This window comes from Quercus lobata, chromosome 5 (assembly GCF_001633185.2).
Source record: "Quercus lobata isolate SW786 chromosome 5, ValleyOak3.0 Primary Assembly, whole genome shotgun sequence".
Taxonomy (NCBI): Eukaryota; Viridiplantae; Streptophyta; class Magnoliopsida; order Fagales; family Fagaceae; genus Quercus; species Quercus lobata.
The window spans coordinates 33,407,185-33,550,174 of NC_044908.1; the positions used below are offsets into that span (position 1 = coordinate 33,407,185).

Genomic DNA, 142,990 nt, shown 5'->3' on the forward strand with positions numbered 1-142,990 from the left:
CTGTCCCGTACACAAAGGAGAATGGTGAAAATCCTATAGCTGTTTTCAGGGAGCTTTTGCAGGCCTAGAGTACATCTATCAGATGGAAACTCCACTTCCCTCTGTACTCATGCTTCATCTTCTTGAGGATCTTCAGTATCACCCTCTTAATAGCCTCAACCTGGCCATTTTCCTAAGGGTAGTACGGCGTGTGGACTTCCTGTGCTTAATGTGATATGCCTTCACCAAGCTCCTTACATCCTTGTTTGCAAATGGGATACCGTTTTCATTGATTAGTCTCCTGGGGATCCCAAACCACGTGATGATGTGCTCACGAATGAAGTTTAAAACTACTGCTCTAGTGGCTTTCTTTAAAGGGATGGCTTCTACCCATTTTGTAAAATGCTCGATAACTGTTAAGATCTATATATGGCCATTGGAAGGTGGATTTATGGGTCTTATAAGGTCAAGCCCCCAAGTATGGAAAGGCCATGAAGTAGTCATATCTTGTAGCACGTTTGGGTGAGTATGTATTGCATCCCCTAGTACTTGGCATGCATGACATGCCTTAACCAACTCCTCGGAGTCTTTCTTCATGGTGGACCAATAATATCCCAATTGCAATAGTTGCTTATGGAGCTTTCTCTTCCCCAGGTGACTCCCACATTCCCCGGAGTGAACCTCCTTTGCTGCTTCCCTAGGCCCCAGACATCTCAAGGGATCCCTGTTATACCCTTTTTTGAACAAGATTCCATTCTGTAGAAAATACTGGACAGCTAGCTTCTTGAGTTGGTGAGCCAACTTCCTGTCAGATGGTAGGATCCCTTGAGTCAGGTATCCTACAAATGGGGTCCTTCAATCCTCTATTACAAATACAGTATAGCTTTCCTCCTTATCCACCAAAAGTTGGCAATTTTGACACTTTTCTTGTACAATTGCAGCTTTTTTTCTCATGTTGGGCCAGTAGTACCCCATACACTGCATTCTCCTATATAGACTGATTTTTTCTGAGACCCCATAGATCTGGCTATGTAATTCTTCTAACTTCAATTTTCCTTCCTTTTCATTGATACATTTGGACAAGATCCCTCCGAGCAACCCTTTGTATAGTTCCCCTTCTATCAAAGTGTAATCTTTCAATTCTTTAATACTTCCCCCACACATTAGTTTTCTCATTTCTCTCTTTATCTCATTCCTCCAATCTTCCTTTTCTGATTCTTCTGGAAACATCCTTTTGAGGGTTCCTACGATGGAGTTTTGCTGCTTGCTTACCTTTATCAAAGTGCTTTCTCCCTTGAAAGGTATTTGGGATCCTAGCATGGCTAGTGCATCAGCAAACCGGTTTTCACTTCTCTGCGTGTACTCCACACTAAAGGTCTGAAATTTCCCTTCTACCTTCTGCACCCAAGTCTGATAGGATGCCAGGCTTTGCTCCCTTAATGCGAAGTCTCCTTTGACTTGGGAAACTACAAGGTTGGAATCTCCTAGCACCCTTATATGCTTGATCCCCATACTAAGTGCTATGGCCAGCCCAATCAGGTACGCCTCATACTCAGCGGCATTATTCAAGCATAGGAAATCAAGTTTGAAGGATAATGGCATGATGTCCCCATCTTCGCAGCTCAACACGACTCCTATGCCATTTGAGGCCGTCGTTGCTAACCCATCAAACCTCATGGTCCACTTTCTTCCTGAGAGTTCTGCCACTACCACTTCTCCTAGGATTTCCTCGCTTAGTGGGCACTCTTCTTCTTTGGGGAACCGGGCTGACAGATCTACTATAGCTTGGCTCTTGACAGCCCTAGGGGTCTTTAAACCAATGTTGTATTGAGAGAGCAAAACCAGCCACTATGCTACCCTTCCAGTTAATAAGGGGTGATGGAGGAGTGCCTTTATAGGATGAGATTTGGTTAATAAAAGGATTTGGTGGGCTGAGAAGTAGTGCTTTAACCTTTGGGATGCGTAAATGACCACTAAGCACACTCTTTCTCTCTTGGGATACCTTGTTTCTATATCCTTCAAGGCCCTACTCACATAATAAATGGGTTGCTCATTTCCTTCGTCATCCTCTTGGGCTAGTAGTGCCCTGATAACCTGAGAATTTGATGCTAAATACAGCAACAAAGGCTGCCCACGTACTGGCACTTGTAGGGTAGGCAGATGGTTCATGATCTGTTGGATCCTTTGAAAGGCTTCCCTGTTGTTCAGCCCCCCAGGTGAACTCAGCTCCCTTTTTCAACAGCTTGGATAACTCACTTGTGACCGAAACCAGTCCTGGCACGAACCTTATGATGTAAGAAACCCTTCCTAAGAAACTTTTGAGCTCTTTGACCATCGTAAGCCTTTTCATGGTTGCGATGGCAGTCGCCTTGGCTGGATCCACACTTATGCCTCTATGATGTACCAGGAACCCAAAGAACTTCCCAGCAGATACTCCGAAGGCACATTTCAGGGGGTTCAATTACAACTTGTACATCTTACATCTCTCAAAGACTCGTTCAAGAACTTTGAAGTGTCCTGCCCTAGTCTTTGACTTCACCACAATGCCATCTACATAATCTTCCATTTCCTTGTACATCATGCCATGGAAGATGGGTGTCATGGTGCGCTAGTATGTGGCTCCTACATTTTTAAGGCCAACAAGCATCATGGTGTAATAGAAGTTTCCAATTAGGGTCCTAAAGGCTTTCTTTTCTGCATCCTTGGCAGCCATACGGATTTGGTAATATCCACTATACCCATTCATGAATGAAAACATGGAGCTTCCCATAGTTGAGTCTAAGAGGAGATCAATGTTAGGTAAAGGAAATTCATCCTTTAGGCATGCCTTGTTTAAGTTGCGAAAATCCACGCAACATCGAATTTGGCCATTCTTTTTCTTCACGGGTATTATATTAGAGAGCCATTTAGGGTGCTGGATAGGCTTAATGAACCCTACTGCCAGCAAATTCTTTACTTCTTGAGTTATTTTAGCCTTTATCTCAGTGTGGAAGATCCTAACTGGTTGGACTATTGGCTTGATTCCGGGATCAACATTGAGAGAATGGACCATTAGCCCAGGATCCAGGCCAAGAATCTCATCATATGTCCACACGAACACATCCACATATTTCTTTAGTAATTCCACTAATCGCTCATTTTCTTATGCTGACAGCTGGCTGCTAATAAAAACAGATTTTGGGGGTCCCAAACTAGCCCCCAGGTTTACCTCTTCCAGCTCTTCTTTGGGCTGAATCTATGCTTCTTTCTCCGGATCCTCTAGGATCTCCTCTTGAGCCATCATGCAATCTAGTGGTTCGAGACCCTCCTGCACAGTGCATTCAAGTTCCACGGACCTTCATAAGCAATATATCAACTTGCCCCTAAGTTCTCGAACTACTACATTCTCGGGATCTTGAGGAGCTGGCTTCCTTCTTTTGCCTTTTTCTGTTCAGGAGGTCCCTTAGTTCACAGGTACTCCCCCCTTCTTCTTCTTCTTCTAAGATAGGTGCGCCTAAGGTCCCTGGTATGGGACATTCATCATCTGGTACTAGCTCGTCATAAAACATTATCTCTATGAAGTTCACTTCTCCTTGGCTGAATGGGTTCAAGTTGGCAGGGATTCTTATGGGCCCCCCATTTAGTCTCCTTTTGACATACTAATGGTATGTTGAGGGAATAAGGTGATGCTTATGAAGCCAAGGTCGTCCCAACAAAATATGGTAAGAAGCTTCTGAGTTGATCACATGAAACCGAGTCAAAGCTACTATTGGGCCTACCCTTAAGGCCAACTACACGTATCCTTCAATGGATTCTATAGCTCCTCCAAATCCTGTTATCTCCAAGGAGCCCCTAGGATCCTCTTGCCAGCCATGCCAATAGCCTCTATAGTGCTCAGGGCAATGAGATTGAGTGAGGCCCCCATGTCTATCAATGCTCTCCTAATTTGAACACCATTTATGGTGGCTATCAAGTAAAGGGGTCTGCAATGGTTTGGGTACTCAACCTCTATATCTTCATCCGTAAATGTTATCGCATTAGTTGTCTCCAAGAAAGCCTGACTAGCATGAGATTCTGCCATGAAACACTCCACCTCTGAGCTAGTTGCTATGCTCATGAGGGACTCTGTCGCAATCCTCCTTACTTCTGGTCTGAATCCTAGTTGGTTGAATAGTGACCTAAATTTGGGGGTTCTTCTAAAGGGTCCTAACTGCGTTTGGATGGAAGGATCCTTCCGACTCTTCTACCTCCGCATCAGCCAGGTTCCCATGGATTACCATAGCCACCACCCCCTTTCTTTTGTGATTAGGCAAAGGATTCCTTTACACCTCTGGTTCCCGTTGGGTGAGCTCTAAGGTCCCCTCCCTAAGTTTCTTGTGAAAAAGCCTTCGGAGAGTCCAACAATCTTTAGTGGAATGCTTAACATAGTTATGGATTCTGCAAAACAGGGGGTTCTTTCTTTCTTCTTCAGTAGGTGGTCTAGACATGGTGAACAGCCTAATAACCCCGCCCCTAATCCATTTGTCTAGGACATGGTTCAGCTCCTCCATAGTACATGGGATCACAGGTGGTTCCTCGGTCACTTTTCCTTCAGGCCTCTTCCTTTTTTTCTCCCACCGAAGCTATCATGGCCTGGGAAACTGGTACCCTTTTTATTTTTATGGTTAATGTTGTCCTTTTGGTTCTTTACAGCAAGTCAACAAACTGGGTTATACATAAGTTCTCCAGATTAAGTCTGTAATCAAAGAGCATGTTAGATATACAAGTCTCCACGAGCTCCTTTTCTTTATGGTCTCCGTAACAGTATAGGGAGACATGAATCTCTTGATAAACTGTATAGGATCCTCCCTAGGCCTTAGCTTCACCATTTGTAGACTCTAGAAAATGACTTTATCCTCGCCTGGGTAGTACTTCGCACAGAATCTCTCCATCATCTCATCCTAAGTCTTGATGGACCCGGGCCTCAAGGTGGTGTACCACGTGTATGATGGAAATATGAATGTACACAGCGGAAAATTAACGGATCTACTTCATTCGCAATTGATAAAATGTACTAAGTTTCAGAATTTAGGAATAAGGGAGTGTACCTTGGTATGGTGAATTTCAAAACCAAAGATGAAAAGTACTTGGGAACACTTTCAATCTTCACTCCAATTCCACTTGATGCCCAAGAAGTGTGGTCTTTCAATCAGTTATATGTGTATGTTCTAGAGAGAATAAAAAAGTGTCCTACACTCACATACATACTATCTCATGTTCTCTTACAAAATTCTGTATGTTTCTCTAATTATAACTGATTATCTAATTGGGCTAGCCTTTGGGCCTTTCCAATTGGGCTTAAGTATATGGCTTGGAGTGAGACCAAAAGGGAACAAATAAGACACTAGCTCCAATGGGCCTTAGGCTTTTCTGTCAACTCTTGACAAGTCTAAAGTTACCATTAATTATATTTAATACCACTATATAAATATAATTGCACTCTAGGCTTTATTAATAAATTATATCCCAAGACTTTATTGTACATGCAACCCCTTCATAAAATATTTGTAGTAGTTCAAAGTTATGAATGTAGACTGTCACTTTGTAAATTACTACATCTTAAACCTTGAGTACCCGGTTTAATCCTTTAAGTTATTCATCATATATTTATGAAATCCAATTTCATAATTATATACCTTAATAACTATTTACTAAAGTAGTAAGGCCTAACATTCTGAATAACAAACTCATTAAACTTATCTTAAGGGAATATTTTGTATCTCTGTTACAAGACTATGAATTCCATCTTGAGAATATATGTTCCATCAACACTAAATGTGGCTGCCCAACATACTGAGGTTTTGACCGTTACTTTAGATCTCACTCCTAATATATCAAAGCTACCTACACTTTATGATCAGATCCATTATTCTCTCAGGATTAAGAGTTCATGTAAATATAAGTCGTGAGATTTATTATTCATTTGACAATCTTTAGGAGAATAATAAATCTCACAACGATCCAGTTCAATATGTTTTAACTCTTAAAACATATCAACACATCAACTAAAAGTCTTCACTTCCATGATCAAGACAAATCATCTTAGTTGATATGTTATAGTCTTCGCAAATGAAACGCCCAATTTCATCACCAACTACGAACTAAAATTCTAAGTTTACAAAGAACCTGTAATTTATATCTTCTGTGACTTTTCATATAAATCACATACTATGCATCTCATGGACTACAAGATAATGTCCAAATATTCATGTTACCATTATTTTAGATAATAATAAAACAAATTTATCAATCACAATATTAAGTCATACATAATGTCATACTTAATATCATACATAGCATCATACAATAGGATTTAAGGGCACTAATCCTAATAGTGTATGCTCTGTCCACTGGGGACTTAGTGAATTCTCTCAAACATAGTTCTTTATCCCCTACATAGGGACCCATGGTGTAAATAAATTTGCTCACGTGCTCCACAGCACTCCCATTCCTTCCATCAAATGGGTGAAATTTTGGGGGTTCATATCTTTTGGGATAAGGCTTGCCAAGGAGCTCTGGTGGGAATGAGGGATCCCGGGAAAATTGCTTGGGGATCCCCAAGAGCCTCTCCCTTTCTTGTTCAAGAAGAACATTCACATCTGCTAAAGTGAGATATTGAGGATTGGCTCCCCCTCCGATTGCTGGCCCTTCTTCTGGCTAAACCCTTTCCTAGTTGACCAGGGAAGGAGTGTTGTCTCTAATTTCTTGAGTTCCCCCTTCTTTAAGGAGGCAGATTTCCTGCTGAAGGTCCTTCATCATCTCTGCTATTTGGATCATGGGATCTGGCTCTCGCATCTCACGCCTCTGCCCTGAGACAACCTCATGCTCTACCAGGAGTACCTCATTCTTTTGCCTGGAAGACACTTCATTTTCTCCCACGGGCTCTAATGTTGCGGGTGACATGTTGGCACCCTTGCTATTCCTTGGCCTCGGAGCCATGCTTTGTGAAGGAAATGTTTCTTCCCTCTTCTTTACCCAGTCCCTAGTGGAGTCGCCTTAAAATATGGGTTTTTTTTTTTTTTTTTTTTTTTTTTTTTTTTTTTTACAGTACCCAGACCCAAATAGGAACAAGGATCCTAGGCCTAATATTTGTTATTTGGTGGACTAGGCTTGGTTCACCGCAGTTGTGCTGGACTGATTACGAACCAAGTTGCGCACAAAACATGAGTCCTACAACACGTACACATTCATACATACAAAATATATACGCATTGTACAGAAAGGAAAAGTAAAGGAATAGTAAAAAAAGTAAATAAGACGTTAGGGATCCTCAGAATGATAAATAATGTTTCGTTATTTATTAAGTTTTAGTAAATTAAGTCCTTTCTCCATTGGGATATGTCACAAGGTCCAAATAAGTTCAAAAGTCACAGACTTAGATAGCTCTTTCTAGGCTTCTAAGACTTGTGAGATTTGAATCCCTTTGAATCCAAATGCATCCTCTAGTGTCTGTCTCAGGACCCATCACAATGTTTTCCCTCTTTTCTCCATTTTTGAATTCTAAAGTTTTTTTAAGGATCTTTTTGCTCTGATTCTCTATTGCTGAATGGTTTTTGCTGTTGGTTCCCTCCCCTTTTATAGTGCCTTCTTAGGATTTTTGGTATACCACTGATTCCCTCCATTTGCTGCCTTGGATACCAGAACCAATGTTGTGTCAGCAATATTGGTGGTTGGTCCATTCCTAATTTTCTCATTATTTTTCCCTTTTAAGGTTCCCCCCCCCCCCCAAAAGTCCCTAGCTGACATTCCTCTTTTGGGAGATCCTCATGGCCGACTTTCAATCTTCTTTTTCTAAGGCTTCTAGATGCTACTTTTCAGATCCACCTTTTTAGCTACTTTTCCATTTTCATTTTCTCTAAATGGGCAGATTCCTCCCTGTCAAGCTGAAAGGTCCCCAGCCATCTTCCTTCATGGTCCACCTTTCTGCGTTCCTCGAGGTATCAAGCTTCTTTTCATGAAATGTTGATTCCTAAGTCATCAGTTTTTTTCTGAACCATGGGCGACTGATGGGACATATCCACCTTTGTACTTTGTGTCCATGAGCATGCTCCCTTGAGCTATCCTAATCCCAGCTGATTTCTTTCTACATTTCTTGAGAATCCCAGGCTTCTAGGAATCCCAAGGTATCCTAGTCCAGTCCTTTTCTGGGCTCCCTAACAAATTTCCCTTACAAAGGTTGGGCCGAGCTTCCTTTTTCCTTTTCCTTTATTTTCTAAGGCCCAAAGCTTGCCAATTCATGGGTTCGGACCCCCTCCTACTTATTTTAAGTGGACCTTGATTGGCAAATTTGGGCCTTGTCCATTCTTTGAAGGCCCAAATGGGTTCTAAATTTCAATTTTGTAATGTTTTGGGCCTTGACGCAATGCTTGTGATATTTTGGACCTCAACAGTAGTGTAGTTGGATTAGAAATTTTGTTAAAGCAAAATAGGAATGAGAATTTAAGGGTCTCTAGTAGAGATTAACCATACATTCCCATAATCTATTACATAGTATACTATTTTTTTTTTAATCATAAATTTAGATAATACAAAATAGAACTAACAAGGCCAAAAAAATAAAAATAAAAATGCATTGTCATGATTAGGAAACTGCAAAATACATTAAGAAAAATTCCTTAACACCCCTTGAGCTTTAGGCCAATTGCCTTGACTCCCTCCTGAACTTTTATTTTAGCTAATTTAGAACATGAACTTCACACATGTGCCAAATTGTTATTTCCATTAGACTGTCATTTAATAAACTAATGTCCTACTTAATGCACATGAACAAAAAATAATTATCAAGATTGTTTGCAATCAATTAAAAGAGAGAAAAACCTAAGGTTTAGTTTTGAGAGAAAAATTATTGAAGTAGACCATGCCAACTGTGGTCCCATTGGATATGAAGTTTGTGGTCTTGCCATCGATAGCGCTGGTCATGGTCCTGACCATGGTATTCGTGGTCCCGCTATTCATGGGTTTAGTTTTCTCTCCTTTGTGTGTGTGTGTGTGTGAGAGAGAGAGAGAGAGAGAGAGATCAAATTGTTAACATGTGTTTGTATGTGGTTTTGTTTTTTTTTTTTTTTTTGGTTAGAGAAACGTATTGATTTGGATTTAGAGAAATACAAAAAATGTTGTATGTGTAGACACCTCATTTTGTACTAGTTAATAACCTTTGGTCTCTGACCCCAATGATGAGCTTGACATACGTCCACCAAGGATAATTAAAGAGTTCACAATAGTTTTAAAGTAATCATAACTCAAAAGTGCTCAAATCGCTTTGAAAACGATGCTGAAAAATGACTTTTGCTCACTGTTTTGACTATAACTTTTGAACACAAATAATTTTTTAGTAAGGTTTGTTTCATTGGAAAGAAGACATCTTGGGCTTTAATTTGAACATAAACTTTGCATGATTTGGATCATATTGAGTGAGTTATGACTATTTGAAGTTAGGCCAACTACGTAGTGGAAAATTAGGGTTTTTGGGAAGGATGCGTACACATGCCTTGAACTGCATATGCAGGCTCATTCCCAAACCTTCAGAACTTGAGTTTTGGGCCCCCAAAACATCATTCTTTGATGGGACCTGGTCCTTAGGAACGTCCAAAGACCTCTAAAAAGTCTAAAAAAACCCTTGTTTTAACCTATAAATACTTACGTAATGTTTCCAATCAAAACCTTAGCTAGAGAGAGTTTATTTTTTGCTTCCGTCTTCTCTAAAAACCTAGTTCATCTTTTCTAAACACACCACAACACGTTTGCATGTTTTTCTAAATATTCAAAACATCTCTCTAGTAGTTTTCTAGGGTAGAAACTAGTTTTCTAAATTGTTTTCAAGACCTTTTCAATTAAAGTTGTTCTTAAGTTGTGATTCCTAAAAACTATTGTGACTATTTAATTCTCTTGTTCTCTCAATCTAATCTTTATGTTGTAGGCACTGAAGGGTTGGTTAAATAAACTTAAACTCAGGATCCTAAGCAAGGTGAGTGTTCTATTTTAGTTTCTTTAATTTTCTTATTTGTTTTATTTGTTATTTTTAATTCTTTTGACATATGTTAATCTGATTTTAGGTTGTTTATAATCTGTTCTTAGTGCTTATGTGGCTTTATTTAGTTTTTATGTTATGTTAATATGTTCTTTGTGTTGGTGTTAGTTTAATTATTCACTTGTTTTACTTGATTGTTGTTATATTTATTTGACGCATGTTAATCTAACCATGATGTAATTATTTATTTATTCTAGTGTTTATCTTGTTAATCTCTTTGATTTAAACTTAAGTATGCAACTAATTTAACCTAAAATGTGATTTTTACATATTCTATGCTAAGAGCATCAACAGTGGGGCTTGTATATGCCAAATGTTAGGAACATTTGGCATTTAAGCCCCAAAACTGCTCAACAATAGGAAGGCCATATCGCATATGCCAAAAAAATTTTGAGATTTAGCTACAGTACCATCTCAAATGTAAGATGGTACTGTAGCTGAATGGTATAAAAAAATTATAATTTTTTAATACTTCCCTCTCATTAAAATAATTTTACCCGGCAATTTCTCTCTCCTCTCTCATTTTTTTCTCTTTCTTTTCTCTCTTCCTTCTCTCTTTCTCATCCCCTCTCTCTCTCACCATTGTTAAGCTTCTCTCAATTGTTTGTGCCAGATCGGAGCTCACACCGAATCACCAAGCCAGATCGGAGCTCACGTCTGATCGTATTTCTAGATCGGTGTGGTGGCGAGGCTGGTGGCGCGGTTGAGATGGGCGTGGTGGCTGGAGGTCAACGTGGTGGAGATCAGTGTGGAGACCGATGTGGAGATCGGTATAGAGACTGGCGTTTGGTGGGTTTGGTGGCCGGCGTGGAGATCGGCGTTTGGTGGTGTTGACATGGTGGCCGGTTTTTGGGTTTGGTGGCCGGTGTTTGGTGGGTTGGGTTGCTATGGGTTTGCTGGGTTTGTAGTGGGTACTTGGTGGGTTTTATTTTGTTTTATTATTTTGGATTTTTTGGTTCCGGTGGGATTTTGTTGGGCCGAGGGTAGTGGTGGCGTGGTGGTGATTGTTTGTTTTTAGTTGTGGCCGGTTTCTGGGTTTGGTGGCCGGCGTTTGGTGGGTTGGGTTGCTATGGGTTTGCTGGGTTTGTAGTGGGTACTTGGTAGGTTTTATTTTGTTTTATTATTTTGGATTTTTTGGTTCCGGTGGGATTTTGTTGGGCCGAGGGTAGTGGTGGCGTGGTGGTGATTGTTTGTTTTTAGTTGTGGCCGGTTTCTGGGTTTGGTGGTCGACGTTTGGTTGGTTAGGTTGCTATGGGTTTGCTGGGTTTGTAGTGAGTACTTGGTGGGTTTTATTATTTTGGGTTTTTTGGTTCCGGTGGGATTTTGTTGGGTTGACGGTAGTGGTGGCGTGGTGGTGATTGTTTGTTTTTAGTTGTGGTCGGTTTCTGGGTTTGATGGCCGGTGTTTGGTTGGTTGGGTTGCTATGGGTTTGCTGGGTTTGTAGTGGGTACTTGGTGGGTTTTATTTTGTTTTATTATTTTGGGTTTTTTGGTTCCGGTGGGATTTTGTTGGGCCAAGGGTAGTGGTGGCGTGGTGGTGATTGTTTGTTTTTAGTTGTGGCCGATTTCTGGTTTGGTGGCCGGCGTTTGGTTGGTTGGCTGGTGCTAGAGGTTGAGGGAGAAAGCTAGAATAGTTGAATTTGAAAAAGCCGAAATAGTTGAATTTGCAAAAAAAATGACGGTTGGAAAAGCAATAATAAAGAAAGATTAAAAAATAATATTTTAATAAGATGCTAAAATAATAGAGTTTTGGGATGTTGGGCATATTGTGAAATGGTATGGTATAATTAATAAAGTAGTTTTTTGGGATGGTAAAATAAGATGAGATATGAGATCCGGATGTGGATGCTCTAAGGATGTGTACGCATACTCTAGTATGCGGGCGCATGTTTTCGAACGTGCATACACATGTTTAAGTATGATTACGCACATTTGGGTAGAATTTCTTGTTTCATTTCGTTTAATTAATTGTTTTTCACATGTTTTTCTGATTATTTTTTTCAACTTTGAATTCTCTATTTTAGGTTACTTAATTGCGTTTAATTTTTTTCTATGTTTGTTTTAGTATTTTTTTTTCCATGTTTGGTTTATTTAGTATGCAGACCTATGCATGTAAATAAGTGGCCCAAAAGACCCAATTTGGTTCCTGGACCTAAACTAGGTGGCGACTCCCAAATCCTCTGCCTCTGATCCATTCGACTAAGGCGTACTTCCCAAAAGGGGACAAACTATGCAATGTGAGTCAACGCGAGACAGTGCGCTCACAATGTGTTTTCTCTATTTGTCTTTTGTGTAGCCTTTCAAGCAAGTGAGATCTACAATAGTTGTCCCTCCTACCCATACTGCTTTTCACCAACCATTACTTCCTATCTTATTGACATGTGTCCCTCATGACGTTCCATTTTCTGTAAACGTCTTCACCTAGTTTTCAATTTTCTCTTTCTCACTTCCTTTCATTTTTTCAGCAAGCATACAAGCTTTTGAAAGAAATAGTAGTTTAACAGTTTGATCTCTCTCTCTCTCTCTCTCTCTCTCTCACACACACACACACACACACACGCACACATGCACGGAAGAGAGAAAACAAAACTCATAAACGATGGGACCATAAACGACATGATTAGGACCACGATCGACATGATTGATGGCAAGACTAGGAACTCTAGCTCTAGTGAGACCATAAACAACATGGTTTGGTTTGATTTTCTTTCTTTCTATCTTTCTTTCAAAATTGAACCTTAGGTTTCTTTCTCTCAATCAATTGTAAACAACTGATATTGGAAAATTTGTAGTCCATGCTATGCCACATGAGTAGGAAGTTAGTTTATTAAATGGTATACTAATGAAAGCAACAATTCGGCAGATATGTAAAGTTTAGGTACTAATTTAAACAAAATAAAAGTTCGAGATATGTTAGGGCAATACAAATAGGATGGATGACTGCCTATAGAATTGGCTTGCTCGAAAGGTTTTCCTAAAAGACAGATAGAGAAAACACACAACACATGTCGTATTTCTCTCTCTCTCTCTCTCTCTCTCTCTCTCCAACACAATATGTTTCTCTAACCAAAAAAAAAAGGAAAAAAAAAAACAAACAAACAAAGCCACAAACAAACACCAATCAACAATTTGATTTCTCTCTCTTTATCTCTTGCATGAAAGAGAGAAAACAAAACCCACAAATAATGGGACCACAAATGACGCAGTCAATACCACAATCTTGTGTGAAGTTTGTGTACTAAATAAAATAAAATAAAAGTTTAGGGGATGTCAAGTCAATAACCATGTTTTGAAGTTATAGACCATTGCTGAGGGTCTATTTGGTTAGGCTGGGCATTATGGGTGCCTAAAAGAGTGTTTTTAAAACTCAAAACTCTATTTTGCTACAGCAACTCCTCAAAGCTTTTTTTACAAATGCTCATTTTAAACTAAAAAAACCATTTTTCAACAGTTTATACAAACGGATCCTAAGTCACACATGGGTCCTGTGTCCGATCTGAGTAACTATGAACTAGGAGGAAATCTAGGTTATTTTGCCTAAAAAATTGGGTTGTTAATATTATGTGAGAGGACCATTTGAACTGGTGGTTGAACCCATGGACCGCTGAATTGATATTTAAAACATGGTTTTGAAACTCAAGTTTGATTCAGTTAATGGTGAACTAGTTGGAAATCTAAAATATTTTTTTTCTTTGAAAACCAAGCAATTAATATGTGAGGGAACTATCTGAATGGACCAATCATGATTTGAACGAGTCAAAAATTGTATGTCTTTTATTTTTATTTTTATTTTTTATAAAAGAAAAATATGAAAGACACGCCAATCATCAAGGCACATGATTTATTTCTTTTAAGTCCAAGGCATGTGATTTATTTCTTGAAAGCCCAAGGCACATAGATTGAACAAATTTCAGATTACGAAAGAGTACGTTCAATATAAAGGAGAGAGAAACTCTGAAGCGCACTGAGGAAGAAGAGGATGCTTTAACCCGCAGTACAAAAAAGTTCAAAGAAAGTCATGCAGAAACTGAGGAAAATCAAGAGAACCCTTTTAAGAGTAATACAAGTTACAAAGACAAACTCATCGGAGAGATCCCAGGGGCTTTTGTTCAGGCTTTTGGGCTGTCAAATGACATGGATGAAGATGTTCAAACAGATTCAGAGGCTGGAGATGGTACTGAAGGAAATTTGGTGGTATGCTTGTCTAGAGAAGAAAAATCTCGTATAAGGGCGGTTTGGAGAAAGGCTTTGATCATTAAGGCTTTTGGGAGAAAGGTAGGGTATAATTTTTTATACCCCAAAATCCGAAGCTTGTGGAATCCATGTGGAAAGATGGATTGTATTGACCTGGGTTCAGATTACTTTTTAATCAAATTTGAATTGGAAGATGATGTAGACAGGGTACTCAAAGGAGGGCCATGGTTTGTTGGACAGCAATTTCTTACTATTAGACAATGGGAACCAGAATTTCGTGCCTCAAAAGCTATGTTTTCATCTGTAGCAATTTGGGTGTGTCTTCCTAAATTGCCTATTGAATATTATGACCCTGCTGTTCTCCAGAGAATCAGGCAAGCGATAGGACTTGTGCTACGCATTGACGCTCATACAGCGAGTGGAATTAGGGGACGTTTTGCTCGCATATGCGTACAAGTCAATTTAGACAAACCATTGGCAAAGTCTCTAACCATTGGTAAGTGGACTCAAACTATTTTATATGAAGGGATTAACTCCCTCTGCTTCTCTTGTGGTAGGATTGGACATAGAAAGGAGGAATGTCCATATACCATTAAGGATATACATAAGGAGACAACTCTAAGCCAAGAGGAACCCCCGGTACCGTAGAAAGAAAACAATGAGGCTAGCAGCAAGGTGGATGAAAGATCAAAGGAATATGGTGACTGGATTGTGGTCACAAGACGGAAGCCGATGAGCAAAGCTAAGATAAGTTACCAAACTCAATCAACGAGTCAAGTGTCTGATGCCTCTCAGGGGTAAGGTGGTAAAAGTTCACCTAGAGTGGATGAGCTAAGCAAGAAAGATGGCAAAAGAAAAGTCCCATCCCCGGCTTCATCGGGGTCACAAAGAACGGCTGATAAGACTGCTAAACCAATCCCAAGAAAGGATGGAGTGAAGTCTGACTCCTTTTCTGTGAAATCGCGCGCGAAGGCAACTAAACAGGGAGGGCATTTGGTTCAATCCCAACGATATAAGGTGGGGACAAGCAACTACGAACCTGTTTTTTCCTTTGGAGAGAGCCAACCTTATGAGGGTGCAACTGGGCCGAGCCCAATACCTCTTATTTTTTCTAGCCCAGCAAGTACTCCGTTTAAGAGTTCAATACTTAAACCTAAGATAAGAGATACTGCTCTGAAAATTCACAAAAATGACAACCACGAGCAACTGGGCAATTTTCTATCAAGGAAAAATTATTCCGATGGGGGAGGAAATGATCAAATGGATCAGGCAAGACCCGACGGAGATATGGGGCTGGTTCGACTTGGAGCTGATGTTAGCTTGGAAGAATTTGTTCCCTTTTACAGAGGTGAGCAAGAGGCTGGTGTACCTGCCCATGAAGGACGAAGCTTGGGCCCTCACACCAAATCCATGGTGGAGGTTCCTCTCAGACCGGCCTGCAGTCCAAATCTCTCCTTAGATCAACTCGGATCCATCTGCAACAAAATCAAAGGTGCACCCTTCGGAAAAATTGCTATCAAAAGTAGAGATAGAGGGGATTCACTCGGAGATAACGATGAGAAAGTTTCTTCAGGAAATACCTGTGGAATGCATGATGTGGGGCAACCTTCATCAAGTGAAACTACTTCAGTTTGCGAAGCCAGAGATGAGAGTCACCATTCTCATCAAAGCAACCTAGGCGAAGATGTGGATAATCAAGCACTCAGTCACTCTTTTTCGAGGAAGCATGAAGGGGAAGAAGGAACTAATGGAAGCATGGAGGTTGAGGGACACAATGAATAGCTCCTCTGAGTCTCATTCTGAAACTGCTAACCACTTTTATCCAAAAATGAATATATTGGTCTAGAATTGCAGAGGCACAATGAAACCACTCTTTAGGAAAACGGTAATGGATTTAGTTGATTGGCATAATCCCATTATCATAGTCATTACGGAAACTAGGCTAAGTGGTGCGATAGCCAATGAAATTATTGAGACACTTCCTTTTGATGGTGCGGTGATCATTGACACTATTGGCTTTGCTAGTGGAATATGGCTTTTGTGGCGTTCAGATTTGGTGCAGGTGGAGGCGCTGGCGACCACAGAACAAGAAATCCATGCCATTGTCCGGGTAAGATGTCAAACCTTTAACTGGCTTATTAGTGCTATTTATGCTAGTCCTAGGTTTGAGGAGAGATGCATTCTATGGGAAAATCTAAAAATGTTAGCCTTTTTGCATAACCTTCCTTGGGCACTTATGGGTGACTTTAATGAAGTTATTACTGAGGAAGAGAAATCTGTTGGTAATCACATTAGCCAGAGACGGGTTAGAGCCATCCAAGACTGTATGGACACTTGCCATATGCTTGACCTTGGGTTCTCAGGCCCAAAATTCACTTGGACAAATAAGAGGGGTGTTGAAGATTTAATCCAATGTAGGCTGGACAGATGTTGGGCCAACCCGGCCTGGAAGGCCTTTTTTGATGAAGCAAGTGTCACACACTTGGCCAGGGTAAACTCAGACCATTGCCCCTTGCTACTTAAGTTGAAGCCTTCCGTGAGAGAGGATCTAAACAGGCCCTTTAGATTCCAATCTATATGGCTTAGCCACAATGACTTTCCGGGTATTGTAAGAGATGCTTGGTTGGGGCAACAGGTTAATCTGGCTGATGCCATCTCTATTTTTGTTTCTAAAGCCAAGGATTGGAATAGATAAATTTTTGGTAATGTTTTTGCTAAGAAGAAGAGACTTATGGCAAGGTTGGTGGGAATCCAGAAAGCTATGGCCAATAGACCGTGCACCTTCCTTATCAATCTCCAGAATCAACTCTCTGATGAGTACAATAATATCCTTGAACTTAAAGAAGAATTATGGGCCATGAAGGCCAGGACTAACTGGATTATCAACGGTGAACGAAACACTTCTTACTTTCATCTGTCTACCATTGTAAGAAGAAGTAAGAATAGAATCACCAGCATTCAAAATGCCCATGGGGAGTGGGTTCATGATACTGTTGAAGTGAAAAGAATTTTTGTGGAATACTTCCATAAATTATATCAATCTGAGCAAATTTATTACCCTTTAAGCCCAGCTTGGGATTCTAACTGGTGTGCCTCTCTGGCTGAGGAAGAAACACTTTATTTAGCCCAACCCCCCTCTGATGCTGAGATCTGGGATGCACTTAAATCCATGAAACCTTTTAAAGCACCTGGTATTGATGACCTCCATGCCGGGTTCTTCCAAAGGTTCTGGCTCTTGGTGGGTGATTTAGTTAAAAGGGAAGTGAAAGAGATATTTGCTACCCAAAAAATCCCTGCCTATCTAAACCAAACCTTAATTTCTTTTATACCAAAGCAGATTGGCTCGGAGCTAGTGAGCCACTACAGACCCATTAGCCTCTATACTACCATCTACAAGATTGTCACAAGGATTCTGGTCCATAGACTGAAGCCTCTTCTCCCTTCCTTAATTTCTCCCATGCAATCTGCTTTCCTTGCTGGTAGAAGAGGTTCAGACAATGTCATTATTGCTCAAGAGCTTATCCACTCCTTGAAGAATAGAAAAGGGAGGGAGGGGTTCATGGTAGTAAAAATTGATCTTGAAAAGGCGTATGACAGATTGGAATGGAGTTTTATAAAAATGGTCTTGGATCATTTTGGCTTCCCCCCTAACATTGTCAACCTGATTATGAGCTACGTGACGTCTACATCAACAGCCATTCTGTTTAATGGTAACAAGCTAGACTCATTCCAACCCTCAAGGGGTATTAGGCAAGGAGACCCCATCTCCCCCTACCTTTTCTTGCTTTGTATGGAATTCTTGGGAGCTCGTATTTCTGCACTTTGTGAGGAAAAGAGATGGGATAAGATCAAGGCATCCAGAAATGGTCCGAGCTTTTCTCATATCTTTTATGCGAATGATTTGATGCTGTTTGCCAAGGCTAACTCCAAGAACTGTGATGCAATTTTGGAAGTGTTGGACAATTTTTGCAATTTGGCTGGTCAAAGAATAAATCTTAACAAGTCGTGGATCCTCTTTTCACCTAATGTTTCTAGTAGAAAGAAAAATTCTATCTGCAGAAAACTTGGAATGGTTGCAACCCAAAATTTGGGAAGGTATTTGGGTTTTCCCCTACTTCACCAAGGTAGGAATGGTGATGCTTTTAATTTTGTGATTGAAAGAGTCCAAAATAAATTGGCTGGCTGGCAATCCAAGCTTCTGTCCAAAGCTGGGAAATTAGTATTAATTAAGTCAGCTGCAACTCCTATAGCTGACTATTATATGCAGTGTCATGCTTTGCCTATTAAAGTGTGCAATGCCATTGACAAACTTGTTAGAGACTTCTTATGGAGTTCAACAGATGAGAAAAGGAAACTCCATCTAGTTAATTGGCACATGGTCACCTTGCCTAAGGATTGGGGAGGCTTAGGTTTGTACCAAATGAGATAAAGGAATCAAGCTCTCCTTGCAAAACTTTGTTGGAGAATTGCAAATGAGAATGAGTCTCCTTGGGCACAGCTTTTGTCAAAAAAGAACCTAACTCCCAATAGGTTGACTGAGGAGGGCAGGAATAGGCCTTGCTCCAAAATATGGGCTGCATGTAAGGCTAGAGGTCCGGTTTATGTGAGAGGCCTCAAATGGACTATTGGAAATGGTATATCTGTGAAGTTTTGGTAGGACTTCTGGCTCCCCATGGGTCCCCTTCGAAGCCAAATCCATGGGCCACTTGCAGAAATGAAGAAGTTTTAACAGTACGCCAATGCCACAGTGTCTCTCTTGGTTGGCTTCTGCATAATCTCTCCTTTGAGTTACCTCATGACCTCATTGAAGAGATTAGGGCAGTCCCATTCTCAAATAATCCAAACACACAAGACTCCCTTGCCTGGGATTTCTCTAAAGATGGCCGGTTCTCTTTAAGGTCTGCTTATCTCTTAGCAAGAGATTTAAATCCTTTGAACCCGAGGACTGATTCTGTATCGTGGATATGGAAGTTGGATGCTCGTCCAAAAATTATTTTCTTCTTATGGCTCTGTCTTCACAACAGCCTCCCCACTTGCACAATCTTGGGTTCAAGGGGTTTAAATCTCAGTCCCTACTACCCCATTTGTAATGCAGATATTGAATCTATAGAGCACTTGCTCCGGGGCTGTAAGATAGCTGTGGAACTTTGGCAAAAATTGGAATTTCCTCTCTGTCTGGTGGACTCATTTAATAAACCTTTAGGGGAGTGGTTACTTGTTAATTGCAAAACGGAAGTCAGCTCTAAGTTCCTGGGCATTCCGTGGAAAATTATTTTCATCATGAGCATTTGGCAAATATGGACTCACAGAAATGAAGTTATTTTTCGAACCGGGCAAGACAATCCAAACCTTGTTAAAAGATGTGTTCAGAGCAATGCTGAATATTTCTCCATTGGTATGAAAACAAAAATTCATCCATCCAAAATCTGCATCCCAGTAGCTTGGCAGAAACCTCCTCTTGGGTGGGCAAAACTCAATACGGACGGCTCGGCTTTAGGCAATCCTGGCAGAGCAGGTGGGGGAGGTGTGATTCGGGATCATCTTGGTCACTGGATCAAAGGATACAGCAGAGCTTTGGGGACTACTAACAATTTTACTGCAGAATTATGGGCCCTCAAAGATGGCCTCATCATTGCTAAGGAATTGGGGCTTTGTAACTTGATTGTTGAGTTAGATGCTTCAAGTGTTGTTCAGTTGTTATCTAGTGATAAGCCAAATTTGTTAATGGAACCTTTATTGTCTGATTGTAGGAGCCTATACAGAACAATTCCTAACAAACGGATACAGCATGTGTATCGGGAAGCAAATCAATGTGTAGATGCACTAGTTAGATTGGGATCAAGTGTTGTTTCCTCTTTTGTTGTTTTTGTTGAACCACCGCCTGTGGTGGTCAATTTGCTAGCTCTTGATGAGGCTGGCTTTTGTTGTAATAGACTTGTTTGTTGTTAATTAAATTATCTACCTTTCTTACCAAAAAAAAAGAAAGAAAGCCCAAGGCACGTGATTTCTTTGTGTGCTATAATGAAGAAATATTAATTTTATTTAAGCTTGGTTTTCTATTATGTTGTTTAATAAATGGTTATCTTTTTATTTATTTATGTATTATATCAAAATGCAATTGAATTTCATGAGGATAAAAATGAAATTGAATTTGTGTTATGATATGGGAATTGTGGTTTTGTATATGAATGTGCTTTGAAAATGGGGGAAAATGGGCTTTTACCCTAAATTTTAAATTATGTAGCAATTTATCCATGTTTTGAAACTATATAGCAGCATGTCCTTCTTTTGGAACTCGATTTTTAGAAAATCGAGTCCCGTTTATAACTTGGCTTTACCATTTAAGAGTTATCTTCTGCGCCTATTTGGTGTTTTGGCTATAATTTTCTACTCATAATTCCAATTAATTCAGGATTGGTGTTTTTTGAAAGGGAATTTAATTCTCTACAACTTTTCTAGAAATAGAGAAAACCAAATTTCAATGTTTACAGGCCAAAAATGTGATTCAAGTCACTACTGAAAAATCGTAATGGTTTTTTAGCATTTTCTGAAGGGAAAATCATATTAATACTAATCGGTATTATTTAGATTCCAATTGATACCGATTGGTATTAATCAAATTTCAATTAGTACCAATTGGGACTAATAATTTCCCAATCAATACCAATTGGCACTAATAAGAAAACTCGAAATACCGATTAGTAACAATTGAATCGGTAATAAGCAATGTTATGAATTTCGTTTCGTTCCGGTCGGAACGGGTGGAATTTCTTGTATCGGTATGCAAAACAGAACAAAAATAACTTCAGTTCCACCTCGGATCAAATTCCAGCCAGTTTCGGGTATTTCAGTCAATTTTGGGTAATTGCGGCTGAAATGCGAAATGAATTTGGCTCTCTCTTCCTCCCCCCCCCCCTCCTCAATCTAACCGTATTTTTCACCATTACATGCAACAGTGTTTTGAGTGTCACTAATTCTATTCAACCCCACAGCATCAATTCTAACCAAAAAATCCACAACAATGAACATAGAGAGAGAGAGAGAGAGAGAGAGAGAGAGAGGTAAAATACTGAAGGTGACCTTTGATAATTCTTTAAGCTTGAGGTGGATTACTCATGAAACTTCAACCTTCACAATGTTCACATATTTGTAGCACAAAGAAAGTGGCGGAGAGAGTGTTGTGCCTTGTAAAATAAAAGTATAAAACACAAAGGTAGAGAATTTGAAAAGTAGGGGCCCTATTTGGGTAAAAGAGGTGGGGTTAGATAGGGGTAGGTGAAATATTAAATAGGTAACCAAGCAAATAGTGACATGTTTTTTCCTTTTTGGCAAAGTGTCCTTTAGGAAAAAAAATTTAACATAAGCTGGCAGTTAAAAAATAGGAGTACCACTTGTTTAGAAAAAAGGAAAAAAAAAAATACACATTGTTAATAGAAGGCACCCAATTAATAGTATATAAATAATTTTTTTAAAGCAATAATCACCCTATTATTTGTTATTTATGGTTACTTTAGTAATTAATTACTTATTATTTTTTAGAAATATATATATATATATATATATATATATTGCAACCCCGAAACAACCTAAAATGGTATGCTGAAATAGGCCGGTACCGAAATATTATATTCTAGTAGACAAACTGAAATGGCTTCTGAAACGGTATTCATAACATTGATAATAAGAAAACTCGAGTTATAAGGGGAACTCAATTTTCAGAAAATCGAGTTATAAAGGTGTTGGAAAACATGGTTTGTATCGCATACAAAACATACACAGCAGAAAATTAACGGATTTACTTCATTCACAATTAATAACATGTACTATGTAAATTTCAGAATTTAAGAACAAGAGAGCGTACCTTGGTGCGGTGAAATTCAAAAACCAAAGATTAGAAGTACTTGGGAACACTATTAATCTTCACTCCAATTCCACTTTCGCCCAAGAAGTGTGGTCTCTCAATCATTTTATATGTTTGTATTCAAGGGAGAATAAGAGAATGACTTACACTCACATACACTATTTCATTCTCATACAAAATTTTGTATGTTTCTCTCTTTATATATAACTGATTATCTAATTGGGTTAGCCTTTTGGACCAGCCTTTTAGACCATTTCAATTGAGTTTTAGTATGTGGTTTAGAGTGGGACCAAAAGAGAACAAATAAGATACTAACTCCAATGGGTTTTGGGCCTTTTTGCCAACTCTTGACAAGTCCAAAATTACCATTAATTATATTTAATACCACTATATAAATATAATTGCACTCTAGGCCTTATTAATAAATTATATCCCAAAACTTTATTATTCATTCAACCCCTTCATTAAAATATTCGTAGTAATACAAAATCATGAATGTTGATTGCTACTTTGAAAATTACTACATCTTAATTCTTGAGTACCCGATTTAATCCTTTAAGTTATTTATCCTATATTTATGAAATCAAATTTCATAAATATATACTTTAGTAATTCCTTACTAAAGTGATTATGCCTAACACTCTAAATAATCAAATCCATTAAACTTATCTCAAGAATATATTTTATATCTCCGTTAAGAGATTATGAATTCCATCTTGAGAATATATGTTCTTTCAACACTAAATATGGCTGCCCAACATACAGAGGTTTTGATCGTGACTTTAGATCTCACTCCTGATATATCAAAGCAACCTACACTTTATGATCAGGTTCATTATTCTCTCAGGATTAAGAATTGACGTAAATAGAAGTCGTGAGATTTATTATTCATTTGACAGTCTATAGTAGAATAATAAATCTCACAGCGGTCTAATTCAATATGTTTTAACACTTAAAACATATCAACATATCAACTAGAAGTCTCCACTTCCATGATCAAGACAAATCATCTTAGTTGATATGTTATAGTCTTTGCAGATGAAATGTCCAGTTTCATCACCGACTACGAACTAAAATTCTGAGTTTACAAATAACTTGTGATTTATATCTTCTGTGACTAAATCAAATAAATCACATACTATGCATCTTATGTACTCTATGATAATATCCAAATATTCATGTTACCATTATTTTAGATAATAATAAAACAACTTTATTAATCACAACATAATGTCATACATGGCATCATAAAATAGGATTTAAAGGGCACATATCCTAACAAAAGGGGACTCGATTTTCAAAAATTGAATTCTAAAACAGGGATGTACACTTAAATAATTTGAAAATATAGACAAATTACTTCATAGTTTAAAAATTAAGGGCAAAAGCCCCTTTTTCCCAATGATATTATTTTAGATTGAAATGATTTTAACTAAAAGGATTAAGTTAGTTTTAACGCATAACATACGCATATGTCTGTAATCTTTATAAAAACTTCCGTTTCCGTTTGCTCTTTTTTTTTTTTTTTTAAAGTAAAGTTTCTGTTTGCTCTTCAATTATACAATAAAAATTGCGTTTTATTATAGTTTAAAGTACATTTTTGTGTGTCCCATAAATTAAAAAAAAAGAGTACATTTTGCGTGTGTTACGTATAGCGTTATATATATATATATATATATTTTTTTTTTTGGTCAAAAGGAACTTATATTAAAACTAACTGGAAAAACCAGAGCCAGGGCAAAGCCTGTTACAGAAAACACCCAAAGAGTCAGCCTCAATTAGAGGGATCAGTTATTGAGGGGGAAAAGAATGAACAGAAAAAAACAAAGATTGAGCCAGACCAAACTTAGCTAAACGATCCGCACATTTGTTGGCTTCTTGGAAAATATGCTCAACACGAACCTGAGGGAATTGATCGATTAAGAGCTTGCAATCACAGTATTGCAGTATGAAGACTTATTAAGAACTTCCACCAGCGACTTTGCATCAAGTTCAATCACAACAGCACCAATGTTCAGATGACGGCAAAGTTCGAGACCATCCCGGAGAGCCCAAATTTCAGCCACAAAGCTGTCAGCTCTTCCAATCTTCCTAGAAAAACCCATCACCTAATTGCCATGGTCATCCCTTATCAAACCACCACCAACTGCATTACCTGTTGAGCCATTTGCTGCACCATCTGTATTGAGTTTAAACCAGCCCAAATCTGGTTTTTCCCATCTGACTTGCTTAACCACCATATGAATGTTACGATTTGATTTCGCACCACAAAGCAAGAACTCAGTTGCTAATTTAGTTACCACCTTGTCAATATTCGGATTGGGCCTTTTGTTGGAAAAACAAGCATTGTTTCTCTGCTTCCATATCATCCATATCGCATAAGGGAAGAGAATGTTCCAAGGAAGACCAGCTGCATTCTGGGAGGACTTAAGGCTGGAATTAGAAATCAACCAATCTTTAATGCCTTGGGAGAAGAAAGAAGGACACAGACAGCTGGTTCCAAGTTTAAGCCAAATCGGTTTGACCATGTTACAATCCCAGAGGGCATGAGTTAAAGTTTCAGCTTCAGAATGGCACATCGGGCAGGAAGTATCAATAAGGATTCCTCTTTTTGCTATAACCTCCTTGACTGCAATACTCTTGTGCATGCATCTCCAAATGAACATCTGAATTCTAGGCAGCGTTTGGAGTTTCCAAATCCAAGATCCAGTAAAAGATTCTACTTCCATAAGATTTGAGGCAATAAGATAAGCACTCCCCATGTCAACGTATAGCGTTATATTCACCTACTAGAATATGGGTTTAAAGGATAAAGAATTCTGCTCAAATGAAGTTAGTTGTTGCCGTCAAACTTGGCAATATCTAAAAGATAGATTTCAATTCAATATAAACTCCACTACTATTCCATCATTTCTTTGCAATCAAATTTTATTGTGCTTTTATCATTTAAAAAAGAAATTTATTGTGACTTTCATCTAAAAAAAGAAATTTATTGTGATTGTGCCTCACAATTTCCCAAGTGAAAATATTCCAAGTTCTACCCTTCAACTCAAAACATTTTTTCTATTACCGGCACACACTTACGTCACTTAACAACTTGCACATTTGTTACGTGTGATTGAGTTATATCATTTATATATGGGTCTTTAATAGGAATTTAGTGAAAAATAATCCAATCATCACTCATCAAGTGGCTAAGTTATTTCAAAGTGCTCATTAAAAAAAAAAGGTTATTTCAAAGTTTGTATTACATTAGTGTATTCTAATTAAATTGTTAAGAATTTTCTATATGATTATAATATGTTGGATTATTGTATTTATTTCTATATGGAAAATGCATCTGTATTTTTGTTGTTAAATTTTAAAATTGAAACACATTATATCTGTACTATGCACATGCAGTTTGTTTTCTATTTTTGTATTTTTTTGCCAAATTTTTGAAACTTATTTTTAGTGAAAGATGCTAAAATATAACCGTCTGCATACTTAACATGTCATACACATACCATATTTTACTAATTAATAAATAAAATATTTAATTTATGAAATTTTATGTTTGACGATTATCTATCTATTAACTATATAAAAGTTGAATAGATACATTTGAAAGTTGTTTTAATTAATATTTGTATTAGTCAAGTCTGCTAAATTTTATAAATTTAATATTTGTATTTTTGTTTTAATTAATTGTTAAAATTAGGCAAAAATGCAAAACTAACCCTCTAACTTTCACTTTTTATTTTTATTTTTATTTCAGTCCTCTAACTTTCAGTTTTGTCAATTTAGTTATCTAACTTTCAATTTTTGTCAATTCAAGGTTTCATTACAGCTCAGTTAGTGTTGCCGTTAGAACCACTGAAACGACGCCGTTTTGCATTTTTTTAGATTCGTCTCCACCAGAGTCAAGTTCAGCTTCCATGAAAACCTTCCTCCCATCAATTCCCTCGACTGTCATATCGATTTCTCTGCTATCCTCACCAGAATCGAAGGCCTTCTCTACACGCTCGTTGACGTCGCCGTTGCCACCGCCGTGCAGAAAAACAACGGTTGGTTTGGGTTCATATTCGAGGCCATGGAGGTCGTTCTCAAGGCAAATAATAAACTACTTTTGCTAATTTGTGTAAATTTTTTGCTAGAAATTGTGAGCGAATAAAATGATTTCATTCCATCAAAATTTGCCAATTTGTGAAATGGATTTGGGTCCTTTGTTTTGTTTTGATTAAGGGGAAAGGGAACGACACCTTAATTTTTTTTTCCAGATTTTTCTTGTTTTCTTTTAATTCCGATTAGAAAAAAAACACATGCAAAACGACGTCGTTTTAGTGGTTCTAAAGGCAGCACTAACTGAGCTGTAACGGAGTCTTGACAAAAATTAAAAGTTAAAGGTCTAAAATGAAAAAAATGTGAAAGTTAGAGTTTCAGATTACATTTTTGCCTCAAATTTATTTACTCCCTACTCCCCTTTTGTTTAAATAAATAAATAAAATTCTTATAAATAAAATAAAAAAAATCTCTCCCACTCTACTCTCACCCCCAAAAGGCACCACGGCACCAGACCCGTTGCCGTCTTTCTCTCTCTCTGACGAGACTGGCCTTTGTCTCTTAGAAAATTCCCAAAATCTTCTCTCCTTATCACTGCTTCCAACCTCCAACGCCGGAAGCTTTCTCGCAACAAGGTTTTTTCCGATATTTCAAATGTGTTTTATTTATTTATTTTTATTATATAAATATACAAGTAGAAAGGAAACTTCATTCTGTTTGATAAAATGCTTCAGTGAAGATGGATTCACTACTTTGTTCTCAAACTATCATCTATCAACAAAATATATAATAATAACGTACATGATTTTTTATTTTTATTTTTAATGTTCTTTTTGATTAGATTAAAAATGGTTAGTTTTTTGTAGTTTCATAGGTAGAAAAATAAAACTCCTTTCTTTGTTTATGATTTAAAGTATTTGGTGGGTGTGCTTGATTTTCAGCTTTTATTTATTTGTTAAGACAGAATTGCTCTTTTTCAGCTATGCATTTTAAAGATTTTTTTTTTTTTTTTTTAAGATGCATTTATGTTTGCAATGTATTGTATGCTGGCTTACTTGGAGTTTTCAGAATTTGTTTAATTCCTTGTAATAATGTTTTTTTCGTAGTGCAGGGATGGATGTGATGCTTTTCTTCTATTGTGTTTGCTGAAGGAACTCATTTTGAGAAGTAGTCTCTTCCTAAGAGTCTCCTCTGAGGTATTTAATCCATCTTTTCCTTTGTCTTCTTTTCTTAGTTTAAGTCTTTAGATGAGTTATTGTAGAAAATTATGAAATTTTGATGATTGGTATGAAGCCAATTGGTTGTGCGTGTGTGTATAGCCGAGGATCAACGGGTGGTTGGCGGCATGTTTTTTTTATAGATTTGTGGCAGTTTATGCTATGCTGTTATGTGTATATTGAGTATGATTCAAAACTATCCCAAATTGCCCAATCAAATTCAACCATTCCTATCTTTCTCTTTCTCAACTTCTTTTCTCTCTTTATAAATTCTGTCCAACACAAAGCAAAACCTAATCCACCCAATTATTTATCATTTCTCACACGCTTTTCCTCTCAACTGTGTGTGTGAATTGGATATCCAGTTTCCATAGATCCTCAAACTCCACAGAAACTTAGAAACGCATTTTCCCCTATAAATCTAGAGCCTTTCTGCTTAAGAAAACTTGAGGAAATTAAACAACAAAGCTTCGCTCTTTCCCAATGTACGTTCTTGAGATGGGTCTCTTTTGACCATGCCACAATTTTGATCTCTTTTACTTATATAAGTATTTTAGATCTCATCAAGCTATCCAATTTAAGCTTTTTGTGTTTTAAGTTGTGATTTTTATTTTCTTCAAGTGTCACACCCCAACCTGACCATTAAACTAGGCACATGACAACGGCTGCACTCTAAAGTACCAATAGAAGCAATTGTTAAAAGATCTCTAAAGTACCAATAGAAGCAACAATCCAAACCTCATGAGCATTAATACTAATCAACAAAAAGAAATACCAATTATTACATTATCATCTTGCCCAAAAGTTCCTAATCTCCTTTCATGTGCACAACCTCAGGAAAAGTCCCCAATCTTGCTATTCTTTGTAATCTGAAACTAGAGGGAAAATGGGTGAGTTGACAACTCAATAAGTAACCAAAATCCTAACTAGCCGGATCAAGCATATAGATCAACAAAGTAGTACACTGTACATAAGATCAAATAGTTCACATATATCAAAAGTTTTAATTTACAATGGGTTCCAAAAGCATAAGAAGTTTCATGGGCTTAAAACAGTTCAATTATTCAGACAAATTCATATTCTTAACAATCTTATATGACTATAGTCACATTATATCCTCATGACTAGGCATCATATTTAGGTGAAACTAATTTCGTGCTAATGTATATCCCCCATTAGCTGGGTCTAGAAACACGATGGGCTTGTGATGCCCTATATGAAACCAGTTATGGTATCAATGAATAACCCCCATTGGCTGGGTATTAGAGATCAGAACATAATCAGATTGTCCAAAATCATATATAGTAAATCAAGTTCATTTATGATGTTTCTTTATTCTTTACTTTAAATCAATGTAGCTAAAACCATTGAAATAAATTTTTAACAATTGTAAAACAATGTTTAGGGTGTGTTTGGGAAGCGCATTTTGCGCTACCCATGTCTGCGTCATAGTGCACCAAGGCATACGAACAGTAAAAAAAGAGTGAATAGTAAATTTTTTATTATTTTTTTTATTGTTTTCAGTTTTCAGCAAAACAAGCGGTATCCAAACGCATACTTAGTAGCCGAAATACAGAAGTATAAGCAAAAATATAACCAATTAGAAGAAATGTTACTTACCTCCAAAAGCCATACTAAAAGAACAACCTAATACAATCAAATACACAAATTAATTTGTACACTAAAACAAAGCCACTTAATCCAATTTAATCCTATTTGCCTACACTGAATTTAATCCTCTCTAGAAACCTCACTTCAAGGAACACTCAAAAAATCTATTCAATAGAGTAACCGATTTCACTAGGCAACTGTAGAGTCCAACTAGTGCAGACCCTCATCCCTTCACTATAGCAATTTAATCTATTAAATCTAAGGCTCTTCCATTCACATAAACCATCTTTAACTCCAATGCATAAATAAAATTCTGTGTGTACTGTATTAGTTAAGAAAAGTCTTAGAATGGAAAAGGCATAGTTGATTACCTGGATATAGGCAAACCAAGCCTAGAGTTGTGAGTTTTCCCAATCCCAATTGATCTAGATGGAACAAAATGATTAGAGGAGTGAGTGATCAGCCCTTGGGTGAAGAGTGATTAGTGGAGCGAGAGAGAGTGATGTAGGAGGCAATGGGAAGACAGATTTATTATATTTTATTTGATTTTATGTATCAAGGGCAGTGTTATAATTTTATAATATTCTGGAATGGGCTGTGCTAACAATCCATTAGATCTTCTTTTGGGCTTTATTTTAAGTTTGGTTATTTAGTTGGGCTTAGTAGTAAAAGCCTGAGTCCAAGTCCAAGTCTTATTAGGGTTTAAGAAATCCTAGTTCAACTAGGATTAGGTATTACTTTTTTATTTAAAGAGTTGTAGTACTTTCTATTGGGGGAATTATTAATTAATGTTTTCAGAATTTAAGAGCTATGAAGCTTTCTTATGGTTTGTCTGATGCAACCTTCTCCGAGGTGTGATGCCAAGAACTCTAGGTGTGATGCTTAGGAAGTCTAGATGTGATGCCTAGAATTTATCTATTTTCTTTAATTTTACCATTCACGGTTACTATTCACACCACTGTTCACAGCAACCCAAATATTGATTTTCACCTTTGTTTTCATTCTGAAACCCTACTAATCCTTGTCCCCTTTGGAAACCCTATAATTCCTATTATTTTCTAGCCTATTCCCCACCAAAACCTAACCCTAATTCTTCAAAACCCAAGCTACTGCCCCTGGTGTTCTAAATCAGATTTTGTTGTTCCCCCTTGTCCTACGTTAGTTTGGTATTAGAGCAGGGATTTTGCATCATGTCTACACGATCAGGGAGATTGTTTAGGGGGGAATTGAGTGATTGTGAGCAAGATGAAGGTAATATGGAGGATGCATTTGATTATGGAGATTTTGCTATGGATGATTCGGAGGAGGATGAAGTGGATACTTCTCTTTTATTTGTAGTTATCTGTAGTGAGACGTATTTTAGCGGCCCCTAAAGCAGAGAAAGAGGATTGGAGGCAAACTTCAATATTTGAGATGTTGGTTCGTTGTGGAAACCAAGCAAAGAAGCTTATTATTGATGGGGGAAGTTGCATGAATGTTGTGTCATCTTCCACGGTTGAACGCCTTAAGCTTCCGATTGAACCTCATCCTCAACCATACAAAGTGGCTTGGATAGACAACATTTCTATTCTGGTAACTCATAGATGCCTTATTTCTTTTTCTTGCGGTATTTATAGTGATTCTATCATGTGTGATATAATTCCTATGAAAGTTATACATATCCTTCTTCTTTGACCGAAATGTAAAACATTATGGGGGAGAAAACACCTATGCTCTAATGGTTGGTAAGAAGGAGGTTGTTTTGAAACCTATGACCTTAGCAGAGATGGATAAATTTAAAGTATCAAAGCCAAAAGTTGTTGAAGGAAAAGATCTAGAAGCTAAAAATTATGGTGTAGCAACAGAAGCTACCAAAATAAAACCTGACCAGCCTATAGAAGTGCCTCAAATTCCAGCAGATTTTTTCAAAGATTGCACTGATTTTTCTTTGAAAGATTTATCAAAGCCCTTATGTCCGATGCATGAGTACTCTATTGACTTTGTCAAAGGTACAAGTTGTCTAGTGAGCGATGCTGAGTTGAAGATAGATGCAAGTGATCAAGGGAAGCTTGAAGTAATGCAACAAGACTCGAAAGAGATGGAAACTGTTGATGAAGTAGTTGAAATTGAAAGGGCAGCATATCAAAATAACAAGGAAGAAGTGAAGACTATAACCCAAAAATCATCTCAATTCTCACTTTATTATCTACTACTGCTCTTAAATTGATATATGCTTACCATTACATGAAAAAAAAAATGTTTAGCAATATATAGAAAATATAAATTACAATATATTTAATATTTAATTAATAAACGTATCCCACCGCACCTGTGTCTTACTTTTTCAAAAATTGCCCTGTCGCTGCACCACACCCACACCCAAACCTGAATCCGCACCGGTGCTTCCTAGGCTTAAAAGTCATTTTGTTTTTTCTTCTACCTGAAAATATGTTTTTCAAATAGAAAGTGTGGTGAAGTCTCTTTAGTAGCATAATATCTCATTTTGTCTAACTCTCACTTTAAAACCTCTCCTTTTCAAGTTCTTATTTTCCTAACCCATCTTCTCCTTCCTAACTATTAAGCCATCCTTTGTTCTCTATTCTCCATGGCAGACCCTCTCTTTCCTCATATCTCGCCTAGTCATCTCCTTGCTTGTCTCCACTAACCTCAAGGACCGAGATCAGTGAATCTTTATTGGCAGTATATAAGATGTAGAAAATGACACCATTGCGCTGGTAGCTTTGCTTGCCTTTTGCTTTTCTTTTCAAGTTGTTTTGTTTTTTTAACCCATATTTTGTTATGTTTTTTTCCCTCTAGAGATGATTTGTCTTCCATTCCTAACATCTAATCCCATGTGATCGTATTCCAATGGCTTTGCTTCTAGGTTCTATTGGTATTCCTTGATTACCTTGTTTTTATTTAGGAATTTATGGAATGGAAGGATTGGGAAAGATTTATAGTTAAGTAAGTTGACTTATCTTTTCTTGCTGTTTTAAGCCCTCAATCTTAGCCATAGAATTTGCAATCACATCTATCCAATGTCCTATTTCATACAAAGAAACGACTACATGATTGTGTGAAAGCCAGTAGTATAGTTTGAGTGTATGACACAAAGAGCTCATATTTTCTTTAAATGAATAAAGGACCATCTATGAATGTCCCTAAATTACCCGGCAACTAGTTCTGGCGGTTAGAGTTAGTTGCCTGTCGGTTTTATTGGCTAGAGGCGAATCTAAAGGGCTCTTCCTTAGAAAGGTTCCTACGTTATTGAATCATATCTATAAGTAGAATAATTTAATAAAGTTCATAGATGTCCAATATACAAAGTGAGAATTTGTTTCAGCTCAATCAAGACTTTTATGTGACAAGTACTTATCATTTCCTGTCCTATTTTTTTTTTTTTTTTTTTTTCCCCTTGTAATGATTTCCTTCCATTTATAGACCTACATCTCTCTCTCTCTCTTTGGGGATCTGTCATAGTAAGAGGACAGAACAGATGAGTTTTCATTTCATTTGATGCTCAAATTTGATTGTTGCATGCGCATTTGTTTCCAAGTTAATAAATTTAGACCAGGAATTTTGTTTTTTGCTTATATTGTCAAATGGGTATCATCATTTTATTGATTTATTACTTTAGATTTCAGTCGCTGAATTTGGGTTACTTACTGTACTACTTGTTGTTTCTCTAAGGTATTGTGGGTTTTCAAATTGAGACAAAAAAGAGAGCAGTCAATTAGTTGGAACTGAGAATTGAGAAGGGAATGTCAGGGTCGAAAGCTAGTACTATTGACATGAGATGTCATCACTGTGCAGGTCCTCTTTCCAAGGACATGGTGAAAGTTCTAAACTTTTTTCTTTTTCTATAATCTATTTCCACACCCTTTTTGTTTTTGCTTCATAATTTTCAAGTCCTTTTATAGTGCTTCTTGATTGCAGGAAACTAGTGAGTGGACTGTTCCACCACTTATCAGGGATAGCTTTTCCATGGTAATTTCTTCATCCAGATATAAATTATTCCCTAAATACTATTAATTTGGGATGATTTGGTGATTTTGCTATAATGGGTTTGTTAAAATTATGCTTTGTTTTTACTATACCCAATGCCATGTTTTAATAATTCAGTGGGGTTATTTGAATTTTTCTTCCTATTTTGGGTGTTGGGTGTTGTGTTTTATTGTATCAGTCATGACCTTTCTTCTTACAAATCGATTTTTTCCCTTAAATTCTAATAATTTTGGCGAATTGGTGAATTAGCTTCAATAGGTTTGTTCAGATTATAACCTGTTATATCATACCTAATGCCATGTTTAAATGTGTCAATGAGGTTCTCTGAATTTTGCTTCTTATTTTGGGTGTTGGGTTTTATTGTTGGTGTTCTCTTATGCTGCAGATTGGTTCAGCTGTTGGTGGCACAACAAGTGCATTCTATGGATTCAACCACGGTATTATATTCATTTTTTTGTTCATTATAAATATTTTTATTGATTTCTTTATCTTGTATTTTATTCTATTCATTAGCTTCACAGCTTGGTAAACCTTCACTACTCGATGATTCTTTTGGTAGGCATATGCAAATGTGTATCTAGAACAATGGTCTTTATTGCTTTAATGGCAACTAAATGCAGTCCTATGGGGTCCTTAGGGGCCTCCAACAACCAACCACCAAAGATACTTACAGAAGGAAAAATATATCAATTAAGAAAGATATCATTAGCATCTTTAGGAAGCAATCTGTAAACACCAAAATGATAGAGTTGTTACTCCATGAAGGCCGTTGTCATTGAATAATTCTAGAAATGTGTTTGACCGACTCTTATTCTCCTTGCAAACACAACAATGTGAAATACCCACTTATGACTGGTAAATGATCCACCGATATGATTTTCATAATACTACTTCCCAAGAAAGGAAAGCTGTCTTATATGAGCAAGAGATATTCTAATGCCTGTTAATAAAATATGATGTCCACAACTAGTAAAGAGATGTTAATAGGAGTCTCAAGACAGAGGAATTTTGATTTCTTAAGGACATCTACATCTATTACCCTCAACCCCCTCCCCTCTCAACCCTTCAAAAACCTTATGAGCCTCTGATTCACTTTGTAATTCCTTTTTGTCTCCATGCTTCCTGCACAAATATGCTCTGGAAAACTATTTTATTATATATGAATATGAACCGTGAAGCTTATCATGGAATGTTTCATCATATGTAAATGAAACTATTGTTCATCAGTCAACATATATCTTTGTTTTCTTATTTTATATTTGGCTTTTGTGAGTAAATATTGACTTAAGTGAGCAAATGGATGTGTTATTATGGAGGCATGAACAATGATCAGGAGATTCATTGCTTTGTTTGTTTGCCATTTCAGCAATGCCAAAAGTCCGGAGGTGGGTAAAAGGCCCTATGTGGTTGCATTTTCTCATTGGTGTAAGCTCCTTCTCAATGCTTTCAATATGGATGAACTTCTTTTGTGCTCATTAGTATCTTTTGTTCCCCCGTCACACCCTTTTTTTTGTTTATTTTGAAGTCCATGCAGTCCTATACTTTGGAGGTGTATCTTAATATCTTAAATTCCTCAAAAAATTATATAGGTTTTCTTATTCGTCATGACTATCATATGAAAATAGGAATAAACCTCTTAGGTAACAAGGTGTCCTAGCAACAATCTTAATCTTTATTATATAGGTAATCAATGTGTGCTGGTAACCATGATATTGTAGGGGTATCTGTGTGGGTGTGTATGATCTTAGCCTGGGTGTATGTGTGTGCACATGCATGTGTTTTTCTATGACTTTAGTTCCTTCGAAATTGCTTAACAACTTAAATAGGGATCCTTTATAGTTGGCCCCTTTTTTATTTCTTGAATGGAGCAAGCTGAGGTAGATACTGTGAAGACATGAAGCACATTGTGGTTCACTTCCGTTTCACACACCTCCACTCTTCTTCTTCTTTTATTTATTTATTTATTTTTTTTTATGGTGGTGGTGGGGGAGGAGGGGGGGTGTTTCTTTGCTTTTTGTTATGTTAAGTTAGGGCATGTCTGTTGTAGATGTACAAGTTATCACTAAACACGGGTCCACAGAACGGGGTGGCATGAACAGTATTGTCGAGACATCATCTGTTTACTTATTTACTTGTGTTTAAGCAAATATAGGAGTCTCATTTAAGAGAGGGTTATGGTTGAATGCTGAAGGTAGGTTTGAGCTTGTTTGTGATGGTCAATAGAGGAGGATTTATCTAGATCTACCTCCAATAAAGTGACAATGATAGATTCGCATGGAACCATCTATTTCTACACAAGTGATGCCATTTGCATCTTAATGCCACATTCATTTTATTTTTATTTTTATAGCTAATAAGACTTCTATTGAAAAAAATTGAACATCATGTTCACGATGGTGAACATTCTGAACAAGAAACAAATACAATCTAATCAAGAAATAAAGGAAATAGAGACTAAGAATTTAGATAAAGAAATACAATTCGAACACCCCCAAATACAAGCCCAATGAAACAAAGCACCAAAGAGGAGAGATTTTAGCTGATCTAATGTTCTCTCCTTGTCTTAAAAAATGCAAGTATTGCGTTCCTGCCAAACTAACCACATTAAACATGCCGAGACCATATTCCAAATGGTTGAAAGATGCTTTCCAAACCAGTTTCTCCAGATAAAGAAAAAAGAGCTAACTGACCTCGGCATTACCCACTGGATCCCAAACATTGCAAAAACTTCACACGATGAGGCGTGAGAAAACTTACAATGAAGAAGAAGGTGATCCATTGATTCCCCATCGCAGCAGCATAAACAACACCTATTAACTAGGGACTGACCTCTCTTAACAAGATTATCAATGGTGAGTATCCCATCATTAGTTGTTGTCCATAAGAAAGACACCCGTTTAGGCACCTTTGCACACCAAATGCACTTCCAAGGAAATTCATCAGTGTTAGGACCGGACAACAGCTTATAAAAAGAGCGCACATCAAATACCCCAGACGTAGTCAATCTCCAAACAGGGTGATCATCCCCCTCACCCCTCGGCATAGAGGAATAAATAAGCTCAAAAAAGGAATAAACAATTTTTGCCTCCCAATCCTGAGGACCATGATGGAAATGTAAATTCTAGCTCCTATTACCTCCTTCTAAAGCAGATACTACCAAGTCAGAGACCCATGCTTCTTTAGATGAAGAGCAAGCAAAGTAGGAAAGAGTTCCTTAAAAGGAATAGATCCACTCCATGGATCATGCCAAAAACTAACATAGCGACCCTCCCCCACATTATGCAGAATCCGACTAAAGAACTTCTCTATTCCTTCCTTAATACTCCTCCACATCCCACACCCATGTGAACCTCTTACCCCTCTAGTGCACTAGCATCCTCTTGCCTCACCGTATTTGGCTGCTATAACCTTATGCCATAATTTGTTACTTTCTTTCCCAAAACGCCACAACCACTTCCCAAGCAAGGCCTTGTTAAACAACCTAATCCTCCGGATCCCTAAACCACCACACTTAATTGGCAAACAGACCTTATCCCAAGCAACTAAAGGATATTTAAAAACATCCTTTGAGGCCCTCCAAAGGAAATTCCTTTGAATTCTTTCTATTCTAGCTACCACGGCCTGAGGGATAGTAAACAAAGATAAAAAGTAGGTGGGAAGGCTTGAGAGAGTACTTTTAACAAAGTAAGCTTGCCACCTTTTGACAAATAAAGTTGTTTCCAACCAGACAACCTTTTCTCCATCTTTTCTATAATAGGATTCCATATCGATGAATCCTTATAATGGGCCCTGAGAGGCATGCCCAAATATCTTATAGGCAGAGTACCCACCTTGCAACAAAGGGTACGAGCCAAAGCATTCAAATTCCCAACATCACCAACAGGAATAATCTCATTCTTGCCTACATTAACTTTTAGGCCCGTAATGGCTTCAAAGAAGATCAGCACCATCCGAATGTATTATAATTGTTCCCTAGAAGCATCATAGAACAATATAGTATCATCAGCAAAAAGTAGATGAGAGATATGCACACCCCGTTGTCTATGGTACCCCGCTTGAAAACCAAAAAGAAAACCACCATTTTCCATTCTCTTCAATAGTCTACTTAACACTAACATAACCAAAAGGAATAAAAGTGGAGACAAAGGATCCCCTTGACGAATACTACAAAAACCACCAAAAAAACCCACAGGAGACTCATTGACCAAAACTGAGAATTTAACTGTAGAAATACACGCCTTAATCCAACTGCTCCACCTCGCTCCAAAGCCCATCCTTTCCATAAGATACAATAAGGCATTCCAGTTCACATAATCATAAGCCTTCTCAATGTCTAGCTTAACTATAACACCAGGAGTGCCACTCTTCAACCGGCTATTTAAGCATTCATTAGCAATTAGAACCGAATCAAGAATCAGTCTCCCTCCCACAAGAATTCTGAGAATCAGATATCTACTTATCCAAAACCCCTTGGAGTCTATGAGCCAGATGCCAAAAGCTTATAAAGGCTACCCACAAGACTAATAGGACGAAAGTCTATAATATTGATTGCATTAGACTTTTTGGGGATCAAACATAGAAAAGTGGCATTAAGAGATTTCTCAAAAACACACTGGCTATGAAAATCTGTGAAAAAAACCATGACATCCCTTTCTAAAACACTCCAGCATTTCTGAAAGAAGGCCATAATAAACCCCTCTGGCCCAGGGGCCTACATTCATAGATCAGCAAAATGCTGATGACTATGCATTACAATGGGACAGTGTTCATTTGATTTCCCAAAGCCCTTGAGGGCATCAATTGACCACATGAGGCACTAAGGCATGTTTCTTGCTGTTGAAGCTGATTTTATGCTTGTCAATCCCTTACCAATCAACTGACTCCTCTTATATGCTTCTTTGAAACTTGGACTAGAAAATAGGGATTTTTTTTTTTCATTGGGAGCCTTTACTTTAAGCTTTTGGCCATCGTGTCCTCAAGGTCAAGAGTGATTCTTCTTGGATCGAAAACCCCATTTGTCTTGTCCATTGGTGCACCACATACATTAATTGAAGAAACTTTTTTTACTTGTAGATAACACCATGGTAAGGACCAAAGGGTCATATATCTCAAAAAAAGCCTGGTCTTATCCTTTCATTTTTAATTATAATTATTACTTGGATTTTTTATTTTAGAATTCATAGGGCTCAGAACACTCCTGAATTTGCTATTTTGTGCATGCGTTTCAGCTTACATGTTTACTCTCTCTTATGTACCTAAAACCTCGTTAAAATGCAGGCACCACCTGTGATCGTATTCTCTTCAGCTTGTGCAGGATTGGCAGGTCAGAGATTTTCCCTATTTCTTTTTTTTTTTTCTTGGCTCTAGTTTATGTAGTAATGTTCTCAATATCGTTGAATTGATAGTTTGATCCTCGTTTTTGTGATAACTAATACATGGAATTTTCTGGAGATACTATATAAAAAAATACTTCTTATATCATTGCCTAATAATCTCCTTCAGCAGAGACCTCTGTCGTTCCTGGGCTGTAGTTTGTGGCCTATTAAGTATGCGATATAAGTTTTATATGGAGTAGTGTCCCCCACTTACATGGAATTAAAAAAAAATTTGTCCAAAGTAACTCGTGAAGAATTGTTTTTAATAGGTGCCCCTAACTTTTCTTGGGAACATATTTGAAATCACTAAAACATGTTTTATATTGTCTGGAGTTTGACTTGGGTACTTCCATATGCAAGTTATAAGGAAAGTAATAGTTATGTTTGAAATTGGATTTTCTCTCATCTGGGTTGTCCGCCTCAGTAAAAATGGGTTCATTTCTTCTTGTGTCAAGAGTAACGTCAGGTCTTTCTCTATGTAAGTGGTAGAACAAAGGTTTGATTCTCCATGCTAATTAGGAAGTTTACTTATAAAATATGTCAGGACTTTCTAGTGATTTGACAAGCTATGTGTTGACTGTTGAATGTAGAGCAATGTATTATGGTTTGGTATGCTTGTTTATAGATTCATCCTTTTTTTTTGGATAAATAATAAAGATATATATTGAAGAACACTACCTTATGCAGAAAAACATAAGGCAGAGAGAAAAATACAAAGGGAAAAGAAAGAGAAAAAAGAGAAAAGAAAGATTCATCCTTAAATTGCGTTTCTTTTTTTTTTTTTTTTTGTTTGGTTAAATGGTGTGGCTTCTTAAACCTTAATTGATAATCTTACTGGTTCACTCACTAGTCTTCAGGACTATTCCATTTTGGATAACTATTTTCTCTCTTCTTTATGTATATGATAGAAAGAAAAAGAAATTTAAATTGATAGTGTGCTTGATACCTAGTGTCTCCCCTTGAAATGTTGGAGAGCTCATTATTGTTATTTGACTAAACAAAATTCTGATAGATAAATGGATTGGTGTTTTTGTTTTTTTCTCTGAGAATTCTGTTTCAAAACCCTTGGCCTATGCATTAAGTTGAGCAAGCTTTTCATGGCCATTGGTCTTGTCGAAGCCAATTAAGTATTATCTTGGTTCCTAACTAGACCAATGAGCTATAGTTCTACTCTCCCGTAATAATGGGGTTGTTAGTTCAAGACCCATGGTGTTTGTGTGTAGTTTACCAATCAATACCTAAAAAAAAAAAGTATGTAGCTTACCAATTTAAAAAAAAAAACTTGGTGCCTAATGAGATTTTACTATTAGAAAACCCTCAAGAGGCACACTTATAATTGGCTAGGGACTCATTAGGACAAGAGAAGAGCTATGTAACCCTCCTCCAATAATAGAAATAGGGAGCTTAGTTTCCTGCAAACAGACAACATCACATCTCCATTCCTTCAACAGATTCTTACAAACCTCCCTCTTCTGAGGGTTATTTAACCCCCTAACATTCCATGAAAGAAGTCTTAAAGACATTAAATACTACCAATAGCCCCAAGACCAGATGACGAACCTTTGTTCCGAGAGAAGGTCCCATCATAATTAACTGAAGAAAACAGACCCCGCAATTCCCATAGACCTTTCTGACTAGCTTTAACAGGTGGTTGAATACACCCATATTGTTTTGTGATGCGTCTAGAGATCAGTTGTTGTCCATTAGGCTGGCTTTGACTTGCTTCCAAGCATTTACTGGTTTGAAAGTTAATGCGGGGAAGAGTGAGATTGTTCCGGTTGGGGAGGTTGGAAATATAGATGCTTTGGCTACCATTCTTCATTGTAGGGTGGGTAGTCTGCCTATGAAATACTTGGGTATGCCGTTGGGCACCCCATCCAAAACAGCATCTGTGTGAAATCCTATTTTGGAGAGGATGGAGAAGAAACTTTCAAGTTGGAAGCGTCTTTATTTATCAAAGGGGGATAGACTTACCCTGGTGAAGAGTACTCTTTCGAGCCTTCCTACGTACTATCTATCATTATTTGTCTTTCCTATAGCTGTGGTTGATAGATTGGAGCGTATTCAGAGAAATTTTTTATGGGGCTCTTTAGAGGAGTGTTTCAAATATCCTTTGGTGGCTTGGGAGAAGGTGTGTTTACCGATAGATTTGGGTGGTTTGGGGATCAGGAAGTTAGTGCATTTTAACAAAGCCATGTTAGGGAAATGGTTATGGAGGTTTGGGCAAGAAGGCACTCATCTTTGGAGGAGGGTTTTTGCATCTAAATATGGAGAGAGTCAAGGGGGGTGGTCTACTAAAATATGTAGAAGGGCCCAACGGATGTGGTCTATGGCGGGGTATTCATGATGGTTGGGAGGGGTTCTCCAACCATGTGGCCTTAGTGGTGGGTGATGGCACTCGTATTCTTTTTTGGCATGATAAGTGGGTTGGAGATAACTCACTTAAAAGGCTCTATCCTCAGTTGTATGTGTGTTCTAATGACAAGGAAGCTTGCATTTCTAATGTATTATGCTACCAGGAGGGTGGTAATGATAGAATCTGGAATTTGAGATTTCATAGGGATTTTCATGAAAGGGAATTAGGGGCTGCCTGCTCTTTCCTTGAGTTAATTCAATCTTGGATCCCTAGGGGTGGTGGGAGTGACACTTCTTGCTAGTGTCTCAAAGGGAATGGCAAGTTTGATACCCGGTACTATTACAATATCATTATGGGTGCAGCTGCCTGTGGATCATCTTCTCCTCCATTGTTTGGTAGCTCACTCTCTGTGGGTTTATATGTTTCAGATCTTCGGGACACAATGGGTCATGCCAAGTTCTATGGAAAGCTTGGTGTATTGTTGGAGTTTTGGGTTGGGAAAATTTAATTCAAATATTTGGAATATGGTTCCTGGCTATTTGATGTGGATTGTTTGGACGGAAAGAAATCGGCGCTCTTTTGAGGATACCGAGAAATCCTTGGTTCAATTACAAGCTCTATGCCAGAAGACCTTATTTGATTGGTCTAGGTGTTGGGGCTTCTTGGATTGCTCTAATATATTCGAGTTTATGTCTTCTCTTAGTATTGCTCTTTAAGTTTGTTCTTGTTCTTTGTTGCTGTTTGTGTGTTTGTTGCTTTTCCTTGTGTTCACCATCATGAACACCTTGTATTGGCTTGCATTTGTTTTCAGTTTGTTTTAATAATATTCTTATTACCTATCAAAAAAAAAAAAAAAAAAAAAAGGGAGCTACATCTTTTATTGAAAATACAATTACATCCGTCAAATAGAAGACAACAAATAGCGATTTATTTCCTTTTTTAATGGGGACTCTAATACCTCAGCATAGATTGTGTGTTTGGATTTTGGAGAGAGGAGAGAGTAGACAGTGCAAGGGGGAAGGAGAGGAGAGGGGAGGGGAATGGAAAACCATTCGCCTTGTTTGGATCTTTTAAAAATTATGCAGGCGTAGGGAAATATATCTTTCTCCCCTTTGTCTGGATGCTTAAATAATTAGGACGAATTACAAATTCTATTCCTGTGACATACTTTGAAACATTAAGGGCATATTTGATAGGCTGTAATGGTGATTACATAGGAATAAGAATAGGTATTACAAGGAATACAAGATGCTGTAATGTAATACTTATTAATATTCATTTGTTTGGTGACAGAAACCTGAAGACAATGTAATAAAAGTACTTTAAATTAAATTGTCTAAAATACCCTTATTATAAAATTACAAATACACTTGATAAGGATTAGTTTAACGAATCAAATCTTGAACAGAGGACCTCCAACAAACACAATCTCTCTTATTCTTCATTTTTGTAAATAAAATTGCTTATATTTCATTGTACAGAAGTAGCTACATAAGTAATCAATTGGTCTTTCAAAAATTCTTATGGGTCTTCAATCCAGTGTCCCACAATTGTAAAATTTGACCAACAAACTACAATCTTATTGGAACAATTGTAAAATACTCAATTTTATCAAAGTCCTCAATCTTGATTCAATATCTGGTTTTGCTCTTAACTCAGCGTTAGGTAATTTGGTAGAAAGCTGTCCATCCTAGACTTTCAAATATCCGGGCTTAAACTTATTCTCAGAGTTACCTTTCCTTTCATGGTGATATTCTACCAAAGCCTCCACTAGTTTCAAATCTTCAATAGGAGTCCACTTTCGTTTAAAAGGACCTTGAGAATTAAGTGTATTTGATTTCATATCTAAAAAGACAAGACAAATCATAATGCAGCTAAAATACTAACAAAGAAAATTGGAAGTTGATAAATAAAATGTAAATAATATACAAAAGCTTAGACACAATTTTAATAATTGAACAAAATGATAATTTAAAGAAAGAATAAATATGAACGATAAGAATTGAGATGATTTTATTTTTTCCCAATCTCAATTTTTCCCCAATATGAATGATAAGAATCTCAATTTCTCCACAAAGAGAGAAGAATGAAAAGCAGTGCATAAACAGGCTACATGAAAATATTTGAGAAACTTTAGTTTGTCAATCGTACCAGAGTGATTTTCATTTAATGTATAAATAGCAGTTTACAATTTACGATTAGTCTATAATTTAAATAAATTTACAAGTGATAAATAGGCATATATAAATACAAGTTTGAATCCTATACATATCATCTATTATCTATTTTCTGGTGTTTATCTTCTTAGCAGACTTTGAATTGTTTCCAACTCTATCCTCTTTATCTGCTTGTTTCCTATTTTATTGTTTTTGAAATCACAAATATAAAACAAAAAGTTTCAGATCAAAAAAATATAATTTCAGAACAGCCTATTCAATCGCAAATAAAGTTTCTTGTTTGTTCTGTCCTTCTAAGCTTTGTTTTTGAAAGCGCATAAAGGACACCAACAAGTTTTTGAAAGCGCAAAAAATAGTAGAGAGAGAGAAAAAGGGGGGCAGTACCTGTGGCATTGCAGAGATCTAGTAGGGGAGAAAAAAATTCTTAAGAAGAGAGAGCAGCAACTGAGGGGAGAGGAAGACCATACCTGTAGAAATAGAAAATCTCTGTAGGAGATTAAAATTTTTGAGAGGAGGGACATAAAATATTTAAAAAGGGAGGGAGATAGAAAATTTTTGAGAGGGAGATGTAAATTTAGGAGAAGCAGGTAAGAGGGGATTTTTTAGGAATTTTTTTAATTGAGTGTGTTATTAGGTGAAGGAATAGGAATTCAGACCTTTTAGTAAGGAATGACTATTCTTCATTTTAAGGAATAGCTATTCATAAGGAATAATTATTCATTGTAATAAAAACTTTGCCAAACAACTGTATAACTAAACCATAGGATTAGCTATTACATTGCAATGTCTATTATAGTCTACCAAATGTGCCATAAAGTTATCTTGTGCTTTATTTTGTGACATTTCTCCCATGATTTGTCTTATGAGGCATTTTCACTAACTTTAACAGAATTGATAATGTGACAAGTGCCAACAACACCTGTTAGGAAAGAATTAAGGCAAAAAGATCATTTTTCCTTGAAGTTTACACCTGTTGAACAAACACAAGCTCAAATGAGGATCGAATGAGAAAGTTAGAGACAAAACCAAATATGTGACAATAGAAGAAATTTTTTTCCTCCAATTCTTTCTTAAAGTGAGTAAAAATGTCTCATCAAGCAAATTACGGTGGAGGTGGGTATCACAAAATAAACCACATGATAGGCTCCATATTTTTATATTTTAAGGGTATACCACATGAATGGTATCTGCAATTTACCATGAAAATAAAAATGGGAATGACGGGAAATGATAACACATTATAAATTGATGTTCATACATAATAAAATAAAATAAATAAAAAATTATAAATTGACAATTATACCCCACTCTTGTTTAATTTAAGGAATAGATATGGATTGACATCATAATGGCAAAATTGACAGTTTAAATTTTTTTTAATATAAGTGGAATCCTCTCCATTTAAATTCCCCCTAATTTGGGGCAATTAAAAATGAGGGTAAGATAAAACACACCCTAAGTTTTTTACTAGTATCTCTATAGATCTTGCCATGTGGAGGCCAAATGTAATAATTTCCTTTCACATTGGATATTGAAACGCCCTGTAATTTATTATTGTTGATTCTATTACCCGGCAGTCTCTGACTAGGATACCACAAGGCAATCTTAGGAAGTTTCAAGTTACTTTTGGAGCTTTGTACTGATGTTAGGAAAAGTTTTGATGCTTTTCAAGTGCCCGCATTTGCTAGATAAGATATATATCTGAGCTGTGATCCCTCTTTTACAACTGGCACCATGACATTTCCTATTCGTCTTCTATGGTTTGGTTGTTTTTTCAGTTTTTGTGAGCACAAGATCTCTTTAAAAGTAGGACTGTTGTGTTGTTAGTTATCCTAAAAACTGTTTTTACTTTAATCGTTGTTTATTTTGCTTTTACTAATGGATGTCTGATGGAACTGTAAACTGTTAATGAAAATTGTATCTCCTGGAAAATTTACAGGTGGTGCCGTTCCAGCTATTGCCCAACTTGCTTCTTCATCTTATCACGCGGTAGTCTCATCTCCTTCAATGCCTCCACCTTCACAAGATGACAAGATGCACAAGTCCAGAACTTCCTCCACTCTTTAATATATATATATATATATATATATATATCTGCTTTCTTGTTCTGTGTGAGTGCCCATGGGTATGTCTATGAGAGTCATTGAGTTCTGCGTGTGCAGATGCCCAATTCAGTAATATGCTCCAGAAAGTCACATGAGCGTGCATGGACATGCTCAAGTGGACAATGTAATATCTACTTGGCTTAACAAATTTTTGTTATTTCTTACTATAAAACAATAAAAATTATATGAATCATTTAAGGTGATAAAAAGGCATGCATATGAAATTTTGACCACAGATGGAATCAGTACAAGCCAAGTTGTCAAAAATTGGATTGTCTTTTCGTCAACTATAATTATACTGTTGAGTTAATTTGTACTGCTTTGTCTCATTTTTAGACGTGGTATCAAAATGTGTTCATTTTGGTATGGAAATATGTGTGGACCAGAATAATAGAGGTTAAAAATGAAGAAATGATACTTCTCCATTCTCATAGAGAAGTCATAATTTTGGCAATTATGCAGCTCTGTCTGAGTCCATGACATTCAGGGCTGGAGATAAATATGCTGTGCTTAATACATTTCCCAATGGATGTACTTCTTTTGGCCCTTATAAAATGCCATTCAACTCACAATATAAATTGTTATAATCTGTTATACTAGCGTACAAACTACAAACCCTTTTTTGGTTTTATTTATTTATTTAGGTCATTGTCAAAATCATTCGTGAAGGGAATCAATTTGTTGAGTCCTTAAAAGGTGCAAACTACATTACTTGGTTTTCATTCGTGAGGGCAGAAATCCAGAATAAGAATAAAATTGACATAGGGTCAAAGGGGAAACTGAAAATGTGTGTTCATGACTTGGTTGATTTTGTATAAATTCATGATTTGATCATCGCTTATTTGGAATTAAGGCTTGGTAATTGTTATTGAAATAGTATAAGCATTATCATGATACCATTTGTTACAATCTAAGAAACGGTAAGCATATTTGTGTTATACACCAAAAATAATAGTTAAATTATAATTAGGACCCTCAGCAAACGCCAAACCAGTGGCGGAGGCAGACTTTAACCTTGGGGACCAACTAAAGAATGAAATAGTACGTTTTTATTTTTATATATTATATTCATATTATGTACATAATTAGTGTAAACTAGTACTAGAAACACAGTGATGGGGAATCAAGATCAATTGATTGAGAACTTGAACTAGAATTGCATTAAAATTAAGAACTAAAACTGGAATTACAGATAAACCGGAGAAACAAATTTCTGTCCAGGTCTGAAACTAAATTATATTCACATCAAAAACTGATTGTACTCTTATATAGTTAGCCTATTTATAATCTTTAACTATTAGGAAATAAAGTAGCTAATAGTTACATAAGTCAAAGCTATAATTAAAGAGGATACATGGCAGATATGAGAAGTCAAAATAAGGGGCTGCTGGCAGTCCTAAGAGGTCAGAAAGGTTGGCTAGTTGTTTGGCTTGTAGAGGGTGGCTGGTTGTTAGTCCTAATGGTAGAGAGAGTAAGGCTTTTAGCAATACACGTGTTCTTCTTGGAATTGATGCAAGGAGTAAAATAATTTTGGACTTGCGATATAAATTTCGTAAAACACTAACTTTCCAAGACAATTGAAGTAAAAAAGAAAAATAGAAAAGCAAATCAAATAGAGAAAATCTAAGAAGATTTGGAAGAGAGAGAGAGTTGCTAAATAATTATGTGATTATCATAGGTTGATGAATATCCAGTTAATTTGTCATTAATAGAATTGTAAACCTATTTTAATCGAAGGATAGAGGGGCCAAAATGATATATATTTGAATTTTTTTCAAAGAATTTAGGATAATTCATAGTCTCTCTCTCTCTCTCTCAACTTTTTATAAAAAAGTTGGGGGAGCCATGGCCCCCCTTAGTCATAACGTGGTTCCGCCACTATACTAAAAATGATATTTTTGTTATACTTTGTCCATGTTGCTATATCCAAAATTGTTGAGATAATAGGAAAAGTCAAGTCACCACATGAACAAGTTGCCGGCAAGTAATGACTTTATGGCTTTAGTTAATTGTCCTAGCATTACTGCTGAGACGAAAGGAAAAGTCTGTCACCAACTTTTTCACCTAAGTAGCTTCTATGTTGTAATGGATCCTTGTAATGGATCCCGGTAAGATAAGTTTGTGAGAAAGTTTGAGAATTTTTCGGTAAAAATTTAGTGTATCTAGCAAAAATTGAGACAATAGTTACAACAAAAGGAATGATGCAGCACAAAATTCTTTCTTTCAAGAAATTTGCAGATAAAACAAAATATAAAATAAATAGACATAAGAATCAACACTTCGGATTGTTTGGAATTAACAAGAAGCAAGGATAGAAAAGCTAGTTATGAGCACCTAGAGTTGTCCTAAATCCATACCAGGCCATTGGAGGTCATTCCAATTGAAATTTTTATTAATCAAGCAATCTATCCAATTGGAGTACAATAGCCCCCTTATGTAGACTTTTAGGACTAGAGCTAATCCAATTTGACGCGGGGACCATCCCAATTATCGAATTATGAAAATAACCTTGACTCTAAAAAATTAAATACAATACAAATAATTTTAACTAGTAAGACCTAAAATAAAATCTCCCAGTCAAAAAACAGACCTAAAATAAAATCCAATGGTAAAAAATACAATTTGACTTTCAAAACTAAATAAAATTGTTTTCGTGCTCCCTGAATCAAGGGAGTATCCTGAAATGTGCACATCAATACAAAAATCGGCATTTTCTAGGCATGCTTCCCACTTTTTTAACCTCTCTAATCAGAGGTGAACCAAACAGGCATAACTCATCATAAGAATGCACTCCTTTAGAATTACCTGAGAGTCATCCTTAAGGGACCTGTCTTCAGATTTTAATGACTTTCCAAGCACCACCTTCAACAAAACCGATGCCTTCTCTAGCTGCCACAGCCTCCACTGTTACAGTCAACTAAGCAATCCTTGTGTTGATGTCAAAGGATTTTCAAGAAATATTTTGAAAACCCCATTCCTGGTTGATGCCAATGAAGCTTCCTCCTAGAACTAAAAGTTTGCACACTATTATCTGCTTTAGGAGCCAACTTTCTGCATAAAACTCACCAACTAGCTTCACAGCTCTATTAGGCTACCTACACTTTGTGGGAGTCTTTTGACTGGAAAAATCTTACTGTTAACTCTCCCACATATTACAGCTGCTTTGTCTCTGGCAGTCCTGTTCATGTTCCTTTCCTGGGAAATTATTTTTTACATTCCTCCAAATTTGCAGAAAGATCAAGAGAATCACATGCTTACTGAAACTTACAGAGAAGAAGAGACCAACCAAACTGATTTCGCAGAGGCACATAAGGAAGATGAGGAATGGTAAATGGTTTCAGATGCTTGCTTGCATAAGCACCAAAGCTTATTTCAATTATAACCTTTTTCTTGTACAAGATTCAGCACACTTCCTCTACATATTTAAAATAGCTTCATAGAATTTATTTTGATTTTTATCAGCACATCAGTATTTCCTGCTAGCTACCATAACTTTTCATCCTCCTTTCTGCAACCAGATTCCCCTTCATTTATCTGTAACAGGGTTTGTGCACATTAATTTTGCAGGCTTTTGGGTGCCTATGTGCTTAGTGCTTATATGTGCCGATCACCTGAAAATGACTTCCCTAGCCATATTAGGGTATTTGTGCTATTCATTTGCTAATGATTTTGATTGAGATGACGATGCTCCCAAAGAACCACCTCTCCAGAACACCCAGAACATATGCTCATATTAGGCAGCCCTGCAGTATAGTCCAGAGGTTTTTCTGTGAAAACTGATGGATATCATTAATTGAGAAACCAAATGTAATGGGATAGCTCAATAGCCATACATAAATGTGAAGACAACGGAGGGCGGGGAGGAAATGAAAAAGAAACAAGAAAACTTGCTGTAAATTTCGCGACAAACAAGAATGAGGGAAATGAGTGATTTGTGAACAAATTCCAATGCTGAGCATTAGAACAAAGTTACAAGTTGAGATCCAAAACTGCATTCTGATTTAGATTTTAGAGTTTCTAGCTGGTAAAGATATTGGGCATGAGTATGATATGATAGGAACAAAGCAATACATCAATTCTTATGAAATGATAGGAACAAAGCAATAACATCAATTCTTGAAAACCTAGGATATGATGTAACTCAACGAGGACACATTAACTAATTGATATATAAATAAGCATTTTTAAATATACCTATCAAAAAATAAATAAATAAGTACTTTTAAATGCATATTATGCTAATGTTTAGTTTAAAGACAAATGAGAAACATCAAAAAGCATATAATACGTAGAATAATCCTATCAAAAAACTTAAGGTAGAATAATGAAACTAACATAGATGCTATAGATAACAAAAGAACACATGATACATGTTTGACATTCTCAGAATTCTTGTATTTGAAGATTTCTGACTTTCTGAAGGCTGAAGCACAACATCCCATAGTTTACATTTAAATTAAAGCCCTTTTGCCTTTAAAAATATAAAATAAATAAAAAGGTCCATTTTTATTCCTAAAGGCATCCATGTCATATCCTATCATATCCGTGATAACAAATTAACTTTGGCTCATGATGGTCCCTCATTAGCCAATTCCATCTCAGGGGAGCGATACAAAATCAGAGGCTTTGTTCTATTTTTTGACAAATGTGTTGAGTGGACCTCATGCAAAGCACCTTTTTCACATAGAGCTGCTCTACGCAAAAAAAGGTGGTTTGCATTGTCTTTCAATATGGTATACACACCAAATTATCATAAGGCCAGATACATACACAATATGTATATTGACATATATGTGTTAGATATGTATCAGTTATGGCCATACAAGTATGACAGCTACTCTAAAGTATCTGTTCTTCTTAGCTTTCTAGTATCTTCCATCAAAATCATCAGATGCTCATACAATCATTAAATTTTTCATGGAAAGAAAAAAGAAATTGTTCATTTTATTGATTTTTGACAAATGTGTTGAGTGGACCTCATGCAAAGACCCTTTTCCACATAGAGCTGCTCTATGCAAAAAAAAAAAAAAAAAAGTTTGCATCTTCTTCCAATATGGTATAGACCAAAATATCATCAGGCCAGATACATATACAAAATGAATATTGGCATATCTATGATAGATATATATCAGATATGACCATACGGGTATGACAGCTACTTTAAAGAATCTATACTTCTAAGGTTTCTAGTATTTTCTACCTATCAAAAAATTTAAAAAGTTTCTAGTATTTTCAATCAAAATCATCAGATTCTAGAACAATCATTAAATTTTGCATGGAAAGAAAAAAAGAAGTTAACTTTATTGATTTACCCATGAATAGATATTTCAGAATTTACATTCGTCTAGAGAGGATACATTTGAAGCTTCAATAGTAAGGAATAAAGTGGGTTTACTTACAGCTCATTTGCAATAATAATATCATTGGAAGCTTAAATTACTCCACTTAGTTCAAAAATAAAATTCTCATATTTCATTCATTCCCCAAAAAAAAAAAAAAAAAAAAAAAAAAAATCAAAATACTTATTTTTGATTAAGTTAGTGAAGGACAATTTTTTATTTTTTTGATAAGCAAGAAAAACGTATATTCAAAAAAAATACTTTATGCAAAGAAGCACAAAGCATATCAAAGATTACAAAAAAAGAGAGAAAAGCAAAAAAAGAGGAAAGAAACTAATTACAAAGAAAAAGAGAGCTAAGGAACAAAGGGAGAGTTTCACTAGAGGAAAAAACCATTCCTCTCCAGAACTAATTAAATATGACATAAAAGAGAGAGAAAGAGAGTATATAACTTAGTAATGAAAAATTGTCTCTAAGTTAAATCTGAAACCTCCATCTCCAAAACCAATAAAATATAATATAAAAAACAGAATCCAGTATTTTAAAAAGAATAAGTAGAGAACATCCCCACAACTACTAACAATATAACAACGTGCACTGAAAGAGTAAATTTTCTCCTTTTGAGCATCTCAACTTTCAAGCTACTTATCACATCCATAAAAGTTTTTTATTTTAATAAACAAATGTCTCTCAAACATTAAATGTCTAGATAAGACTTGAGTTTTTAGAATTCATTGACCAATCAAATATACTTACGAAGGAATACATAAATGATTACTATTAAGCAAAAAAGGATTAGATTTATACCCGAGCATGTGTAGATGATGCAAACATCCTTAAGCCAGAAAAGCTTTTAACATTCACTTGTAAGGTATAGATAGGGAAAGAGCATCCACTTTAGTATGGGCCCATCACAAACACTTAACAGATCCCCCATTAATGCAGCAAACTCTTTCACCAGTATGTAACCTAGAGCCTTCTAGCTAGCAGTCTTTGTCACAATCTTGAGGTATATCCACTTTGCATGTCAGCACTATGTATCTTCAGATCACACCAATAAATTACAAATTTCATCCTCAGATAAATATGCTTCTCATAAATCACTGTCATGAGATCCTACACTCACGAGCTTTGTCCCAAGCTCCTCCCTTGGTTTAGCCGAAAGCCCTTTTGCTAACATCTCTTCATCATACTTCCGTGCCATATCTACCATTCCTTTATCTACCAAAGCATCAATCAAAGCATTGTAAGCAGACTCATCTGGACTACACCCAAGTTCCTCCATCTTCTCCCACACAATAAAAGCTGGTCGAAGAAACCCCCATCTCCCAAATTTTCTCAAAAGCATCACATATGTATCCATCCTGGGATGAATTCCACTTTCAATCATTCTATCGAGAAGTCTAAGAATCTCTCTGGGCTTCTCAAGACATCTAAAAATGCAATTGAACGTGATAACATCTGGTACACAACCCTTCTCATGCATTCGATCGAGCAACTCATAAGCCTCCTTATATCTACCATTTTCACAAAACAGCTTTATAATCGTATTATAAGTCGCAACCTCAGGCTTGCAACCGAAGTCCCTCATTTCCTTAAACACTCGAACAGAACAATCCACACCCTCCGAAAGACCAATCGCACGAATAACAGTATTATACGCCACCACATCCAACCTTATACCCTTCTTCTTCATCTCCTTATACAACTTCACAGCCTTCCATGGCTTCCCACTCTTGCACATTATATCCATATATATCGAATAAGAATGCAAATCTTTACGGACACCCATTTGATCCATCTCTTCCCAAAACTCCCTACACTTACTCCACCATCCCATCTTAAACCACCCACGAAGAATCATATTATAAATCTTGGTATTCTTTGCATCAACACCAAACTTCTTGTTCTTCCCAAAACACAAATCATAGGCCTCAACCACATGCTTGTACTCACACAAAGCGTCAATAAGATTACAAAAAGACATCTCATCCTTCAAACCAAACTCGTCTAACGAATCATAAATACCTACAGCTTCTGTAACTAAATGTGCACATATATATCGCTTAAACAAAATCCGAAAGGTGGTATGGTCTGGTTTGGAAAATGGGTTTGCTTTCATTCGATGAATTAAGTCCCAAGAAAGCTGGAATTCGAAGAACTTACATAGAATGTCGAGCATACGATTGTACGTATGAGTTGTGTGTTGGAAACGGGATTGGGTTTGGACCCAGTTGAAGAAATCGAGAGCACGCTTCCAGTCATTGCAGTAGGAGTAGAGGGTTTCGTGGACTGCGGTGGGATCGAAATCCGTGTGGGATTGTGAAATGGGTTTGGTTGACAAAGATTGAGAAAGAGGAAAGAGTAGAGAGATGGGTGACTTAGTGATGAACCGTCTGCTCGTGATTGAACAAAACATTTTTTTTTTTTTTTTTCCTTTTTTTTTGTGTTTTGTTCTGCTGATTATATAAAACCCTGAGAGCTTCGTGAGTCAACTTGAACAAATCGCGGTAGACATGACAAACGGGCCTGGTTAATCGGGTTTGAGTCAAAGTTGGGCCATTTTGAACCGTTAGAAACGGGCTGGGTCAATCGGATTACGAGCTGGATTGGGTCGGGCGACCTAAAATTGTTCCATAACAAAAATACTACCATCCAAAGTCTTATACATAGGCCAAAATGGCCCATTAGCATTAATTTTTGAAATATTTAGCAACAGATCACTGTTTCGGAAATAATTAGGAAAATACCACTTTTTCCGGTACTCGAGCATGGTGAGCTCGAGTACCATCTTTTCATTGGTCAAACATCTTCTCAAAAAAAAAAAAAACGCCGCTATAGGGCCCAAAAACGTCACTATAGGGCTTAAAAAACGCCACTATAGGGCCCCTTGAACCTGTTATGGGGACTTATAAAAAAATTTTGTAGGAAAACGCCGCTATAGGTCCCAAAAACGTCACTATAGGGCTTAAAAACGCCACTATAGGGCCCCTTGAACCTGTTATGGGACTTATAAAAAAATTTTGCAGGAAAACGCCGCTATAGGGCTCGAAAACGTCACTATAAGGCCCCTTAACCTGGTATGGGGGCTTAAAAACGCCGCTATAGGGCCCGAAAACGTCACTATAGGGCTTAAAAACGCCACTATAGGGCTCCTTGAATATGGGGCGATGGTGGATTAAAAAAACATGGTACTCGAGCTCACCAAGCTCGAGTACCAGAAAAGGTGGTATTTCCCTAATTATTTCTGAAACAGTGCTCTGTTGCTAAATATTTCAAAAATTAATGCTAATGGGCCATTTTGGCCCTTATACATAGCCATAATAGTACACCATTTATTCCATAACCGTTATCTAATGTTCTTCACATAGAATATTGTTAACCTGAGTTTCACCACCATTTGAAGGTACCTAAGAGAATCAAACATGCCTCTGCCCTCTTTAGCTCAAAAATTAAGCCATACAATAGAAACATCTATGACCGGACATAAGCTTCGTACTTTAACCTGAATACCAAATAATATTAGTAGAAACATCATTAAACTTAGTAATTCAACTTGAATATAAATTGATAATGTTTAAAATTGTCAGTAGGTCTATTGCCCAAACCCACGGTCTTCCATAAAAGGTGCAAAGTAAGAAACCTGCAGAATGAAAATACCTTCAGAGTGCATCAGTGTGGTGCAGCCTAAGACCCTTCAAAGATCAATTCAGAAACTCACAGTAATCTCATTGAACTCGAAAGAAAGAGCTTGAGAAATGTGTTTTTCATGTACATCAAAATTGGGGTGTCCCGGTGTTTATATAGGAGTCTTTGGATGACCACCTTAGCTGAATTGTAGGGACTTTGGGTTATCCCTTAGCTTACTTGTAGGAGGTGGGAGTTATCCCACAGCTGATTTGTAGGAGATGCAAGTTATCCCTTTGCCGGCAATTGCCTGAATGTAGGAGAGTTTTAGGTGATAGTTACCATGCGAGTGTTGTAGTGTAGGCTTCATATGCCCATCTTCACCTATCCGCCTATTGGGGTGACAGACTGGTGACAAGGTCAAGCTCACAAGTGCTTATTCATCCGTTCTTGTATGTGACAGATGACTTATTGGAGTAGGTGCAATATGTTGCATTTGCTACATTGAGTCTTCCACTTCCGACAAGTCAGTATATTCGGAAGACGTAGCTTACATTTGGAAGATGTAACTTGTGTTTAGAAGATTGACCGTGAAGTTAGCTAAAAAGTTCCCAATCATAAATCCGCCTATTGGGGTGACAGACTGGTGACAAGGTCAAGCTCACAAGTGCTTATTCATCCGTTCTTGTATGTGACAGATGACTTATTGGAGTAGGTGCAATATGTTGCATTTGCTACATTGAGTCTTCCACTTCCGACAAGTCAGTATATTCGGAAGACGTAGCTTACATTTGGAAGATGTAACTTGTGTTTAGAAGATTGACCGTGAAGTTAGCTAAAAAGTTCCCAATCATAAATTAACAATTGTAGAAATATAATTAAGATAAGACCATATACATTTAAACATTAGCACAAAACTTGGTTATACATTTTACAAATTTTTTTTTCTTCTCAAAAAAAAAAAAAGTTTCTCTTTAACTTATCAAGTTTCATGTCATTAGACTGAGATTCTGGAGGTTCTATTATAAAATTTCCTTAAGAAAGTTAAAAGTTTTTTAGTTGTAGAATTGTAACTAACGCTAGCCATTCCAATTTCATGGTTGCTAGGACTCAAATTCAAAATTAAGAATTCTCTGGGTTCAACTTGATTAACTCCGTTATCATGAGTTGATCACAAAACAAAAACAAAAAAGTAAAATTGAATATGTGAAATACAAACTGATGAGTAATGAGGCACTCATTTGAAAAACTAAGCAGACTTCTCACCTAGGCCCTAGCACGCAGTAGGGGCTAAGGCAATGTTCTTTATTCATATGGATAGAGTTTTCCACCTGGACCACCATTTTTTCCCCAAATTGGATAAAAATATGAAAGAAAATGGCATTGAGAATAAAAGTACAAAATAATACCCATTTTTTCGTTCTTCTACTTTGAATAATAAAAGTATTTTAGTAATTTACTCTTTTATCTTTTCATTCTTTGTCTCTTAAAAGCACACATATTTTATCCTCCCAGCCAAGCAAATCCTTTTGTTGAAACAAACACAACATAATTCTTTACACTTTATCAGTTCTTTCTATTCTCAGTGCAACCAAACATGACTACTACTCCTCAAAATTCTTTGGAGTTAGGGTGAATGGTTTGTTTCATTTCACTATCAAAATATTTCCTGAATTTTATCTTTATTCCAATAAAATGCATTATTCCATTAAAATGCAAATAAAATAGGGTATTGTGTATTACACTGTGTGCAACAAAATTTTCCCAATAAAATATAGGATATATAAAATATTTCATACACACTTGCCAAAAAGAAAAACAACCTACACCAAAAACTTATTAATATTTTGGTCTGATGATAAAGAGCTATCATTAGGTGTAGACCCCATAAGTTAAAATTCTATATCTCAAAAAAAAAAAAAAAAAAAAAAGAAGAAAAACAACCTTATTTCTTTCTACCATTATATAGTTATACTCTATATTATGAGAGCCAACCAAAGTTACTCCACTGTCTTATATATGGATGGCATGAATATATACTCTACAACTAACAAAGGGGAAAAAAGGAAAGGGGAATATGTAAGAGGAATTCATTATATTCTTCTATTTATATTGTATTCAGTCCCTTTAGTGTTTGCAAACAATAACTTTTTCTTTTGGTTATTTAACATATTTTCTCTTGTACAGTTTTGATTTTTTTTTTTTTCTATATACAGTTATACTTGAACCATTAAAAAAAAAAAAAAAAAACCTCATATAATTGGACTGGAAGGTCAAAGCTAGAATAAATATATTTGTAGGTGAAAGGGAAACCATACTCATGACGCATCCATTCTATGAAGGAAGTAGCACTACTAAATAGCAGCTTGTATCCTAAATTATATAAACTAAGTAGGTTTTCTTTTTCTTTTTCAATGAACACCAACCCAAAAAAGTTGAAAAAAAAAATACTAACATGAAATAATAAAAGGAGCTTTTAATAATAATATTAATAGTAATAATAAAGAAAAAAAGAACAAGAGCAAAAACAAAACCAACAACAACCCCTCTTAGCCCCAAAACATTAAATGGAAGCCACCGGATTCTTTAGCGTTCAAGACCAATTTTGATGGAGCCATTTTTGAAGACTTTGATGAGGCTGGAATTAGTGTGGTAGTTCGTAATTCTTAAGGTGTAGTGATGGCATCTCTTTCAAAGAAAAAAAAAAAAAAAAAAAAAAAACATCTTTTGTGGTTATTGTGGAACTCTTGATGGCTAGACGTGCTGCATTGTTTGTTTAGGAAATTGAGATTCACCAAACTATCCTTGAAGGTGATTCTAAAATAGTTATAAATTATCTCAAGCATGGTGATAGTCTATGATCTGCTCATGGTCATTTTATTAAAAACACCATCTCTCATGTAAACTCTTTAATAAGGGGTTTTTTATTTTTTTATTTATTTTTTTTATTTTTTTTATGTTTATCAGCAAGGTAACGCTCTAGCACACACCTTAGCTAGGAGAGCAAAACTTTCTTCGCCTCTTTCAATTTGGATGGAGGCCGTTGTTCTTCCAAATCTTTTTTCTCTTATTATGGTTGCTTTACCAGCTTATTAATTTACATATCAAATTGAACTTTTTCTCAAAAAAAGAAAAAGAAAAACCCTCTTGGCCCAACGGCCCCTCCCAACATACTTGCAAGTTACAAAGCTCACTGTTTTGGAATTATTACATAACATTAGATTAACTAAGTCAACTCTTTTTTAGCCAAAAGAAGAGTCAACTTTTCCCAAACAAGAGACAAGGGTCGCCATCTTACAATTAGATCCATATAAATTGTGTTTGATCCAATCAAATTTTACAAAGTAGTAGCATCAAGTTCTTAAAAAAATCACAATTCACACACACACAGTGACTAAGATGAATATGCTTACAAGCTTCCCATCTCGCAGAAAGTCATTAAGAAGAATTTTCTTGAAAAAATGTGCAGTTCTCTCCATAATTGTGACTATCAATGTATCGTATAGTTGTGTATGTTGAAGTTGGGTGGTTGTGCTCTATAAATATACAATTTATCAAACTATAGTTAATGCTATCAGATTGTAGTTGACTCAGATGGTGAAGTAGAGGAGTAAAGAATTATAATTAATGAGCTACCTGTCCAGTTCCTTGAGTACTAAATGCTAATTAGTAAAAACAAAGAAAGAGAAAGAGATATATGTCAAATATTACTGCAAAAGCAAGACTCTTTGTTGGAATGGTATTGGTGCCATTAACTTTTCTCTAAACTTCTGCACGCTTTCCTCACATCTCATATAATGTAGTACTGTAGTAAGCATTTCAGATACTCTTGATTTTTTTCCAATCTAAATACTGCTATGACATGTTCTGATCAAATCGTACCAAATTAAATCGTGTCAAATTAAATTTGCAAAAAATAATATTTTGGTCCCTACAATTTGAGGTTACAATTCGATTCTTACGCTTTGGTAACAATCAATTTAATTTCTATTATTTTCAACTTGCAGTACCATTGCCCCACTAACACAAAAAAATGCCTACCTTTCAAACAACCTACATTGTTGATGCACACCTAGCTAACATAATAATAAAAAACATTAAATTGTAACTTAACAAAAGCCACATCAATAACTTTTTCTTAAAAAAAATTCCACCTCATAAAACAAAAAATTTTAAATGATGAATTTAAAGAACTAAATGAAGTTAAAAAAAAAAAAAAAAAAACCCAAGCTTTTCTTGAATTTTCTTGGCAACCAAACACTGCAACCCAGAAAAACACAAAATGACATAACCCAGCCACTACCACTTCCACCACCACTTTCCTCCACCAACACTGAATGCTATCCAAACACTACCAAATACAAGAAACTCAATCTCCCAACAAGTAATTCAATAACACAATCAAATTGTCTCGCTTTTTCTTTTCTTTTTTTCCAAGCATTTTCTTAACTACCAAACATGAACATTAAGGGTCTGTTTGGATAGAACTTATTTTGCTGAAACTGAAAACTGAAAACACTGTAGCAAAATAATTTTTAAATGTGTGAATAGTATCGTGAGACCCATTTTTAATGAAAAAGTTGCTGAAAAGTGAAGTTTGTGGGTCCGTGAACAGTAAATAAGATCCATTGGTGTGCATTCCACGGCTTATTTTGTTGTGAACAGTACCTGAGTTTGATGAAAAGTGTACAGTGAATAGGTTGAAAAGTCAAAAACAACGGCAGAAAAAAAAAAAAAAAAAAAAAAAAAAAAAAAAAAAAAAAAAAAAAAAAAAAAAAACGCAAACGCAAATGCAGAAAAGTTGAATCCAAACTCTGCCTAACTCACAAAGACACAAAAACTCACCATATTTTGCTGCATGTCAATTAGTCTCGTCGTAGCTGACTAAGCACTTGAATTTAACTTCCCAAATATGAATATGCATGTAAAATACAAAACCCAGCCGCAGCCACAACTACCACCATCACTCTCCTCCAACACCAAATGCTATCCAAACACTATGCTATCCAAACACTAACAAACACAAATCCAAAGTATGCGATGAAATGCCACAAAGAAAATTCTCAAACATTACCAAACACATTTAAAAAAAAAAAAAAAAAAAACCCGCTAACTAGCTTTCACAGAGGCATCGTCTTAGCAATGTGGGCGAGCTTTTCTAATTCATTCTTGGAAATTTATATAACATACTCCTGACTCCGACTATTTTTATTTTTTATTTTTTTTAAGTACAACAATCATTTTACCAACATTTAGCAAATAAATTTTTAACAAAGAGTTAGTCCAAAAGCATACTTAGTTTATACTTTATAGGTGATTTAAATTAATTTCATCTTTCATGTATAACATGTATATGCGTTTTCTTTTCTTCTTTTTGAGAAATTATTAGATTAATAGACTATTAGAATTAATTATCCGGGTATAAACTTAAGGCATTATGTATTAGAGAGAACTCTCTCTTTTTAGTGGTGGCGAGAGGGGACTTCGATTGAGAGTGAACTCTCTCTCTCTCTCTCTCTCTCTCTCTCTCTCTCTCTCTCTCTCTCTCAGAGAACCCCTCTTTTGCCGTCCCTCTTCTCTTTGTTTTTCTAATTTCAATTTGTTTTTTTTCACGTGTTTTCATATGACAAGCACGTGAGTTACGTTACTTAGTTTAACAAAAGGTACTAATTCGACAGATGAGTAAAGTTCAAAGAGTAATTTGGTTAGGGGTGTAATGGCCACAACTAAAAGTTTAAGGGGTGTCTTAGGATTTTTCCCAAAGGTTGTTTCTGAACCTTTGTGAGTGAAAATGCATCCATTATGAAGGTTAACACTATAGTCTAATCCTGAGAGTTGTTTGGCCAAAAAAACTAGTCGCACCGAATTTTACTCCTAGTGACACGAATCAACCTTTAAAGATAACGCTCTTTAAGTGATTCTATAGCACTTAAACACACACACACACACACACACACACACACACACACACACACACACATATATATATATATATATTGTGGGGTCAGAGAATTTGACAACCCCGTCCCACTTTATACTAAGCCCACGCCGAGGAGGAAGAAATGGCCGAGGACAAACGAAGAAAGCCCAAATGGCCTAGAAACATTGCCGAGAACGATCCTATTCTCAGCAATCCCAGATCCTAGAAGGGAAGAACGGCACGCCGTCAAAAGCAGCCTCCCAGAGTGCCTCAAGAAAGAGGACAAGTACAGTAAGACATCCATGGGAGCATGGTGTAGGAGCAATTCAAGGAGAAACTGTCACCTCCGCATTAAATGCCCCCAACTAACGTTCTAGCCACATTAATGAGGAAATGACCCCTGAATAGTGCGGTCTTGGTTCCTGCAACTCACAGAAGGTTTGGGAAGGTGGCTGATGGGACAAGCACTCTAGTAGTGACCTGCACGATCAACAGATGGAAGGCCAAGATCGACTAGAAGGGGATATATAATGTGAGAAATCCTCCATAAAAGGGGGATCAGAAGTTAGAAAGAGAGAATACAGTAGCAACTTGTATGATCTTTGAAACCCTTGTAACCAAGCACTGAAGAAATAATAAGAACATCAAGTTCCTCGGATGGGGACCGAGGACAGAATTTCATACCTTAGTCCACTCCATGTTATTTAATCCACTCATAACCATGTCCAGTTGTTGTAATCCTCACTAAGGCCTAGTTCTTAAACCCATTTTCTATAAATTTATTGTATTAGGATAGTTGGGCCTGAGTCCACACATCTAATAGAAAAGGTGCTCAAACCCAGTCCCTACAATTGGCGCTGTCTATGGGAAAGAACTTGTGTGTTAGTAAGGGCAACAAACAGGCATGGTAGGATCAGGCCCTCATCAAGCAAGCTCTCATCAGTCTGAACCGGCTAGATCCCAACAATAGGATAACTTTCCCAACCCTAAGCATGATCAAAATGAAAAGAATGGAAGGTTTTGAGAGGGAAGTATGCACACCAGTCAAACTAGCAAAAGCCACTCTCATGTGGGCAGTCACATGCTCTAGAGACAAAATAACAACCGGGCCATGCAACCAGAAGAAGTTAAGAGTCACGTATCCTAGAGACAGAATGATAAGCAGACCATGCAGCGAGAGATAGACGACTTGAAGAGAAAGCTACGCCATGCACAGCGAAGGCGATCTCATTTTAGCCCTGACATGCCCTCCGATGATGAAAGCGATGATGACTCCAGGCAAAGATCGAGAACCCCTCTAAGCGAGACCTTTTCTAACGAAGAAGAGCACTACCGGAGGCGTAAACGTAAGAGCCCACCTCCTAGGAGCTTGGGAAACGATGCCATGAGCAGGGTACTAGATCAACTCTCCAAATCACCTTTCACACGTCACATAGAAGGGGCTTCACTTCCTCGATGATTCTAGCAGCCAACATTCGCCATTTATAACAGCAAAACAGACCCCGTGGAGCATGTGAGCTAGTTTAACCAAAGGATGACTGTCTATTCTAAAAATGAGGCGCTGATGTCCAAGGTTTTCCCATCTAGCTTGGGACCAGTGGCGATGAGGTGGTTCAATGGCTTAAAGACAAATTCCATAGATTTGTATAGGCAGTTAACCCAAGCCTTTAGCTCCCGTTTCGTTACAAACAGCAGAGCTCCTCGGCCCTTGAGTGCGTTATTGTCGTTATCCATGCATGATAGAGAGACCCTAAAGGCCTACTTTGACAAATATTGGGAGATGTATAATGAGATGGACAGCAATTTTGACGATGTCCCCATCAGCACCTTCAAAAATAATCTCCCAGCCGAGCACGGCTTGAGGAAGTCTTTGACTGGCAAGCCTGCCACCAGTGTGCGCCAACTGATGGATTGGATCGATAAGTATAAATGAGTAGAGGAAGACCAGTTGCAGGGTAAGGGAAAGGAGAAGGTTATCCCTCAGGAGAAGAGGGATTTCAGGTTGGACCGATATAACAGCAACTGCCCGAGGAGAGATTTTGTAGGGCAATCCGAAGCAATCAACATGCAGACTATCAATGCTGTATTTCGAGAACCGGTACATCGGGTGTTGGAGAAAATCAAGAACGAGCCATACTTTAAGTGGTCGAATAAAATGGCGGGAGAGTCCATGAGGCGCAATCAGAACTTTTATTGCCAATACCACCAGGACCACGAATACACCACGGAGAACTGTAGGAACCTCTGGAACTATCTGGACCAACTAGTCTGAGAAAGAAAGCTGAAACACCTTCTGCATCATTCTGGGGGTCATCAAGGCCAGACCCATCAGGAACCCCAGAGAGATACTGCCCTAAGGCCACCCGTGGGGACAATTAATGTAATCTTGGCCGCGCCAGGGAGAACAAGCACGCGCCCTTCACGAGTGTTGTTTGTGGCTCAGCTGCTTGCCGAGGAGTCCCGACTAGAGTCGAAGAGGGCCAGAATGAATTTCACCCAATCTTGAGCTTTTCAGAAGAAGACAAGATCGAAACCACCCAGTCCCATGACGATGTGCTGTTAATCACTCTCAGAATCGGGGACTACGACATGAAAAGAGTAACGGTGGATGGTGGCAGTGCGGCTGAGGTTATGTACCCCGACCTCTATAAGGGGTTGAGGTTAAAACCGGAAGATTTGATGTCCTATAACTCTCCTTTGATGAGCTTTGATGGAAAGCTCATCATTCCAAAAGGCATGATTAGGCTACCCATCCAAACCGGCCCAGAGATAGTGGAGGTGAAATTTATAGTGGTGGACACCTACTCTCCCTATACAACCATCGTCGGTAGGCCCTGGCTCCATACCTTAGGATCTATTGCTTCCTCATTGCATTAGAAGGTAAAATTCTCGTCGGGGGACCAGGTTCTCGAAATCTGTGGTTGCCAATCCACGGCAAGGCAATGTGTGGTGGCTACCATATCGCATTGGCTCGATGCGGAGTCCTCAGCCTCTGCTAAAAAGAACTTATAGCAATCAAAGGCCCCGGTGTCACCTCCTGATACAGCTGCCGAGGAGGCAAAATGCAAAGATCTAGAGAAAATGGTCATTGGTGGTGACCCAGAGAGGTTCTTTCAAGTAGGGGCTCAGCTGCCTCTTCAAGAGAAGGAGGAGCTGATAGAGTTTCTCAAAAGAAACATTAACGTATTTGCATGGGATGCCTGCGATGCCCCAGGGATTGATCCAGCCTTCATCTATCACCATCTCAATGTCAACCCGTCTGTCACTCCCGAGAAGCAGCCACCTCGTTGCCCATCAAGAGAGCATGCCGATGCGATTAGGGACGAAGTGGCGAAGCTTAAGCGTGTAAGGGCTATCAAAGAGGTTTTTTACCCCGAATGGCTGGCCAATACCATGGTGGTCAAGAAGAAAAGTGGAAAATGGCGGGTTTGTGTGGACTTCACAAACCTAAACAAAGCATGCCCAAAAGACCCGTTCCCTATAGCTCGGATAGACCGGCTAGTGGATGCAACAGCGGGCCATCCTCGGATGAGCTTCTTAGATGCCTTTCAAGGCTATCATCAAATACCACTAGCCTTGGAGGATCAGGAGAAGACATCCTTCGTGACACCTACTAGGAACTACCACTACAAGGTAATGTCGTTCGGTCTGAAGAATGCAGGATCCACTTATCAAAGGATGATGACAAGAATGTTTAAGCCGCAGTTGGGCAAGAGCATCGAAATCTATGTTGATGATATGGTGGTGAAGAGTAAAGTGTTGTCCGAGCATTTGGGAGACCTCGGCAGCACCTTTGATGTTTTAAGGAAGCACAAGCTGCGCCTAAATGCTTCCAAATGCTCATTTGGCGTGGGATCAGGTAAGTTTTTAGGCTACATGGTTATTCACAGGGGAATTAAGGTTAACCCTGACTAGATCAAGGCTATTAATGATTTAAAACCACCGCAAAACGCCAAGGAGGTCCAAAAGCTTACTGGAATGATCGCAGCCCTGAATCGATTCATTTCCAGGTCAGCGGATAGATGTAAACCATTCTATCTCTTGATCAAGAAGTGGAAAGGATTTGAGTGGTTCGAGGACTGTATTGTGGCCTTCCAGCAACTCAAGGAATACCTATCCCGGCCACCTATCATGTTCAGTCCTGAGACCGACGAAGTCCTATACGCATATATTGCTGTGACCCCTCATGCTGTAAGCTTGGTGCTAATACGGGATGATAATGGCCTTCAAAAGCCGGTCTATTATGTGAGCAAGTCGCTACATGAAGCTGAGGTCAGATACTTACCCTTGGAGAAAGCCATACTAGCTGTGGTCTATGCCACGCGAAAGCTTGCCCATTATTTCCAAGCCCACACAGTGGTTGTCCTAACCCAACTACCCTTGAAGTCCGTACTTCGGACCGCTGATTACACCGGAAGGATTGCTATATGGAGCACAATTCTGGGGGCTTTTGACATCAAGTACATGCCTCGGACCTCCATAAAGGGCCAGGTCCTAGCTGACTTGGTGGCCGAATTTGCTGAACCACCAGTAGAAATAGTAGCAGAGGAGCGCAACATGGATGGAAAACCGGTTGGAGTAATCTCTACTCCAGGACCCCCATGTTGGAAGGTGTACGTTGACGACGCAGCAAATCAAAGGGGATTCGGAGTGGGGCTAGTCCTAGTATCTCTTGAGAAGACTATCATAGAGAAGTCCCTGAGACTTGGGTTCTCAACCATGAATAACGAAACCGAATATGAGGCCTTGTTACAAGGAATGGCCATGGTGCAGAAAATGGGTGGAAAAGTAGTAGAGATGTTTTCGGACTCGAGATTAGTAGTGGGCCAGGTAAAGGGAGAGTTAGAAGCCAGAGATGCGAGGATGCAAGAGTACTTAAGCCAAGTCAAACGCTTGCAGTCAGACTTCGATCTTTTCAACCTGTCACACATCTCTAGAAGTGGAAACACTCATGCAGATTCATTGGCCACGCTAGCTACCTCCTTGGCAAGGGGTCTGCCTCGAATTATTCTTGTCAAGCATCTGGATAGAGTAAATGAGGTTGCAAAAGGCATGGTCCATATCCATGAAGTTAGAGTGGGTCCTAGCTGGATGGACCCTATAGTGAGGTTCCTCAAAGATGATATCCTGCCCGAGGAGAAGTTAGAGGCTGAAAAAATACGAAGAAACGCTCCTCGGTTCTGGTTGTCCGAGGACCACAAATTGTATAAGCGCTCCTATTCAGGGCCATATTTACTGTGTATTCACCCTGAAGCATCAGAATTACTGCTTGAAGAGCTACACGAAGGGATTTGTGGGAGTCACACAGGAAGAAGATCTCTGTCACACCGAGCCATTACCTAGGGATATTGGTGGCTGGGGATGCAGAAGGAAGCCCTAGAATATGTTAAGAAATGTGACCAGTGCCAAAGGTTTGCCCTAAATATTCATCAGCCAGGAGGGGTCCTCAACCCTTTGTCCAGTCCCTGGCCGTTCGCCTAGTGGGGCCTGGATATTGTAGGCCCTTTCCCCAAGGCAGCAGGAAATAAGAAATATTTGTTGGTCAGCATAGATTACTTCACCAAATAGGTTGAAGCTGAGCCATTGGCCAACATCAGAGATGTGGATGTTAAGAAATTCATCTGGAGAAACATTGTTACACGATTCGGGGTCCCTCGTACCCTCATTTCAAATAATGGACTCCAATTTGACAGTAAAGCCTTCAGAAGATACTGTTGCGAACTGGGGATCACTAACAGGTACTCAACTCCAACCTACCCTCAAGGAAATGGACAGGCCGAGGTTGTCAACAAGGTCATAGTCATTGAGCTTAAAAAAGCTGTCACATGTCCTATGGACTTACCGAACTACACCACAGCGGTTAACAGGGGAGACACCTTTTGCCATGACCTATGGGGTTGAAGCTGTTATCCTTCTAGGGGCAAACTTCCCAATGCTGAGGATGAGCTTCTTCACTCCAAGCAGTAATGATGAACTATTGGGGAAGAGCCTGGATTTGATCGACGAACGCAGAGAAAAGGCAGTGATCCAGTTGGCCTATTACCACCAGAAGCTCAAGCAGGGATATGATGCCAATGTGAAGCTGAGACCACTAGCACCAAGAGACTTAGTATTGAGGAAAGTTATGGGTGCTGCCAAGAACCCATCCTGGGGAAAGCTGGGACCCAATTGGGAAGGACCATACCGAATTACTTCAGTAGCAGGAATAGGTGCATACTATTTAGAAAACTTAGATGAAAAAATTGTACCTCGTCCATGGAATGTAAATAACTTGAGAAGATATTATTATTAATAAAAGCATTTATCTAATTCAAGTTTTAAGTCTATTATGGTTATATGTCTTGTATTTCGACAACCATCTAAGTACTAGACAAAACCAAGGTCTTGCATAGTCCTCGGACTCAAACCTATGGGGAAACTAGTTACTTCAAGAAAAATCTGAGTACTAGACAGAACCAAGGTCTTGCATAGTCCTTGGACTCAAACCTATGGGGAAACTAATTACTTCAAGAAAAATATGAGTACTAGACAGAACCAAGGTCTTGCATGGTCCTTGGACTCAAACCTATGGGGAAACTAGTTACTTCAAGAAAAATCTGAGTACTAGACAGAACCAAGGTCTTGCATGGTCCTCGGACTCAAACCTATGGGGAAACTAGTTACTTCAAGAAAAATCTAAGTACTAGACAGAACCAAGATCTTGCATGGTCCTTGGACTCAAACTTATGGGGAAACTAGTTACTTCCATCAAGAGCTTAGGTGGCGGGTAAAACCCAAATGTTGGGCGGATCCTCGGACCACAACCTTTAAAGAAATTAGCAAGATCAAGCATTCATGCAAGTTACGAATATAGCCTAAGTATACGCTCGGTACCTTGGATCATCTACTCGGTCCCCACCCCCTAAAAATATGAGCAAATGCAAGATAAGCGTCCCCTTAATGCCGGTGAGTTAGAATTTAAAAGTCTAATTTCAGATGTGGTATGCACATAACCATTTTTACCCATTAGGATAACCAACTCATGAAACACGAGATTCACACTAATAATAATAATAATAACAATAAACACATAATGTAAAGAAATAAATTTCATGCATTTACTTTAAAGGTCTAATTACAATGATTCGAAAAAAAAAAAAAAATGCTAGACGGCCTATTTCTTCAGTTTTATCTTGATTCCATCCTTGGAGAGCTGAGTAAAAACGACCTCAGGACCCTCGGAGCCCTCACTCGGGGGAACAGTCTGAAGGGTCTGAACTGAGAGAGCTGGCTCCTCGGCATGAGGGGCCTGAGCATCAGCCGTAGACTCTGCAGTCTCCTGGGGCACTTCAGGGTTCAGGTTTTCATGTGTTTCTGTCGCCCCAGGAAGCTCACCCTCCTCGGCTGGTTCATTATGAGCAATTATGGCTAGAGCAGCTTCAGGCCGAGTAGCCTCAGCCTCCTCAGGAGCAACCTTAGCCTCGGAGCTGGTAGGGATAGTTTCACGAATGGCCGAAGGGTAGTATACATTCTCCACCTTCCACAGATCGGATGAAGCCTCAACCCCAACTTGTTTAAGGGCTTCATTCCAAACCTGGGAACAGTAGAGCTTGCATACTCCAGGTACTTGAGCCTTGAGAGTGGCCTGGGTCTCAGCCACTCCCAAGTCATAAGCCTCCTCATCGGCTTTCTCCTTAGAGCTCTCAGCCTCCGTCTTGGAAAATTCTGCCTTTGCCTTAGCCCTCAAGGCCTCATCCTTGGCCCACTCAGCAATGTTCTTGGCCCCCTTTGCCTCGGCCAGTTTCTTCTTCAAATCAATGATATGCTCCTTGGCAATCTTCAATTGATCCTCAGCATCGAGTAGGCGCCTCGTCTAGTTCTCGGCTTGTTTTTGAGCGCTAGCAAGGCCTGACTCAGCACTATCTCAGGCCCTAGTCATCTCCTTCAGATCCTCCCTTGCTTTCGAGAGATTGGCCTCAGAGATTTTAAGGGTCCACGTAGCGTCCAAGCGCTTGTCACGCTCGAGCTCCAGGGACCTGCTCTATTCCTTAGCATCCTCCTCTAACCTATAAGTGGCCTGGACAGCCTGCCAATTGAAACAAGCACACGGTGAGTTGGAAACTAAGGAACAAAAGTCAACGAAGTCACAAGGGTTAGAAGTCTTACCATGCCCAAGTATCTCTTGATGCTGAGAAAGACCTCCTACCTCCTCAAATTCCCCAGCTCGGCCATATCGGCGGGAAGTAGCGAGACCTTTCCAACGCATCGGCCACAAAGGTACCTTCACCCCCTCGGAAGTCCTTGAGGGAGGCGTTGTCCATCAATGGCTCCCCGTGGAGCATTGGGGCAAGAAGCCAGGCTTGGGGCTCGGACTAGGGGGCGACCTCTTTCTCTTGGCCCTGGTGCCCGATTTTCAATTGTTTTGAAGCTCATAAGGCTTCATATTCCTCCCAAGAAGAGCGAGATTTCCCCCCATCCATGGGCTCTTTACCTTTGGAAGCCCTCTTCCTTTACGAATCGGTGGGCTCGGGCCAAGGAGGCAAAGTCGGCTGAGAAGGAGGAGGAAGTCTGGACCGTGGAGACGATGGCTGTAATTGGGTGGAAGACGACCTGGTCTAAGCAAGCTGAGGCTGGGGTGGAGGAGGAGGTAGCTTGGATTGTGACTTCCCCGGTGCGTCCTTCCCCGGTTGGCCCTCAATTGGTTGCTAATATGAACGGGCTTCAGTCAAATCGGGGTCGCCCGAGTCACCAGAGGGATCCTCGGATCGACTAGCTTGGTCGAATGCACCAAATTCGTCCTCGGACAGACCCAAATTGCCCTTGGCCTCCGCTGCTTGATGGGATGAAGAAGGGCCTGCCAACGGGATGCCTTCTGGGATAGGAGATCTTTCGGGAATCAAGAACCCGTGTTCTGCTATGGTGATTCTGTGAAGCCGAGGATCTTTAGCTTTGATCACGTACTTCGGAGCCGAGAACGATTTCTAGATGGGATTGTACCCGAGAATCTTGTGAGCGGCTCTAACTTGGTTGTCAGCTTCGTTCACAAAGACTTCCGCCTTAAGGATGGTTTCCAAATCTCCCCGGTTGACTAAGTGAAAGTGTCGTTCAAAGGCATGTGGATCTGCAAAAAGAAAGCATGTTCATATTAGCAACCAAACAATGTAAACTATGATAGCACAAAATATTAACCCTTTCCTACTCTAAATACCCCACCTGGTTCCCCTTCCTCTGTTGGACAATGAAGGCCGTCGTGCCACTCCCCAGACACAATGAGAAAGTCTTTATTTAACCCCTTACTAGTCTCGGGGAGGCACTGAATTAGTCGAACCTTCTCGTCCCTTGTCTTCATATAATAGGATTTACCCTTTAGGTGTTGGAGGTTGTAGCACCAGTTACATCATGATGGGTTAACCTCAACCCTATTTTCTCGTTTAAGGTGTCCACATAACCCAGGATCCTAAACACGTTGGCGGCGCACTGGGTAGGAGCTAATCGGAAATGCCTAAGGTAGTCCCTCATCACCGGCCCTATAGGGATTCTCACACCACCTTCTATAAAAGCGATTATGGGAATCACTACTTCACCCTCTTGCCTCCTAAAATGCCACTCCCTTTCTTCACAGTATCTCAAACCTACATTACGAGGTATCCTATAAGCGGCGACGAATTTTTCCATCGCCTCTTCGGACTCAACCAACTTTTTTAACTTACCCATACCTAGAGACAGCTAAAAGATTCAGGGAAGGACAAAAGAAAGAGAGGAGTTAGAGAGAAAAGAAAACTTACAGAAATGAGGAAAAGCTCCTCGGACAGGCTTTATATGCTGAAAAGAGATGTAAGTTTGGCTGGAGATTTGACTGAACTCAGGATATGTGCGCAAGAACTCTTGAATGCAAAAGTAAAGAGACAAATCGGTTCAAATGGGTATTTATACCTCCCATTAAAAATAACCGTGCGGGTTTTCCTGCCCATAAAGTTAAAGAAACCCCCACCGTTAGATTACCATCACACCGTTGAACGTGGGGAGCATAGAGCCGCCAGAATTTAATGAGGGTGCGCTCCGTATACTGAAGTACCAGGAACATGCCTTGGGTAAGCGAAAAGGCTCTGGCACTGATGGAGGACAAGACTTGGCAAGCCATGATATAGGCCCGAGGACACCAAAATCCTCCTCTCTGCCCGAAGAGCCGGATAGCAAGATTTTGAGGGGCTATTGTGGGGTCAGAGAATTTGACAACCCCGGCCCACTTTCTACTAAGCCTAAGGCCCACGCCGAGGAGGAAGAAATGGCCGAGGACGAACGAAGAAAGCCCAAATGGCCTAGAAACATTGCCGAGAACGATCCTGTTCTCGTCAATCCCAAATCCTAGAAGGGAAGAACAGCACACTGTCAAAGGCAGCCTCCCAGAGCGCCCCAAGAAAGAGGACAAGTATAGTAAGACATCCATGGGAGCATGGTGTAGGAGCAATTCAAGGAGAAACTGTCACCTCCGCATTAAATGCCCCCAACTAACGTTCTAGCCGCATTAATGAGGAAATGACCCTTGAACAATGCGGTCTTGGTTGATGCAACTCACAGAAGGTTTGAAAAGGTGGCTGATGGGACAAGCACTCGAGTAGTGACCCGCACGATCAATAGATGGAAGGCCAAGATCGACTGGAAGGGGATATATAATGTGAGAAATCCTCCAGAAAAGGGGGATCGGAAGTTAGAAAGAGAGAATACGGTAGCAACTTGTATGATCTTTGAAACCCTTGTAACCAAGCACTGAAGAAATAATAAGAACATCAAGTTCCTCAGATGGGGACCGAGGACAGAATTTCATATCTTAGTCCACTTCCATGTTATTTAATCCACTCATAACCATGTCCAGTTGTTGTAATCCTCACTAAGGTCTAGTTCTTAAACCCATTCTCTATAAATTTATTGTATTGGGATAGTTGGGCCTGAGTCCACACATCTAATAGAAAAAGTGCTTAAACCCAGTCCCTACACATATACATATATATATATATATATATATATTATTGCGAATTTACGTTCTTGCTAATTATTTGAGATAGTTTTTGTTGTATCAAACTTGTCTATTCACTATTATATTTCCAACAATGTATATTGAGAATAGAATTATATGATGGATTGAAAGATTTGATTATCAAAGGTGATACAACCCTAGCATTGACACTCTGGGAGAGTGATTGTAGTATTCTAAACTAATTATTGTTTCTTTTTTGCTTCATAATTTATCTGTATAAATATAATCAAGCTAGTATATTATATACTTCCAAATGTCTATACCATTAAATATCAAAAGAGAAGACTACCTCATGCACACATAGTTGCTTCTTTTTATCTTATGTTTGGTTGCACTATTTATCACCAAGCTAAAACACCAATTGGTTTTTAATGTAGGCTAAGTTAGAACTCTATATCTTTTATTTGAGGACAAGAAATTTTACCAATTTAGGTAACTAGAATTTACATGTTTGGTTGCACTAAAGACTTCTAATGTGTTTTTTAGACCTAAAATATTTTCTGATCATAAAATATTTTACAAAAAAAATTTTATAGTGTTTGACTCCTACTGAGATATTTTATTTTCTAGTGTTTGGTTCAAAGGAAAGAAAAACAAAAATCCTATATAATACATCACACCCATATACTGGTATATATCAAATATAGGCATACTTGTATACATCCAAAATTTACACATAATAAATCATGAAAGTTCATGTTCAAAAAAAGTGCTTTTGAAACATAAGCATTGATAATTATGACACTACCATACTAATAGACATAACCATAAATTTATCATAATTCCACTTCCATACCCGTGATATTACCATTCAAGTTCTAGTACATAACCATTTCAAAACACTAAAATTGTTCCATAACCATCCAAAGTCTTATATACATAACCATAATACTACCATTAAAAACAAATATTGTTCCATGACCAAAATCTAATGTTTTTTTACCAAGAACATTGTTACATATCCAAAACATTACATATCATGGGTTTCACCAATCCTTGAAGACCCCTAGGAGAATTAAACATGCCTTTGCCTTCTTTAGCAAAAAAGGTAAGCCCCCCTGTTTAAGGTCAACATACAAGAGAAGCATGAATTCAGACATGAGCTTAGTACTTGAAGCTAAATATCAAGTAACATTAGTAGAAACATCATTGGGCTTAGTAATTCAACTTGAATATCAAATAACATTAGTAAAAACATAATTAAAACCATATCCCTTCAAACATTTGCATGCAACTAGGTAAATTTAAGTTTCTCTTAACTTATCCATTTTCATGTCTATAGATTGAGTTTCTTGCTCTGTTATAAAAATTCCTTGAGAAACTTAAAAGTTCTAGCTTTGGTTGTAGAATTGTAACCAACCCTAAACATGACAACTTCATGGTTGTTAGGATACTCAAATTAAAGTTTAAGAATTCTGTTGAGTTCACTTCAACTTGATTAATTCCATTGTCATGGATTGATCACACAACAAAAAAGTAACATTGAATATATGAAGTTATGCAAACTAATGAGGCACTCATTTGGAAAACTCAACAAATTTCATACCTAGCAATAGGGGGCATGACAATTTTCTTCATTCACACGTAAAATGACCACTTTGAAAGTCTTAGTGGCCTCAATCAATTCAAAGGCACAAACATCACCTACTTCCAGATTATTGTCCTTTGCAAATGCTTTCCAACGACAGTTGAACCTACATTTTAGATCCTCATCAGTCCTTTTGCAAAACTCAACAAGCTAGTTACTTCTTTCGAAGACCCAAAGGTTGACATCACCATGCAATATATTTGAATATTTCTTCACAAAGTCCTTTGGTATATTCTGTTGAAAAAAGAGAATGAAGAAAAAAAAATTAAGGAAAGAATATTTCTTTTCCAGTGAAGAATGAAACTAAAAAGTTGGTAGCCCTGCTCTGAAAGAATGTATTGCAACCAAATTTCCTCTCTCTTAAATGTATATCATCATGCAAAGTGAACTTTGTAGAACTTTTGATGATCAAGTAGCTATTAAATTGAAAGCTTACCAAATTCCGATCCAAGTACAATGGTTGCATGACAGCCTTGAAATACGGATTTTTAGGTTTGAAAGCACTTGCTCTCTGAAGTGCTCTAGCTATTTCATCACTGTTCAATGGTTGGATCATTCTAATAGCCTTAGATTTCAAGCGTTGTTTAGTCGTAGAAATGCCTTTAATGCCTTTTGCTGAAAAATTAAGTTAAAGATGATTATGAAAACATAATAAACCAGGAACTTTGACTCAAACATTATTATATGAAATTTGCATATTGGAAGTGATTGCAATTTTATCACTTGAATTAGTTTTCATGATCTTGTGGGGTTGAAAATATGGTAATGGTGATTTATCCCTTGTTTTTGGGCTTGGTGGAAAGCTGTCTAAGAATTCAATAGCACTATAATTCTCAATCTCTTCCATATTAGGAGCTATAAATTCTTTATGAAGCTTGCCCTTCCCACCATGAGAAGTATTGAAATGATAGTCTATTTCTGTTGCACGCTCATCAAATATGAGTACATCGAAGTGGGAATTTCCTTCGTATCGGAAAACTAAGAAGTGCCCCTACTTTACTGAGTAGTACTTTGCAAATTCTAGCCAGCCCTTTTGTAACCAAACCTCACCATCACTTTCTGTCAATTCTACATTCCATTCTGCACCACTCAGAAGTTTAAGAAATGCAGTGTTTGACAACCCTTGTCCATATTTCCTTGTAAACTTTCTAGGAATTCCCTGTGAAGAATGAGTCTATAATTAAGTTTTGCACATAAAACACAATATGAAGTATTAAGTGCACACACATACATACACATTGTTCTTAATAGGAAAAACATGGTTTATGTTTCTAAACAACAATGTTTAGAAAATTGGAGTAATGGTTGGTTGACTTGGTTCCATTCCACTATCAAAATATTTCTTGCATCTCACCTTTATTATAATAAAATGCAAATAAAAAGTTTCATTCCTTTCTACTATTATACATTTATACTCCATATATCTGAGAACCAACCAAAGTTATTCCACTATCTTATGGATTGCATGAATATTTACTCTGCAACTAACAATGGAAAAAAACAGAGGGGAAAGGGGAGCAGGTATGAGGAATTCTTTATATTCTTCTATTTTTATTATTTAAATCCCTGTAGTGTTGGCAAACAACAACCTTTTCTTTTAAATCCATTTAGTTTTTAACATATTTGCTCACGTACAGTTTTTTAAAAAGAAAAAAAAAAAAAAAAAAAAAACCTCATTTTCTCTATTTACAGTTATACATACAACTAATTTTCATTAAAAAAAATCCAAATGGACTCCTAATCTAGCATAACAAATCTTCAATTGCCCAAAGTGCAAACAAAGTGATAGCTAGGAAGGCCAAAACTAGAATAAATATATTTGTATGTGAAAGAAGAACCATACTACTACTAAATAGCTGCTTGTATCCAAAATTATATAGACTAAAAAGTCTGTTTATCCTTTTCTTTTTCAAAGAATACCAACCCAAAAACTTAAAAACAATAAGAACATTAAATAATAAAAGGAGTTCTTTAAATAAGTTTATAAAATTATACTCCCTCCGTCCTACTTTTTTTGTCCTGTTTGAAAAGTCAAACTTTTTAAGGGAACATCATTTATTGTCTTATCTACCTTTTAAAAATGTATAAGTTTCCAAAACTACCCTTAAAAAAATTTATCAAAAAATTGAATTAATAAATTAATAGGGGTATAATAGGAATATTAGTAAATTAATGACTTTTATTTTTAGAAACAGGATAATATTTTGGGACATCTCAAAATGGAATAGATGACAAAAAAAGTGGGACGGAGGGAGTATTAAACAAAAAAAAAAAAAAAAAAAAAAAAAAAAAAAAAAAACCAACAACATCAACCCCTCTTGGCCCAACCCATCCTAAGGTACTTGCAACTTGCAAGTCGCAAAGCTCAAAAATATGAGGTGAAAAAATTACAAAGTTCAACAAGCTAGCTAGACTCTTTGGTTCTACATGTATCACTGTTTTTGGAGTTATTACCTAGCATTAGAATTGTAAACTTTTTCCCAAACAAGAGACCAAGGTCATCATCTTATATTTGATCCAATTAGTTTAACAAAGTAGTAGTGGCATCAAGTTCCTAAATCACACACAAAGTGAGAGAGATGAATATACTTACAAGCTTCCCATCTCGTAGACAATTGTTGAGAATGACCTTAAAAAAATGTGGAGCATTTACCATAACTGTTGCACTGTCAATGTTTCTATCTCCCGCCTTGTATAGTTCAACAGAGGCTTCTTAGTTTTGTATCTTGAGGTTGTGGGTAGTTCTTCTCACTTCTCAATATCTATAAAATTTAACATACTATAATTAATGCATTCTGATATACAGTAGCTGAACCTTTTCAGTAAAGCATTATTATAATTAATGAACTACCAAGTTCATGCTAGTTGCATGTGTTCTTAATGCCAGTTATAGTTAGTGAAGAAGACGTACAGAGAAAGAGATCCGTGAAGAGTTCAAATTCAGTCAGGACTTGGCATTTAATAGTGCCACATCATCATTTTACCCAAATATGAATACAAGCACCCACAGCTTACCCTCCTCCTCATTCCTCATGTTCAAGCCAAACCTCCACAGCTCCACCACACATGCCGCCACAAAAGTCGATGGAGTCACTTTTGGAGCCAAAGAAACACACTGGAGTCGCAATTCAAGAAAAGTAAACCTGGCTGAGAAATCCAAGCACTGCCACTCCACTGGCATTGAGCCTAATTTTACAAACAAAAATTAAGACCCATCTCATTTTTAGTGCTCTTCTCTCAAAGAAGTGACCAAACCCAAAAATCTATAACATAACAAATTAAAACCCATCAGCTTGTTTCAAAAACTAGACAAAATCCAAATGACAAAATACATAAATTAAAACAAAAATGATAAGGAAGATGATGGTGCTGGGTCCTTTGTTGGAGATATGATGGATGCAGCGTTTTTTTAAGGCCACCCTATAGACTCTCACTCGGCCTCTGATGAGTGAGAGTAACTTTAAGGTTATGGGTTTGATCACTTTGAATGAGAGAGATAAGACGATTTTGGCTTTAAGAGTCACTGTTTGTGGCTCAAGTGATGGCAGAGTTATAAAGCTCCACCACGAATTCCGATCCATGGTGATTCTGATTGTTTGTGAGGTGGACTGTGAGGAGGGTTGGATTTTGATTTTTACATTTTATTTAGATTTGATATTGTGAGTTGTTATTGAGTGTGAATGCTTGTATTCATCTTTTAATAAAATGCTAACATATCACTATCTTATTGGAGGTGTAAACTCTTGGTTTTACGCAAGACTGGACCATATGCGAATTAGTGCAATGCAAAACTAATTAATTGTATTGAGAGTGTAATTAAACATGTGTTTAACTGTTAATTTGTTTAACCAAAAAAAAAAAAAAACCGTTAATTTGTTTTTAAAAAAAATATTAATGTGCATAGAAAGAGATATGATATGGCATTAACTTTTCTAAAAAGAATTGAGTAAGCATTTAATGAAGGCTCATCATGATAACTCTTTAGAGCATTAGCATTTAGGATGCCAACCACCGCACACTTTTGGTATAATGATTATGATCACTCTACAAGTATAAGTACTTGTAAGGTGTGGAGGGGCAAGGACTGGGGTTCTATTCTCCAGGAGAGAGTTTCGCACATATATATACTTAGATTAGGTTAGAATAAAATTTCTATTTTGTATAAAAAAAGAAAAAAAAGAAAAAAAGAAGAAAAAAAAAGAAGGTATTTGGAATGCCAAAAAAAGTTCTATTTTACCAACTAAAAAGTTACTTTATCTATTATACTAACTCACTTTATAATATACCCAATATCCCGGTTTCTATATTTATACCATCTCATTTAATTTTTTTTTTTTATTCTTTTTGTTTTTCCTTTATTGTTTGTTTCCAATAATCATATTTTCAAATAATCATTGCAATAATGGTCATATTTTTTAAAACTTGACTTGAATTTTCTTAATGAAGATGCTTTTTGAGGTTTTGGTTGTAAAATAGCAACTAGGAGGTGTTTACATTCCAATACTAATGTTTAGTACCGTTGATCATTTCAGGAACTCTTGTTTTGTCCAATCTAACTATATCTAATTAAATAGTTGCAAGACTACACCATTGCTTTCATGTTATGCTGAGAAACATATCTCAAAAATAAAATAAAACTACTTTTCAAAGTTTCGAACTGAATTGAAGCAAACTAGTTCTTTTAAAGGGAGTAAAAATTAGACCTTGCAAAATTGACCCAAACTAATTAATCTGTGCGAACCCAAAAAATAATATTAATAATTATAGGGGCTTCGATCCCTTGTAGTCTCTAATAAACTTATGACTTGTACCTGATTTTAACCTAATTTCGCTAGATCGAACCCATACCTAACCTGACCTGACCTATTCATCAATCATTTATTATAAAATTTCTTAAGCATTTTTTTTATCAACCAATTTTTCATGTATGTTTTTATACAAAAATTATATTAAATTTTATATATTCTAAATTAAAATTACAATGATATTGCTCTTGAACTCAACAAGAAATTATCAATTATAAATATTTTCAGTGTTAAATCTACTATTAATTAACATTGAGTAGTTTTCTCATAAGTTCATTATAAATTTTCTTCATAATTACTTACTTCCCCCCCCCCCCCTCAAACTAATTATTGCATGAATTTGGATTAGTTTTTGTTCTTTTAACATTTTAGCTTATTTATTTATGTACAACTTTTTAAAAGCTTCAATTTCAAATTTTTTATAGTACAACTATAATTTTGCTAACATTCTTCAAATTAAACAAGCAAATAGGTTCACAACAAAAAGTTAATCCAAAAGCATGCTTAATTAGTTTATAGGCAATATAAATTTATTTTATATTTCATATCTATATGTTTTTTTTACTTATGTGAAATTATTAGATTAGTATATACTATTAGAATTTTTTATCGGGTATAAACTTAATTAAGGAATTATTTATTATTCAAATTTTATTTTTGAGTTTTTTTTTTCTTTATTTGTGTTGAAATAAATAAAAAAATGTTAAAAGACTTTTTTTTATATATTAAAAAAAGTGAAAATGCAATTTTGGTTCCTACATTTTGCGCCAATTTCTGTTTTGGACCATACTTTTTAGACACACTTATTTAGTCCTTTAAAATCAAAAACCATGTTTCTCAAAAAAAAAAAAAAAAAAAAAAAAATCAAAAACCATTTCCATTTTAGTTCTTACAGTCATCTCACTTATGGAAATTGCTTATATGGCAGACGAAATGTATTGTACTATTGTTGTCACTTTAGATGCTGATGTAGCCAATAAAATAATAAGAAATTTTTTTTATTTGGTATTTAAAAAAAGCCACTCAGAATTTTAATTTAAAAATAAAAAAATATTTAATTTAATTGAAAAAAAAAATCAAAAACAAAAAAACAAAAAAAAAATATTTTTTAGTTTTAGAGATTGAGAAAAAAATTTATAGCAACTTTCTCAACTTCTCTTGAACTTTCTTGGCAAACAAACACATCACAAAATTTAAATATATCAATTTTTAGACAAAATTTAAATAAGTTTAAAAAAAATGTTACAAACCCATGGGTAGAACTCACTCTTGAAAATCGGCTTGCAAGGGGAAGTTGCCTAAGATCTTATAAACACATTATTAAACTTATACTTAATCTATGTGGGACACTAAGATCATAACAAAAAAACATTTGAAACATGACTTGGTGGCTTGGTGGTGGTGGTGGTGGTTGCCATGTAGGATTTTCCTGTTAGTTTGATGGCAGTAATCAAAATGGAAATGGCTTTCAATTTTTAGGGACTAAAGTCGGCGCGTCTAAAATGTAGGAACCAAAATGGGAATCAACCCAAATGTAGTGATCAAAAATGCATTTTTGCCTTAAAAAAAAGTAGAGGTGCTTCCAATTGTCTCTACTTATTTGCTAGGTCTAAGGAAAATTGAATATTTGTTGGTTTAATTTCACATCATAACATCATTGTCATCTCTTGTGACCCCACAATTTTAATTTAGGTGTCAAAAAATGATTTTTTTTAATAGGTAACCGATGGAAATTATATTAATGAATGAAGAAAATTGATTTTGAAGTGGGGTCAATAATTTCTTTTCTTCTTATTTTTTTTCTCCAAAAATGTGAAGTACAAAATATGTTCTATTTCATTATAAGGATTTTATTTTTTGAATACAATAATTTCATGTCATTTAAAATTTAAAATCATGTGACAATGAAAAAGAAAATGATTTCTTTATTTAAGGTAAATCACAATAATTTCCCTCATGATTCAAGAAAATGTCAAAAACCACCCATATTGTTATTAATGACACTCCACCTCTTGAGATTTTGATTTATATAATACCCCTTGTTACCATTTATCACCTTTATAAATAAAGTTAAAAGCCATATTTTTCAAATTAAATTCTCATCTAGAATAATCTCAAAATGCTTCTTGACCATATTGCTCATAAAATAAGAAAAAATGTCGTACACAGTATGTAAAACTCTCATTTTTGCAAAATCTATGAGGGGTAATTGAGAGGCTGCCGTACTCTCAATTGTTTTAGGAAAAGTTAATCCTTGAACTCAAACCTACAACTTGTTGATTCGTTTTTGTGAAGACATGCACTTATCATAGCACCAAGCCCGAACTCTTATTACGTGATAAGAAATTCTTTAAAAAAATATATAAACTAAAAGTAATAACTACATTGTTAAATGAAATAAGTAACGTTTCGAGTAGTTTTTTGATCTAGAATTTGATCAACTTTCCTATCTTTGGATAGTCATTTTCATACAAAATCTCAGTTTTTCATATACTTTCAGATTGCTTTAAATTGAACCATTACTGTATCTTTGAGGGGCCGCAATACTTTAATGTCAAGAGGTACCATCAATATATATTTTGATCACGAGCATAAAAATAAAACTGATCCTATATCTTGACATACAGATATTAAGATATGCCATATAGACGTCTAGAATCTGGCTAACTGGTCCTATGAATTTGGTTCATTCTGTTTAAACTAAGTTGGGAAGCAGTGATAATGAAATTCTATCAAATCTACTAGTCAAATTCAAGGACCATTTACTTTGTTAAAAGAGCTCTCACGATCCACAATACTAAAATTCAAGGTTCTTTTACCAGCAAAATAATAATAATAATAAGGTTGTCACTTTGTTTATAATAGCTCTTGTGATCAACAATTCTGCTCGATCTTTATTAAACATTTTTGGAAATACATTAGTTAGCAGCACTAGCACACCATGTACGTGGAAATTTAGCTTATTTATTTATTTCAGATGCAATATAATTTAAGTATGTGACGTTTACTCTACAATTGATTGGTCTTTTATCATTAGATTAAGACAGTAATTAATTTATGGTATAGGCGGTGTACGGTCATGGACCTAAAACCCTTGGCCCAATATCAATAAAGCCCAAACAATTAGAGTAGACAATTCCACTTTGGGGGGGGGGGGGGGGTGTGTCCACCTTGCCTGGCAAATCAGGATGGTAATGGTATCGACCATAAATCTAGTGCTACTTAAGCTCGGTCTGAGCAACCTCGATAGTGCCTTGGGTAATATTGCCTCGGTCCAAGGCTCTTATTTAGGGATGGCAATTTTTCCCCGCCCCGCTTGACCCGCCCCTCCCCGCTTCGCCCCGTGCGGGTTTTCCCCACCCCGCAAAGGTGGTGGGGCGGGGATGGGGCGAGATTTTAGACCCACACCACGGGGCGGGGCGAGGATGGGTTTACACTTTTTAGACCCACCCTGCCCCGCCCCGCCCCATCCCCACCCCGCCCCGCATTAATAAGGGTTAAATTGTAATTTTATTGTATCCTAAAACCCTACTATTTAAACAAAAATATCATCAACTTATTTTATTCTACCTAACGTGGCTCTACCTCTTTTTTCTCTCTAGCAAAGTTGGAAATAAGGTACCAATTTTAACTTCTTCTTTTTTTTGTCTTTATTGGAAACAAATTTATATACTATTGAATGGATGATTTCATTCATGATTCATACGGTCTTTCTCAACTTACTTTTCATCATGTACATAATATAATTTTTTTTAATGAGTTACGGGTCTGTGGCTCTAAATATGTGTCTGTGTAATTGTTTTTGTAATTTTGTGTAGGCATTTGGCTGCTTAACAACACTATTTCTTTAAGCTTGTTAAAATTTTATTTTATCATGTTATGAGATTTTTGTTGTGATATTGTCTTGTTAAACATTTAGATAATATTATTTAGTTTTTGCTAAAAATTAGTTTAATTTGATAGGATAAATTTATTTATAATTTCAAGTATATTTTTATTATTGAAACATGTCATTTTATTTGAAAAAATGGTAATAGTTGTAGGGAAAATTAACAAGAAATAAAGTTTTACGGTGTAGGGTGGGGCTTCGCGGGTCTTCGTGGGGCCTTAAGGGGCGGGGATGGGGCAAGAAAAATCCATGCGGGGCGGGGGCGAAGATCTCATCCTTCGGCCCCACCCCGCCCCAGTGCCATCCCTACTCTTATTTCCAAAGTGGGACCCTTCTTGTCAAGAACAATCTAGATGGGCCCCTTCCGCATGAGTGGTGGAAAGGGTAATCATTAGTAGTCCACTGAGGCAAGGCTATAAATAGAAGAACCACATGAGACTAAAGGGTTAGACACCAGAGGGTGAGAACTAGGAAAGTAACCGAGCATTAATAGGAGAGTGTTCGGTTAGAGATGCCAGTTACATTAGCAAGCCTATAGTCAATCTACCCAGGAGCTACCCATTATAGGATTCTCAAAAGCCCACCAAAACAAGTAAATTGTGAGCCCAATTACAAAGTTAGCCTATTAACAGGGAACTGGGCATGCACAATTGGTGCTGTCTGTGGAAATCTCCTACTCAGCTGTAGTTCCACCAAAGTTTGCCTTGATTGAACATGTCCAACCATCACTCGGTGAGCTATGCCAATAGCAGGCCTGGGGGCTCATCTAGGAGTCCAAGTTGGTAAGAAATGAGGTATAAGAGAAATGAAGACCGAAGGCACGAATGGGACGGGGAACATTTTGGCTTGGGAGAGGGGTCTTCGCAAATGTACCGATCAACGTCCAAAATCCCCGAGCAAGAGCATTGTGATAGGAGAGATCTGGAATTGGAGCACCTGCATAGGTTAGTTAAGGATTTGGAGTTGGAAGTGCAAGGTAGGTGTCGAAGAAGGAATTACAATGAGTCCCCGGAAGGATCTTTACATACTGGGGACAACCACAAACAAGCATCCTACCAAAGCGACTCTCGCAGATAAAGGGAGAGGTCACGAGACTTTGCTGATAGAATGTCGACCTCTCTTGAGCGGCATAGGCACCGAAGTGAAGCGATGGATGCCATGAGCTGAGCACTACGCAAAGTAGCTCGATCATCGTTTTCTGATGAAATTGAACGCGCATGCATGCAAAGGAGATTTATTAGATCATTGTCCATTTCGTATGATGGAAAGATCGACCTCGTAGAACATGTTAGTCACTACATCCAAATGATGTCGCTTTACAGCCAAAACAAAGCGCTTATGTGTAAAGTATTCCCGTCCAGTCTCGGGTCGACTACATTAAGATGGTTCAATGGGATCCATTCATAATTTTGGAAAGTTGATACAAGAATTTGGTGCTCGGTTTATGACGTGCAGTTGTGCGCTTCAATTGGTGGGTGCATTGTTGTCTATGAAGAGGGGGTAGGGGAAACTCTTTGAAGCTATACTAATAGGTATTGGGAGTTGTATAATGAGATTAGTGGGGGTAACAAGAAAGTAGCCTCTAGAACTTTCAGATTGGGGCTTCCTGAGGACTAAGAATTATGGGAATCTCTGACTATGAGGCCTCTCGAGAACATGCGGCAGCTGATGAGGTGGACTGAGGAGTACAATAGGCTGGAGGATGATCGGCAACAAAATAAAGGTAAGGCACTCGCCACTTCGCAGTATGTCAAAGATTTACGGACAGGGGGTTTCCAGTCATGACCGAGAAAGGAGTTAAGAATTCAAGAACCTAATGTCCAGTCCAGGGAAGTCAATGTGGTGTTCAAGGAGCCAATTCATAAGATCCTAGACTGAATCAAGAACGAGACGTACTTTCGGTCGAGTAAGATGTCGGGTGACCCAACAAGGAGGAACCAAAACTTATATTGCACATACCATCGTGACAAGGGGCACACCACCGAGCAATGCAGGGTATTTAAGGATCACTTGGAGCAGTTAGTAAAGTCTGGACATTTAAAGGAGTTCATCGTGAACCCCAAAGGTGGGGTTACAAGGCAGGCGCCGAAGGTTAAGAGGGACACGCTTCCACCGCCATTAGGGGTAATTGAAGTCATTAATGTGGTGTCAATGGGCACGAGTGTAAGCCGACATAAGGGGGTGTTAAGCATGGTCTCGGTGGAGAACGCCAAATGTGGAAATCGTCTAGAAAAGAAATTGAAGTTAGCCCGAGGGAAGATTGAGTTCGGGGATAAAGACTTGGAGGGAACAACCTAGCCGCATGATGACGCTTTTGTAGTTATCGCTAGAATCAATGGCTTTATAGTGAAAAGGGTATTAGTGGACCAAGGAAGCGAGGCTGAGGTGATGTACCCTGATCTGTTCAAAGGGTTGGGGTTGAATATGGAGGATTTGTCTAGATACGATACTCCTCTAGTAGGATTTGATGGCAAGATGGTGGTTCCTGAAGGTCAGATTTCCCTTCCTGTGAATACCGAGGGAAAAGAAGTGATGGTGAGCTTTATTGTGGTGAATTCCTTCTCCCCGTATACTGTTATCCTCGGTAGGCCCTAGATTCACGCTATGGGAGCAGTCTCGTCCACTTTGCATGTAAAGGTTAAGTTTCACATCGATCATGGTGTAGCTATGGTGAGAGGACATTAGCAAGTAGCACGACAGTGTCTGGTAGTGGCTGTTAATTGGGAGATTAAACAAAAAGAGTTCGCCAAGCAAGATCTTGCATAGCAATTACAGGAGCCCCTAGAGGGCCAAGGAGCAGACAGTGTCGAGGATTTAATTAAAGTAAGCATACTGCCATACAAGAATAGGAGTTTCCAAGTAGGAGCTAGTATGAAACTTGAAGATCGGATAAATTTGTTGTTGACATTAGTGCAGAATTTAGACATTTTCGATTAGAGTCCATATGAGGTACCCGGGGTGGACCCATAGTTTATTACCCACAAGCTCAGTGTGGACCCTTCTTTTCCCTCGAAGAAGCAAATGCCAAGGAGATCAACTAAGCAGCATGTTGAGGCTGTCAAACAGGAGGTTGAAAAGTTAAAGCAAGCAGGGACAATTAAAGAAGTCTTTTTCCTGGAGTGGTTATCTAATATCGTTGTAGTAAAAAAAAGAACGGTAAATGAAGGGTTTGAGTGGACTTTATTGACCTAAACCGGGCTTGTCCTAAGGATCCGTTCCTAGTGCTGAAGATTGATCAACTAGTAGATGCCATATGCAAACATCCGAGGATGAGTTTCTTAGATGCTTTTCAAGGCTACCATCAGATTGCCTTAGCCACTGGAGACCAGGAGAAAACATCGTTTATCTCCTCAGAGGCCAAATATCATTACACGGTAATGCCCTTCGACTCAAGAATGCGGGGGCTACTTACTAGAAGATGATGACCAAAATGTTCAGGGATAGATTGGGAGTATGGTGGAGGTGTACATAGACGATATGGTCGTGAAAAGCCGAGAAGATCAAAGACAAATGGATGATTTGTCGGAGGTATTTGAAATACTTAGGCAGCATAGGTTACGTCTCAATGCAGACAAGCGCGTCTTTGGTGTGGGGAACGGTAAGTTCCTCAAGTATATGATCACCCATAGGGGAATAGAGGTGAACCCGATCAGATAAGTGCCATAGAACGGCTCAAGTCGTTGACCAACCCCAAAGAGGTGCAGAAATTGACCGGTATGGTGGTTGCATTAAATCAATTTGTATCGAAGTTTGTTAATCGGTGCTACCTTTTCTATCAGCTACTTAAGAAGTGGAGGGGATTTTAGTGGATCGAGGAGTGTGAATGGGCTTTTCAAGATCTTAAGAAGTATCTGATGAATGTGTCGATACTATCTTGTTCGGATCTGAGGGAGGATTTGTTTATGTACTTAGTTGTATCCGAGCATGCTGTGAGCGCCGTATTACTAAAGGATCAGGGGGGACTTCAAAAACCGATCTGCTATATCAGTAAAACATTGGTTGATGCATAGACAAGGTACTTACCTTTGGAGAAGCTTGCATTGGCATTAGTTCATGCAACCAAAAAGTTCCCTCACTATTTTCAAGTGCACACGATGTATGTGTTGACTGAGTATCCTCTCCAATCTCTACTCAAGAGGTCCAATTTCATGAGCCAAATAGCTAAGTAGGGAATTAGGCTCGGATAGTTTGATATTCGGTACAGGTCTAGAAGCTCAGTCAAAGGCCAAGTGCTCACTTATTTTATCATGGAATATACTCCCCATGAAAGGAGTCAAGCAGTTGTATGCAATGACGTGGAGAGTCTTTGTGGACGTCATATCTAATCAATGGGAGTAGGGGCTAGCATTGTCATTGTATCATCGGAGGGAGTGAAAGTGGAACATTCTTTAAGAATGGGTTTCAGGCATCCAACAATGGGGCTGAATATAAGGCATTGCTTGCGGGGCTAAAGGCTGCACTTAGTTTGGAAGCGGCCGACCTAGAGGTTTATTCTGATTCTCAGCTGGTGATGAGTCAGATTGAGGGAAGCTTTGAAGCTAAGGACGTTCGAATGATCGATTATTTGAAGCTTGTCAAGTAGTTGATGAGCATGTTCCAAAAAATAAAGATAATTCTAATTACTCGGGGGCAGAACAAGCATGCTGACTCCTTAGCAACTTTGGCATCTACACTAGCCGATGAGATACCAAGGTTGATCAAGGTGGAGGTGGTACAGGAACCTAGTATTGACCCAAAGGTAAATATCTCAGCCATTTCGTTGCCTAAACCTAGTTGGATGGACCTGATTATTGAGTTCCTAGTCGAAGACCATCTACCAAGCGAGAGCAAAGAAGCAGATAAGGTGCGTAGAAGTGCTACTTGGTTTTGGCTGTCCAAGGATCATAGGTTATATCGGAGGTCTTTTGGGGGACCATATCTTTTGTGCCTCCATCCTTCTAAAGTTAATGACCTTCTCACCAAGTTACATGATGGGGTGTGTGGCAGCCATGTGGGAGGTCGGTCATTGGCTCACCAAGCAATGACGCAAGGATTTTGGTGGCCTAGAATGCAGAATGACACTGCTAAATATGTGAAAAGGTGCGAATAGTGTCAGAAGCACGCCCCTTTAATACATCAACCTATGGGAAGTTTGAATCCCATCAATAACACTTGGCCTTTTGCGCAGTGGGGGTTGGATATCATTGGTCCATTTCCCCGAGAAATTGGAAACAAAAGGTTCATCTTGGTGGTTGTAGATTAATTTACCAAGTGGGTTAAAGCCGAGGCCCTAACTAGCATTCGGGACATGTATGTTAAGAAGTTCGTCTGGAAGAACATTGTGACGAGGTTTGGGGTTCCGGAATCCTTAGTCTTAGATAATGGCTTACAATTTGATAGTAAGGTGTTTCACAAGTATTGTGGTGATCTCAATATAAAGAATAGGTACTCAACCCCAACATATCCCCAAAGTAATGGCCAAGCCAAAGCTATGAACAAGGCAATTGTTAATGGGTTGAAGAAAAGGTTAGAAGGAGCGAAGGGTAGGTGGGTCGAAGAGTTGTTGAATGTGTTGTGGGCATACCAAACAACGCTGAGGAGGTTAACTGGCGAGACCCCTTATTCCTTAACATATGGGGTGGAAGCAGTTATACCTATTGAGATAGGCCTTTCCAATATAAGAACCTCAAATTTTTCCCCAGGCACGAATAATGAGTTAACAGTAAGACAATTGGACTCATTGGAAGAACGCTGAGAAGCGGCAACTATACGCCTGGCGAACTATCAATAGAAGCTGGCTCGACAATATGATCAGGGCGTAAAGGTGAGGGAGTTTGGTGCTGGTGACCTCGTGTTGCAGAAGGCAATAGGGGGTTCTCGAGATATCAATGCTGGGAAGCTCGCCCCTAATTGGGAAGGATCGTATAGGGTTACTACCATGGCTGGAGTAGGAGCATACTATCTGGAAGACATGGAGGAGAGGTCGCTTCCCCGACCATGGAATGTTCAAAATTTGAAGAAGTTTTATCATTAAACATGTAAAGTTTGAAGGACTGCTTTATGTACTACTTAACATGTAGATGATAATGTATATATGTGCAATATATGAACTTTGCTGCATGTAATTGTTCCTAATAAATTTTCTAAGGATAGAAACCTAGGCTCGGCCTGACCTCGGTTACCGATCAGGTGAAAACCTTATTATAAATTCCCTAAGGACAGAAATGTAGGCTTGACCTGACCCTAGTCACCGACTTATTATAAATTTCTTAAGGACAGAAACCTAGGCTTGGCCTGACCCCTGTCACTGACAAGGTGAAAACCTTATTATAAATTTCCTAAGGTTTCCTAAGGATAGAAACTTAGGCTTGGCCTGACTCCAGTCATTGACCAGGTGAAAACCTTATTATAAATTTCCTAAGGACAGAAACCTAAGCTCGGCTTGACCTTGGCCACCGACCAGGTGGAAATCTTGTTACAATTTAAGGACAGAATCCCAAATCTAAGTTGCTTAAGGAAAGTTCTTATCGACAATACTATCTCTAAATCACAAGTATCCTGAAAATATCAAGCATGAAAAATAAAGGAAAATTTATTATAAAAACAAAGTTCAAATGTCATATCACCAAACTTCGGTGACTTTAAATATAATTTTTAAGAAAAGCTCCAATTGTTTGTCACCAAAACTGTGGTGACTATGAAAATAATGTACTGCCACCACACCCCAGTGACTTAGGGAAATCAAACTAAGAAAATAGAATAGAGAAATATCCAACACACTAAAAACTAACAATGTAACCAAATAGTAACTACGATAAATGGTTCAGGCATCAGGCTGTCAATTCTTGCAGTTGCTCGGGCATATGGGGGTTAGCTTCTGTTGTGACCTGGTCGGGATTTGGGAGGAGAGGTTGAGCCACTTGCCTTTGCCTTGCAATAGGGTCGCTGGAGATCTCAAGATTAATGAGCTCGGCGTGTGAGTCAATCTCCTCGATTAGCACCCTCATGCTCTGACTCTTTTCTTCTTTAACGTGGGTAGGGCTTTGGATGGGAGGAGGTGGGGGCTCTGGATAAGGGATCTACTTGGGGATCCTGAAAAGGGACTCTTCCGGTATGTCCAGTGCATTCACGGCAGCCATCCATTCCTCACCAACCGCTGAGATTGGAACATTACAGGCTTGCTTGAACTCTCGGTGTCAGCAAATCCCATATCATAGAATTTATCCTCGCTTTCCTCCAATGCCGCCTCAAAGTCAACCACCTCCTTATCTCTAGCCGAGATTAGGCTTTTGACCTCAGCCAGCCTTAACTCCATTTCACCCATCTTAACCTCTAAGTCCGTAGCTCTTTGCTTGGTTAGTACACGGGCCCCCTTATGCTCCTTAACTTTTCCCTCGGCAACCCGCAGTGTAGCATCCCTCCCCCGTATAGTGGCCTTGGTTACCTCCTTAAGGGCTTTCTCTTTTTTAGCATTTTCAACCGAGCTCTTTAACCGATCTTGCATCATGTGAGCCAGTTGGGCGGCCTAGCAAAATAGTAAGAGATCATTAAGTGTTAATGAACGCTGCAGAATAATAATAATAATAATAAATGAATAAAGTGATAATGACAAATGCTCATTACCACGATAGTGTGCCACTCAAGTTGGAGTGTCACTGCTTTGTCAGTACCCTCGAAGAAGTACTGCACATTATTGGGTAGCTGAAGGGCCTACCCCAAGCTCCAAGCTACTCGGTCGCCCTCCCCCTTCTCCCAGTTTTGAACACTGGATGTGGTCGGCAAGGGCCGGTTGCCAATTTTGAACACGTTCTGCCATCCTACCGCGGGTGGTGCCGAGGATGAAGCAATGTTCGACCCCACCACGGCTGAAGGACGAGGCCCTTAAGTCATCTCTTGGATGATGAGGGGAGCTGTGGATTGAATGGGGAGAGTCCAGGAAAGAGCACGTTCCTGGGAGTTAGCTGGCTCATCCAGACTGTGGGGCCTCTTACGTCTACAGGGAGCTAGGGGAGGAGGTGCCTGTTGTGGGGGATTCTGTCGCCCATTGGGCAAAAATCGATCAACCATCATTTTCCTTCCGACCACCATCTTGGTATTAGAGTTCTCAGGTTCAGTTCCTTCGAAAGAAGAGTCCACTGATTCAACCTCCACCTACTCTACAACCCGAGCCCCTTCCTCAAGCTCCTCGGTGGGGATATGTTTAGCTTGACCGTGAAATACCATATCTGCCGAACCATCTCTCACGAGAAGCAATGAACTTGCTCTGACTTGTTGAGGACCGAGCCTCCGGGCTTCATTGGGAGTTAGTCTTGGAGGCAAGAAACCATGTAACAAACATCTAAATATGACAGCAAGGGACTGCCAACTATTAGTTCCTAATTGGGGTCTTGGAAGCTTGTATATGTGGGAGTGCAGCCGAGGATGAGGTGAGATGCGCACAATTGGACGTCAAAGTGTATGAAGATCTCGGACCGAAGTACGAAATTCAGGTCTCAAACGTGAATGGCACTACGGTCCAGTCTAAACCTTTTAGTGTCTGCATAATCAGAACTAGCGATTAGCATTCAAGTAAAAATAAAAATAACCTTAAATAAATAACAAAACACTGATGGTAACAGTAAATCAAATGTGAGCGGTACTGAACAATATCTCGGGGCGAGGTCGGGCAGGTGAGCTCATTGGTAATCCAATTGCGGCTCACCCAAACATATTCTCCAGGCGAGTTTCTATTAGAATTAGGGAGGCATGATATCAACCGTACCAACATGTCCCTAACTTTGAGGTAATACCCCGACCTCTCGTTTCCGCACAAGCTATACATAAAATTAATATCATGGTGGTCGAGGTGTAACCGGTACAAGTTATTCAACCAGCTAACACTATTCACCACTCAGTAGAAGTTTGGTGGAAGTTGGTCGGGACAAAGACCGTAAAACCTAAGGGCTGTAAGTATCAATAGGTCTATGAGGAACCTCACCCCACCCTCTAATATAGACATTAATGGGAAGAACACTATATGAGGGCACAGTTCAAGTGCTATATTATCCTCATGGTAATACGCTACATCTACATCTAAGGGAATGTCAAACCTAGCCCTAAAATTGGCTAAGGCAACCTCGGTCTTAAGAAGATGAGAAAAACCCATTCTAATATATCAAGCAATTGGAAGGAAAACTTAAAAATAAAGGGGAGAGCGAATGACTTACAGTAGAAATGCTAAGAGGGATTTGCTCGGGAAGAAATTTGTGCTCGGTAACCTAAAGCACTCAGAAATGAAGGAAGTAGAAAATGAAACAAAGGAGGGAGGGATGAGTTTAATAGGCCAAAGGAATTTAGTAAGCATTAATGGATATTCAGGCGGGAGAAATGATTAAAAACTCTTTTCATAACTGTCGCACGCATTTCCACAGTACACGAAGCGTCAAATAATCATAGTCGTTAGATGGGACAGTTGGTCATTCCCTTTTTCCCAAAACGTGTAGGTTGTCTTGTTTGTAATTAATGAAACTGATGATTGGTATCCCCAAGAAATGAAATGGAAATCTTAATCAAGATCTTTGATTCTATCCCTGAAAATGAGGAAAAGAATCAAAGGGGGGCTATTGTATGATCATGGACCTAAAACCCTTGGCCCAATACAATAAAGCCCAAACAATTAAAGTAGACAATTCCACTTGGGGGGGAGGGGGGGGGGTCCACCTTGCTGGCAGATTAAGATGGTAATGGTACCGACCATAAGTTTAGTGCTACTTGAGCTCAGTCCGAGCAACCTTGGTAGTGCCTTGGGTAATATCGCTGCCGGGCAACGATTGGCGTCTAGTGTAAGTTCCAAGGCTCCTATTTCCAAAGTGGGACCCTTCTTGTCAGAAACAATCTAGATGGGCCCCTTCTGCATGCGTGGTGGAAAGGGTAATCATTAGTAGTCCATTGAGGTAAGGCTATAAATAGAAGAACCACATGAGAGTAAAGGGTTAGACACCAGAGGGTGAGAACTAGGAAAGTAACCGAGCATTAACAGGAGAGTGTTCGGTTAGAGAGGCTAGTTACTTTAGCAAGCCTATAGTCAATCTACCCAGGAGCTACCCATTGTAGGATACTCAAAAGACCACTAAAACAAGTAAATTTTTTAGCCCAATTACAAAGTTGGCCCACTAGCAAGGCATTGGGTACACACTGGCAGGATTTGAATCTTAAGGACTTGATGACAAGAGATTCTTGATTGTTATTTATAATCAGATCAAGACATCAATCGGTTTATAGTGCAAGCGAAGTTAGAATTTCAAATCTCTAATTACACGAAAAAGAGAGACTTTATTAGTTGAGTTATCTGAACCTACATTCGTTATTAGATATTCAAGTGTGCTCTCTTTACTTTCTAAAAAAAAAAAAAAAAAAAGTGTGCTCTCTTTGACCAAAATTTAAGTTCTTGAATAAAAGTTAAGATGTTTGCTCATGTATACTGGAAACATCCAATAAACAATTTAGGACTTGGAAATCAACATTTGGCTTCCCAGTCTAGAACGCCTATAGTATAGTATACTGTATACCCACTTCTCCAACTCAAGCACCTTCCAACAAATGGGCCATCACCCAAGTTGACAGCAACCCAACTGAAGGGCATGCGTAGGTCCATAGAAGACATGCAAGGGGGCTACGTGTTTTTTTTTTTTCTGATGGGAGGGCTACGTGTTTTTATTGTATTCCATTTTGTATTAGTGTGTTGGCAAGTTTTCAGGGAAAGGACACTGAGCTTGCTGTGCTGATTCATTTCTATACTCATATAGTTTTATAGGTAATAGAATTCCTACCTGTTCTCAACCAAATAGAAAAAAAATTAATTAATTAATAACCTCCTCTTCATTCTCCAATCCTCTTCAAACCATATCAATTAAGTTATCATGGGTGTTTTCACCTATGAAACTGAGGTCACCTCTTTCATCCCTCCATCTAAGATGTTCAAAGCCTTTGTCCTTGATGTAGACCTGCTAGGAGGGCCCCTCCCAAATATAGTGCCACTGCCACAGGCCATTAAGAATGTCGAAATTCTTGAAGGAGATGGAGGACCTGGAACCATTAAAAAGATTACTTTTGGCGTAGGTACTACTCGTACAATTATTCAAGCTTTATTTATTCAGTATTTTAAACCTACCCTTTTCTTTTACTGTTTTTGTGAATAAAATTGCAAGAGTTTTTATTTTATTTTATTTTCTATGAACAAACTTTTCCTCTAAATTAATTTGTGGGACTTTTCTCTAGTTCATTATTCATATCTATTATTCAAACAAGTTACATAATTTATTAAATATGGCATGTAACTAAAAGTATATATAGATGATTTTCATAATCTAGTAGGTCCTCTTAGTCAGTTAGAAGGATTTTATAATTTAGACGATGACCTTTTAAAGCTTATATTTTAAGGATTTAACAAATTAAATCCTATAGTTTCAAAATCAACTAATTAAACCTCAGCACATTTAATTAGAACCCTAGTTTTTGAGTTTTATTTAGGGTTGAAATTTTAATTTTTTGCCATCTCAACTCTCGGTTTTAATTTATTACTCTTAAAACTATAAAGTCTAATTTGCCACCCCCTAAATTGTAACGTTTAAAATATAATTTTCATTTTTTAAGGGTAAATTTTAATTTACCTCTTTGACGATTGGCACGGTCACAATTTAGACCACAAACTTTAAACTGATATATTTGAACTCTTAAAGTTTGAATCAAAATGAATACGTTTCCATCAAAATTAACCAAATTTCTATTTTCTTTATACAAATAATTTTTCCCATTTTGATTTGATCCAATAATAATTTAGTCCCACAAGTTTTTTGGTAGTTACATTATGATTGAATCCTACTTTGGATTAAAAACTATTAGAGGTATTTTGGACGAAACCCTAAGCATCTTATTTTAGTCCAAACCTTAAGGATCAAATGTAACCATTGAAATTTTGTTTGTAATTAAATTCTGATGAACCAAACTATGAGATAAATTGTCTCTTTGTTTCCCATTATTTTTTTATTTCACTCAAGTTCTATTTGTGTATATACTTCACATAAATAACATTCATCTATTTTTTTTCTTATATGCAGACAGTAAATTTAAATATTTAAAGCACAAGATTGAAGGTATAGACAAAGAAAACTTCACATACAGCTACAGTGTGATTGAGGGTGATGCTCTGATGGATACACTAGAGAAAATCTCTTACGAGATAAAGTTAACGCCATCCCCTAATGGAGGGTCCATTTGCAAGAGCACTTGTAAGTACCATACCAAAGGCGACATTGAGATTAAGGAAGACGAAATTAAGGGCAGCAAAGAAAGAGCCTCGGGATTGTTCAAGGTTGTTGAAAGCTACCTCTTGGCAAATCCTGATACCTACAACTAAAGTCTAAAGCCATCTCTCTTGATGTGTCTCTATTTATCCCTTTATCAGTTAGACTTAGATGTTGTGTTCTTTCTTTTTCTTGTTCTCAGTCCAATCTTATGTCGGGCTTGATAATAAGTGTTTGCATGTGGTTTGATCATTCTGGATGCATGAGTGAAATTGTATTAGTTCTAATATATATTGAAAATGATAGAATACTTGCAAATGTTGGTACAAATTGGTTTTGTTTCACAAGTTTTGTCAACGATTGATGCTGGGATGAATACTATAAGATGTCACCAATAGATATATATAATACGATAAAAAGGATTTAAACTTTAGCTTTTTTTGAAAATATGTGTCAATTGAATTATAAGATTTTTAACACATAAAAATAATTCAAATATTCATTTATTAGATTGTTGAAATTCTAATCACATTTATTATCGGATCAATTTGTAAACATTTTGTACTAGAATTTATATTAGTAATTTTAGAATTTTCCTTTATGAATTCCACATTCTCACATTTTGTGAAATTGTTTTCTTTTTTCCTTGTAAATGAGGAGTTACATAGATTAAGGAATAATAAGCATATTACAAGAAAGAATAATGCAACTAGCCAACCACTTATCATTACTTCATTACACGAAACCTTCAATCAAAACTCTAATTTTTTATCTTGGTTAATGAATATGAAAACCAGTATATAGAGCAAAGACCAGGTCAATTACATTACAATTACAATTTAAACTCTGTATCTATTTAACAAATTTTTGAGATCATATTGGATTTACTTGCCTTAAAAAGCTTGGAAAATTACACTTTACCATTTTAAACTATACCATAAATTACACTTTGCATCATAAATTATTCGAATGCACATTTTGCACCCTAAATTATTACCTTTGTTATACTTTGCACCCCGACATTAATTTTACTGTTATGTTGGATGGAAATCTTGAGCACATGACTTGCACTGTTGCACATGTGTCATTGTGTATTACTTAAGTGGCACAAAGTTAAAATACCAAAAACCCCTCTTTCCAATCAATTAAAAACAAAAACTTATTTCTTTATTTTTTTTACCTAGCTCTCTCTCTCTCTCTCTCTCCAATCAAAATTTGTGAAACCCTAAATCCCCAAAACAAAATTATCAATGGCACCACCACTACTCCACCATTACACCGCCACTGTGACATTTTTGTTATTTTTTTCCCATAAACTAAAAAATATTTCAAGATGGCTGGTCCAATTTAAAAACAATGATGATGATCAGATGATGGAAATCTTCAACGTTAGATCAGAACATGGTCCCAAGTAAATATATCGGTAAATTTTGTTATCGGAGCACTTTGGAAATGTTATGCTACATAGAGGTAAGATCATGGTTAATTTTCCATGGAAGGGAAAAGGTCAGTGTGAGCATTTGAAATTATGTCTTTCCATTGAATATTATAATTAAGTTCAAGGTAAGTCTGCACTCCTTTTTGCACTAAGTGGTTATCAAAAAGCTAATATATGGCTTACAAGTTAATATTAATTAAAGATCCAGTGCCATAAAATTGGCAGCCTTGTGGAATTGGCAAAGCCACATATTAACTGCTAAGGAAAAGGTTGTTTTTCAGTTTCCCTCATGGACATGTTCAGTGGCTCTTGTAAAGGCCATTAAACATTTATATTCAAGAGGTCAAGTCGGCCATCCGTTGCAGTGATGGTCCTGGTGGAGCAGTAGTGGTGCCGTTGATGATTTGATTTGGGAAGAGGAGTTGCTACGCACGCACAAAAGAGGGGGAGAGAGAGAGTTGGGTAAAAAATAAAGAAATAACTTTTTTGTTTTTAATTAATTGGAAAGAGGGGTTTTTAGTCTTTTAACTTTGTATCACTTAAGCAATGCATATGTGCGAGTCATATGTTCATGATTTCCATCCAAAATAATAATAAAGTTAACATCGGGGTGCAAAGTGTAACAAGAGTAATAGTTTAGAATGCAAAATGTGCATTCGAATAGTTTATGGTACAAAATGTAATCTGGAGTATAATTTAAGGTAATAAAGTGTAATTTCCCCTAGAAAGCTTCAATAATTTGTATTCAACATGATTTCTAAATCTTCATTCATAAATAGGAAACAATTTCCAAAAAAGAAGTTTGCATCTGATTTAAACTTAACAGTAAAGATATAAAAACCCTTTTAACTTTACTCTTCAATTCATTATTATTATTTTTCCATTATCTTTTTTTTTTTAATTAAATAGCAAAAATTATCTTTTAAATTTGAAAAAGATGGTAGAGATGTATGTTTGGATTGAGGGCAGGGGCGGCTCTAGGGTCAGCCCAAGGGGTTTAAATGAACCCCCTGACTTGGGAAAAAAAGAAATTTTATATAAAATCTTTTTAATTTTTTTTTGTTTTGTTTTGACCCCTAAATAAAATTTTGAACACCTTAAGCATAAATTTTACTTAAACCTAGTTGAAATAAGCTTGAATATGCTCAATTTAGTGCTAGTTTCACAATATTTTCACACTAATTTTATAATAAATGTTACGTTGTAACTGGTTTTTATTACAATTGACATCACCTTTTTACATATTTTTAACAACTTGTCACCTAAATTTTGTTGTGAAAATGTTGTGTCGTAGCACAACTCTTAAAATTGCTCATTCGTTTCAAAATAAATAAATATATAAACCTTGTCTTCAAACTCTAGCATACTTTACTGTTGATGGCAAAATGAAACTATTTTTCCTTACATTTTTTCTTCTTCATCAGCAAAAAATTACACCACTTTTAGCAACAAAAAAAAAAAAAAAAAATTACACCACCTCTACAACAAACAGATCTATATCTACATTTGTGATTCTTTTCTCATTCTCCCTATTTCTCTTTAACCCTTCTATATTTTTTTTCTTGTTTAATCAAGTAGTTTGATAAGTGCTCTATAGATTTTCAAGTCTAAGAAGTCTTTTAGCACTTACTCCAATTCCAAGAGAATGACCACGTGTATGGTTAAAAGGTCATACACTTCAAAAGCAAAAAATTATATTAATTACAATTTTTTTATTAGTTTTACATTTACTCCCAGACCAAATCTTATGTGCGTTACTATTTTTCTTTATCATATATTTTTATTTAATTGATAGTAGATATAAATATAATAAATTATTATTAATTTGACAAAAAATGTACAATTAGTTATTTAATTTTATTTATTTATGCATTCAATGGTTGTTATCTTACTGATGTTTAAACTATTAATAATTTTTTTAGACTATTGTACAATATAGTTGTATTGTATGCTAAATTGTATTAATAATACTATTTTAGATTGAGAAATGCTCTGTCCACAATATTGTTACAACAAATCACAGGTGGTTAGTTGTTATTGGTTTAAATTTGAACCTTACACTAAGATTACTTTTTTGTCCTAACAATAACAACCAGTAACAACCTGCCACTTAAGATTTGTTATAAAAATATTGTGAAAATGTTGTGGATATATTATTCCTCTTTTAGATTATTGTATATAAAAAAAATAATTTATTTTTTACTCCTCCCACAACAAATTCCTAGCTCCAACACTATTGACCCCTAAGAAAAAAAATCCTGGAGCCGCCACTGATTGAGGGGGAGGAAGGGAGAGTAGAGTAGAGGTGGCCCAAAATTAGCCAACTTTACTCTTCTCCTCCACTCCTCCTCTATCCCCCCTCAATCCAAATTGACCATTAAAGTATTTTAAGTAGAGTTATTTACTTATTGGATTTCAAACTAATGGCAGAGTAGAAGAGTGTTTGTTTGTATTAATTATCCTTATTATGGATTAATAACAAGAAATGATATCAATAATATATATATATATATATATATATATATATATATATATATTACTGATAAAGGAGCCCTCAAACTCAAAATATTAGCTAGAATGTGGATATAGCTGTAGTAGCTGGGACTTTCCACTCTGTGCCTAATTAAATTATTTTCTTTACCTTCCCTAAGTGCATCGGTCAGGCACAGTGAAAATATACTCAAACATATATATAGTATTATGATTTAGGCAGACTTGAACTGTTGTTTTTTTTTTAATTGAAACACGCATAGCAAAACTGTGAGCTAGTTTATCTTATAGGTTGCAGTCATTCGTGGGCAACATTATCCAAGCATGTAGGTCTTATTGGTTTAACGCTTCAATTGATACATGCCTAGGTTATGCGATTGTCTAGCATTTTTTTTTTTTCAGAATGTTTCTCGAATTACAACTTATCATTTCAAAATTTTTGTTCCTAACCATACCTAAGGTCCCTTGTTGGTAGGTATTTTGGATGCACACAGTATCACACTCACAACATGTGAGTCTTAGTCTCACAAATGGACAAGACCTACATGTTAAGTATGATGTTGCATGCATCCAAAACATTAGTAACTTTTCGTCTTTTCCCTTACTGGATGCAAATTCCATTGGCCTTGTGCGTGATTAAAAAAAAAAGAGAGTGCCAAGTTTACTATGAGCTCTGCATGATCCGGAGGCTTAATGCATCTAAAGCAGTGTTCAACCAAATCAACAACATGGTAGTGCAGCCATCTATTAACTCGAACTCTTAAAAACCATGGGGACTTGCAATGGCAGAGCATTCAACTGTGTTTAATCAGAATGTCAATGCTGTTAAACAAGTTAGCAAATAATAAAGCCACTGCTAAAATAATGAAGTAATTAGCTATTCGAGTTACTTGTGATTTTGCGGTTGACTCTGACAAATCTTATATTGCTATTGTGGCCAAAGATTGGAGAAGAACAATAGTTTTTGCTCTTAGAAAACAAGTAGAAATCAATATCCCTGTCCAAGCTGAAGACAAAATAATCAATTGGGCAACTCAAAAATTAGTTTCACACAATATTAGTTGAGCCATTTTTGAAAGTGATGCAAAGATTTGTATAGATGCTATTAATGGACCACCCATTGCTGCTCCTTGGAGGATTCAGGTTTTATGTTCAGACACTACTAAGCTGGCAGCTCTATGTTAGTTTATTCAATTCATATGGGCTTCTAGAGATGCAAATCAAGCTACCAATTTTTGCTTTCATAGTCATTCAAAACAAGTATTCAGGTTGTTTTGTTTTTTGCACTGCCTCTTTTGTTTTCTACGATGTAATCGCTCTTAAGTAGTCTAGGATCTTGGTTTCTTAGTTGTTGTATTTGGTTTGTTTGTTACTAAAATTTCCTTGTTGATTATCAAAAACTAGTTATTCGAGTTTGCAACTAAACTTAAAATGTTTTTTGTTCATTCAAGTAATTATAGAATATTTCAAGAGTATAATAAATAAGCACTCTCCCTCTTTCTCATAATAGTGAGTCCCACATAAAGAGATCTACTGTTCATGTGAGAGATAAAAATACGTATTTATAGTACTTCCAAAATATTCTATATATATATATATATATATATATATATATTTTTTTTTTTTTGGCTAAACAAAGTATTCTATAGTTTTTTCATTCATTGATGGTCCTAATAGTAAATGACAGTTCAATTAAATTGATTTGAGGAAAAAGAAAAAGAAAAAGAAGAGTATGTGCTTAAATTAGTGGTCTTAAAAAGTTTTAATTCATTGATGGTGTTAAAATAGTTTGATGTGTTATTCTGAAGGAGATGAATAGCTTAGAGAAAGATGGAAAGGCACATCCCCTTTTTTTAAGATCAACCTTAGAACACATTCCTAACTTCTTTTTTGATAGATACGGATGGGAAATATTTCCACCAAAGCAAAAAGGCCCAGAAAATTCTAACACGTGAGTTGTCTAGTACTTATCAATTGCCCAACATGATAGCCTTTCAACCTACTTGGTTGACACCCAGTGAACCAACCAGACCAGCACCACCATGGTGACAAACGACTAGGGTTAACAGATGACTCTTGACACTTAGCTCCCCAGTCATTGCATGTCCTCCACTCCACCATCTCTACATGGAAAGACTTGCATACTACGTTCAAAGATCCTTTTACAAATTCGAATCCACTAAGTATGGGAAGTTAAACTCAAAGATCTTGAGGTCATTAACTCCACTCCCTTTGCTATGCTCCTTATAAGGGAAGTGCATAAATTCTTGAAAACGTGGTCAGCTCTATACCACTATATAAGCACCAAGCCTCCTCCATTTCAAGGTATATAAGCTCATAATTTCTTGACTCTCATACTATTAGAGTTCTTGGAGATTATTATGAGTTTTTGACTCAACCTTTAAAGGGTCTTTGGTTGGCGTCACATTGGTGCACTATGTAAGTATTTCATTCTTTAGGTATTCTGACACTACGAGCTTGGATGATTGGCTTATTGATGATTGCATAATCAAATATCATAGAATTTCAACCTATGATGTCAATTTCATGATGACTACTCTTAACACACTTGGACTAAAAAAAATGATAGAAGGGTAATTTCAAAAAGAATCGTACACATTCAAGAATAATGTAAAATGGAATAGTACACATTGAAGCATTCATTTATATACTCTTTTATTCAGGAATATTTAAAGAGATTCATTATTAAAACAAAAAGAAAAACTAAACATGTCAAATATGTAAGGTGTCTACAAATCTTTCTTTGTCATATGGCAATGTAAGTTTACAGGAATTTTTAGAAAATAACTATAAAACCCAAACAATATCATTAGTTAAGAAACGTTTCAAAATAATTTGGTTTCTAACAATTCGAGTCCAGAGGACTCGATTTTTGGGTTGTTATTTTATTATTTTGCCAACAGCTGAGGTGGCCAGAGTGTCCATGTAGGCCAGAAATCGAGTTCATTGGACTCGGTTTCTATGTATAAAAAACGAGTCCAATGAACTCAATTTCCTAGTCTCATCAGTCTCATCTCACAGCATCATCAGTCTCATCCCACAGCATCAACGGTCACATGGGCTTACCCCAAATCAAGTCCAGAGGACTCGATTTTCATGAATAGTCCCCAGCCCTCCACGTGTTGCCGTGGGTCCCAGCTGGGACTTGTTTTCCTCCTTACCGTGGGGTTTCACAGCTTCAGCTCTATATTCTCTTCAGAAACTCAGCTCTATATTCTCTTCGAAACAACTTTCCTAAACTCTCACTTGCACTCACAGAACACTCATCTCACACAACACTCTCAGGTAATGTTTTTATAATATTGTGATTATTTGCTAGTTTTTTTTTAAGAAAAATTTAGAACATATTAGGAAAAGTTTTGTTTTTGTTATTTGTTAGTGTAAATATTGTGATTAATTTATTTGTTAGTATATTGTGATTATTTGCTAGTTTTTTTTTTTTTTTTTTTTTGAAATTAATATTAGGACACATTTATATAAGATCATGAATCTACTTAAGAAAAAATCTATAATGACTAGTAATATTATGATTAATTATTGGGAATATTTAGTAAATAATTGTGATTAAATTACAACATATTGGGAATTTTTTTTTTGTTATTGTAAATATTGTGATTAAATTATTTGCTAAGTTTTTTTTTAAAAAAATTAATATTGGGAATATTGGGAATATTTAGTACCAAATATTGTGATTATTATGTTATTACAACATATGAGAATATTTGTTTTGTTTGTTAGTGTAAATATTGTGATAATATGCTAAGTTTTTTTTTTTAAATTAATATTGTGATTAATTATTGGGAATATTTAGTACTAAATATTGTGATTAATTGTTAGGAATATTTAGTACTTTTAGGTCTTTATCATGGATATGAAATGGATTATGAGTTTGATACCTAAGATAGTAGTCTTTTTACCATAAATTATTTCAAGATATATTTGTTTAAGATTTGTAACAGAGATTTCAATGGATAACTAGTTGGTATATAATATTTTTGTTCATCATAACTTATTTTAATGGGTTTTGAAAGTCATGCCCCTAGAATGATTTGGAATTTTTAAAGAATATGAAATTGATAATGACTATTTTTGTAAGATTACTAAAGGTGAGTATATGCAAATTTGGTTGAGGTTAGTATTGTTGGCATTTCATACGCAAAGTTTTGTGATTGATGTTGATTGAGCGTTATAAATTTGTCACTAACACAATTGCACTTGATGATCTATAGGTTGATAATGATCCATATAAATATATACTACGGTGGACCCTTTAGCAATGCTAACCCTTATAACGGATTCTCATTTCAAGGTCCGGGTATCCAGTGTTGCTATATGATGGTACGCCATAAGCTAAAGACCCTGAATGAGCTGAAAGTAAAAATTATGGAAGAGTTGCAAGTGAACCCTGCTTTGCATGACATACATATTACTTTCCGTTCTCCATATGAATTCCTCAATCAATGCATTAATTACAGATATATGGCGATAACAGAGGACAAACATGTGAAATTCATGTTTAGTAAGATGCAAAAATGGGAACAAGCAGCAGATTTTGAGTTGTACGTCACTTTGGAGTCACGTGCGGAAGTCGGCGTAGAGGAAGAAATTGTACAAACAACTACATCTCTACAGTTTGCAGTCCTAGATGATCGATGCACCACATTAGGAGGCTATACACCCCCTTTTCAAGAGACACCAACAACAATTGAGAGCGAACCTGGAAATAGATATGAAAATCAATTTTGTACACATTGAGGTGAATCCTCTACAGTTCCAGTAGTTGAAGATGAAGACGAAGACTGTTTTGGGGAAGATCTTAACGATAGAGATGAGTACGAAGAGAGGATTGACAATGGCGACTTTGACAGGGGTGTTGATGACCATGAAATTACTCTCATTCCTCATGTTGATGATATGGCTGAATGTGATGAAGATGATGCGGACACTAATGTTAGAGTTCAGCATGTTACAAATACGACCCTCGTTTATGAACCTCCTACCTCATCATTTTATGAAAATACTTGGGAAAATATGGTTGATCCTGAAGTTGTTCAGCAAGCATTTGGTTCTTCTTGGAATGCAGACATGAATTTTACGAAAGGATTGATTTTTGCGAATAAAGAGGCGGTGAAACGTGCATTAACAATTTACGCCGCAAAGCATAACAAAAACATTATGACTAGTAGGTTGACCAAAAGTAGACTGTCTGTGAAATGCGGTGATGAATCATGCATGTGGTACGTTGGGGCAGTCGCGAAGCCTGAACTCGGACTATGGATGGTCACATCTTATAGGGGTCCTCACAGTTGTATACCCCTTGCCACGGCCCTTGATGGTAGAATGATGGATTGTAATTTTCTTGCAGCAGAATTTGTTCCATTGTTGCAAGAAAAACACACGGCAACAATTTATCACCTCAGAGATTTCATTAAAGGGAAGTATTATGGGCATAAGCTTTTCTTACTATAAGATATGGGATGCGAAATAACGAGCTATTGCAAAGATATTCGAGGATTGGGAAGAGTCTTACCAAAGGTTGAGAAAGTTATTATTGGCATACTGGGATCAAGAACCTGGCACCCGGTTCTGGTGTCACACCATACCCAGGGACGAGTTTGGTGATACAATATTGCGCTATGTATTTTGGGCTTTTGCTCCATGCATTGAAGGATTCAAACATTGTAAGCCAGTAATCAGTATTGATGGGATCCATTTGTATGGTAAATATCGAGGGATGTTGTTGATTGCAATGGCCACCGATGCCAACAACAAGGTTTTTCCTCTTGCCTTTGCCATTGTGGACAAAGAGTTAGGGCCTAGTTGGGGGTGGTTTTTAGAACGCCTTAGGAATTCACTGGGGAATGTGATAGCAGATAAGGACATCTGCGTAATTTCTAACCGACATAAGGGTATTCAAAACGCAATTGCAAACTGGCCTAGAGATGATGATGGATGACTACGAGTAGTTCACAGATATTACCTTCGACATGTTGCTAGCAACTTCAACACGCATTTTTAGGACTCCACTTTAAAGTCATTGGCCTTGAAAGCGGGGTATGCTACTCAATAAGCTAAATTTGAGTTGCACATGCAACCTATCAAGGAAGCTGAGATCGAGGCCCTTAGGAAGAAACGGAGAACCGAGCAGCAGGAAAGTGAACCCGGCTCATCCATCATGCCATACACATATCTAATGAAAGAGGATCTAAACATGTGGACCCAGCTACATGATGGTGGATACCGTTATGGGGCTATGACAACCAATGTCTCAGAGTGCTTCAATGGAGTACTCAAAGGTGCCCGAGGCCTATCCATTGCTGCAATGGTTGAATTTACTTGGAGCAAACTTGTTGTGTATTTCCATGATTGACACAAAGAAATTACTCATGATCTCTCAAAGGGTGAGGTATGGAGTAAATATGCCTTAAAAATCTATGGACAAAACCTACAAAAATCAATTTCACACCAAATAAATGCGTTTAATAATCTGAATGGTATATATCAAGTAATTACTGCATACAACATCCATAGCTCTGGAGGGGGACACCATAGTTATGAAGTAAACATAATGGCCAGAACATGTCGTTGTAGAAAGTGGCAAATGAGAAAGATCTCTTGTTCACATGCAATTAAAGCTCTTCAGCACTTGGGGCAAGATGCGACTACATATATTGACCCATGTTATATTTTGAAGAATGCCATTCGCACCTACTCACATGCATTTGTGGTGCCAAAGTCAGAGTCATTGTCGAGGGATGTGGACGGTCCAAAGTGGGTGCTTGACCTAAACCTGTTGTGGGGCAAAGGTCGACCTGTGGCGTCTAGGATACAGAATGAGATGGATGGGGTCCAGCAAGAACCAAGAAGCCAGAGGCCAGGTTCTGACTTGAGAGAGATTCAACAAAAGCAGAGTTATAGACTGTGTCATCAACATGGGCATAATCGTAGAAGATGTTCGCTTTCCCGTAGGGCTTCGACAAGCAGTAATGATCCAAACTAGGTAAGTGATGCTTTTATATAAAATGCCATTAATGTATCAATTAGCCAAGTTGCGTAGATTAGTACGTATGTTTTGGGTTTTGGTATCTAACGACAATATTTGAATTTTTGTCAGGCATGCAAATACTCGATTTTGGAATGGCATTGTAGATGTAAATTGGGGTTCTCTTTATTGTGTATTTGAACTTACTACTGGGTTGTATCGGCACAATTATTATTTTGTTTATCACTGAATGAACTTGTAATCGAAGTATTCTATATCCAATGTACCCGTTTCTAGATTGTGATATTATGACTGTTTAATTTTGTCTTTAAATTAGTTGTTAATTATTTCCATTCTTTTCCCCCTCTAAAACATGATATAGCATCATTCAGTTATCCTCAGTCTAAGAAAATCTCATCTTGCAAATAATGCCGGTCATAGTCTAGTTATAGTTTGCAATCAGCAAGTCAAGAGGGAAGAATAGTGTTGCTTTTTTCAGTTACATGTCTTCTACACTTATTGATATAAGAATTTGTATTGAATGTAACTACTGCTTATAGTTGAATTTGGGTTTTGAAACCCGACAAAAACTTATCTGACAGAATGCAGACTCGTCGGAAACTACCATCCCCCAAAGTCGTCGTTTCATGGTTTCGCCTTAAACCAAATTTCGTCCACTCAATGATAAGACCAACTCGACCCATGCATATGTTGAGAAGTTCAGGAACTATGGCGATTTTTTTGGGTTTGATATGATGGCCTTGATGGGTTTCAAATTTGTTGTGTTTTAATGAATAAAATCAGTTTGTGAATTATTCGAATTTTATGTGTGTGATTTTTCTGCGCTTGACCAAGTCTTAAATTTCTTATTTAACAACAAACAACTTTATCATTTATCATACCAACAAAAAAATATATTCAATCACATAAGGTTTTTCAAAAAAGAAAAAGAAAATCTCTTTCCATTCAACGTTCGATACAAACAAATGATACCATATGGAAGAAGAAAGAAAAAAAAAATCCCCACAATTTTGTAGTTTATATTGCTTACTACTCACTAGATCACAACAATGGCATGCAATGAAAGAAATGTTCAAGGACATTTGGGACCTCCTCTCTTGGTCTTCCAGTTATTGTAGCAAGGGTAGAATTCCTTGTTCCCATAAGTTCCTGGAGGCACACATAAGCATTTAGCACAGCACTTTTGGCAGAAGAACATGCATGGCTTTTTGAATGCTATTTTTGAGCATCTCTAGGTGCAACGTGGAGAACACTCTGCAATATTCAAGTATATACAAAAACAATATGGTGAGTCTCTTTTCAAAAATTTACTCCAAAGAATAATCTAAAGAAAGTGCTCCATTGGAAAAACTTTCTCTCTTCTTTTTGTTAATTTAATTTATTTGTAATTTGATTAAGACAATAACAATTTTCCAAAAAATTATTGAAATTTACTTCGAAACTTTTATCAGTCATTTAGTACATAATGTTGCCTAACAAAATTCTATTAATTTGATGTGACTTCAAGATGCTTTAATTAATTAAGCTGCCATTACCTTGAGGTTGAAGGCTGCCTTGGGTTACGCCATGCTGAATTTCAGGATCTTAGGAAAAAAAAAAAAAAAAAAAAAGGCCACTAACATAAGAGTTTCACAAAAATTCTAAAAATAAATATAGGATTTTCGGAAATCATATGGAATGTCCATCTACAAATACAACCGGAGAAAATTTTGTTCATTTTACAAAAATCTCACCATGGGAAAGGGGCTAATTTGATGTGGCTGTGGAGTTGGAGCCTCAGTGATGATAGCTGCCTGAAAAAGCATTTTAAGGGCATATTATTAGCAATAAATAAATAGGGAGATGATTAGAGGAAAAAGAAAAAGAAAAAAAAATAGGTACGATGAAATTTAAATAAAAAACCTCATCGATTAAACTAATTGAAACCCACCAATTTGAGAAAAATATTTACAATGACGCATTTGGGGACAAAAGACCAATTGTACAATGATAAAAATACATAGTGGACAAAAAGGGACAATCATGAAATAGATGACGTGAATGTCCAAGAATAAAAAAGGGCTGCCCAAATAATTCTCAATATGGTCTCACTATTAGCATAACTTTTTCTACCACAAATCATAACATGTTATCTCAATAATCATGAAAAAAAATTATAAAAAATGTTATGTGTAGCAAAACGCACCACATTAACAACTATGTCCGTCAATTGATATGCAAGTGCTTCATACAACTGCAGACATAACACAACGTCAGAGTCAAATTACAAATAATGGATTTTTATGGGGATAGGTTAATAAAACTCATGAACCCATTAGGTCATTTACCAAAAAAAGAACCCATATAGTCTAAAACCCCATGACCTTATCCTCCATCTAATTTATATGGGCAGGAGGTGCCATTTGATCTAAAGACCATTGGTAAATTATTTAATAACAATCTTTTATCTAGTTTTTGATAAACAAAATACAAAACGAAAATCTAATCCCATTCCACCTCATGCTTCCAATGGAATATTTAAAAGAGAGATTACAGGTTACATTTGTTCTGAGTGTTGTCCTTGCTACCATTTTAATTTGAAGTCTTTGTCAGGCTCATTACCCATAACAACAGGGGTTTTAAACTTTTCAAGAAATTGGAGAGTTGCTCTTTTTGCAATCTCAAAACCATCAACAAAGACACGGGGATGCATTCCTGGAACAAGAATAAGTTTCATGAGCATAACTATTTTTTTTATATATATAAGAAATTAGTAATAAATTTTATTGAACAAAAAGGAATGCACTAAGTACACAGAGAGTATACTAGATGAACAACACAGCTAAGTTCTAAGATTACAATAAATCATTCTCTTCTTTTTTTGATTTCCTAGACTCTTGCAATTTTTGTATTTGATTTCTTTTCCTTGTTCACTCCCTGTGCACTAGGGTGTTCCTTTTTTATCAATATATCTTATTACTTATCAAAAAAAAAAAAACGACTGATGTCATCTTGGGCAACAGCTGTCCTTGCAATCATAGTAGCTGTTGGGTTTTGAATTTGCTGCAACCATTAATGAAATACCAAGCAATGAAACACCATTTAGAAAGATACACCCATTAGCTAGCATCTGAATGTTCGTGAGGAAGTAACAAATTACAATCACACAAAGTCATTAAAATACTTCTTAGTCTATAATAGTTTATTGTCCTCGAATTGACCCAACTCAACTCAACTCAACTAAGTCAAATTGGGGTGGATTCTATGGATCCCTCATCAACCAATCTAAGTCAGCCACATACATTGTTTTCTGCCATTCTAACTGACCTAACATCATTCCCTCTATCATCAATAAAATTTTTTTAAAAAAATTATTGGTAAGTTTCATGTACCTCTATTATGGGAGAAGAAACACACAAAAATAAATAAATATATACCCACTGAAAGCCAACACTGGGAACACATACACTTTTGAAAGCCCAAGCTGCTATAGTAAATAAAATCACCACAAAAACAAACTGGTGCATTTGGGTTTCTATGAGACAGCCATAAAGAAGAGCATTACATACCTACAGTGCTGATATTCCCGTCTGAGGCTCTCAAGTTCTGAAACAAGAGCAAGAATCTGCTGAATATCTAAGTGAGCCCTCTGTTGTAACTCTAACTTAACAGGCTCTGCTGATTGCAGTTCAGCTTCCATCTTGGCAATCTTGTCCATATATTCAGCAGTTGTTCATATTTAGTGCAACTGTTGTTAATATTTTAAATTATACTTTTATCGACAGAAGAAGGGCCACTATGAAGTTATAATGAATGACAAGATCCTTTCTCTTATCAAAGAGGCAGAGGCACATTACCAGGAGCTTCAAAAAGACCGTCTGGTACGTTTAATGCCCTTCCACTTTGGAAAGGCATCAAACGTACCAGACGGTCTTTCTCAAGCTCCTGGTAATGTGCATCTGCCTCTTTGATAAGAGAAAGGATCTTGTCATTCATTATAACTTCATAGTGGGCCTTCTAATTTGAAAAAGTATAATTTAAAATATTAAAAACAGTTGCAGAAACAACATTATATAAAAGTATAACTTCATAGTGGGCCTTCTTTAGCACCATATGCATTCTCCAAGTCAATATTAGGTCCCTGGTAACCATGATGCCAAACCTTAATAAACTCCTCTTCACTTGTACTGTAGCTATCAGGCTTGCCAGTAGATTTGTTGGGGTAACTAGTTGGCTCTCCATAGGTTTCAAAGCCAGGTGCAGGCACAAAAGAAACACGCCCATTGTATTGCCTCAAATGTAAAATTCGTTGAAGACCCTAAAGAAAAGAAATAATTAGCATCAGTGCCTTGATGCAGACTACTATTAAAATAGCAACACGTGACTCCAACCCAGCCATTATTCAAATTAGGTGCAACTCAAAGAAATAAGCAAAAAAGATCACATGGAAATCAGCATTCTCAAAGCTGTCACATTTTACTCAACTCAAAGCTGATGGATATCATGATACAAATTCCACGACTGATGCTTATGTTTTGCAGTCTTGCAAGTATATTCCCGAGTTAAAAAACAAAAAAAAAAAGAAAAAAAAAAAAAGAAAGTAATGCGGAATTGATAAAAACAAGTCAAATATTAAATGAGAAAAAGTAAAGTGTATGCAAGTGTATGATACAAGTAAATTTTATTTATTATTTTCCTATTAAAATTAAACTCTAGCTTATCTATAGCCTTTCCAATAGCCAACACAAATACAAACCTCTAACTTGCATTCAGCAAGGAATTCAAACAAAAGCTCAATTTTCCCAGCCTTCTAAACATAAATAATTATCAGGATCTTAGAAGTTATATTGCAACTAATACAACATAATATTTATTCTATTCAGTCTACTTGTAACTTTAGATTACATAACTAGATTAAGTGTTGTAACTAAAAAAATAATGGGATTACAAGTCATATACAAATACATACACACAAATGGCCCAGAAATATATATGAATATGTGTATTAAATGGCCCAGAAATACATTGGAACACAAGGCGTCAATTTAATTACTTTAAATCCAAACTGGGAAACTGTGCTTGGTCATAAAATCTACAAGTTTCTAAGACATGTACAGTACAAAGTACACAAATAATGGCAAATAAAAAAAATTAAAAAACTGGACCAAACTATCTTAGCCAATGACATAGCAGTACACAATATCACCACAATATCTTACCTTTTCTAACTACAGGGGATGCCGTCATTCCAAAAATCTTTGGCTTGTTATTAGAATTATGAAAAAATTCCTTCACCAAAACAACACAATTATTGAGATGTTCATAAAAAATAAGAATGAAAAATCAGCTTAAGATGATGTGAAACAACAAAAATGGAAAATAATAGATATTCACCTTTATTATTTTTGTATATGGATGGTTACCAGTAGCACGATGACATTCATCAATTATCATTAAGCATACTGCTTCTGGACTCAAGAATGCCTTTCTTAAAACATCCAAAAATATCTGGGGTGTCATTACTAGTACCTACAAGATAACATAAAGAATTTGCATTAACATAACACTAGCAAAGGTATCTTGTGAATAGAAATTTAAATCTAGGATTTTAGGAAAATTATTTCCATGTAATAAATTAATAATTAATAGGGAAGATTGATTTTTTTTTTTTTTTTTTAACTTTGACTACATAAATATATTTTTAAACTAGCACCAATTTGGAGTTCTCAGAGACAATCAACTTACTGGTGTGTGATGAATAATGACTAACCAAGCAATATAGGAAATAGTAACTAACTCACTTATGCTAAATGCCAGAGCAAAAAAAAGTGCATAAAGAAAGAAAATTAAAGCAACAATTAAAACAGAGGAAGCTCAAACTGAGATTTTAACAGTAACATGCCATTAAGAAGTAGAAATTAGAACTGCCCAAATAAAAACATAAAGAAATAATTCAGTATACAGATAATCATTAATATACTTGGAGCTATTTAAGAAGTAACCTTACATCATTCTTATTAACTTCCCTTTCCCAGGTCTCTAAACTCCAATTATCAACTCCCATGTCTCCATAGTACTGCCCCACTTCCATATTTGTATGGTTTTTTATAAACTCAAATTGCTGCAGACAGAAAACCCATTTGTTTCAGTATGCGAATAAATCAACTAGCCACATTACATGTAGGTTCACAAGTATACTTTATTAGCACTAAAATGAAATTCTTTTCATTCAACAATTGAAGAGAAATACTACATTAAAAGACAGAAAGAATTCAAAAGATCATGATTAGATTCATTCATATCACTTGAGCTCCGCTTGAGAGGAAGAAGATTCTGGGTCTGATTCTGCTGCTCTAAACAAAGCATGTTGAAAGTAGTCTCTTTGGATCAGGGACGAACCCAGGATTTCAAGCTGGGGGGGGCCGGAGATAAACGAAAAAAAAAAAAATTCAAATACACATCCATATAGTCACTGGCGGAGCCAAGAAATTTTCTTAGGAGGAGCAAGTTAGTTATGCCTACATTATGTTAATAGGTTAAGCCTATGTTGGCTCAAAATGCAAAACACTCAAGTTAATTTGGCCCAAATTGTGGCCAAAATTAAATTACTTTATTTCATAAACTAACTTTAAGTAAACTTGTGCCTACATTTTTTTCACTGTACTAAATTTTTTGTACTTAGGTTAATAGGTTTGAACTTACCTTTTTACATTTTAGAGCTTTTCTAGGAGTTACATCTAATGTTTCAGCATTTAGGATAAAAAATTGATTAATAGGTATGAAATTTTGAAGATTTATACAATAATTTTTGTTAAAAAAAGTGTGAACAATGAAGTGCAAATTACTATTTAAGTGCAATTAGATCAAATCAAACAATTAAACAATTATTTGTCCTACTATTATCATATATAAATAGATAATCTAATATTCTAATATAAACCACATTATTATATATTATATTATTATTATTATTATTATTAATTGTAGTGTACTATGTAAAGAACATTAAATCACCGAAACAAAAGTAATATACATTATTATAAATAAAAAAATAAAGAAAGACAAAAGTATTATATGTGAAATGTTGTACAGCTGTACAGCACTTCATTACTCAGTCTAGAAGCTTTTTAGTCGGTCAAAGTGAACTGCTTCAACGGTTTTGGAGTCTTGTTGTGCTGGGTTTTCTTTTCTTTTCTTTTTTACATTTTATTTTTTTAAGGTTTTCATGGCTTTTGAAGACTACTGGGCTGGCCGACTGGGGGGGCCTGGGCTAAAAACCAAGGGGGGCCCAAGCTAAAAACCAAGGGGCCCAAGCCTTTTTTTTGAAAATTTTACCTACTAATTTTTTTTTTTTTTGGACCCAGGGGGGGCCCGGGCCCCCTTTGGCCCCTTCCTGGGTCCGTCCCTGCTTTGGATTGGGAAAAGGGGATTTAAAAAAAAAAAAAAAACTATAAAACCCAAACTATATCATTAAAGCAACAAACCAATTCACATACACGCGCGCGTGCACACACACACATATATGCATTGAGTCAGGCTGCACAATTTCATTCAATAAAACAATAAAAGAACACACCAAAGCTCACACATGTATATGAGTTAACTCGAATAGTTAGACCATTTGATTCACTCTAAAGCAATAAACTCTCACACACACAAAGACAAATATGGTTTCAAAGAAGGGTGTTTGGCATGTCATTGAACCAGACCAGATAACAACAACATAACCAGTTAAAACTGTTTTCACTATGGTAACTTGAAAAAAAAAAAATACCAGCTGAAAATTGGACTCTTAAATATATTCCTACTGCCAGTGCTACTATATGATTTAGATGTCCTTTCTTCTGTTTGCCCACCAAAAGTTGCAACTATTTTAAAATTAAGTGACGAAAGAAATCTAGCTTACACCAAATTTCGGAGATAACAATATATTACATTTAGCCTAAAATAAACAAATTGAAAACCCAATAACAAAATTCACATACACATTCAAATGAGGTGCTGATCCTAATGCATTTTACGCTTATGCTGTCTCGTATAGTGTCTGGTATGTGGGGGAGGGGGTACTGCATCTCCTTGGTGAGGCTTCTCGTGTTGCTGCAAAGATGGAGTTACAACCAAACAATGGATTACATGAATTCTAATACCAACCATAACAACAGTTACTCAATATGCTCCATGCATTAAATGACTTGTCATGCCGTGGGGCCAGCCTTGTGTCCTGCTTTGTGACCACCTGTCCCACAAGGAGGTGCTTTTGTTGTGCGTTTAGGTCAACCTTGTGGGGGTTACTGTAACCCAACTACCTGCTCATTCTCAACATGCACATCTCGCTATTTTGCTTGACTCCCAACAACTAAAGATCCTATAACTGCGGGGGAGGATGGTGTAGCAGATGAAATGTGAGTAAGGCCCGTAGTCATGGGATCTGTATGCAGTCCAAGAATGGGCATGAATGACATGGATTGACTATGGGGTGATACATGGTCTATATGACCAATCCTATACGAGGGGGATTGAGTGTGCATAACAGGAGGGGTCTGACTGAAATCAACGTCGAGATCAAAGGATGGCGAGGTAAATGAAAGATGAGCGGGGTCAAAAAACGTACATGGGGTGTGCGAAGGGATCTCGGGGTGAGAAGATGCATGAGCAGTGGTTAGAGGGATCTCTAGGTCAGGAACTGCATGAGTAGTACGTGGAGGGATCTCTGGGGAAGGAGATGCATGTGGAGGCGGAGAGAACTCTGGGGCAGGAGATGCATGTGAGGATGGAGGGAACTCTGGCATAGGAGATGCATGTGGGGGTGGAGGGGGACTCGACCTATTGACAACTTGATGGGGTGCAGCACGCTGACCATGGCTATGGCTGGCACGAGTTGAGCTCGTGCTTGGTCGTCCAGTATCTTCTGGCGCTTCTGGATTTGCCCCATCGGTCTCTTCCAAAGGAAGTTGAGCAGTTATACGGCGAAGGTGTTCCACTGCCTTAAGTACAGCTGTAATTTGCTTGTACTCAGGACTACCTACTACATGACGCATCAACAACTGCTTGTGACTGGCAACCTGCAAGTGAATAAATACAATTAGTACATCTAACACAAAAATTATGATACGCAACAAAATTTGAAAAGAAAGGTTGAAGCAATTACCATAATAAGAAGTGACGCGGTAGTGTGGTCGACGAACCTCCAAGTCACCCTATCATACCAATCGAAGTATGGATGAGCAGGCGACATAGCGCCCTCTAATCATACTCCATAGAGATTGTGCTCGACTATTCCACACTTGGATATGGCCATAATGTTTTTCCCTCCAATTCACCGTAATCTTCCCCCTCAGGTCTATGTCATGAAGGGTGTCGTCAGTTTCAACATATGAGGGGATTTCTTGTACTATCCCAAACTGACGAACAACACGGTCCAGTGTATGTTTCTCTACTAGCTAGAAACATATAAGCGGCACCCTCGCCGTCCATACGTCCCTTTCTGCGACACAGAACGCAGGCAGGTGGGCTAATTCAGCTTCATATGGTTGCCACACCACCTGAAGTAGCCAAATAAAAGGGCAGCACATTATGCAATATTCCATTATTTTCGACTATGAGCTATTTTATAATTATAAATACAATAGTCATAAACAATAGAAGAGACACAATTTGGGTACTTGCTTGGGATGCATAGAATCTAAAAGCTGACGGTACCGGACCAGACAGATTTCTTGGGGCTATTTTTCGTGCTCATGACCCACACAGTCCTACAATTAAGAAAGAAGGAGTCAATACTTGGAATTGAGAATTTGAAGTAATCAACAACAATAAATGATGGGCAATCATAAATTTAACATTACATATGACTAAATTTATACCAATAAATGATTATCTAAACATATGATTAGTGGTGGAGCTAGAAATTAATAACATTTGTATTATACATCAATCATAAAACGATATATAAAAATAAATAAAAATCCTATTAATTTTCAAAATTTGAGGAATATCAAGGTTAAAGTTTTATTCTCTATGTCTAACAATGTGTCATGTCGTTTAAAATTATCGATCTATTTCCAACAGAGAGAATCGGTCAAGGATGAAACTTACTTAATGGACAGTGGAGAAGGTGCAAATGGTGGGCCATATGCATCATCTGGTGGGAGGTCCTTCCTTGGGCACAAAAAAGGGAATCTGAACCATGCCTAATACTGAACCAGTAGCAAGGCTCCACCAATCTGACTGGCACCTCTATCGTTTGCCCTGCATAACTCTCTGTACAACCATGCAAGGCAAGAGCTTCCCCAACTGTACTGAGGTGGATTGCGAAGGTCCCTCAACATCTACAACCACATCGTATGCACCCTATCGCCAGACTTGTTGGTGAAAATTGTGTCTGCCAGGAGTGTTAGAATATAACACCGTGTATATTGATGCACAACCACCTCTGTTGCACCATCGGGCAACCCTTGGTCAATTTTTTCTAGTAGCTTGTTAATTAAGATCCTTTGTCCTTTAAGCACCACAGCATTAGTAGCAATTCCAAGGATACTCTGACATTCAGCAGCCCATGTCAAGTCAGTTATTCCAACAATTGCCTCACCATCGATTGGAATCCCCAAAAGAACCTCCACATCTTGTAATGTAATCATTATCTCACCATGTGGCAGGTGAAAGGTATGGGTTTCAGGCTGCCATCGCTCAACGAAGGCCGTTATCAAGTTATGATCAATCTCTCTACGTGGGGTCCTATACAGCCCCTCTAATCCAACTCTCTTGACAATGTCGAGGACACGATCATCCACCACTATCAGGCGTCGTTTTCGTAACTCGTCATTACAACCACAACATTTCTGTGCCCTCGGATCCTGCACATGATAGAACCATGGTGATGAGATGCAATATGTCATAAGGGTGTGCAACAATCTGCCAATCTAACTTAACTCAACTAATGGGCATGACTATGCAGTCAAAGCTAGTAATACCATTGACAAACTTAGAATTTTAGAAATGGGAAGAAAAAAAAATCAACATAATGTAAAAGGATAAGAAGAGAATATTCAGCAGGTGGTCGGTTTTGATTTTACCTTGCCTTCCCAAACAGCACACGATCGATGTTCTTTTAGAAACCTTAACACCGAATCCTCAATGGGACGAGGACCGAACTCATCAGGGATCTGAGCAGGAACAGCAGCCATACTGCACGAAGTTTAGGGAGTCAAGAGTAATATAAGCACATGTTGAAGATAAATTGGCAAGGATTTCAATGTATAGCCTAATTTCTTGCACAAACGATAAGTATGACAATCAACCACAGGGAATAAAGATACATATAAAAAACTCAATTTGCTGCCAAAAACTCAGTATGAGCTAATTAATTAAGCCTTCTCCATTTCTTCATTATAAACTTTAGGTCGGATGTAAAACAAAATGTAACCCTTTTTTTTAAGGCAAGAAAAAGAAAATGTAACTTTGAGTTGACTTGGGATAATCCTAATTCTTTGGGATTTATAGTGTTGAATTGGTTTATTTTTAAGTGGTAATTTAGTATAATTTAATTTATTTCTATTGGTTTATTTTGTTTAAAATATAAGCAGAACAAAAATATAACTATCTAAGATGGCAAGTTGTTAATAGTGGATAATAAAATAGTATTCAATGATGAACTCTTATGAGATTCAATAATAATATGCAAACTTAACAGGTGTGAAATTTGTTGTCAAAAATGTTGTATCAATAACATTGCTCAATTTTATCACACAAGACAAGTTTCTCTATGTAAATTCCTAGAATTACACGAGGGTTCAAAATTAAGACACCCATCATATATATAATTTCTTCATTTGTGAAGAAATTAAGACACCCATCATAGAAAGAATCCCTATGGTTTGTTTTTTTTTTTTTTTTTTTTTTTTTTTCACATCTTGAATTTGAAAATAACATTATTTTCAAAGAAAACAAATAGCCAGTGCTCTAACCTCATTGCTTGGGGTTGCAAAAAATCCATTTTAACTTATCCCAAGAAACAACAACAACAAACAAACAAAAATCCACTCTAAAACCACACACTAAAGTAAACCAAATTGTACTTGGAATTAGACAACGGAAAAACAAATGACTCACAATTTCCTCATATTCACCATGGATTACACATTCACACATGAAGCAGAAACTACAATTTCTCTTCTAATTAGGTCAGACTTCACAAACAAATCATTATTAATTACTTCCACATAAAAAATAAAAAAAAAAGACATTTAAAAGGTAATATCAAGCTCTCATATCTGGCCCAAAAAGAATCCTACCAAGCTGAAACAACAGTACCATCATTATATTCCAAAGTCTGGTTTTTGCTTAAGAAATACCCTTTTTAACAATATAAAGTCCAGATTCAGAGTTTAGCCAAATTAAGTTCTCCTTAAATTTTCCTCTAGACAATGAAATCTTATACATTTCACCTGCCACTGTAGGTTGGTAAACGTTCCTAGTGAGATAAAATTTACAACACAATCTGTCACAATCAATTAGATCTGCAGCAGTTTGCATAAGAACTCTGATTCAGTGAAACTGAAGTACCATCTCCAATACAGCATGTACTTTCAGTCAAAGCTGAATATCTATAAGACAGGACACCTTTCTAACCCAATAGTCAGAATGCTTAGATCTGAAACTAAAAATGCTTTCCTTCACAGTACTTAGCCATTAAATCCTTATGCAGGAAACAATTTGGTTTACAAATAACTCCTTTATAATAGAACTGCTTTGCTATCAACCCTTATTTAAAGGACACATTTTCTACATCCTAACCAACGATCTTTTCTTAGATCTGCAGATAAAATTCCAGTTTAGTAAAAGAATTTGCCTGCTCCCTACAATATCTCTAGAAAGAATTACAAACAAACCACATAAAAAATTTCAAAAAACTATGTTGCATATCATTATTGCCTTGAACAAAGGGCCAAAGACAAGCTATTTGCACACTTATAAGGTGAAAGTGAAAGTAGATTCCCTTGCCTTGAGCTATATTGAGGGAAAATAATTTTACCTAGGGAACCATTCAATAGAATCTGATAAGAAATTGTGCAGATGCACCACTTAATCAAAAATTCATTTCTTCCAGCATAGTCAAAATGAAGTCCCAGATACGTCTTATCGTAAACTTTATTCATATCAACTTTATAGGCAACCAACCAAGTTTTCCTCCTCCTAGTCTTTCTAATTTTCTCAACCAGGTCATGTGCTAACAATAGATTATCATAAATCATTAATTAAAAATGACATTTTTTTTTAACAAAATCAAAACATAGCTGCTCATTAAAATAAGGTTAAAGTGCAAAATACTTTATTGGGACTAGAAACAATGATGCAAATCATGCTAATGAAGGAAAGGTAACAAAATAGATCCGGGAGGTATCAACAGGACATGATCAATTCTTATTTCTTAATCACCCAAAGCAAGCAATACCAGCTAAAGAGCTGAATTCTCCTTGTTTTTCAGTAAGAAGATAGGCATTTAAGGCAATGGAAGAATTAAAATGTACAAGCAAAATCTTTAGCTTACACAGATTACATTTGACAGAATGAGAAACTTTTTGAATAAACATGAAGAACATTTAGTATAAGTGTAAAGACAAGCTATTTAAATATGTAACTTCCCCAAAAAAAAGCTCTATTGAGCACATTTTATTAAAGGCCAGCTAGATGACCATAATCAAAATCCTACATTTTCCTTGAATTGAACAAATCATTTCCTCACATAAATTTGGTTATACAAAGTTACAAATGCCTTACAGTATCAGATATGGTATTTGCAGCAAACTCTGCACCCCTCCAAATATCAAGTACAATGCATGCCTCCATTACCAATAAACCCAGAAAAAAGAGAGAGTCCTTACTTTTGTGAGGTAGTCAGAGCCAACCACTGAAGGAGAAAGACTGAGCGAGGCGGAGACGGAGCGACGGGAGCGAGAGACAGCGATGGCGACGGAGCGAGAGGGGGCGACAGCGATGGAGCGAGAGGGAATGAGAGTGAGAGCGAGAGGGAATGAGAGACTGAGAGCGACGGCGACGAAGCGAGAGGGAATGAGAGTGAGAGTGAGAGTGAGAGAGAGACTGAGTGAAAGTGAGAGAGAGAGACTGAGAGTGAGAGGGAATGAGAGTAAGAGTAACTGTGTGTTTTTTGAACTTGAGTATTGTTGAGTGCATGGGATGATGGACACGTGGACCGAAAGGAAACCGAGTACAATGGACTCAATTTCCTTTAAACCAAACCGAGTCCAATGAACTCGGTTCTTGGGCTTGCAAACCGAGTCCAATGAACTCGGTTTCTTGGCTTACAAAACAAGTCCAATGAGCTCAGTTTCTTGGCTTACAAACTGAGTCCAATGAACTCGACTTCTAGCCTACGTGGACACTCTGGCCACCTCAGCTGCTGGCAAAATAAGAAACTCAAGTACAATATATTCGATTTTATAACCCAAAAGTCGAGTCCTCTGGACTCAAATTGTTAGAAACCAAATTAGTTTGAAACGTTTCCTAACTAATGATATTGTTTGGATTTTATAGTTATTTTCTAAAAAAATCCTAAGTTTACACCTTTCTAAAAGATGACCTGTGTCTTTATATACATTAACGAAAAGTCAAGTGTCATTATTTTGTGCACCTACTAGTTTTTAACGAAAGCACTTAGATTTGTAACTTAGTTTATTGATATTTTTTTTGGAGAAATAATATGTGCACAATATTTCCACAATATTTTTATAACAAATCTTAAGTGGCAGGTTGTTATTGTTGGAGTAAAAAAGTAATCCTATTGTTAGATTTAAATTTGAACCAATAACAACTAACCAGCTGTAATTTGTTGTGAAAATGTTGTGGACGTAGCATCTCTCATTATTATTTTTATTTTATTTTTTGATGTTTCTAGCATAATCATTCAGGGTTGAAATCCACTGTCCTTCCTTAAACCTATCAAGTTAATTTTTCTTAGTTCCTCCAAAAAAAAAAAAAAAAAAAGTTAATTTTTCTTAGTGTCACCCATCTTTGCAAAGTGGTGGACTTATAAAAGAAAAGAATAAAAAAGAAACCTTAAAATTTTTTTTTGAGAAGAAAAAAAAACCTTTAAATTAATAGTTAAAAATAAAAATTGGAGAGGCAAATGTGAAATTTGGTTCTTGCAGCTTCCCTTTCTTCCACTCACTCACGAGTTGACAGACAAAACAACAAAACAGGGTCACAAGTCACAACATTGCTCTGAACTGAACTCACATCTCAGTTGAGTTGAGAGCAATGGCAATGTCTAGTCTGCAACTCAACAATGCGATTGCGAAGCCTTTCTTCATGGGCATGAGCCCCTCCTCCTCTTATAAAAACTCAGTGGGCCGAATCAGGTGCGCCGCTACCACACCTTCAAAACACTACACCATCACTCTGCTTCCTGGTGATGGTATCGGCCCTGAGGTCATCTCCGTCGCCACCAACGTCCTCAAGCTTGCCGCCTCTCTCGAAGGTCCCTTCATTTCCTTATCACATTTGCTCTTACCAGTTATATAACTCATAAGCTTTCGATTATTTTCACAATTTCGGCTTTTTTTTTTATTATTTATTTATTAAATTTCGTAATGTTTTTTTCTTTCTTTTTTTTATTATTATTTTTTTCTTAATCTAATAGATTTTTATGCTTTCAAGGGGTTTAGTTTAGTTTTTAGGGTTTAAGTTTGACCATAATTTAATTATTATATATGTTGGATTTATTTATTATATATTAGGGATTGAATTTGATTTCCAAGAGATGCCTGTGGGTGGAGCTGCCTTGGATTCGACTGGCCTTCCATTGCCGGCTGAGACCCTTTCCGCCGCTAAACAATCCGATGCCGTTTTGCTCGGAGCTATTGGAGGGTAACTACTAATTCTTTTGATGTACACTAGAATAATAGTGTTCACAACTGTTGATATTATGAGTTGTGATAGGAGGAACATCACTTTCACATGAGCCCACTTCACTTCTGACACTACTTTTATTAGCACCAATCACAACATGCGACCTAAGCAGATGTGGAAAATTTTGTCACTAATGCATGTATGTATGTTGAATTTTGTTGCAATTGGTGTAATTTAATTAATTGATATGACTTGTTTTTTTTATGTTAAGGTACAAGTGGGATAAAAATGAGAAGCACTTGAAGCCAGAGACTGGGTTACTTCAGCTTCGGGCTGGCCTTCAAGTGTTTGCAAATTTGAGGCCCGCAACTGTTTTACCACAGGTAATGTTTTTTCCAATTGCAAAAATTATTGGGAGTAAATTTTATGATCTGTGAATTTTGAATTTTAATTATATGCACATCAGGTTTCAAATCTGGATTATTCCAAAGAGAATTGAAGCCAATGAATTCTAACATAAATGCTACCTTACCAAAAATGAGGTAGAGGGTGAAGTTGGGGGGTTCAAGATCCACCAAATGCACGTTTACCTTACCAAAAAACAAAAAAATTTGAGAATTGAATTAAGTTTTAAATTATCCAAATAAAATTGAATGACTCAAGGGCCTAGTGCTTTAATTTCTTGAAAGCCAGTGTGTCAATACTCATTGTTTGTATATGTTGTTGATCTCATGGGTTGCATTTGACATAATGACCAAGAAAATAGTTTTATACCAAGAATACCGTGACTGATGACATAATAAAAAATTTTCGGTTATGAAGCTTGGCACACTGCAAAGTAATCTCCTTCCGTGCCACCAAAAGTTCAGACTCACGTGTGCACATTAGCACGATTACTTAGTTTGGTCCAGTATTCAAACTACTTTTTGGGTTTTCAGAACAACTTGGAATTTATATCCCTTACTGTAGTTGCTTGAATGAATTTTATTTGGATTTTAGACTCATAGGTTTTATTGAAGTAAAACAGTTCCTTCTCATTATGGATTTATGAAGTCAGGTTTTGATAATTAGCTTATATATAGATGTGTGTGTGTGTGTGTGTGTGTGTGTGTTAGATATATTCTGTGTACTTAATTTATCATCACTGATGTTTCCAATTCTCAATGGTATGTAACAAATAAAAGAATCTCTTTTGCGCCCTAGAGAGTTTTTGCTAATTTTTGACTGCATTAATATGCCTGCAATTCCTCTTGCAGTTTGATACAATCCATGTCTAATCTAAAGCTTTTAACAGTTAAAAGCTTCTATTCTGCATGCATAAAGAGTTAAGAAATTCATGGATATGGGCATAATCTATACTTTATGTTCATGAATATCTTATGTTTTATTTGTTTTGGCGTAAAATATTGTGTCAAAAAATGTAAGAGAGTAAGTGGAGCAAGAGGGTGGTGAGTTGGTGGAGACAGTGGTGTGGTTGGCGGCCGTTGGGGATCTGGTTTGGTATGGAGGGAGAAGGGAGAGTGAAAGGAAGGCTGGTGGCAGCAATGGTCTCTGGTGGAGGCTGGCAGTGGCATTCTGAACTTCAGAGAGAGAGAGAGAGAGAGAGTGGGGGAGGGAGTGGGAAGATGGGTGGAAAATGTTTTTAAAATTTTTTAGGCATAATAGTTTTCCCCCTTTAATCATGTTATCCTTGGTCAAGCAAAAATGTTTCCGGTTTGACCAAGATTTCAAGAACCCCAAACACATGAAAATGGAGAAAAATTTTTCTGGAAAAAGGTTTTTTGCCAAAAAGAAATGTGGCCTTATATTGAAAAGAAAGTTCTGGTAACTGTGGTGTCCAGATATATGTTGATGAACAGCATGAATCTGGGTTTGTTTGTTTTCTTATTAACCTTTTTAATTATTTTCAATTTTGTTAAATATCGAATTGGTCTCCCATTTGTTGATCTGCTGGAGTTGTGAGTGTCACTTGTTTGAAATGATGGCATTAGGTAAACATAGAATTGTTTATTGAAAGAAGACTTGCACTGTTGCTTGATGCTGGAGAAGCCTGTGGGACAGACAGAATCTTGAAATTAGTTTTAATTTTTTTCCTTTTATATGCTTATTTTTGAATGTTCCATTTCTGATGTGTAACTGATAATAGTTTTATGCTATTTACGCATTTCAGTTAGTGGATGCTTCAACTTTGAAGAAAGAGGTTGCTGAAGGAGTTGACCTAATGGTTGTAAGAGAGCTTACTGGAGGTCAGTGTACAAATTTGCATAGATTTGATTTTCTTTTGTGAAAATTTTTCTTTCTTGGAGTAATCATGTATCTTTTCTTCTTGACATAGGTATTTACTTTGGAAAGCCAAGGGGTTTCGGCGTCAATGAAAATGGTCAGGAGATTGGCTTCAACACTGAGGTGTATGCTACACATGAGGTAGTTCTCTGATACGGATTTGTTTACTAGTAATCTTCTATGCTAACTTGTATTCTATCAATTTTTCCCATTCTAGCACAGAAAAGGGCTCTTGCGAGATTCGATAGTTTTTAAATTATTCCTGTTTGTCATAACTTTTATCACAAGTCTTGATTCGTAAGCTATTGCGTTCTGATTGTGACATCTGTATCACATTTCAATTTAGGGCAACTGAAGCTGATATCAACTTAAAATTTCTCTGACTGTTAAATACATGCATTGATTATTTTGTTCGTCATTGTAGACCATATAGGCTGTACTTGGTAAAGAGGTATCAAGAAGAGACAGAGAAGTGCATCTCCTATTGATCCTACGAATGGCTAACTTAAACATATAAGGAGATATGAACTGCAAAGGATCATTTGGTCATGCTACATCTTTAAGAATAGAGATATATGCTATCAATTTGAATGAACTAAAACTAACCTCAAGTCTAAAATAATTGTATTTTTCCACTGAATGAAGCATAGGCTTACCATGGGGTATTTAATTTCCAAAAAGAAACAGAATAATTGAAAGGTAGTTGGGGAATTTCATGTCTTGCATTCGTGCCTTGATACTTCTCAAATTTTAAGATTTTCTGTTTTGAACAAAATAACAGGACCTTAGGGATTTCTATCAATATGAATACATATGGCATTCAAATCCTAATAATTTCCAACTGTGCACTGTTTTTTTGGTGGTCTGTTAGTGTTAATGGAAATTCAAGTTTACATATCAAAAAAAAAAAAAAAAATGGAAATTCATGTTAGTTTCCTTAGATGTCTTGTTTCCTGAGTTATCCTGAATAATTTCGTATGATGAAATCTTATAAACAATAAAAATTTTGTATGATTGAAATAAAGGGTTTTAACTTGTAATTTATATGCATATCAGATTGATCGCATTGCTCGTGTTGCATTTGAGACTGCTCGGAAGCGGAGTGGAAAACTTTGTTCTGTTGACAAAGCCAATGTGTTGGAGGTACTTTTGTGGTTTCTTGGCTTGTTATGCAATTCTTTGCCAAAGTTGTAAAAAAGATTTTCTGTCATAATTTATGGTGTAGACTTATCATATAACAGATGAGCATGGCCACCTTGTAGAAAGACTCAAGCAACAGTGTCAGAAAAAAATCATTTGTTCTCATATACTGTGGGGTTGTAAGTTTTTATTTTAATAAGTTACCTTACGTGTCCTATCACCTGTGGTAGTTGTGTGAGGGAATTTTAGCTAAGTGTGCACCAGGACTTTACCTATTTCATAAGAGATGAATTGTATATCAGAGGTCTTGGTCTTGGTCTTTTTTGGTCATTGTGTCAAGCAATCATCAATCTAGTCTTAATTGAAACAAAATCTTTTGGAAAAAAAAAAACCAAGGAGACTTTTCTTTCCTTTTTTTTTTTTTTTTTTTTTTTTTTTTTGGGGGGGGGGGGGGACATTGAGAGGTGAGAGTTGAGAGTTCACTCTCTCTCCCTCTCTGTCATACCCTCCCCTAGTTCTTCTTTCCCTTAATATTCTCCCTTCTCCCACTAATTTTTGTCATGCATCTTACTAGTTGCCGTGCTTGGAAGTTGACAACTAGAAGACAGTGTTGAATACAACACTGACGTTTATGTGAAACATTGAAATCACTTAATAAATGTTCACAGCTTCGATAGTTTAAGCTGAATTTTTGGCTTGAGTTTGTGTATTTGTATAACACTCGAAACATGTTCTATATTAAAAATGAGAAGTACATAATAATATTATTAATATGTGGCTATCACATACAGATGACATGGTTAACTGTTGATTACTGATATATTCTAAACTATTATGGACATGAACAGTACATCCTTTTATTCAGATCTGACATTTATGAAATGTAAACCAAATTATATCGTAATCAAGATGATATTTCCTTGTTTTCTGAACCTTGAAATGTCTACAAGTAATTGTATATGAGATGGAAAAGAAGGTTATTTTTGTTGTGTTCTTGTCATGCAAACCATTTCAAAATTAATAAAAAGCAAGCTGAACTCAAATACACTTCCTGTGTAATGGAAACTAAAGTCAAGTACAAATTCTAGTGTACCTGAGTTGTGATGCTTCTCATATCAATAAAATTTTTACTTATCCAAAGAAAATTCATAAAAAGGAAACTGATAGAATGGCAATGAATGATGAAACTACAGAGACACATATTAGGCAAATTTTCAACTATTATGGTTTAACATAATTGCGCAAGTGTTGACTGTTAAAGAATAGAATAGATGAACTTACAGGATACAATTTTATTTATAATCAAGTAGCATCGATGTGTTTCGACAGCAATTAGCTGGTCAATGGTTTGGTACATTTTGTAGTGGATCATCATGATTCATCTTCCACACTGTACTTGCATTACAATTGATGTGGAAGGTCATTGTTCAGTAATAGCCCAACATCCATATATGCTGTGTGACAGCAGTTGGTTTAAGTATGTCTCTTGCGTTTCATGCCTTGAGAGTTTTCTAGTCATTCCTGTGGACTTCCTTTTTTTTTTTCACGTAACCTTTCTTGTGTTTTTTTTTTTTTTTTGGCTATTCAAATTTACGTACTTTTTGATAATTCAATAGTTGGGGGGGGGGGATACTATTTAGAATGACTATCAAGACGTAATGGCTGTGCTTAAAGTATGCTATAATCTGTTGTATGTTTTGTACTACTGTAGGGACAGATTTTTCAATATTGAAACTACAAAATCATTAGGTTAATACATTGAATGGTTGAAGAATGAGGTATCATTGGCTGGTGTTGCAGTAAATGATGTAGTATCATACTATGGTAAATGTTTCAGTTTATGTTGCAAAGGATGCTACAACATCATTAGAGTAATATACATTGGTCAATGAATTTTCAGGCATCAATTTTTTGGAGAAAAAGAGTTACGGCAATAGCCTCAGAATATCCTGATGTTGAACTCTCACACATGTATGTTGATAATGCTGCAATGCAGCTTGTTCGAGATCCAAAACAGGTTTGTCTTCAACACAGATTCACATAATCTTTCTTTTCATTTTACACCCAGCTCAGGAAAATTTTGTAAAGGAAAGTGAACCTTCAGTGTCCCATTGATCAGAAATGCAAGCCTTACAATGTTTGACTATGAAAATTGTAGTTTGATACAATCGTGACAAACAACATATTTGGCGACATTTTGTCTGATGAGGCTTCAATGATTACGGGAAGTATTGGGATGCTTCCATCTGCCAGTCTTGGTGAATCGGTATGGAGAATCATTTAATTCTCTATATTAAAAGCTTTTGGAATTATCTAGAAAGAAATTTTGTACTGCATGTGTCTTTTAAATGAATGATATTCTTTTCATGTGACAATGTTGAATATTTCCCTTTCAGGGACCTGGACTGTTTGAACCAATTCATGGTTCTGCTCCTGATATTGCTGGACAGGTTGGTTGGTCAACACTTTAAATTTTCTATAATCTTGAATGGTAACATGTATTTTCATTGAGAATGTCATGATGTAATATGCAGGATAAGGCAAACCCATTAGCAACAGTACTTAGTGCTGCCATGCTTTTAAAGTATGGCCTAGGGGAAGAAAATGCTGCCAAGAGAATTGAGGCTGCAGTCCTGGATACTTTGAGTAGGGGTTATCGAACGGGTGACATATACTCAGCTGGAAATGTATGTACATTTCTTTTTTCCTGCGAATTTTCTCTGTTCACCTTCACTTTTTGGTAGAAGTTTACGAACTTAAGATATCTTGTTATTCAGTTTGATTTCTGTTAGGGCAATAGAATGCAATGGAATAACACCAGATGGTTGTTTCTTTCCTTTCCTTCCTGAGTCCTTCTCTATATCCCTGCTCAATTAACCAGCTCACCTTATAGTTTATAGTTTAAATCATATAGTTTGGTCCCCAGTTGTATATGCCCTGTATACTTGGGTTACTTTTTTTTTTTTTTTAAATCGCAATAAAGTTCATTTTTTATAATAATAATAAAAAAGGATATAGAAATTCTGTTAATTTCTTGAATGAAGCTTACATTTACATGATTGGTCCTTAAAAGTTATATTAGCTAGGGTTGGCCTTCTTTGTCTCACTATATTCTATATGAAATTGGTGCTGGGTAAGAGGGTGAAGTTTTGGTATGACCAATGGTGTGGGGAGACACCTCTTGTGGTTAGCATTTCTGAATTATTTAAAACTAGATGATGTCTTGTGCGATGCGTAGATACTTTACAATTTCATTTGAAATTATTTTTTATGTATATTAAGACCTACATATAATACTTATTTTGTTGTATAATATTTATGTTTGCCCGCAATATTATTGAATACTTTGAAACTTGATTTTCTTAATTCATATTTTATTAAAAAATTGTATAATACTATAAGACTATAACAAATTATAATATTTACGGTTAAAAGTAGCCTTTATTTTTAAATTGATTAAATGATTTTGAAATCTATAAATAAAAATTTAAAGTATAAAATACTTTTATATCCTAAAATTATGTAAATTTAAGCAACCTCTCAAGCACTTCCTCAACCACTCTATTCTTACAACCAAATATATAGATCCCAATCTCAAACACCCAATTTGTTATCTCAATGAAATTAAGGAAATCATTTGTAAGTATCAACATGAAGAGAACGTGATTAAACAATGAGAAATTGGATAAAAACACATAAATTTATCAAAATTTAATTGGCTTTAGTTGTGCTTTTGTATCCTTTAAAAAAAACGAAAAACACTTTGAAATCATCATTAATTTTTACTTTTTATCACTATGGCTCATACTGCCCAAAATAACAGTAAAAAAAATCTACAAATTATGAGTTCTAAAACAAAATGAAAAAATAGCTAACTTCTAAAATAATCAATTTTTTTTCTTAGTTCTAAAACAAAATACATTTATGACTTTCCCAAACCAAAATCCTAAACACCCAAAGACTCAAAGGGAATCACAACCTTCACAAAATCCACAATGTCCGATTTCAACATCAAAACTATAAACTACTGTCATTGAATAAAAAACGCAAGCCCCCTTCTTTAGTCACATGACTCGCATCCTATACTCATATGGGCTAGGATCAAATGGTACAACAATATTGAGTTATATAGGTGTCGTTGAAAGGTTGAGTTATGTAGGAGTTGTTGAAAGGTTGAAGGTAAATGATTTTGTTTTTGGTATGAGTGTATTTGAGATGAGATGGCATGAGGGCTGTGGGCATGTATATATAAAGGAGTAGAAATTAAAAAGGGTGAATGAAAATGCAAAGAGTTTTGTGTGTGAGAGAGAGGAAAAGTCTTGAAATATTGAACTAAATGATACAAATAGTAGTCTTGACTCTTGAAACATTGAATCAAAAGAAACAAAAAGTAGTCTTGAAACATTGAATCAAAAGAAACAAAAAGTAGTCTTGAAACATTGAACGTTCAAAGGAAATAAAGAGTCTTTATTTTTAAATTTGTTCTTATTTCTATCGTGGCTTAAAAGTATTTCATTTCTCTTTGAAGAATGCGCCACATGGTAGAACCTCATGCTCTCTCGCATGGGGTCTCTGCTTAATATATATATATATATATATTTATTGATTTTCCGAGATAAGGAGGCAAGCGTGGCCGAGCTTATGAAGTTTCATAATGGGGTCCTTCATTGAGATATACGTTTTTTTAGGGATGTCAACAATTGGAAAAGTGGAGGCTTATTCGAGCTTCATAGTTACCATATATGACTCTTCTGTAAAGGGGACTAGGGAGGATAAAATGTGTTGGACACTAGATAGAAATTAGGGGTTTATGGTTAGTTCTTTTTACTCTCTTTTAGTTGGCACTAATGATTTATTTTTCCCTTGGAAAAGCATATGAAATCAGAGGATCCCTTCTTGAGTGGCCTTCTTTGTCTGGACTGTTTCTTTGTGGAAATGTCTGACAATTGACAATTTAAGAAAAAGGAAGGTTTAGATTTTTGACTGGTGTTATATGTGCAAGTGCAATGGTGAATCGGTTTACCACCTTTTCCTTCATTGTCCGGTTGCTATGGATTTGTGGTCTATGGTTTTGGGATTATTCAGAGTAAGTTGGGTTATGCCTAAGTCAGTTGTGGGGCTCTTAGCTAGCTATCAAGGTCGGTTTGGTTGCCATCGAAAATGAACATATATGGATAATTGTTCCTCATTTTTTAATGTGGTGTCTTTGGAAGGAAAGGAATAGCAAGTGTTTTGAAGATAAGGAGAGATCTTTGCCTGACCTTAAGCTATCCTTCTTTAGAACCTTATTGGATTGGTGCTTGGCTTTGCGACACCAACCTTTTATTTCTTTTCTTGATTTATGTAATTTTGGTACCTGATTTGTTAACTCCTGTATGCTCCCTTGTGTACTAGGGTGTCCATTTATTTATTTATTTTTATATATCAATAAATCTTATTACTTATAAAAAAAGAAGTTATTTTTCTATCAATCTAAGGTAGTAAAATTGTGATATTGATTGATTAATGACTCACACTTGCTTATACAGAAATTGGTGGGATGCAAGGAAATGGGTGAAGAGGTACTGAAGTCAGTAGATTCCCAAGTTCCTGCTCCAGTATGAACTGAAACTAGATGAGTGTGACAATAAAAGAGCTGGATATGCGTCCAGCGTAGTTTATGTATCCAAGAGTCTCCACCATGGTAAGCCATGATACAATTTTAAAAGATACTACTAATGTCTCGTCCAGTGAGTATTTGGGCACAATATGGTTGTCCTTGTTAGTGTTTAGTGGATTTCAGAGTTTTCCAGGCTAGGATTCTGAATTGTTGTTTGTATCTTAACTGTATTTTTGCATACAATTTTATTCAAAAAAAAATGGTGGTTGTAAAAAAATGGAAATTAGAAGGCATCTAGTGACCCTAATTTACATGTCCTGTTAGATTCCTTGTGCTTAATAGTACTTCTGTCTGCATTTCGAAGCCAAAATGCTCAACTACTGCCTAGTCTCCTTATGTCTGGATTGCTATGTTATCTTATATGGTGGCCGAATCACTGATCCTGTTCTTTCTTTTCAAAGGAGCGCTTGGTTTGAGCTTAATAAGTATCATAAATTGGTGTTCAACATTGATGTGGAATAATACGAATTTTTCACTTACTGGCCCCGGTTGGCCACATCAAGTACCTTCTCTTGGATATGGCCACGGTTAAATTAATACGAATATTTCACTTACTATGCAATGGAATTTGATCGAACATCTCCCTAATTCAAAAGAGAGATGTAAACCTCTCCTTTTGGTTGGGTTTCCTTCACTTTGTGGTCAAATATGTATGTGCGTGCATGTGTGGGTGTTTTTTGTTTGTTTGAGAAGGGGGCGGGGAGGGTGACTGTAATGAAGACGACTCAGCTTTCCTTTACACTATACATGTTCTGCAGCCTTTCTTCCACAATGGAAGTAGCGTTGGGATATGTTCTAAAAACTCAAGTCATACTTCCTTTCGGAGAGAGCACGTTTGGTTGGGATATGTTCTAAAAACTTTTATTTTTGTGCAAGCTTCATGATAAATCGGCAATATTTATCTAAGTGATTAGACTTTGAACAATCTATTTCATTTTAAGATGCTATTGAAGATGAAATAAAGTTCCTCCCAGCCAAATTACTGAGCAGATTTAGATCTGTTAGCAAAGATTGGATTAGTTGTCCAAGATTCGCCATCAAACAAAGTCAGTATTTTCCTGGGCATCCGTGGCTTTTCTTCTTCATATTTTTATTTATGGTTGTATATTTTTGTTGATTTTACATACTATCATCTCAATTTTACATTTTATATTTTTGTTATTTTTTATTGTTCTATGGCACTCACTAAAGGATTTTTGTCTTAAGGATTATTTTTGCTTTCTAGGTGGTTAAATTGCAAATTCTAAATATATATAGGGAAAATAGTCATTAAATAACTTTTAAGACATGAAGGTGAAAGAATACTGTTATTATTAATTTTTAAGTTCCTTTTACATATTACATTTTCAGAGCCAATGAATTAGTTTGTTTACTTTTTTATTATTAATTTTTCTTATTGATTTTTTTTAGAAACATATTCTTATTGAAATATAAATTATAGTTATTTTATATTTTTTGAAATGTAGTGGCCGATCAACTTATGATGGCAGAGATGTAATAGCAAGCTTTTGTTTGAAAACGGAATTATCATCTAGGGCTAGGCTTTACTTTTAGCATATGTTTTGACAAAATACTTTTAAAAGTAGTTTTGTTGCTAATAAATTTTTATTTCACTTATAAATGATAAAGAGAAAGTCAGCTTACAATTACAATTAAAGTAGGTCGTGATAGAATCACAATGTAGTTTATTATGAATTTTCTATAATGGTCCGTTTGGATTGAGAGATAAGGAAGGGAAGTACAGGTGAAGTATATTAAAGTTAATTTAAAATTAGTCTATTTTCAGTCAATTCTACTCTACTCCCCTCCACTCTCCCTCTTCTTCCCTCACCCTCAATCCAAATGGGCCGTAATGGTGTTGTTTATGTGACTTACACAAAAAATTCTAAGATACTTAAAGAGTATACTGACTAGGGGTAGCAAAATTGGACAAAACCCGCGAACTTGACACGACACGACATGAAATTAGCAGGTTATAGGTTGAGACTTAATGGGTTCATGTCATATTTGGGTTGACACAACTAACCCATTTAATAATTGGGTTGTCTTAATGTTCAACCTATGGAACCTGTTTAACCTGTCCGACCAGTTTAATCAAATGACATTTTACTAATATATCTTACATACCTTAGGTATATAAACTTATTAGTTGTTTTGGTTTACTTTCTTTGACATAATGTGATTGATTATTTGTGATATTCAGATATACTTTAGTTTTGAATGATTATTGGTGATGCAATTATCTGTTAGTTCTGATGGGATTAGGTGCATTAGTGTTGGTATGATTGCAACCATCAGCATAAGTGCTTTAAATTCTTATAAAGGATCCGAATGCAGCGATGCACTCTAACACCAGGGAGGTGCAACCTGAGGGGATTATGAGATCACCGTGACGCTTTAGCACCCAAAACGAGATCAGTGGCTCATATTTTTTTGGCTTGGGGCAGACTAAGTCTACAAAGCGAGTGTGCTGGACTAACGTAAACAATAAGCCCAAAAAAAAAAAAAAAAAAAAAAAAAACAGAAGAAAAAGAAAGGGATGCAACAAGAGGACTTCTCAAGAGGTCACCCATCCTAGTATTACTCTCGCCCAAACAAGCCTAACTGCGGAATTCTAATCGAATTCAATGCATTAGTGTTGGTATGATCGCACCCATCAGGTTAAATTCTTAAAAAAGATTTGAATGCAGCGATGCACTCTAACACCAGGGAGGTGCAACCCAAGGGATTTCGAGATCACTGCCACACTTTTGTACCGAAAATGAGATCAGCGGCTCGTATTTTTGGCCTGGGACAGACTAAGCCAACAAAGCGAACGTATAGGACAAACGTAAACGATAAACACAACAACAAAAAAATCCGAAGAAAAAGAAAAGGGTGCAACACGAGGACTTCCCAGGAGGTCACTATCCTAGTACTTCTCTAGCCCAAACACACTCAACTGTGGAGCTCTGATGGGATTTGGTGCATTAGTGTTGGTATGATTGCACCAAGCATCATAAGCGCATTAAATTCTTATAAAGGATTCGAATGCAACGATGCACTCTACCACTAGGGAGGTGCAACTTAAGGGGATTTTGAGATTACAACGACGCTTTAGCACCCAAAACGACATCAGCGGTTCGTATTTTAGGCCTGGGGCAAACTAAGCCAACAAAGCGAGCATGCTGGACCGACGTAAACGATACGCCCAAAAAAAAAAAAAAATTCGAAGAAAAAAAAAGGTGTGCAACACGAGGACTTCCTAGGAGGTCACCCATCTTAGTACTGCTCTTGCCAAAACACACTTAACTGCGGAGTTCTGATGGGATCTAGTGCATTAATGTTGAAATGATCGCACCCATCAGCATAAACGCATTAAATTCTTATAAAGGATCCGACTGCAGTGATGCACCCTAACACTAGGGAGGTGCAACCTAAGGCGATTTCGAGATCACCGCGACACTTTAGCACCCAAAACGAGATTAGTGGCTCGTATTTTTGGCTTGGGGCAAACTAAGCCAACAAATCGAGCGTGCTGGACCGACGTAAATGATAAGACCAAAAAAAAAAAAAAAACAAAAAAATCCGAAGACAAGGGAAGGGGTCCAACATGAGGACTTCCTAGGAGGTCACCCATCCTAGAACCACTCTCGCCCAAACACGCTTAACTATGGAGTTTTGACGGGATCCGGTGCATTAGTGTTGGTATGATAGCACACATCACCATAAGCGCGTTAAATTCTTAAAAGGGATCCGAATGCAGTGATGCACCCTAACACCAAGGAGATGCAACCCGAGGGGATTTCGAGATCACCGCGGCGCTTTAGCACCCACAACGAGCTTAGCAGCTCATATTTTTGGTCAGGGGCAAATTAAGCCTACAAAACAAGCGTGCTGGACCGACATAAACGATACCAACTTAACTGCGGAGTTCTGATAGGGTCTGGTGCATTAGTGTTGGTATGATCGCACCCATCAGTATAAGCATGTTAAATTCTTATAGAGGATCCGAATGCAGTGATGCACTCAAACACCAGGAAGGTGCAACTTGAGGGGATTTCGAGAACACGACGACGCTTCAGCACCCAAAATGAGATCAGCAGTTCGTATTTTTGGCCTGGGGCAAACAAAGCCAACAAAGAGAGCGTGCTAGACCAACATAAACGATAAGCTCAAAAAAAAAAAAAAAAATCCGAGGAAAAAGAAAGGGGTGCAACACGAGGACTTCCTAGGAGGTCACCAATCCAAGTACTACTCTCGCACAAACATACTTAATTGCGAAGTTCTGATGGAATCTGGTGCATTAGTGTTGGTATGATCGCACCCATCAACATAAACGCATTAAATTCTTATAAAGGATCCGAATGCAGTGATGCACCCTAACACCATGGAGGTGTAACCCGAGGGGATTTCGAGATCACTACGATGCTTTAGCACCCAAAACGAGATCAGCGGCTCGTATTTTTGGCCTGGAGCAGACTAAGCCTACAAAGTGAGCGTGCCGGACTGACGTAAACGATACCAACTTAACTGCGGAGTTCTGATGGGATCTGGAGCATTAGTGTTGGTATGATCACACGTATCAGCATAAGCGTGTTAAATTCTTAAAAACGATTCGAACGCAGGGATGCACCTGAACACCAGGGAGGTGCAACCCAAGGGGATTTCAAGATCACCGCGACGGTTTCGCACCCAAAATGAGATTAGCAGCTCGTTTTTTTGGTCTGGGACAGACTAAGCCTACAAAGAGAGCATGCTAGACCGATGTAAACGATACCAACTTAGTTGCGAAGTTCAGATTGGATCCGGTGCATTAGTGATGGTATGATCGCACCCATCAGCATAAGCGCATTAAATTCTTATAAAGGATCCAAATGCAGTGATGCACTCAAACACCAAGGTGGTACAACTTGAGGGGATTTCGAGAACACGACCACCCATCAGCGTAAGCGCTTTAAATTCTTATAAAGGATTTGAATGCAGTGATGCACTCATATGAGATCAGCGGTTCGTATTTTTGGCCTGAGGCAGACTAAGCCAACAAAGCGAGCATGTTGGACTGACGTAAATGATAAGCTCAAAAAAAAAAAAAAATTTTGAAGAAAAAGAATGGGGTGCAAAACGAGGACTTCTAAGGAGGTCACCAATTCCAGAACCACTCTCGCACAAACACACTTAAATTCGAAGTTCTGATGGGATCAAGTGCATCAGTGTTGGTATGAACACACCAATCAGCATAAGTGCATTAAATTCTTATAAAGGATTCGAATACAGCGGTGCACTCTAACACCAGGGAGGTGCAACCCAAGGGGAATTCGAGATCACCGCAACGCTTTAGCACCCAAAACGAGATTAGCGGCTCGTTTTTTTGGTCTGGGACAGACTAAGCCGACAAAGTGAGCGTGCTAGACCGATGTAAATGATACCAACTTAGCTATGAAGTTCTGATTGCATTCGGTGCATTAGTGATGGTATGATCGCAACCATCAGCATAAGCGCATTAAATTCTTATAAAGGATCTGAATGCAGTGATGCACTCAAACACCAAGGTGGTACAACTCGATGGGGTTTTGAGAACACGACCACCCATCAGCATAAGCGCTTGAAATTCTTATAAAGGATCCGAATGCAGTGATGCACTCATACGAGATCAGCGGTTCGTATTTTTGGCCTGAGGCAGACTAAGCCAATAAAGCAAGCATGTTGGACTAACGAAAATGATAAGCTCAAAAAAAAAGAAAAAGAAAAGGAAATCTGAACAAAAAGAAAGGGGTGCAAAACGAGAACTTCCAAGGAGGTCACCAATTCTAGAACTACTCTCGTACAAACACACTTAAATTCGAAGTTCTGATGGGATCTGGTGCATCAGTGTTGGTATAATCACACCAATCCGCATAAATGCATTAAATTCTTATAAAGGATCCGAATACAGTGATGCACTCTAACACTAGGGAGGTGCAACCTGAGGGGAATTCGAGATCACCGCAACCAAATTGGCATCCAAAACGAGATTAGCGGCTCGTATTTTTGGCCTGGGGCAGACAAAGCCTACAAAGCGAGCGTGCTGGACCGACGTAAATGATAAGCCCAATGACAAAAAAAATCTGAAGAAAAAGAGAGGCGTGCAACACGAGGACTTCCCAGGAGGTAACCCATCCAAGTACTACTCTCGCCCAAACACGCTTATCTACGGAGCTCTGATGGGATCCAGTGCATTAGTGTTGGTATGATCGCACCCATCACGATAAGCGCGTTAAATTCTTATAAATGATCCGAAAGCAGCGATGCACTCTAACAACAGGGAGGAGCAACTCGAGGGGATTTCGAGATCACCGCCACCAAATTAGCACCCAAAACGAGATCATGGGCTCGAATTTTTGGCTTGGGGTAGACTAAGCCTTCCAAGCGAGTGTGCTGGACCGACGTAAACGATAAGCCCGACGACAAAAAAAATCCAAAGAAAAAGACAGGGGTATAACACAAGGACTTCCCAGGAGGTCACCCATCTTAGTACTACTCTCGCCCAAACATGCTTAACTGCGGAGCTTTGATGGAATCTGGTGCATCAGTGTTGGTATGATCGCACCCATCAGCATATGAGCGTTAAATTCTTATAAAGGATCTGAATGCAGCCATGCACTCTAACACCAGGGAGGTGCAACCTGAGGGGATTTTGAGATCACCGCCAGCAAATTAGCAACCAAAATGAGATCAGTGGCTCGTATTTTCGGCCTGGGGCAGACTAACCCTACAAACTGAGCGTGTTGGACTAACGGAAACGACAAGCCCGACGACAAAAAAAATTCGAAGAAAGAGAGAGGGGTGCAACACGAGGTCTTCCCAGGAGGTCACAGATCCTCGTACTACTCTTGCCCAAACATTCTTAACTGCGGAGTTCGGATGGAATCCGGTGCATTAGTGTTGGTATGATCGCACCCATCAGCATAAGCGCGTTAAATTCTAACATTGGATCCGAATGCAAAGATGCACTCTAACACCAGGGAGGTGCAACGAGAGGGGATTTCGAGATCACCGCCACCAAATTAGCACCCAAAACGAGATCAGCCGCTCGTATTCTTGGCCTGGGGCAGACTAAGCCTACAAAGCGAGCGTGCTGGACCGACGTAAACGATAAGCACGACGACAAAAAAAATCCGAAAATAGAGAGATGGGTGCAACACGAGGACTTCCCAGGATGTCACCTATCCTAGTACTACTCTCGCCGAAACACGCTTAGTTGCAGAGTTCTGATGGGATCCGGTGCATTAGTGTTGGTATGATCGTACCCATCAGCATAAGCGCGTTAAATCCTTATAAATGATCCGAATGCAGCGATGCACTCTAACACCAGGGAGCTGCAGCCCGAGGGCATTTCGAGATTGCCGCCACGAAATTAGCACCCAAAACGAGATCATCGACTCGTATTTTTGGCCTGGGGCAGACTAATCCTACGAAGTGAGCGTGTTGGACTGACGTAAACGGTAAGCTCGACGACAAAAAAAATCCTAAGAAAAGAGGGGTGCAACACGAGCACTTCGCAGGAGGTCACCCATCCTAGTACTACTCTCACCCATACACGCTTAACTGCGGAGTTCTGATGGGATCCGGTGCATTAGTGTTGGTATGATCGCACCCATCAGCATAAGCGCGTTAAATCCTTATAAAGGATCCGAATGCAGCGATGCACTCTAACACCAGGGAGCTGCAGCCCGAGGGCATTTCGAGATTGCCGCCACGAAATTAGCACTCAAAACGAGATTAGCGGCTCGTATTTTTAGCCTGGGGCAGACTAAGCCTACGAAGCGAGCGTGCTGGACCGACGTAAACGTTAAGCCCGACGACAAAAAAAATCCGAGGAAAAAGTGAGGGGTGCAACATGAGGACTTCGCAGGAGGTCACCCATGGTAGTACTACTCTCCCCCAAACACGCTTAACTGCGGAGTTCTGATGGGATCCGGTGCATTAGTGCTGGTATGATCGCACCCATCATCATAAGCGCATTAAATCCTTATAAAGGATCCGAACGCAGCGATGCACTCTAACACCAGGGAGCTGCAGCCCGAGGGCATTTCGAGATCGCCGCCACCAAATTAGCACCCAAAATGAGATTAGTGGCTCGTATTTTAGGCCTGGGGCAGACTAAGCCTACGAAGAGAGCGTGCTGGACCGACGTAAACGTTAAGCTCGACGACAAAAAAAATCCGAAGAAAAAGAGAGGGGTGGAACACGAGGCCTTCCCAGGAGGTCACCCATCCTAGTACTACTTTTGCCCAATCACGCTTAACTGCGGAGTTCTGATGGGATCCGGTGCATTAGTGTTGGTATGATCGCACCCATCAACATAAGCGCGTTAAATCCTTATAAGGGATCCGAATGCAGCGATGCACTCTAACACTAGGGAGCTGCAGCACGAGGGCATTTCGGGATTGCCGCCACGAAATTCGCACCCAAAACGAGATCACCGGCTCGTATTTTTGGCCTGGGGCAGACTAATCCTACGAAGCGAGCGTGTTGGACCGACGTAAACGGTAAGCTCGACGACAAAAAAAATCCTAAGAAAAAGAGGGGTGCAACACGAGCACTTCGCAGGAGGTCACCCATCCTAGTACTACTCTCACCCATACACGCTTAACTGCGGAGTTCTGATGGGATCCGGTGCATTAGTGTTGGTATGATCGCACCCATCAGTATAAGCGCGTTAAATCCTTATAAAGGATCCGAATGTAGCGATGCACTCTAACACCAGGGAGCTGCAGCCCAAGGGCATTTCGAGATTGCCGCCACGAAATTAGCACTAAAAACGAGATTAGCGGCTCGTATTTTTGGCCTGGGGCAGACTAAGCCTACGAAGCGAGCGTGCTGGACCGACGTAAACGTTAAGCCCGATGACAAAAGAAATCCGAAGAAAAAGTGAGGGGTGCAACATGAGGACTTCGCAGGAGGTCACCCATGGTAGTACTACTCTCCCCCAAACACCTTAACTGCGGAGTTCTGATGGGATCCGGTGCATTAGTGCTGGTATGATCGCACCCATCATCATAAGCGCATTAAATCCTTATAAAGGATTCGAACGCAGCGATGCACTCTAACACCAGGGAGCTGCAGCCCGAGGGCATTTCGAGATCGCCGCCACCAAATTAGCACCCAAAATGAGATTAGTGGCTCGTATTTTAGGCCTGGGGCAGACTAAGCCTACGAAGAGAGCGTGCTGGATCGACGTAAACGTTAAGCTCGACGACAAAAAAAATCCGAAGAAAAAGAGAGGGGTGGAACACGAGGCCTTCCCAGGAGGTCACCCATCCTAGTACTACTCTCGCCCAATCACGCTTAACTGCGGAGTTCTGATGGGATCCGGTGCATTAGTGTTGGTATGATTGCACCCATCAACATAAGCGCGTTAAATCCTTATAAGGGATCCGAATGCAGCGATGCACTCTAATACCAGGGAGCTGCAGCCCGAGGGCATTTCGGGATTGCCGCCACGAAATTCGCACCCAAAACGAGATCATCGGCTCGTATTTTTGGCCTGGGGCAGACTAATCCTACGAAGCGAGCGTGTTAGACCGACGTAAACGGTAAGCTCGACGACAAAAAAAATCCGAAGAAAAAGAGAGGGGTGCAACACGAGCACTTCGCAGGAGGTCACCCATCCTAGTACTACTCTCGCCCATACACGCTTAACTGCGGAGTTCTGATGGGATCCGGTGCATTAGTGTTGGTATGATCGCACCCATCAGCATAAGCGCGTTAAATCCTTATAAAGGATCCGAATGCAGCGATGCACTCTAACACCAGGGAACTGCAGCCCAAGGGCATTTCGAGATCACCGCCACGAAATTAGCACCCAAAACGTGATCAGCGGCTCGTATTTTTGGCCTGGGGCAGACTAAGCCTATGAAGCGAGCGTCCTGGACCGACGTAAACGTTAAGCCCGACGACAAAAAAAATTCGAAGAAAAAGTGAGGGGTGCAACATGAGGACTTCGCAGGAGGTCACCCATGGTAGTACTACTCTCCCCCAAACACGCTTAACTGCGGAGTTCTGATGGGATCCGGTGCATTAGTGTTGGTATGATCGCACCCATCATCATAAGCGCATTAAATCCTTATAAAGGATCCGAACGCAGCGATGCACTCTAACACCAGGGAGCTGCAGCCCGAGGGCATTTCGAGATCGCCGCCACCAAATTAGCACCCAAAACGAGATTAGTGGCTCGCATTTTTGGCCTGGGGCAGACTAAGCCTACGAATCGAGCGTGCTGGACCGACGTAAACGTTAAGCTCGACGACAAAAAAAACCCGAAGAAAAAGAGAGGGGTGGAACACGAGGCCTTCCCAGGAGGTCACCCATCCTAGTACTACTCTCGCCCAATCACGCTTAACTGCGAAGTTCTGATGAGATCCGGTGCATTAGTGTTGGTATGATCGCACCCATCAACATAAGCGCGTTAAATCCTTATAAAGGATCCGAATGCAGCGATGCACTCTAACACCAGGGAGCTGCAGCCCGAAGGCATTTCGAGATCAACGCCACCAAATTAGCACCCAAAACTAGATCAACGGCTCGTATTTTTGGCCTGGGGCAGACTAAGCCTACGAAGCGAGCATGTTGGACCGACGTAAACGGTAAGCCCGACGATAAAAAAAATCAGAAGAAAAAGAGAGGGCTGCAACACGAGGACTTCCCAGGAGTCACACATCCTAGTACTGCTCTCGCCCAAACACGCTTAACTACGGAGTTCTGATGGGATCCGGAGCGTTACTGTTGGTATGATTTCACCCATCAGCACAAGCGCGTTAAATCCTTATGAAGGATCCGAATGCAGCGATGCACTCTAACTCCAGGGAGCTGCAGCCCGAGGGCATTTCGAGATCACCGCCACCAAATTTGCACCCAAAACGAGATTAGCGGCTCGTATTTTTGGCCTGGGGCAGACTAAGCCTACGAAGCGAGCGTGCTGGACCGACGTAAACGTTAAGCCCGACGACAAAAAAATCCAAAGAAAAAGAGAGGTGTGCAACACGAGAACTACGTAGGAGGTCACCCATCCTAGTACTACTCTCTCCCAAACACGCTTAGCTGCGGAGTTTTGATTGAATCTGGTGCGTTGGTGTTGGTATGATCGTACCCATCAGCATAAGCGCGTTAAATCCTTATAAAGGATCCGAATGCAGCGACGCACTCTAACACCAGGGAGCTGCAGCCCGAGGGCATTACGAGTTCGCCGCCACCAAATTAGCACCTAAAACGAGATTAGCGCCTCGTATTATTGGACTGGGGCAGACTAAGCCTACAAAGCGAGCGTGCTGGACCGACGTAAACGTTAAGCCCGACGACAAAAGAAATCTGAAGAAAAAGAGAGGGGTGCAACACGAGGACTTCCCAGGAGGTCACCCATCCTAGTACTACTCTCGCCTAAACACGCTTAACTGCGGAGTTCTGATGGGATCCGGTGCATTAGTGTTGGTATGATCGCACCCACCCGCATAAGCGCGTTAAATCCTTATCAAGGATCCGGATGCAGCGATTCACTCTAACACTAGGGAGCTACAGCCCGAGGGCATTTCGAGATCGCCGCCACCAAATTAGCACCCAAAACGAGATCATCGGCTCGTATTTTTGGCCTGGGGCAGACTAATCCAACGAACGGAGCGTGCTGGACCGACGAAAACGGTAAGGTCGACGACAAAAAAAATCCGTAGAAAAAGAGAGGGATGCAACACGAGGACTATGCAGGAGGTCACCCATCCTAGTACTACTCTCACCCATACACGCTTAATTACGGAGTTCTGATGGGATCCGGTGCATTAGTGTTGGTATGATCGCACCTATCAGCATAAGCGCGTGAAATCCTTATAAAGGATCGGAATGCAGCGATGCACTATAACTCCAGGTAGCTGCAGCCCGAGGGCATTTCGAGATGGCCACCACCAAATTAGCACCCAAAACGAGATTAGTGGCTCGTATTTTTGGCCTGGGGAAAACTAAAGCCTATGAAGCGAGCGTGCTAGACCGATGTAAACGTTAAGCTCGACGACAAAAAAAATCAGAAGAAAAAGAGAGGGGTGCAACACGAGTACTTCGCAGGAGGTCACCCATACTAGTACTTCTCTCGCCCATACACGCTTAACTGCGGAGTTCTGATGGGATCCGGTGCATTAGTGTTGGTATGATCGCACCCATCAGCATAAGCGCGTTAAATCCTTATAAAAGATCCGAACGCAGCGATGCACTCTAACACCAGGGAGCAGCAGCCCGAGGGCATTTCGAGATCGCCGCCACCAAATTAGCAGCCAAAACGAGATTAGCAGCTCGTATTTTTGGCCTGGGGCAGACTAAGCCTACGAAGCAAGTGTGCTGGACTGACGAAAACGTTAAGCCGGACGACAAAAAAAATTCGAAGAAAAAGAGAGGGGTGTAACACGAGGACTACGCAGGAGGTCACCCATCCTAGTACTTCACTCCCCCAAACACGCTTAACTGCGGAGTTCTGATTGAATCTGGTGCATTAGTGTTGGTATGATCGCACCCATTAGCATAAGCGCGTTAAATTCTGATAAAGGATCCGAATGCAGCAATGCAATTTGACACCAGGGAGCTGCAGCTCGAGGGCATTTCGAGATCGCCGCCACCAAATTAGCACCCAAAACGAGATTAGCGGCTCGTATTTTGGGCCTGGGGCAGACTAAGCCTACGAAGCGAGCGTGCTAGACCGACGTAAACGGTAAACCCGACGACAAAAAAATCCGAAGAAAAATTGAGGGGTGCAACACGAGGACTTCCCAGGAGTCGCACATCCTAGGACTACTCTCGCCCAAACACGCTTAACTTCGAAGTTCTGATGGGATCCGGTGCGTTGTGTTGGTATGATTCCAACCATCAGCATAAGCGCGTTAAATCCTTATGAAGGATCCGAATGTAGCGATGCATTCTAACTCCAGGGAGCTGCAGCCCGAGGGCATTTCGAGATGGCCGCCACCAAATTAGCACCCAAAACGAGATTTGCGGCTCGTATTTTTGGCCTGGGGCAGGCTAAGCCTATGAAGCGAGCGTGCTGGACCGACGTAAACGTTAAGCCCGACGACAAAAAAAATCCAAAGAAAAAGAGAGGTGTGCAACACGAGGACTGCGTAGGAGGTCTCCCATCCTAGTACTACTCTCTCCCAAACACGCTTAGCTGCGGAGTTTTGATTGAATCCGGTGCATTAGTGTTGGTATGATCGCACCCATCAGCATAAGCGCGTTAAATCCATATAAAGGATCCGAATGCAGCGATGCACTCTAGCACCAGGGAGCTGCAGCCCGTGGGAATTAAGAGTTCGCTGCCACCAAATTAGCACCTAAAACGAGATTAGCGCCTCGTATTTTTGGCCTGGGGCAGACTAAGCCTACGAAGCGAGTGTGCTGGACCGACGTAAACGTTAAGCCCGGCGACAAAAAAAATCGGAAGAAAAAGAGAGGGGTGCAACACGAGGACTACGCAGGTGGTCACCCATCCTGGTACGGCTCTACCCCAAACACGCTTAACTGTGGAGTTCTGATGGGATCCGGTGCATTAGTGTTGGTATGATCGCACCCATCAGCATCAGCACGTTAAATACTTATGAAGGATCCGAATGTAGCGATACACTCTAACTCCAGGGAGCAGCAGCCCGAGGGGATTTTGAAATCGCCGCCACCAAATGAGCACCCAAAACGAGATTAGCAGCTCGTATTTTTGGCCTGGGGCAGACTAAGCCTACGAA

The 142,990-nt window shown here is 37.7% G+C and overlaps 6 protein-coding genes, 16 non-coding genes and 14 pseudogenes across 25 annotated transcripts; 5 read left to right on the forward strand and 31 right to left on the reverse strand.

Moving 5' to 3' along the window:
- The first annotated feature begins 10,732 nt into the window (after positions 1 to 10,732).
- Positions 10,733 to 14,865, forward strand: LOC115990372. Its single transcript, XM_031114207.1, has 2 exons — positions 10,733 to 10,794; positions 13,938 to 14,865. The coding sequence occupies exons 1-2, from the start codon at positions 10,733 to 10,735 to the stop codon at positions 14,863 to 14,865; spliced, it is 990 nt and encodes a 329-aa protein (XP_030970067.1).
- An 11,715-nt stretch (positions 14,866 to 26,580) lies between these two features.
- Positions 26,581 to 45,179, forward strand: LOC115992803. Of its 2 annotated transcripts, none has more exons than XM_031117047.1 (8): positions 26,581 to 26,754; positions 27,226 to 27,315; positions 32,617 to 32,759; positions 32,863 to 32,913; positions 33,317 to 33,368; positions 34,298 to 34,356; positions 38,209 to 38,254; positions 44,779 to 45,179. In XM_031117047.1, exons 3-8 carry the CDS (start codon positions 32,688 to 32,690, stop codon positions 44,904 to 44,906), a joined length of 408 nt encoding a protein of 135 aa, XP_030972907.1. In that variant the 5' UTR covers positions 26,581 to 26,754; positions 27,226 to 27,315; positions 32,617 to 32,687; the 3' UTR covers positions 44,907 to 45,179. The 2 variants fall into 2 exon arrangements, with proteins under 2 accessions (XP_030972907.1, XP_030972906.1); XM_031117046.1 differs by having other exon boundaries at positions 27,231 to 27,315.
- A 2,361-nt stretch (positions 45,180 to 47,540) lies between these two features.
- LOC115992284 (pentatricopeptide repeat-containing protein At1g80550, mitochondrial-like) lies at positions 47,541 to 52,733 on the reverse strand. Of its 3 annotated transcripts, none has more exons than XM_031116435.1 (2): positions 51,091 to 52,733; positions 47,541 to 48,687 (listed from the first exon to the last, which is right to left on the reverse strand). In XM_031116435.1, the coding sequence occupies exon 1, from the start codon at positions 52,700 to 52,702 to the stop codon at positions 51,377 to 51,379; it is 1,326 nt and encodes a 441-aa protein (XP_030972295.1). In that variant the 5' UTR covers positions 52,703 to 52,733; the 3' UTR covers positions 47,541 to 48,687; positions 51,091 to 51,376. The 3 variants fall into 3 exon arrangements, with proteins under 3 accessions (XP_030972295.1, XP_030972297.1, XP_030972296.1); XM_031116437.1 differs by having other exon boundaries at positions 47,541 to 48,711; XM_031116436.1 differs by having other exon boundaries at positions 47,541 to 48,720.
- Positions 52,734 to 62,911: 10,178 nt separating this feature from the next.
- On the forward strand, positions 62,912 to 65,173 carry LOC115990373. Its single transcript, XM_031114209.1, has 2 exons — positions 62,912 to 63,193; positions 63,746 to 65,173. Exons 1-2 carry the CDS (start codon positions 62,912 to 62,914, stop codon positions 65,171 to 65,173), a joined length of 1,710 nt encoding a protein of 569 aa, XP_030970069.1.
- A 6,648-nt stretch (positions 65,174 to 71,821) lies between these two features.
- LOC115990374 lies at positions 71,822 to 75,267 on the reverse strand (annotated as a pseudogene).
- Positions 75,268 to 91,931: 16,664 nt separating this feature from the next.
- LOC115992915 (major allergen Pru ar 1-like) lies at positions 91,932 to 93,713 on the forward strand. Its single transcript, XM_031117163.1, has 2 exons — positions 91,932 to 92,202; positions 93,201 to 93,713. Exons 1-2 carry the CDS (start codon positions 92,004 to 92,006, stop codon positions 93,497 to 93,499), a joined length of 498 nt encoding a protein of 165 aa, XP_030973023.1. The 5' UTR covers positions 91,932 to 92,003; the 3' UTR covers positions 93,500 to 93,713.
- Positions 93,714 to 119,401: 25,688 nt separating this feature from the next.
- Positions 119,402 to 129,542, forward strand: LOC115992011 (3-isopropylmalate dehydrogenase 2, chloroplastic-like). Its single transcript, XM_031116046.1, has 11 exons — positions 119,402 to 119,810; positions 120,070 to 120,199; positions 120,453 to 120,564; positions 122,352 to 122,427; positions 122,517 to 122,605; positions 123,521 to 123,607; positions 125,505 to 125,621; positions 125,763 to 125,870; positions 126,001 to 126,054; positions 126,139 to 126,291; positions 129,133 to 129,542. Exons 1-11 carry the CDS (start codon positions 119,591 to 119,593, stop codon positions 129,205 to 129,207), a joined length of 1,221 nt encoding a protein of 406 aa, XP_030971906.1. The 5' UTR covers positions 119,402 to 119,590; the 3' UTR covers positions 129,208 to 129,542.
- A 2,257-nt stretch (positions 129,543 to 131,799) lies between these two features.
- On the reverse strand, positions 131,800 to 131,918 carry LOC115993369 (annotated as a pseudogene).
- Positions 131,919 to 132,137: 219 nt separating this feature from the next.
- LOC115993362 lies at positions 132,138 to 132,255 on the reverse strand (annotated as a pseudogene).
- Positions 132,256 to 132,486: 231 nt separating this feature from the next.
- LOC115993327 lies at positions 132,487 to 132,605 on the reverse strand (annotated as a pseudogene).
- A 240-nt stretch (positions 132,606 to 132,845) lies between these two features.
- Positions 132,846 to 132,964, reverse strand: LOC115993347 (annotated as a pseudogene).
- Positions 132,965 to 133,452: 488 nt separating this feature from the next.
- LOC115993337 lies at positions 133,453 to 133,571 on the reverse strand (annotated as a pseudogene).
- A 785-nt stretch (positions 133,572 to 134,356) lies between these two features.
- On the reverse strand, positions 134,357 to 134,475 carry LOC115993376 (annotated as a pseudogene).
- Positions 134,476 to 135,014: 539 nt separating this feature from the next.
- LOC115993364 lies at positions 135,015 to 135,133 on the reverse strand (annotated as a pseudogene).
- A 231-nt stretch (positions 135,134 to 135,364) lies between these two features.
- On the reverse strand, positions 135,365 to 135,483 carry LOC115993185. The gene has a single exon (XR_004092813.1). It is a non-coding gene; the product is annotated as a 5S ribosomal RNA (ribosomal RNA).
- A 231-nt stretch (positions 135,484 to 135,714) lies between these two features.
- On the reverse strand, positions 135,715 to 135,833 carry LOC115993253. The gene has a single exon (XR_004092876.1). It is a non-coding gene; the product is annotated as a 5S ribosomal RNA (ribosomal RNA).
- A 231-nt stretch (positions 135,834 to 136,064) lies between these two features.
- LOC115993278 lies at positions 136,065 to 136,183 on the reverse strand. Its single transcript, XR_004092899.1, has one exon. It is a non-coding gene; the product is annotated as a 5S ribosomal RNA (ribosomal RNA).
- Positions 136,184 to 136,414: 231 nt separating this feature from the next.
- LOC115993299 lies at positions 136,415 to 136,533 on the reverse strand (annotated as a pseudogene).
- A 228-nt stretch (positions 136,534 to 136,761) lies between these two features.
- LOC115993472 lies at positions 136,762 to 136,880 on the reverse strand. Its single transcript, XR_004093007.1, has one exon. It is a non-coding gene; the product is annotated as a 5S ribosomal RNA (ribosomal RNA).
- A 231-nt stretch (positions 136,881 to 137,111) lies between these two features.
- Positions 137,112 to 137,230, reverse strand: LOC115993183. Its single transcript, XR_004092811.1, has one exon. It is a non-coding gene; the product is annotated as a 5S ribosomal RNA (ribosomal RNA).
- A 231-nt stretch (positions 137,231 to 137,461) lies between these two features.
- LOC115993216 lies at positions 137,462 to 137,580 on the reverse strand. Its single transcript, XR_004092841.1, has one exon. It is a non-coding gene; the product is annotated as a 5S ribosomal RNA (ribosomal RNA).
- Positions 137,581 to 137,809: 229 nt separating this feature from the next.
- On the reverse strand, positions 137,810 to 137,928 carry LOC115993473. Its single transcript, XR_004093008.1, has one exon. It is a non-coding gene; the product is annotated as a 5S ribosomal RNA (ribosomal RNA).
- A 231-nt stretch (positions 137,929 to 138,159) lies between these two features.
- Positions 138,160 to 138,277, reverse strand: LOC115993241. Its single transcript, XR_004092864.1, has one exon. It is a non-coding gene; the product is annotated as a 5S ribosomal RNA (ribosomal RNA).
- Positions 138,278 to 138,508: 231 nt separating this feature from the next.
- LOC115993172 lies at positions 138,509 to 138,627 on the reverse strand. The gene has a single exon (XR_004092800.1). It is a non-coding gene; the product is annotated as a 5S ribosomal RNA (ribosomal RNA).
- A 231-nt stretch (positions 138,628 to 138,858) lies between these two features.
- LOC115993455 lies at positions 138,859 to 138,977 on the reverse strand. Its single transcript, XR_004092990.1, has one exon. It is a non-coding gene; the product is annotated as a 5S ribosomal RNA (ribosomal RNA).
- A 231-nt stretch (positions 138,978 to 139,208) lies between these two features.
- Positions 139,209 to 139,327, reverse strand: LOC115993174. Its single transcript, XR_004092802.1, has one exon. It is a non-coding gene; the product is annotated as a 5S ribosomal RNA (ribosomal RNA).
- Positions 139,328 to 139,558: 231 nt separating this feature from the next.
- LOC115993201 lies at positions 139,559 to 139,677 on the reverse strand. The gene has a single exon (XR_004092827.1). It is a non-coding gene; the product is annotated as a 5S ribosomal RNA (ribosomal RNA).
- A 231-nt stretch (positions 139,678 to 139,908) lies between these two features.
- LOC115993290 lies at positions 139,909 to 140,026 on the reverse strand. Its single transcript, XR_004092910.1, has one exon. It is a non-coding gene; the product is annotated as a 5S ribosomal RNA (ribosomal RNA).
- A 230-nt stretch (positions 140,027 to 140,256) lies between these two features.
- LOC115993346 lies at positions 140,257 to 140,375 on the reverse strand (annotated as a pseudogene).
- Positions 140,376 to 140,606: 231 nt separating this feature from the next.
- On the reverse strand, positions 140,607 to 140,725 carry LOC115993396. Its single transcript, XR_004092938.1, has one exon. It is a non-coding gene; the product is annotated as a 5S ribosomal RNA (ribosomal RNA).
- Positions 140,726 to 140,956: 231 nt separating this feature from the next.
- On the reverse strand, positions 140,957 to 141,075 carry LOC115993271. Its single transcript, XR_004092892.1, has one exon. It is a non-coding gene; the product is annotated as a 5S ribosomal RNA (ribosomal RNA).
- A 232-nt stretch (positions 141,076 to 141,307) lies between these two features.
- Positions 141,308 to 141,426, reverse strand: LOC115993165. The gene has a single exon (XR_004092793.1). It is a non-coding gene; the product is annotated as a 5S ribosomal RNA (ribosomal RNA).
- A 231-nt stretch (positions 141,427 to 141,657) lies between these two features.
- On the reverse strand, positions 141,658 to 141,776 carry LOC115993322 (annotated as a pseudogene).
- Positions 141,777 to 142,006: 230 nt separating this feature from the next.
- On the reverse strand, positions 142,007 to 142,123 carry LOC115993319 (annotated as a pseudogene).
- Positions 142,124 to 142,354: 231 nt separating this feature from the next.
- LOC115993303 lies at positions 142,355 to 142,473 on the reverse strand (annotated as a pseudogene).
- Positions 142,474 to 142,704: 231 nt separating this feature from the next.
- Positions 142,705 to 142,823, reverse strand: LOC115993301 (annotated as a pseudogene).
- Positions 142,824 to 142,990: the final 167 nt, after the last annotated feature.

What these genes read in the sequence shown, in the direction of transcription:
- LOC115990372 (XM_031114207.1), top strand. Translation starts at nt 10,733, where the DNA reads ATGGGCGTGGTGGCTGGAGGTCAACGTGGTGGAGATCAGTGTGGAGAC. An exon ending in GGAGACCGATGTGGAGATCG is followed by an intron (nt 10,795 to 13,937) that starts GTATAGAGACTG and finishes AACAAATTTCAG; the next exon opens with ATTACGAAAGAGTACGTTCA.
- LOC115992803 (XM_031117047.1), top strand. Translation starts at nt 32,688, where the DNA reads ATGTCAGGGTCGAAAGCTAGTACTATTGACATGAGATGTCATCACTGT. An exon ending in GTCCTCTTTCCAAGGACATG is followed by an intron (nt 32,760 to 32,862) that starts GTGAAAGTTCTA and finishes TCTTGATTGCAG; the next exon opens with GAAACTAGTGAGTGGACTGT. An exon ending in ATTCTATGGATTCAACCACG is followed by an intron (nt 33,369 to 34,297) that starts GTATTATATTCA and finishes TTGCCATTTCAG; the next exon opens with CAATGCCAAAAGTCCGGAGG.
- LOC115992284 (XM_031116435.1), bottom strand. Translation starts at nt 52,702, where the DNA reads ATGTTTTGTTCAATCACGAGCAGACGGTTCATCACTAAGTCACCCATC.
- LOC115990373 (XM_031114209.1), top strand. Translation starts at nt 62,912, where the DNA reads ATGGTCATTGGTGGTGACCCAGAGAGGTTCTTTCAAGTAGGGGCTCAG. An exon ending in GTGTAAGGGCTATCAAAGAG is followed by an intron (nt 63,194 to 63,745) that starts GTTTTTTACCCC and finishes AACCCTGACTAG; the next exon opens with ATCAAGGCTATTAATGATTT.
- LOC115992915 (XM_031117163.1), top strand. Translation starts at nt 92,004, where the DNA reads ATGGGTGTTTTCACCTATGAAACTGAGGTCACCTCTTTCATCCCTCCA. An exon ending in AAAGATTACTTTTGGCGTAG is followed by an intron (nt 92,203 to 93,200) that starts GTACTACTCGTA and finishes TCTTATATGCAG; the next exon opens with ACAGTAAATTTAAATATTTA.
- LOC115992011 (XM_031116046.1), top strand. Translation starts at nt 119,591, where the DNA reads ATGGCAATGTCTAGTCTGCAACTCAACAATGCGATTGCGAAGCCTTTC. An exon ending in AGGTGTATGCTACACATGAG is followed by an intron (nt 122,606 to 123,520) that starts GTAGTTCTCTGA and finishes TATGCATATCAG; the next exon opens with ATTGATCGCATTGCTCGTGT. An exon ending in ACATATACTCAGCTGGAAAT is followed by an intron (nt 126,292 to 129,132) that starts GTATGTACATTT and finishes TTGCTTATACAG; the next exon opens with AAATTGGTGGGATGCAAGGA.